A 110,556-nucleotide genomic window follows, 5' to 3' on the forward strand; every position below is an offset into this window, starting at 1 on the left:
CGATAGAGTCCCAGTTGGCCCTTTCATGGGCCGCCCTCCAGTAGCCACACTGCCCCCCTCCCTCTGTAGACACACTGGGGCAGATTTACTTACCCGGTCCTGTCGCGATCCCCAAGGTGCGTTCTCCGACGAGGATGAAGTCCGGCGCGATTCTTCAAGATCATGCGCCCATTTTCCTGCATCTGTTGCTTCCCCGCTGAAGTCCGCCAGAGTTCACCTTCTTTTTCCTGGTGTATGTGAGTGTGTCTCCACCTGTAGACACGCTGCCCACCCCCCGCTCGAGCTACACAGCTCCCCCTCCAGCTACACTGCCCACCCTCTGGGAAAGAAAAAAAACCTCACCTTTCCTCGTTCCCCCAAAGCTGCACAGGAACAGCTATCATCTTACTTTGGCATGCGCCCGCTGTACGTGCCGGCTCTGAAGCCGGAACATGTGATTAGATGACGTCATCATGTACACCAGCTTCAGTGGGGAGCGCCACTTCAGGGGAACAAGGACAGGTGAGTTTCGGTTATGCTTCTATACTCCGCTCCCGACGAGCGCATCATACACCATCATACAACTACACCAGCCTGAAGGGGATCATTTGTACCAGTGTCTTAAAGCGACACTGGTACAATTGATCCAGGGGCCCAAGTGGGCCCCTTCATCACCCCAGGGCTGGCGCCGGGCCTGCCTGGGGGGCTTAAAAGGAACTTATACTCTATCCCTCCGACCGTACAGTCACGGTGTTGGCCGTCACTGCCGGCCACTGTTTGTATACAGTTAGTGGTGCCGGCATGGTACCTGCTACAGCATTAGTTTCAGGCTGCATCAGGTCATCAGCAGTGGTCGGGACGGCAACACTGGCCTCTGTATACAAACAGAGACCAAACAGTGAAGGGGTGCACTGTGGCTGTTCAAGAGCAGGGAAGGAGGTGAGTATAGGAGAAGGAGGTTCTTTTTTATTTTTTGTACCCCAGCCATATATAAAAACTGTAACTCTTGGACAACCCCTTTAAGTAGAACTTTAAGGATCTCCTTCCATGGCTCTCATGAGCTTTAGACAGCATAATGATTAATCCAACTTGTCACTTATTTTTCTTTCATGACATGATTTCAGTAGCATTTATTTTAGTTTTTACTATATCACTATATTTTGGTGCAATTACTGTATACACATTTTATTAATGCTGTAAATTATAGTACAAAACCTTGACAACCCTCAGCTGGTGATAACCTTCAGTAGATGGCAGCATAACATTAAATATGCATATTAATTTATTCAGCTTATTCTTATCATCTACTCAAAGGGCCAACTATACATTATAGTTCAACGTTTCAAACATTAACTGTTAGTGTTAGTTCATCAATGTGTACAAGGAGTAATGGCACAGAAGATAAAACATAATGGTTTTGTTTAAAGTGTCACTTCAGCAAAAAATAGTTTCACATGTGTCCTTTATGGTATTGCATGTGTCAGGATCTCATCAGTCCTCTGTGTGCTATTTCTCTCTATATATTACATTGAGATGGTTGCTTGGTAGCATCATGAATCTGCCTGAAGTGTCATGCTTACAGCATCTACATATACATTGATCTGTATGCTAATCATCAAAGGCATCATATCTTCCAGTATGATAGAAATTTTTTTTCAAGCTTGCAAATTTAATGCCTCCTCTGAAAATAAGACCTAGTGGCAGCCATTGCTACAGCTCCCCCCACGCCATACATTAGTATTAGTAGATATATTATATATTTTAGATATATATGGCAGGAGGTTGTGACATGGGCAGTGGCGTAACAGCAGCCATAGCCGTGGCAGCAGTTCCCAGGGACCCGGGATGATGGCGGAAGCAAAGTTTATTATTGCCGTTCTCCCGGGCCCTTCCCTCCCAACTTGCAGTGGCTCCCAGGCTTGGTAACAGTGCAACACCCCTGCCAACGCATAGGCAAGTTGGTTGTTGCAAATAGTGCCCTCTCTTGTCAGGATCTGTCTGTTGATCCTGAGCCTGTCCAGAAGCTACTGCTAGGTAAACTTTGTAATTGTAGTTGTAGCCACTGCCTGGTGAGGCAAGAGTTAACACTGTAAAATGTTCTTGTCCTATGACATGTCTTGTGATACTGTAAAGCAAGCTGAAAGCTGATTGGAGAGTGCTACCACCCGACCAAGGGAGTGTAAAATCCCCTGGTGGGTGGGAGTACACGGTCTTGGATTCTAATAAGTAGATAGAGAAACAGGTCCAGTGTGCAGCATCTGCCTAGCTGCCATCCAGACCCTCTACCAGGAAGAAGAGGTACATCGGGCCGCTGCCTCATACCTTAGGGCAAGTCAGGAGACTTAAGCCCCAGAGCTCAGATCCACCATTTGGACTCAGCTCCATCTCCATTTGCCCAGCCTGAAGCCACTACCAGGCTGCTAACAAGCTTCCTGCGGACCAGTTGTCTCCCACCAGCTCACCAGCTTACTGAATCTGCTGCTACTGAATCTGCTGCTCACCCCCAGACGAAGGCTAGCGTCGAAACGCGTGTCGGGGATCTTTTCTTTCATTGTGGAGAGGAGGCACACTATGACGACGGGTATGTTGTCACACTGCAAAATGTATATGGTTGAGTAATTTTGCATGTTGTGGGGTGCATGGCTAGTACTAGACTAGCATTGCAGCATTTATTTGCACAATTTGCCTTGCACTCAGCACTTTATAACATGACGCCATACTGTTGAACAGTTAATGATATATATACCTCCGCCCTATGAATTTTATGTTTTAATGTAATATCCTCACTAACCCAATGTGTTCCACTTGTGACAAAAAACTTTTTAGATTTATGTATTGTTTCTGTCTAAATTGAGTATCCAATAAAAGAAAGATAATTTATTTAAATTTGCTTAAGTATTTTGTTTTAGGTGCAGTTATTTTTCTAGCAGACACAGTTTAATAGACATGCGCCACAATTATGTTGGACTTGCAGACATAAATGTGGTGGCCGGTTGGAATGCGCCCTGGTAAGCCCTTTTAGGTAATAGCATTGTGTTGCGCCGCATAAATACATGCAAGCAGTTCATACATATATTTATGTCCAAAGTAGGCAAAAAAACTGCCGCAAACACATTAATAAATGTGGGCCAATGTGTGTATATAAGTATGTAAATGAGTGTATAAATGTGTGTAATAGTGTAAACATTTGTGTAAAAATATGTATATATTTTTTTAAGAGGAAGGGGGGGCCATGCAAAAATCTGCTATGGGGCCCAACCTCTCTTAGCTACGCCCCTAGACATGGGTAAAGAATTCATTAAATAAAATCAATTACTTTTACACTGCAAATGTGATACAAGCAGCTACCCAAGAAGTGCTCATTTAAGGGAAGTGATATTACTATACATGAATGATTAGGGCCAATGATTCTAAAAGAAATTCAGCATGAAATTCAGAGTTATACTGTAAAGTAGATTTTTTTGTTGAAGTTTATTTGTTGTTCAACAATAAATGTGAATTCTTGTTAATGGAAAAATAAAACATCACCTGAAAATAAGACCTAGTACTTCTGTAGAAGTAAATATGGTATATATGTATGTACTGCTCAAAAAAAAAAAAAAAGATGTTGGTGGATGGAGCAAGACTTGATGTCGCAGATGTTCTAAATTGGATTCAGGTCTGGGGAACGAGCAGGCCAGTCCATTGCTTCAATGCCTTCATCTTGCAGGAACATCTAACACCCTCCAGCCACATGAGGTCTAGCATTGTCCTGCATAAGAAGGAACCCAGGGCCTACCGCACCAGCATGTGGTCTGACAAGGGGTCTGAAGATCTCATCTCGGTACCTAATGGTAGTCAGGCTACCTCTGGTGAGCACCTGGAGGGCTGTGTGGCCCTCCAAAGAAATACCAACCCACACAAATACTGACCCACTGTAAATCAGTCAGCTGAATATATTGCAGGCAGCAGATCGCTCTCCATGGCGTTTTCAGACTCGTCTGTCACATGTGCTCAGTGTGAACTTCCTTTCATCTGTGAAGAGCACAATTGGCGAGCTTGTCAATCCTGGTGTTCTCTGACAAATGCCAAGCATCCTGCAGAGTGAGCCCTCATACCATCTTCATGGAGTCGGTTTATAACCGTTTGTGCAGACACACGCATATTTGTGGCCTGCTGGAGGTCATTTTGCAAGGCTCTGGGAGTGTTCCTCCTGTTCCTCATTGCACGAATACACACAGCACAAATCATAATTCTTTAAATATAGGATACTGATGTGAAGAACTGGATGTCTAGCAGCAGCATAGCCTAAAAAGCTGGGTTAGTGAGATGTACCGGATCTTCAATGCAACAGGATATAGAAGGAGAAAACAGGCCGGACAAATTACGCAAATGTAAGCACCTTATTTTTAGGTAAAGTATGTTGTGGACAACATGTTTTGGGAGTGTACTACTCCCTTCATCAGGTCCATTTAGTGTAACTTGAAGCATACAAAGATATATACAAAAAAATAAAAACCTTAAAAATAGTAATAGTTGAGGTGTCAATAGCTACAAAAATTCATAGAAGAGATGGAAAAATACACAAAAAGGATACAATCCACATAAACTATAAAACATAAATATAACTGTGGAACCATGTATAAATATGTATATATTTATGTGTAGCTACCTCTGCATGCTACACACACACACACACACACACACACATATATATATATATATATATATATATATATATATATATATATATATATATATACAGGCATGGTGTTAAGGCATGCTCCAGGCCCATCCATCTATGTCCCTTCTGATTGTGACCCCTCATCAGTGCGGGGAGCTGTAGGCAGCTATGCTCATTTATAACGAATATATAACGTTAATAAATAAATAATGATGTCTATATATTGTATGGCTGTGTTGTATGTTCATTCATGGTGTGTATGTGCATGTATGTGTGTATATATACTGTATGTACTGCATGTATGCGTGTATATATTGTATGTATGTGTGCTGTATATGCTCTACATTATTTATGTGCTCTATGTATGTATGCGTATATGCAGTATGTGTATAAATAGTGTTTGTACTCTATTTATGTGTACATATGTATGCATATATATATACACTATACAGTATGAGTGTATACATGTGTGTATATATGAATGTAGAACTTTATGTGGCACATAAACATATATAAAAGAAGTCTGCCATGGGGCTCAGCCTCTCCTAGTTAAGCCCTTGGATGATAATAATAATTATAGATACAGTTATCATGTTAAACAATATGGAGCGCACAGTTCAGCTTCCCTAACTGTGCACTGATGGTATGAAGAATAAAGACAGGGGGGAATATGACTTTGCCCTCCATTCTAGCAGAGATAGTTCTGTCTCTGGCCAGTAATGTAATGCTCTTCTGAGGAATCATGGGATTGATAGCAACCCAAATAAGGGAAGAAAGCAGGGAAATTCAAGAATCAACATACATTATGTACTGCAAAAAGTGCTGTATGTAGAAAGCATATACCTTCCCTTACATATGTGGATCTATTATCCTAACATAATATGCATGGTTCCATTGAAGGTCATATGTTCTTATGCAGATATATGTTGTGTAGTCGAAATACAGTAATTCAGGGGACTGATCCATGTTGTGACCATCCCTTTCCATCTCTGGGAACACTCATTCTACTGATATTCTTCTAAGGTACATCACCATTCAAAGGTGTCTATGTTGGTTTGTGTCTCAACTTATATAACACTATTTGGTAATTTTTAGTTTTGACCCCGTGAAAAGGGTATGAGTGATATTTACCTACTGTATCTCACATGGACCATATATTTTTTACTTACAGTTAGGATAGGGCCTATTAGTGATGAGACCCCCTCAGATCACGAGAACGAGGTGACAATGGGGTGCCAGGTAGGGTCATGTGCATCCGTCTGATCCATTACTCTTGGGGAGCAATGAGGGTTCCAACGGAGGCCCCATCGGACCCCTCGTTGTAGTGATCAGCATGACCTGCTTGGTGAAATAAACCCTTTAAATAATGAATTGTACCCCATCATACAGATGACATGGGTACTATTGATTAACACACAGACGCACCACTGCTTCTGCGCCTGTATGTTACTCACTGCTCCAGAGGTTGCACAACCAACATTATTGGAGCGTCGGCATGCACAGACACTATGGGACTCATTTACTTACCCGGCCAATGGAGTTCACGAACTAAAGAGAGTCCGCGATTCACTAAGATCGTGTGCTCAATATCCTGCATCTGTCGCTCACCCACTCAGCTCCGCCAGAGTTCACCTGCTTCTTCCTGGGGCAAGTAAGTGCATTGTCTTGAGACACAATTTGAAAGTTAAATCCCGCGCTCAGTCCAAATCAGTCAGATCGTTCGACTGCCCGCCCCCGATTACTGTCACATGAAAGCCAGCAAAGCTGCGCCACAATTCGATGGCGTGCGACACAATCCCAGCACAACCCACTGTTAAATACCTGTCAAAGCCATGCAAATCCCAAAAACCGTGAACAGTCTGACGAAAGTGTGATCCCCAACCCTTAGTAAATAAACCCCAATATGTGTGGTGCATGGAGGCAGATGCGAAGACAGACCAGAGGTGGAAGAGGCAGTGACAGCAGCAGGGTAACTTCTTAAATAATATTAACAATTGCCAGAACTCTGTCTCTGTGAAACATTAATTGTGTGGGGGTCCGGGACACTGATAGGCCGGTGGGGGACTCACTATTTGCGATTAAAGCTACATTAGATTATTATTGGGAGGGCTAGGGCACTAATTACTCAAGTACTAATTGAAGGGTGCACTTTATCGTTATTGTGGGCGACTATTTTATTATTATTAGGTTGGCACTTTCTCTGTTGTTATTAAACCCTTAATAACCAGGTTATTTTCATTTTGCGTTTCCATTTTTCTCTCCCCACCTTCAAACATCCATAACTTTTTTATTTTTCCATGTATAGAGCTGTGTGTGAGCTTGTTTCCTGTGTAAAAAAATTACACTTGTTAGTGACAATATTTAATATCCCATGTACTGGGAAGTGGGAAAAAAATTCCAAATGCAGTGAAATTGGTGAAAAAGTGCTTTTGCACCATTTTCTTGTGGACTCTAATTTTTTCAGCATTCACTGTACGCCCCTAATGACAAATCGTGTTTTATTGTGTTGTAATACATTGAAAAAAATTAAAACAGGTATAAAAAAAATCTCAGTTTCAACATATTCTTGCAGTTATAACTTTTTCATGCATTAGTGTACACAGCTGTGTGATGTGTCATTTTTTTGCGGGATGAGGTGATGCTTTCTTTGCCACCATATTGGGGACTGTATGACCATTTGGACACTTTTTATAAAAAATTATATATGCTGCAAAATGGAGAAAAAGTGGTGTTTCGGACATTTGTGCAATTACAGAGTTCAACGCTGGAATAACCATTTATATTGGTTGTTGGAAAAGGGGGGTGATTTGAATGAAATTTGAATTTTTAATACATTTTTTGAAAACTTGAAAAAAAAAGTAAGTATTTTTCATTAGAGTGGGCCTCAGTAGCGCATGCAATCAATAACCACCACTCTGTGTTTTCTATTGTTTAAATGCAGGACATCAGGTGCTGTTTACCAATTGCATGCATTTCCATGGAAATGCACATGCCTTCGGACCAACTACCCCCCCCCCCAGGTTACACATGGAATTTGCAATACATTTTTAAACATATGGCTGGTTTTAAAGTGTTTTTCTTCATTTCTGGAAGTGTCAGTAAATGTTTACACTTCCAGAAATGAAGAAAAACACTTTCAAAACAGTCAAGCGCATGGTAACATGTGCGCATGTGCGCATGTAAAACACATCACAAACGCCACGTGTCAGTGAATTTATTTTGAGACTGTTTTTTCATAACATGTTGAACTTCACATTAATGCTATAATTTAGTTGAAATATATTGCACTTATTTGCAAAAAAAAGATGGAAATTTGGTGAAAATTTTAAAAATGTTCCTATTTTTCTGATTTCTAAATGGTATACTCATCATACAGTTAGTCTAACCAACCAAATTGGTTGCTAACTAACATTAACCATATGTCTGCATTATAATTTATGCTGACATAATTTATTATATGTGAATTAATTTTATTCGGATGTTAGGAGGCTTACAGTTTGAACAGCGATTTTCCAATTAATAAATAAATTTCAGATTCAATAGTTTTTCGTAAGGGTTTTCAAACCCTTTTTTATTTATTATAAACTCCACACAAATCACCCCATTTTTAAAACTGCACCCCTCAAACTATTAAAAATGGCCTTTGTTAAGCTTGCTAAGCCTTTAAAGGAAACCTACCGTTTGATTTGATCATTATGAAGCAAGCATACCTTGAGAATGCTGTAGCTACACTGATGCAGGATCATATCTTGGTTCATCACTGTGCTGAGTGGTTTTGCTGATAACAGATATAACATTATGATAATGAAGCTCTGTCACTTCTATGGACCTTCAGAGCTTGGTTCAGGGTTTGTCCTATCATGTGAGTTTTTCTCTGCAGGAGAGAATGATGCAGTCACTGTTCTAGCTGCCAGACAGAATAATCAATTGCTGCATTACCCCCCAGCTGCTGTGTATGAGTGATCCAGCTCAGGTTGATTAGTCATGTCTTGACTAACCTCCATTACTAATTCCAAGCACCCATGTGTAATGTGTTTATGTCAGCCAGTGTGACCCAGCTTTCCCAATGTCCTGAATGTTATAATTGTTTTTTCAGCAAAACCACTCAGCTCAGGGATCAACCAAGATATGATCCTGCAGCATTCTCAAAGTGTGTTCATAATGCATCAAATCAAATGGTAGGTTTCCTTTAAGCATCTCACAAGAAATAAACAAAATGGAGGTTCTATTTGGAATTTTTGGCCCTCGGCCAATCTCTATTACATATGCATTAGACACTTATTACAATTCTTGGACAGTACTGAGACGGTCTCAGTACCCACCATGTTTGAACATATTTGCAAAACCGCTACCCACACCTCCGGCCTTATATCAGATATCTACATGATACTATTGCACCCGAACTCAGATGAACCTATCGCACACCCATACATGGCCAAGTGGGAGAGCATAGTGGGGGGACCTATATCACAATAAACATGGCAACTGATTTGGCGAAGGGCGGCTAAAAACCTCCTTATGCACCACACATAAGGAGAATCAGTACAAGATAATGTTGCAGTGGTATCATACTCCATCCTTGCTTCATAGATTATTCCCGGACACGCCGGACATTTGCTGGCGATGTGGCTCAGTTGGGGGGACTCTTCAACACATCTTCTGGATAGGTCCATTCATTCAGCCTTTTTGGCAGGAGGTGAAGACTCTCCTCCAGGCAGTTGTAGCGGTGGATATTCCACTCTCTCCTCTATTCTACCTGTTGAATGTCTCCCCTCAGCCCATGGCCAAGACAGCCACTAAACTGAGTTTACACATACTCACGGCTGTGAGGTGCTTGATAGCGCAATTCTGGAAAAGGCAAGCCCCACCCCTCTCGAATGGACCTACTCTCCAGGGTAAGGGAAACTCGCAGTATGGAATCTCTGACTGCCTCCCTGAATAAGCGTATTCCATTGTTTGATAAAACATGGGAACAATGGGATCGCTTCTGGGTGGAAGAGCGGGCGAGAGAGGGAGAGTGATATGGATACCCCCTTTTGTTTCTACCAAAGTGTTATTTGTTGTTATTGTAAGTATGAATGGCTTCCCTCTGTCTGTTTTTTTCGTCCTTTTCTACGTCCTCCAGGTCCCTCCAATGCGGGAGACAGATATCGCAGTTTAAATCTACCCACAGATTTCTAGACGGAGACCGGTAGAAATTAAATATCTGGCGGGACTTGGGCCTGTTAGGTATCATTTTGATGGCTTCTTCTGTATTGCTTTAGTATTACGGGAACATTATACTGTTAGGCTTAGGTTCGATGCCTCTTGTTATGCCAATGGAAAGTGCAATTGTTAATATTCCATTGGACAAACCTTGTTTTACTGTTGTATAATTATTGAAAAACTTCAATGCATAATATGTATTGTAAATGTATGTATATACATTGTATGTATATGTAAAAAAAAAAAAGTGATATAGTGTAATATGCAATGTATACTGAATCTGTGCCTGGATTATCCTCGATTAGTGGATTATAAAATAGGCAGTTTGGGTGGTAGCCAGCGGCCCATGGCCACCCAAACTACCCACCACATTTTATACCAAGAAGGGCATTCACCCATGAAATCCTTGTACATCTGTTCCTACTCTCAATACACATGTTCACAAGAGCCACCTGTAAAGGTACTCCAAAGACCCTAAAACCACAGATTGAAAGCAGGCAGAAGGGACGCATCCTCCATTCTCCAAGAAGCTTGATTCTAGAACCAGATGCAGGAAGTGATTCCAGACTTGTAAGGGCTGTAATGTTCATACAGCCCAGCGCCCATGGCAATCTTAATTCGCCTCTTACCATATGTTATGTTCCTAAGAATATGAGTAGTTTAAGGCTTTGTTCATGTTTACCCTTTGGCTTACATTGTTATGCTCCATTCTATGCAGAAATTTTTGGTCCACAATTTGTGATGGAGACTCATAAAATTGTTTCCAATGAAAAGAGAACTTAGCCTAACATTACTTCAATCTGCATAGTGTACTTTACTGACAATCCAGAAATTAAAAGTTTTTTGCTTCTTTACTTTGACAAAATACAGGAAAGTCTTATTATAGTGGTTCTAAAATAATGATTGCCATCTCCAGGCATTGCATGTGAGACACAAAAGATAAAGACCAGTAGAGACCTGGTAGCATGTGGACCGGAGTTGTGAGATTTATAATAATATGCATAAAGCTAGGGTATAGGGCAAAAACATATACTCATGTTTACTTTCCCAAAACTTCTGTAGTTCTCCCAGTCTTTGCTAATACTTTCTGCACTGATGATGCGCTCTGCATTACTGCATCATCACTGCGGCCCAAGCACACATTTACTGTTTAATTGATTTTTATAATCCTGCTTTACAGGTGATGTTCTTGCTTTGCCAAAGAGATACAATACAATATACATTTTATTCAAAGATACAATAAAATGGTTTTGTGCATACTTGTGTCGTGCTTATTTACAGTTCTAAAGACACAAACTTTTTTCCAGTATTAAGTATTGTCATTGACTTCTTAAACCCTGTGGGAGATTTGGCCCAGTAGAGACCGCGGTAGCGGTGATTCGTGATGCAGTCCTTTGACAGTGACACCAAAGGTTAGTCCAAAACAGGTCTCGCCTGCATTTATTCCAACAGCAGGTATAAAATAAAACAGCCTTCACATACAGGCATCAAAAAACAAAGTCCTACCCGTCTGGGTGCTAACTTAACAGAGTTCCTCTAACTCACCACTAAAACATAAAAGACGTCGCTGCTCCCAGCACAGAAGTCAGGGCTGTGTGCTCTCCAGCCTCCTTTCAGAGCCAACACTCTTAGCCCTGCTCAGCAGCTTTATGCAGCCTGATTAGGCTGCTCCCACCACCTGTGCCCAAGGTGCTGGACAACACAACCACAGCATTTGGGCCTTTCATAGTAGGAAACATACTGCCCATCCACAGTTAACCCCTTCAGTGTCTCACAACCCCTATTGAAAAAAATCTTTCAAATTAATAAATTGTTAGTTATAAATCACTAATTCTTTAAAGTAGTGCTATAAGGCAGTTGTGAATAGGGGTTGGAGAAATATAACATTAAATATTATTTTATTATGTTATTAAATATATGTATAAATATACCAAGGATAGCGGGTGTAACCATGACAGTGCCTCCCCCATTTAGGGCCCCTCTTCTTTTCTTCTTCAGCCCACTCTTCTTCTTCCTCTGCTTCCTCCAATTCTTCTTGGTGATGAGACACCTGAGGAGGAGACCAGGGACAGTGAAGACAGGACTAACCACATGGTGCTTGGACCTGGCATGGAACAAGCCGAGGACATCTTGAGGACGCGTAGAATGTCTCTGGAGCGGTCTCTGGAAAGGCTTGAGGAGACTCTGGAGCGGCCTTTGGGAAGGCCTGGAGGAGACTCTGGAGTGGCTTCTGGGAAGGCCTGGAAGAGACTTTAGAGCGGCCTCTGGGAAGGCAGGAGGAGACTCTGGAGACGCCGGGGTCAAGCAGGGCAGACATGGAAGCCAGACTTGATGTTGTTCGATACTGGACCGGATTTTTTCCAGAAACGTGGTATAGGTAGCCATGTCCGGATCACCACTATCCCATAAAGGAGTATCAGAGGCCAGGAGAGCAAAGAGAAAACAAATGCCAGCTTAGTTCATTCAGTGGTGAACTGGGAAACAAAGCTTGTGCAAAAATTGGGGTTGCCATCAAATTTGTTAGGCATAAAAAATTTGGGTCCAGACTCTGCTGCCGGAAAACTGGTGACTGGAGCAGCAGGAGGAGTCGTGGGAGCCTGCTGCTGGGAGGCAATCATCCGTCGAAGAGTGGCAGCGAGTTTGTCCAGGAGTTCTTTTTGGACAGCAATCTCTTGAGCTGGAGAGAGTCCTTGGCACAGTCCATGGCTTTAGCAGAATTCATGACCTTGGCGGAGACCATGGCCGGATCTTACTGTCACGCACGACAGTGAAGAGTCTCTTGAGGCCAAAGTCAGTGGACCCCCTGGACCACCAGGGGGAATGATGGTACTAGCCACAACCCGGGACCGGAATCTAAGTGACCCCTGGTCTTCGCCAGAGCCCGCCGCAAAGTGGGATGGTCTTGCTGCGGCGGGGAGTCACTAGGTTGTTCCACGTGTGCTACTAGGCCCGCGGTGGCAGCCAAGGTAGGGTCACAGGGAAGGCAGGACCTCGGGTAGGCAGGACCACAACAGGAACTCAGGACTGCCACAGAAACACGGGAATGCCACAGGAACACGGAGGTGTCTGAAAACGCAAAGGAACACACAGAGGCGTCTGGAAACGCACAGGAAACACGGAGGCGTCTGGAAACGCACAGGAAACACGGAGGGCTTTCTCTTCAGTGGAAGGACTTGAAGATCCAGCCGAGGATGTTTGGAGCCGCCGGGCTATATAGGAGTCTGGAAATGCCAGCGTCAGTTAGGAGGACGCTGGCCGTTTAAATCTTGAAGGAGTCGGCAAGCGCGCGCCCTAGCACACTGATGTGGCATAGTGGACACAAAACTTGCTCAAACATTCTTGCGGGCTCAGTTTTTGCGACTTTCAAATGATATGTTTACTTTATTCTTTGGTTCGGTACAATCTGTTATATATCTGTTCGGTATATCTGTTTTATTGAGTTTTAATATATTTAAAAAAATTAAAACAATGTGAATGAAAATATTATTGTTTCACATCGTGTTGAAAGTATGATCTAACAGGCATCTACAATTGTTATTAATGTTATCAAATTTTTTTTATCAGGTTGTCAATGCTTTTTAAAGATTTTGCTGCAATTTCAGTGAGACAAATATAGCAGGGAATGAACTAGGGGTGTGTGGACTGTTTCGTGGCATTTCAAATTTTGCTTCAGGCAGAAAAATGGCTAAAAACAACCCGGTACAGCATCACTCCTAACTAACATAAGGCCCCAGGAATATGTCCCAAAAAATGACTTGCCTCCCAGGTGCCAGTGACTTGTGGCTCCATTCTCATAAATCAATTGTGTGGGCATTTTAACAATGCACTTACAATTGATTCTGGGACAATCGTTTGCCTCATAGAAAATGTTACACCACTACAGTTCTGGGCCCAAATTGCTAAGACCTTGGTTTTGGAAAATAAACACATTCTAATTAGTTAAATAGGTAACTAGTGTTTTGAAAAGGGTTTAATGAGTTTAGACTACTGATCTCACTCTGAGGTATAAAAATAAGTTGTTGCAGCTTGCCCTGAACAGATTCTGAGTATAAAAGGTGGCAGATGGACACTTCTCAGAGCAGGCAAAAATAGGTTCTGGGGCTACAGAATGGCAGATGGCCACTTATTAATGATTTGAAAAGGTTAAATTATATCACACTGCAAACATACACACAGGGGCAGATTTATCAAGCTGTCTGAAAGTCAGAATATTTCTAGTTGCCCATGGCAACCAATCACAGCTCCCCTTTAAAATATTCATGAGCACTGGTAAAATGAAAGCTGAGCTGTGATTAGTTGCCATGGGCAACTAGAAATATTCTGACTTTCAGACAGCTTGATAAATCTGACACACAGTGTAATACCAGTGGTCCAAAGAAGTTTAACCCCTATTAAGGAAGTTTAATTCCTAAGAATAACACAGTGTTATAGGTGTAGGTTATGAAGTGCAACTACTTTCCACACCATGCATATGGTTATCGTTATGTCATACTGACTACATAGGAACAGTGACTAAACCCAAGCAGTGACCAAATATATGGTTCCTATTGCAATGGCTTCAGTTGGTGTTTACATTAAATGCAGACATTTAACCCCTTAATGACTTGGCCCTTTTTAGTTTTTTTGACTTTCATTTTTCACTCGCCAAACCTCATCAACGTCGTCAAAAGTCGCACAAAATGACACCACCCACATCTCCGTACACCGAAGTATGAAAAAGTTATTAGCGCCAGGAAATGGCAAAATAAAAATAATAAAATTTGTACAAGAGGTTTTAATTTTTTTAAATTTATGAAAACATTATGAAACCTATACACATTTGGTATCCCCGTTATCATACTGACCCAAAGAATAAAGTAGACATGTCAGTGAAATCTGTAAAATCCAAACCCACAAGAAAACGGCACAAATGCTTTTTTTCACCAATTTCACTGCATTTGGATTTTTTTTTCCTGCTTTCCAGTACATGGCATGGAATACTAAATACCGTCACTATGAAGTGCAATTATTTACTCAGAAAACAAGCCGTCACAGAGAAATTTACGTGTAAAAATAAAAAAGTTATTGATTTTTGAAGGTGGGGAGCGAAAAATGGAAATGAAAAAACAAAAAAAAGGGCCAGGTCATTAAGGGGTTAACATTCAGTGATTATTATTAAGACAGTAAGGGCACATGGGCAATTTATGTAAAAGAGTGGCCAAACCCTTTAGCCTATTGTGGTCAGTAATAACTGCATCATCAAAGGAGATGTAAAAATTACTGTGTTGTCCCTCTCTTGGCAGCAATTGAGGGGTACCAGAGCATTGTCACACCAAATTCTTAATATATTAAAATAGCAGTTTACCATATCATTAATCCTATGATCTATTCTAGGCCCCTCCCTGAACAAAAAAAAAAGCAGGGGTTGTGGGCTCTCTTTTAATTACTGATGACTTCATCAATACCAGATCAGTGGAAAATGGATATCTAGGGCACAAAACCCATCAGCTGTCCTAGCACCCTCACAGCACCACCACATACAGTGGGTATGGAAAGTCATCAGACTCCTTTAAATTTTTCACTCTTTGTTTCATTGCAGCCAATTGGTAAATTCATTTATGTACACTGTGGACCCAATCTAGACAGAAAAAAATAGAAATGTAGATATTTTTGCTAATTTATTAAACAAGAAATTAAATATACCCTTTGCTGTGACACTCACTTGCTGTCCTTTTCCTTCTGTGATGGTTCTTCTCCTTCATTGACTTCCAGCTGTATTTATTTAAACTGGTTAGACTTCATTAGAAAGGGCACATACCTGTCTATAGAAGACCTCACATCTCATATCCTGGGTCGCAGACGCAACCGTGTGCCTTACTGTGCCCCCGGAGCCTGCCTGCCCGTTAACTCCCCTCTCCAGGCTCCAGCGGCGGCCTTCTCGCTCCCCACGGTTCGGTGAGCGCGTTCATGTCTTGGTTGGCCAAGATAAATTCCTGCCCCTTCCTGTGTCCCCTGCCGCATCTTTGTGCCTAGTGCCTCAGAGAAAGCATTTTGCTGTGTTTCCGAATTCCCCTTGTGACCCGGTTCCGTGCTGCCTGTCCTAACCTACCACTACGTCCTACTGCCTGTCCTTGACCACGAGTTTGCCTGACGATTTTGTACTACACCTTGGCCGCCAACCCGGACAAAGTCGCGCTTGAGGAATGACCTGGTGGTACCACTCCGCAACAAGTCCAACCTGCTTTGCGGGGGGCTCTGGTGAAAACTGGGTGCCACTTACCACCGATCCTGACAACATGTCAGAGAATCATGAGGTCTAAGGAACTGCTCAGAGACATCATAGCCAGAATTGCAGCAAAGCACAGATCTGTCCAAGGTTACAAAAGAAATTCTGCTGCACTCAAGAGCTAAGAGCTTAAATGGAAGAAGTATGGGAGCTCGACCTCTCGCTGAGAGGAGATTTGCCTGAATACATTGCTGTCAATATTGTGTTTTACAAAGTGCATGCATAAAAGCATGCGTTTTGTAAATGCAATGGTGACAGGAATGTAACCAAGCAATTCTACTCTTCTCAGCTGTTGTGATGCATTTGAAAACACTTGTGGCTGTACGCCACCGCATCATTCCCAAGAACATTTATGGCTGTACTAGCTCAAAAGGTGCTTCTATTCAATACTGAGCAAAGGGTCTGAATACTTATGACCATGTGATTTTCCAGTTTTTCTTGTTTAATAAATTTTACATACTTTCTGTATAAGAAACGAATAAGGGCACCAAAAACCTCATATAATAAAATTAAAAATAAAACCCCAATGCGTCACAAAAGAAAAGATACCTCCCCCCTCCCCCTTACACTGGGATGTGTAGATTGATGGCACCCTGCTTTGTTTTATTTTCCAAGTTTGGACATTGGGATTTGTTTTTGTTTGCCATAGGAAGCTCCAATTAGTATTTCTCATAAAAGTGACAGAAATGAGAACCCAATTGAAATGCAAAAACAAAAAAGGCCAATAATGAACACGTTCTGGGTTAAAAACACCGCTGCTTATCCAAATCATTAAGAAGTGACCATCTGCCTTTATCAATGCCAATTCTTATGCACAAAACCTGTTTAGGCCAGGCTGAAATCTAATAAATTTGATAGAGGATATTACACTCTGTTTATGTCCAAACCTGTTTCATTCAGTGTAAAGCAACATTAAAGGACATCACCAGATTACTGGTGGTAGAGTTTCCTAATTAAGTTGCCCGTTCCATCTAGGGCAGAGGTGGCGAACCTATGGCACGGGTGCCAGAGGTGGCACTCAGAGCCATTTCTGTGGGCACTCAGGTTGTCACCCCAGGACAGAGTTCACCAGAAAGGAACAAATCCACTGAATCTTCCTGCAGTCCCAGGCAACTTAAGAGATGCTGCTCTCAGCGCTATTTTAAAGCAACACTTCATTGGCCATTTGGAACTGCAGGGAAAGTGAAAAGGTTTGGACAGAACTGAAATATCTTTGGAGGTCCTTTTGCTAGACACACCCTGTACAGAGAGACCCTGGAGAGAAGCTACAATGACAGTCTGAATTTCAACTGTATTGGTGGCCTCAGGGGGCCGATACAATTGAAAGATGTGTAAAAACAGGTAGCAATAAGTTACTGCATAAAATGCCCTGTTGGCACATCATGGTAAATAAGTGGATTTTAGTTGTCGCTTGGGCACTCGGTCTGTAAAAGGTTCGCCATCACTGATCTAGGGGATGGGGGGACTGTTTTTAACATATTTTATTGAATCGTTAATTCCCAAATATCAACTTTGTAAAAGTACCGGAGGCGCTCAGAGCCCAAGCACCTCTCGGCTTCCCCGGCTTTTAATTTAAGCAAGCCTCCTCCTGAACTTGGGTGAGGAATCAAGATCTGGTCACGAGAGAGTGGCAACTATGATCTCTTCTAGTTCTACAGCTGGCAGCAGGAGAAGGCTTGCTGTGGGGGTGTGTATACATTAAAAGCCAGGGAAGTGGCGTAACAAGACATCAATGGGCCCGATGGAAACTTTGGATCAGGGCCCCCCCATATACTTAAATTTACGCTGTCACCCGAGTCCTGCCCATTATACTTGAAAATATACATACATGCTACATTGACACATACTCACAGCACCATACTCATATACCACCTTATATGTAGTGTCCAGCAGCAATGTCCACTCAGTAAAATGTCCGGTGGCATCCTCCACTCAGGAAAATGTCCGGCGGCAGGCTCCACTCAGTAAAAAGTCCAGGAGCCGCCTACCCTTATTAATAATAGATTATAAATTAGCAGTTACAGGGCACTGCTGTATAAAAAAAAATAAACTCAGTCTCTGCCCGTGCATAATCAATTGTATGCAATTTGTCTTATGACATAAATGCATACAATTGATAACCATTCCATCATGAACATTTCGTGTACCTGGTTGTGGTTGCATCGTCTTACGTTACGCTGCTGGACACATGCATGCACAAATAAAACAGACATATAAATATACATGTACACAGGGTCGGCTCCAGGTTTCAAAAGGCCCCTGGGCGACAGAGAATTCAGAAACTAAAACATCTCCTGTTCCCTAAAATATTCTCTAGTTTATCATAACATACAGCCCCAGACAGGGAAAACCATATAAAGTGCATGTACACAAATGCCAGAAGCCTCACGAACAAAATGGAGGAATTGGAACTCTTGATGTTGGAGCGGAAATATGATATAGTGGGTATAATAATAAAATATTACTAGGGGTTTGTTATAAGGCTCCAAATATAATGGAGGCAGCAGAGGAAATGCTGATAAGTGAAATGGATGCGGCTTCAAAGCATGGTGAAGTACTTATCATGGGGGACTTCAATTACCCAGATATTGACTGGGGGGTCCTTCAAAGGTTCTTGTCAACAACAAAAGACAATTACCTGTCGCAACTAGTCCTGGAGCCAACAAGAGGGGGGGCACTGCTGGACCATATCCTAACCAACAGACCTGATAGGGTATCAAAACTACAGGTTGGGGGGAACCTGGGGAATAGTGATCATAATATCATTGATTTTGTATTACGCTTTACTAAGAGCATCTGGGAAGGGGCAACCAACACTCTAAACTTCAGGAGGGCAAATTTTCAGCAACTAAGGGAAGACCTTAAAGGCATAGACTGGGATAATGTTCTCAAAGACAAAAGCCCCCCCCCCCCCAAAAAAATGGGACTTTTTCTCATATATTCTGAAAAAGTCCTGTGAGAAACACATACCTTATGGGAAAAAGCATAAGAGGAACAAGAAAAAGCCAATGTGGCTAACAAGTGTTGTAAGGAAAGCAATAAGCGAGAAAAATAAGGCGTTTAAGGTGCTAAAAAGTGAAGGTAGCGATGAGGCATTACAGGATTATAGAGAGAAAAAGAAATCCTGTAAAAAGCAGATAAAGGCCGCAAAAATAGAGACTGAGAGAAATATTGCCAGGGAGAGCAAAAATAATCCCAAATTATTTTTCAAGTATATAAATGATAAGAAACTAAAAACAGGGAGTGTGGGTCCCCTTAGAAATAACATGGGGGTCATGGTGGAAGGAGATGAGGAAATGGCCAAACTACTGAATGTCGCCTTCTCAACTGTCTTTACCCAGGAAAATCCCCTGGTGGAAGACACAATGAGGAATAATGTAAATTCTTTTTGGAATGTCAACAGTTTAACCCAGGAAGAGGTACGGCGCGGCCTTGCAACCACTAAGATAGATAAATCACCGGGGCCAGATGGCACACACCCCCGGGTTCTGCATGAACTATGTACGGTGATAGACAGACCGTTATTTTTAATATTTGAAGATTCACTGAGGACTGGTTGTGTTCTACAGGACTGGCGCATAGCAAATGTGATACCAATATACAAAAAAGGATCAATAAGCGATCCTGGAAACTACAGACCCGTGAGTCTAACTTCTGTGGTGGGGAAAATATTTGAGGGGTTTGTTAGAGATGCTATCCTGGAGTATCTCACTGTGCACAACCTTATAACCCAGCGTCAGCATGGGTTTATGAGAGATTGGCCCTGTCAGACTAATCTGATTGGTTTCTACGAGGAGGTAAGTTCAAGACTGGATCTGGGGGACGCTGGGCATGTTGTATATCTGGACTTTTCAAAGGCATTTGACACCGTGCCACATAAAAGTTTGGTATATAAAATGAGACTGCTGGGAATAGGGGAAAATCTGTGTATTTGGGGAAGTAATTGGCTTAGAGATAGAAAACAGAGGGTCGTCATTAATGGCACATTCTCAGATTGAGTTGAAGTTACCAGTGGAGTGCCACAGGGGTCAGTATTGGGGCCACTTCTTTTTAATATTTTTATTAATGACCTTGTAGTTGGTTTACACAGTCAAGTTTCAATATTTGCAGATGATACTAAGCTGTGTAAAGTAATAAATACTGAGGTCGATAGTTTAGCATTACAGAGGGATTTGTGGAAGCTTGAGGAGTGGGCAGAGAAATGGTTGATGAGGTTTAATGTAGATAAATGTAAAGTTATGCACTTGGGCCATGGAAACAAAAAGTATAATTATGTTCTAAACGGTCAATTACTTGGTAAAACTGGAGCTGAAAAGGACTTGGGGGTATTGGTGGATGGTAAACTTAATTTTAGTGACCAGAGCCAGGCGGCTGCTGCTAAAGCAAATAAAATTATGGGATGTATCAAGAGAGGAATAGATTCTCATGGTAAAGACATAGTTTTGCCCTTATACAAATCCCTGGTCAGACCCCACATGGAATATTGTGTACAGTTTTGGGCACCAGTGTATGAAAAGGATATAGTAGAGCTGGAATTGGTGCAGGGGAGAGCAACCAGTATTATTAGGGGGATGGGGGGATTAGAATACACTGACAGATTACAAAATTTGGGATTATTCAGTTTAGAAAAAAGACGACTGAGGGGAGACCTCATTACAATGTACAAATACCTGAACGGACAGTACAAGGATCTCTCCAAAGATCTTTTTATACCTAGGCCTGTGACCAGGACAAGGGGGCATCCTCTACGCCTGGAGGAGAGGCGATTTTACCATCAACATAGACAAAGGTTCTTTACTGTAAGAGCAGTGAGACTATGGAACTCTCTGCCGCAGGAGGTTGTAATGGCCGACTCTATGTACATGTTCAAGAGAGGCCTGGATGCCTTTCTGGATAGAAAAAATATCACGGGTTATGGGGATAAAACATTTATTTAATTCTTAAAGGGAACCTGTCACCAGGAGACCCATTTTTAGCACTCCCCCAGTCCCCACAGAGCATAGTACATACGCTGCCAAAGTGTTTTTGTATAAAAAATTGGTTTTACAGAAAAAAAGATATGTTATATTGTACCTTTCATTAGCATCTGCTGTGTGACTAGGCAGTTGCCAAAAGGGAGGGTCTGGAAAGGAGCAGTTCCCCCCCCCCCACCCTTGGGGAACAGCTTCTCCATGTGACCTTTTCAAATATATGAAAACACCCATCACTTGGCTTAGCGACGCCCCCTGCTCCTCTACAGCCATTCCCGAGTGTGGGGAGTTATTCATATATTTGAAAAGGTCACATGTTTCCCAAGGATGGGGGGGGAAACTGCTCCTTTCCAGACCCTCCCTTTTGGCAACTGCCTAGTCACACAGCAGATGCCAATGAAATATAACATATATTTTTTTTCTGTAAAACCAATTTTTTAGACAAAAACACTTTGGCAGTGTATGTACTTTGCTCTGTGGGGACTGGGGGAGTGCTAAAAATGGGTCTCCTGGTGACAGGTTCCCTTTAAAGGTTGGACTTGATGGACTTGCGTCTTTTTCCAGCCTTATATACTATGATACTATGAACATGGATATTTTATATGAGCCCCCAGCAGCTCGGGGCCCCAGCACTTGCCGAGGTATGCCCAGTGCCCATATTTATGTACACATTAATATGCACACATACATGCAGCCATATGCACACACATATACACTCACCGGCCACTTTATTAGGTACACCTGTCCAACTGCTCGTTAACACTTATTTTCTAATCAGCCAATCACATGGCGGCAACTCAGTGCATTTAGGCATGTAGACATGGTCAAGACAATCTCCTGCAGTTCAAACCGAGCATCAGTATGGGGAAGAAAGGTGATTTGAGTGCCTTTGAACGTGGCATGGTTGTTGGTGCGAGAAGGGCTGGTCTGAGTATTTCAGAAACTGCTGATCTACTGGGATTTTCACGCACAACCATCTCTAGGGTTTACAGAGAATGGTCCGAAAAAGAAAAAACATCCAGTGAGCGGCAGTTCTGTGGGCGGAAATGCCTTGTTGATGCCAGAGGTCAGAGGAGAATGGGCAGACTGGTTCGAGCTGATAGAAAGGCAACAGTGACTCAAATCACCACCCGTTACAACCAAGGTAGGCAGAAGAGCGTTGAACTTTGAGGCAGATGGGCTACAGCAGCAGAGGACCACACCAGGTGCCACTCCTTTCAGCTGAGAACAGGAAACTGAGGCTACAATTTGCACAAGCTCATCGAAATTGGACAGTAGAAGATTGGAAAAACGTTGCCTGGTCTGATGAGTCTCGATTTCTGCTGCGACATTCGGATGGTAGGGTCAGAATTTGGCGTCAACAACATGAAAGCATGGATCCATCCTGCCTTGTATCAACGGTTCAGGCTGGTGGTGGTGATGGTGTCATGGTGTGGGGAATATTTTCTTGGCACTCTTTAGGCCCCTTGGTACCAATTGAGCATCGTTGCAACGCCACAGCCTACCTGAGTATTGTTGCTGACCATGTCCATCCCTTTATGACCACAATGTACCCAACATCTGATGGCTACTTTCAGCAGAATAATGCGCCATGTCATAAAGCTGGAATCATCTCAGACTGGTTTCTTGAACATGACAATGAGTTCACTGTACTCAAATGGCCTCCACAATCACCAGATCTCAATCCAATAGAGCATCTTTGGGATGTGGTGGAACGGGAGATTCGCATCATGGATGTGCAGCCGACAAATCTGCGGCAACTGTGTGATGCCATCATGTCAATATGGACCAAAATCTCTGAGGAATGCTTCCAGCACCTTGTTGAATCTATGCCAGGAAGAATTGAGGCAGTTCTGAAGGCAAAAGGGGGTCCAACCCGTTACTAGAATGGTGTACCTAATAAAGTGGCCGGTGAGTGTACATGCCTGACTCATATGCAACACCCCTGCCAACGTATGGGGGGCAATGTGGGGGGGCTGGTTGACCTCTGGAAACTTTCATTAAAATCTTAAAAATGATAACGGCAAAAACGAAAATTTCTGCTGCACATAGTTTGACACCAATTTTGTTTGATTTGAACAAGGTGGGGGGGCCAACTTCACTCAGGTCATTTATGCCCATAATGATACCCTCTGCATGATAGCCTTATGAGATCAGTGGGCCGAGGTCATTTAAAGGGAACCTACCACCACGATTCTACCTATAAAGGTAGAATGGGTGGTAGGTGCATGTATGGGACGTGAGGTTAGCCCTTTTTAGAGCTAATCCTCACGTCCCCGCTATCTTTTAGAAATCTTTATTGCCCTAATATGTAAATTTTGTAAAGCGGCTACTGGGGCGTGGAGTAGCAGGACATGAGGCTACACGTCGTGGCTACTCCACGCCCCAGTGGCCTCTTTGCTCCTCCTACCCTGTGATCTTTGGCGCGGATCCTCGTAGCTGCGCACCCTCGTCCAAGAACCAAGAAGCCGGCGTACGGCTCTTGCACAGAGTGCAGGCCTGGGGTCGGAGCTACTGCGCATGCACAGAACGCCGGCTTCTCGGACAAGGGCGCGCAGCTACGAGGATGCGCGCCAAAGATCACAGGGTAGGAGGAGCAAAGAGGCTACTGGGGCATGGAGTAGCCACGACGTGTAGCCTCATGTCCTGCTACTCCACGCCCCAGTAGCCGCTTTACAAAATTTACATATTAGGGCAATAAAGATTTCTAAAAGATAGTGGGGACGTGAGGATTAGCTCTAAAAAGGGCTACCCTCACGTCCCATACATGCACCTACCACCCGATCTACCTTTATAGGTAGAATCGTGGTGGTAGGTTCCCTTTAACCCTTTGGGAACTCCAGCCACTTATTCTAACCAGCTGTAAGATGGACACCATCTGCCTTTTTTCATGGCAGTTTATACGGCCAGAACCAGTTCGGTACCACTTTTGTACTTGGGGCCGCCAGGAGAGGGTTACTGCAGGCGGCAGTCACCTCAGTGCACCGGGAAGGGGAGGGCGGGAGCGCTTGTGTGCTCGGGTCATGTGACTGGGGACAAAGCTGTAGGCTGAGCACAGGGCGCACTTCCCGCACAGGACAGCACGGGGTAACTGCAGGCTGCGAGGAAGGAGAAGAAAGTGACGAGAAGGAGGCGCTCTGAGTGTGGGAGGAAAGGAGAACAGGGTGGATAGAGAGCACACGGAGGAGGAGGGGGCGGCCAGTCATTCATGGTGTATGTATGCTGCATGACGAGCGAGCTCTCTGGAGACCAGAGCCGCAACTGAGCCGCCGACAACACGCTGATCCCTGACACCCCCAGCTCCAGCAGCCATGTCCCTACCGCTGCCCGTGAAAGGCTTCTACCGCCAGGACGTCAACAAGACCGTGTGGGAGGTGAAGGAGCGCTACCGGGACCTGCTGCCTGTGGGTTCGGGTGCCTATGGCACTGTCTGGTAAGTGCTGCACCTGGAGGGACAGCTCCCTCTTACCTGCAGTGGTGTGCCAGGCTGGGGCGCCGCTGCTGTATTCCAGGCTGGGGTACCGCTGCTGCAGTATGCCAAGCTGGGGTCACCGCTGCTGCATGCCAGGCTGGGGTCGCCGCTGCTGCATGCCAGGCTGGGGTCACCGCTGCTGCATGCGTGGCTGGGGTCACCGCTGCTGCATGCGTGGCTGGGGTCACCGCTGCTGCATGCGTGGCTGGGGTCACCGCTGCTGCATGCGTGGCTGGGGTCACCGCAGCTGCATGCCAGGCTGGGGTCACCGCAGCTGCATGCCAGGCTGGGGTCACCGCAGCTGCATGCCAGGCTGGGGTCACCGCAGCTGCATGCCAGGCTGGGGTCACCGCAGCTGCATGCCAGGCTCTCTGCTATGCCCTTATTCTCTTAAAGAGTAGTTCCATATTTGAAAGCCTAAGATCCATATCTTTAAGACATATGTCATTGGTGAAGCATGACCACCAATAGTGCACAGACTCCACTAATACTGCACCTTCTGGCATCTGTCGATCAGAATACTATATACATACATTAGCGATGCTGACATTGATTTTCTCCTAAGTGCATTTTCCGTCTCCAGCAATATCTTATCCAGATTTGCATCTTTTACACTGGGAGAGCCATGATGATTACTGTCTATATGATATATAGCATCTGAGCCTATATAATGGTTAAACCCTGTGATGACTGCATGGCTTTTATTAGGGTGGAGATGCAGTAAGGTGGCTCATCTCCTCCCCGCCCGCTGCTGTCTTACACCCTGGGGGGTTGTTTATTTCCTGGGCACCCGGCTGCTGAATGGGATCATTGGAGTTACCATGGGGAATGTTGTAGGTGTCATCTATCACATTATGCTGTAGCTTCTGCAGGAAGCGATGATGTAATAATAGAAAGCTTGGCAGACTTTATCTTGGGACTTCAGAGACAAAATATTTTGATGTAATGAAACAAGTCAGAATAAATTAGTGATATAATAGACATTGATATGTAATAGGTGTTTACATTACACAAGTCAACCTTTCACAGAAGAACCTATTTTTACTTGCTTGGTTGTGGTAGCCATTGTTCACCTCATTTACTATAGATCAGCAAAATAAAAAGTTAGTATGCCCCGTTCCTTTTGTCCTGTGGTATATGATGCTATAGCCTGGCTAAGACCCATTTCTCTTGCTACTTGTATTTGTGGGATTTACTGAACCGAATCTAGAATTGCTGTACTGGATTCAGAATGTTTCAGTACCAGACACAGATATGTGTGAATCGGAGTGGTTCACTTGCTAGTTCAGCTGATCGGTGGTGGAAATGGTGACAGAATACTTTAACAATCAATCATATAGAATATGGTCAATCCTATTATGAAATCTTTATAAGAAAAATTTGTTAGGGACCGTTCTGTAGAATAGGTTTAAAGTGTTTGCTCCCCAGCCAATCAGCTGAAAACCCCTCCGTCTTTAGTGTAGCTACACCCTCGAGTCACTACAGGGGCTGCTGTCATTCACTTAGGTACAAACATAACACTGTAGATGGAGCATTCTGCTTCCTGCTCTAAACATAATGGGGCTTATTTACTCAGGGTCTGTGGACGTCTGTGGATTTTCCGACGTTTTCTGGATTTGCGTCGCTGTGACAGGTATTTAACTGGGGATTGTAGCGTGACTGTGCTGGCTTTCATGCAACAGAAATAGGGGGGCGTGCCGTGGGACGATCCTACTGATTTGGCCTGAGCACGGGATTTAACTTTCAAATTGTGTCGCAAGAACAAGGTGAGCTCCGGCGGACCTGAGCGGGGAAGCAACACATGCAGGATATCGGGCGCACAATCGTAGTGAATCACTGCAGAGCGCATTCCAGTTGGACAATGCACTTTAAGGGTAAGTAAACGTACCCCATTGGCGTCACCAACACTATTGCACTTAACTGATCCATGCGGGTGCTAGTTGTGGAAACTGCAATGTTCATTATAGGTCAATAGCAAATCTGTTTAATGCAAAACGTCTGGTCTTTTGCATTATTGTTAGAATCAAAAAAATGTTTCATAGTGTTCAGTGTTTCAATATATCTCTACAGTGAAAGAGAATCACAAATGGCCGGGGAGAAGGCTTGCAGCGGGGCATGCATAAATTAACTGCCGGGGAAGCCGAGAGGCGCTTGGGCGCCTCCGCCTCTTTTACAAAGTTAAAGGGAACCTGTCATCAGGAGACCCATTTTTAGCACTCCCCAGTCCCCACAGAGCATAGTACATACACTGCCAAAGTGTTTTTGTATAAAAAATAGGTTTTACAGGAAAAAAAATATGTTATATAGTATCTTTCAAACCATGTGCTGTGTGATTAGGCACTCGTCACCTGGGAGTGGCTGGAAGGAGCAGTCCCTCCCCCCTTGGGTAATTGCTCCTCCATTTGTGCTTTTTAAATATATGAAAACACCCATCACTTGGCTTAGCGACATCCCTGCTCCTCTATAGCCAAGTGATGGTAGCTATTCATATATTTGAAAGGGACACATGGAGGAGCAGTTTCCCAAGGGTTGGGGGGGAACTGCTCCTTTCCAGCCAGATGACGAGAGCGCAGTCACAGAAAAAACACAAAAACACCATGGCAGTGAATGTACTATGCAGTGTATGTACTATGCTCTATGGGAACTGGGGGAGTGCTAAAAATGGTTCTCTGTGACAGGTTCCCTTTAATATTCGTTAATAAAGATGCAAGAAAATGTCTAAAATACAGTCCCCCTCCCCTCATCCCCTAGAGTCTAGACCAAACAAGCAGTCTGATTAGGACACTCTAATTGATGTGATAGATGTCCTTTACGTGCAGACATTCCTTTACTAGGCAGGGCCTTTACTACTGCGCATGAGCAAAAAGTGCAACCAACTTAATACTCACCCTCCGGTGTCCGGATCGTTGGCGCGGGTCCCGATCTTCAGCGCGAGGCTCCCGATCTTCGGCGCGGGTCCCGGGGTCTCCTCTTCTCTCGCTGGCAGAGTCGCGTCCATATAATTTACCCAAATTCTGATGAAAAAATATTTGGCACGTACAGCTTTGAATTTATTGTAACAAATTATTATATCTTTTGTCAAGTGAAAATGTTAGAAACATTTTCCTTTTCACAAAGTTTTCTTCTCACCATTATTAAAATATGGTGAAGTAAAACTGCATCAAATGTGAGTTGCAGAATGTAAATGAATTGTCAAATACCTGTGTTCTCAGCCTGTGATACCCTTCAGGTACTTCCATTGTTTTCATAATGTGCTATAAATAATCAGTGACTGATACTAGCCTACCTTCATGTTGTCTGTTTGAGTTAGGGATACAAGGCTTAAATGTTTTGAGAGAACCTCATATATTGGTGGGGGCAGGCTGTCAACTTTATGATCACACATTGATGGCTTATCCTGCAAATACCGTATATACTCGTGTATAAGCACCAAAAATGTGCTGAAAAATGTCTCCTCGGCTTATACATGAGTCAATACTTGTAAAAAAATGATTAAAAATGGACTAAAAAAAAAAAACTTATTTACTCACCCTCCGGTGGCCCCGATGCGCAGCGCTGCTCCCCCGATGTCATTGCGGCTCGTCTTCAAGCTTCCCGGCTCCTCTTCTTGCTCCCGCGCCGTCTTCTGTCTTCTTTAACATCTTGCTGGGCGCCGCCATTATTCTTCTCCTGTGCGGCGCCTAGTATGACGTCAGCAGCGGCGCGTCATACTAGGCGCCGCACGGGAGAGAACAGTTGCGGCATCCAATGCGATGTTAATAATTTATCATTATGCGAATCAGGAAGCATAGGAATGTTTGAAGCAGATGAAAACAATGGAGATTGGAACATCTTGGCAGGAATGGCTAGTCTTTTATGATGCTATTCCCTTCTCGGAATGGTGGAATTTAATTAAATGTTAGTATATATACACAGGTCACCATACCTTCATCAGTATACCATTTATGACCCCCTTATTTGTATTTATGTACTGTTATTAGGATACTTCAACAATGACCCAAAACATAATGGTGCACATATTACATGTGATTTACAGGTGATATGAACATGACTGGCAGTAATAGGATGGCACAGTGAATTCAGTACACACTGCCAGATGGCTTACGTAGCATGAACCTCTCCTTATCTAGTCAGTGATTGCCTTTTAATGTCGGCCATGCAGGCTTTGCTTGTTTCTCAGAACTGTTTAGAATCTTTAGAATTGTAACTTGCATAGAGTATTTAAAGAAATACAAATGTTATAATGTAATAAGAGATATAATTGGCGGCAGTTGTCATAAAAACTTGATTAAGAAAAGCACCTTATTCAAGAGGTGAGGGTAACTTAAGTTTGTAAACATACCTTGGTGTGTATTGTTTGTAGCAGAAGGGCTGTGAAAAAGGCATTTGTTCTAGGATTGTAGCTTGACTGTGAAATTGACTGTATTTAACCTAAAAGATAGAATTCTAAAAAGGATATTTTATATCCTACCTGCGTATGATTTTGATTTAGTGGAGTCCCTTTTAAGGTCATGTATATTTTATGTAAATTTGGCAAATGGTATGGTTATGCGGCTACTGGGGCGTGGAGTAGCCGGGCACGAGGCTACACAGCGCGGATACTCCACGCCCCAGTAGCCACATTACTCCTCCTACCCTGTTGCGTGCGGCGCGCAGCTCCTCGTAGCTGCGCGCCCTCGTCCGTCATGATGGCGTTCTGCGCATGCACAGAATGAAGGCCGGCGGCTGAGCAGCCCCAGCTCCGAGGCCGGAGCTACTGCGCATGCGCAGTAGCCGGCTTGTCAGACGAGGGCGCACAGCTACGAGGAGCTGCGCGCCCACGCAACAGGGTAGGAGGAGTAATGTGGCTACTGGGTCGTGGAGTAGCCGCGCTGTGTAGCCTCGTGCCTGGCTACTCCACGCCCCAGTAGCCGCATAACGAAATTTACATATTAGTGCAATAAAGTGTACCAAAAGTTAGCAGGGACGTGAGGATTAGCTCTAAAAAGAGCTATCCTCACGTCCCTTACATCCACCTACCACCCGATCTACCTTTATAGGTAGAATCGTGGTGGTAGGTTCCCTTTAAGCCTGATCTGTGATTACAACTCTTATCTTACAGCTCATCCCTGGACAACAGAACTGGAACAAAAGTGGCCATCAAGAAGCTCTACCGTCCTTTTCAATCCGAACTTTTTGCAAAACGAGCATACAGGGAACTAAGGCTTCTGAAGCACATGCAGCATGAGAATGTAAGTATCTAATTATATGCCTTCGCTCTTTATTTATGTGTCATGCAAAATTATACACTGACAACAAGCATGCTAGCAGCTCTACAGCCTATGAAGCTGCCTATACTGGGAACATGCAGAAATTATCTACCTAAATGAACTAATGGCTTTATTTGCTGTTAATGCTTTTATGTATAATGCAACTTCTGCGTTTTTAATTCCTCTCTTCCTTGTCTAGGCTGTCAGTTTAGCTGCATGGCCATGTTTTCATGGATTAACATTTGTTCCATACTCCTTTCATTTGTAGATGGTCAGGGCTTTGTGAGATGTTCAAACCTTGGGTTATTTTTTTTTTAAAACCATTACCCTGTTATATACCTTGCCACAACTTTATTCTGCCTGGTGTGTTCTTTGGTTTTCATGTTGCTGTTTGTTCAGAAATGTTCTCTAACAAACTTCTTAGGCCTTCACATAACAGATGTAGTTATAACAAGAATACATTACCTAAAGATGTACACTATTTACCAATATAGTGACTTTTAAAGGCAACTATTAACATTTACACCACCAGCGCACGGCGTGCGGGATTTCATAAGCGGTTCCATCACAAGTGCTGTGCAGGAAATAAATCTGTACCAGGCCAGACTTTGCCGTTATTTCATGGCAGACTATAGTTAATGGGGTGAGCCGGGGCCTTTGCTGACCCCCACCATTCAAGTTATTATCCTCTGGAGGGGGGTGGTTAATACATATGCCATTAAAGGCCAACGTTTTCCAAATTTGTGTATATTTTTTAACTAAACAACTATTCGATCTTATTCATAGCGTGTGGATAGGGGGTCCATGTTGATCAGCAAAGGTCCCGTTCCTCCAAATGAAAAAAGTTACTGTGCTGTGCCATGTGACAGCTTACAGCGTCATAGAAAATTCATGCATGCCTGACCTATTGTTCAGTTCATTAGGGGGATGAGACCCATGTTCCAATAATTTGTCCAGGTCCCAGCAGTTGAACCCTACCAGTTAGCATGTTATATGAAACTCTGACAAGTCATTTAGCTACTTACCTGTGAAACATATTGTGGAAGAGCGATTTGGTAGAAGAATGGTGGTCCAGCAGGAAAGTATCCTTTTCCATTTTCTTTTTTACCCTCCAGAAATGCACCCTAATTTGTATTGTATTTTTTATGTTTTGTTAAAAGAAACTGATTTGGTTTACCCTGTGTGCAAATTAATAGGGTGGACTTTTTGGAGAAGAGGTGCCAGATAGGGCCTTGGAGTCCCCTCAGGAGGGGTCCTTTTACTGTAATGAGTGGCTCACACAACTACGTATTTTGCCATAGTTCTCGAGTGTCGACTCATTTACCATGGGAGCCAGCCTCGTGGTTGTCCTAAAAGGGCCAAATGTCATTGTATTACTATATACATGTATTTACTCAAGCTGTTTAATAGTTAAAAGTATACATCATTACAGTAAGCCATTTGAGGACAACCACAAAGCTGAACCAGAGGCACCATCTTGGTCAGTATGTGCCCCTCAAATAGTCTCAGTGCCACTCCACACAGTATCTAGTAGTCACAGTACCCCTTCACACAGTAGACAGTATGCACAATGCCCCTTCACACGGTATATGAAAATTTTTGTAGAAAAGCACCACTGTAACACTGGCTTTGAAGCTGGCAGACCTGATGTGATGACACCATATACGCCGGCTGCGGAGCTGGCGCATACCGATGCGGCACACTGGAGATGACTGCTATAGTTTCAGAGGAGCGAAGAAAGATAAGTATCTAATGACCCTTCTCTTATACTTTGCTTCTGACTAGCGCAGCATAGGAGCAGGGACATGGGCCAGATTTGGCCTGTGGGCTTTGTGGTTCTGCCTTAGGGTAAGGGGCTCTTAAAAGCAGATTATTCGATTTTTAAATGATATAATAGGGTTACATTCCTGCTGTACCTTTTAAAGTATGACTCTTTTCGCCTAAACTAGAGAGATTTGATTTAAGACATGCACACATTATTTGCAAGATATCTGCTACATAAGGTTATAACCAAGCATGTCTAACTCCCTCTTCCAGCATGCACAGTTCTTCAATAAGGGCAGTTGCATAGTTTTTTTTTGCCACTGATCTCCTCGGGGTATGTAATGGTTTGAACTGAACTTGCCAGTTTATGTGATTTGGGATTGGCTGGTAAATCTGACAAACATGTGGAGCGAGGTTGTTGGAACAGTTGTATGCAAGCAACTTTGCTCCAAGTTTGGTGTCATGGTAGATGGACTGTCAGCCACTTTGTCTTTGTTTGCCTAGCCCAGCGGTGGCGAACCTATGGCACGCGTGCCAGAGGGGGCACGCAGAGCCCTCACTGCTGGCACGCGCCCCATCCCCCCAACCACTGCCAGGTGCGGACAGGCAATGTGTCAGTGCTGACTGAACACTGGTCGCTAAGGCAGCTGTTCTTTCTGTCCCTAAGGTACCTGCTCTCTACCAAATATACTGCAGGCTCCGGAGCGCTTCTGTCTTCTCACAGATTAACGCACGTTACAAGAATTTATGCAGGCAGCAGCACGGAGCCCGTCACAGGTCAGAGGTTGTGTGGGAGGAATCACTGACGCTGGATACTCACCCAGCGTCTGCTTTATGGTTCCTTTCCACGTGCTGTCAGAACGATCTACAGATGATTTGAACTGCAGGACAGAGTTCTGGCTGTGAGAAGGTGAGCGGGTGAGCTTTCAGATCTGCTCAATCTCCTGTGTCCTGTTTGGCCATCTGTGTCACTCGACCCTACAATCTGCCCTGATCTCAGTCATTGAGTGTATAATGACTGCTGTAAACCAAGCTCAGACAGTCCTGTGTAAAACTTTACCTTATCATACTTGATTACACAGGACTACCTCCTTATGTGTAGGAAAAAGCACCAGTCCTATGTAAAACATAAGACTGCTGCCTCTTCCTACCATAAATGTCAGACAGTCCTGTTTAAGTAACACTGTAAAATTTTACACAGCACTGTGATTCAGGGAACTACAACAGTCCTTAGTAAGTGTGTGGTCACAAATACCACCAGGCTTTGGTCCGATTGCGCATGTGTTTCTATGGAAATGCAAGTGATTGGTAACCAGAACCCAGTGTAATGCATTGTTTTAATGGACGACACCATGTTCTGGTTACTGATTGCATGCGTTTCCATAGAAATGCATCTGGATCAGGCCAAAGCCTGCCCCCATACTGTAGTGCTGCGTTTGTATATGCAGCGCTAGCAGTCTGCATTAATAGGACTGCTGCCTCTTCCTCAATGTCACACGTATGAAACAAATATAGGAGTTTTGAAATGCAAATAAAACGCAATGGGAGGGAACTTACCTCTGATTGGGAATGTATCATTTTATTGATTCTAAACTAAACCGTCAGTTTTCAGGTTAAATTGCCGTACTGGCACTTTGCGATAAGTAATTAGGTTTTGGGTTGCAGTTTGGGCACTCGGTCTCTAAAAGGTTCGCCATCACTGGCCTAGCCCTTATTCTCCCCCTGTAGACTAATATTTGCCCTGAATTCCAAATCTAATTTCACTTCAATTTTTTTTGGTCTTTGGCCATTTTTTTTTTCATTACTTTGACCATGACACTTCTGTAAAATACATTTCTGTAGAAATACTTTATTATTGCCATAATTTGTCTGATCCATCAGCAGTCCCTATAACAGGGATGCCAAATCCTGGTAAAGGGGTCTCTCTCCTAAATTCAATGGAAGGAGTAGAAACTGCCCCATTAGCACTCATTCAGACCTTCTATCTAGATCAATCTTGCATGTAGCACATTTCGTGAGGGTAAACTATTTCATTAAATGTGTATGTGTTTATTTTGCAGGAAAATGATAGCTTATTTTGAAATTTATATTTTTGCACACCTTTTTTTCCCAGCAGTAATTAAAGACCTTGGGTCTTTGTTACACGGTTGAAGAATGCTTCTTTTCTGTTTGAAAAAAAAAAAAAAAGTTTCAATATTTTTACATCCTGTCACCATGGAGACACTGACACCATGTAAGACATCATAAAAGTAGCGCTCTGCAGCATCCTGTAACCTTGAAATAGAATGTAGCACAAAGCACTTGATTTCTGTACAGCCGCACTATTATTTTATATCCTGTTTCGTGACTGTGATTTGCTACTTTTTTTTTTTTTTTCCAATCCTTTGCATGTTTTACTGGGCATGCTATTGTGGCAGTCGTGCTCTTTAGATGGGGGCTGTTACACATGACAGTCATGAGTGGGTGAAAGTCGGTTAGTGTTGGCTCTGATTTACTGATCAGAACCTGGCCCCGCTCAACTGTCCTGAAAGACCATATTCTACTATAGACTACAAAATAGTCTGATGTGGATTTATTCTAATCAGACTATTTTCGAAGAGTAAATCTGCCTGAAAAAGCGTCATAGACGCTTGTACATGCATTATTGCCACCTTTTTTTGTGGCCTTTACATGTTGTCTTCTACCTATTTTTGTCTGTGTTTACGATAAACTCTAATTTCTCTTTTGTCTTGCAGGTTATTGGCCTCCTGGATGTGTTTACACCTGACTTGTCACTGGAAAACTTCACTGACTTGTAGGTTATCTCTTTTTTTTTTTTCCTTAAATGTTTGCTATAATTTTCAAAGGGAAGAGAACTTTGCATGCAGTGGTTGTGTGTGTGTATGTAGCAGTGTGATATGTGGGTTTGTATTGTGCCTCTCTGATGTCTATTGGCTGTGAAATGTCAGCATTTACAATCCTTTCTGGCTACATACTTAACATATTTTCAGTTAGGCCCTACAGCGATCCTCCTTTTCAGAAGCAAGTTGTCACAGGTTATAAGATCTACTGACACACTGGATACTGGTAAATAGCCCTGCATTTTCCAACTTCTATTGCATTCACTTCTTTAAAATTTACTGTCATATGTACATGTTTTGGAACCTATTATCAAATATACCAAGAATAGGAATGTCATTTATCCTCTAAAATAATACTGACCACATGATCAGTCTCTAATGAAATTTCTAATAAACGCGTGTTTGCTTCTTGTACATCATTCTAGAAAGGCGTAAAGATCTAAAATAATAGGACAGACATCACTTACAATGTTCTGGGGTAAAAAAAAAAATTTTTCCTCCTCTATCCACTCCTTTCTCCATAAATGGAGGTTCAAAATTAGTTTTTTTATATAAAATATTGTGTTGTAATAATTGTTTTGAAAAATCTTAGAGAAACAAGCGCTGTTAAATGAAACCTGTCAGTCAAATTAACCCCTTAAAACAAAATATATTTTTTATAAAGTTCTCCATGCCTGTAAACTTAAATCTGTAATCAAAAACCACTTATGATAAACCAGACGCACTTGCTCATAGATACAGGCACTGTGACTGTGGTAATCTTCTATTTGTTATCCTTGGCCTCCTTCCTTCTAACAACACATGCTAATGAACCTGATGGTCTACCCTAGCCCCTCTGTGATGTGGCTTTACAGGCTGTAACACTGTCCCCTTGCTCCCTTAGCACTTGTGTAGTGAGCACTTCCTGATGTAATCTCGCTGCACAAGTGCTGAGAGAGCCAGGGTGGAGATAGAGTAGAAGTCGCCAATGCCTTCAGGCTCATTAACATAAGTTTAATCAGCCACATTTGGAATTTTTTTTTTTACAGCTTCCCAGTACACAGCATGGAGTATTAAATACAGTTACTGCTACTAGGAGAACTCTGTACGTGGAAAAATTTGGGACTTTTGAAAGTGGGGAGGGCAAAGTCATTAAGGTATTAACACAACTGTAAAAAAAAAAAAATTTTAAAGAATATATATACAGGTGGTCCCCTACTTAAGGAAACCCGAATTACATGGTATCTACATAATGTATAGTGCCACCCGGTGCAATTTAAGATAAAAGCTGTTACATTATTTTAACTATATAATAAACGTCAAAAAAATTTAAAATAAATTAATTTGAAAAAGAGCCACATATACTGCTTTTTTTTTATCCAATCTCCCTATAAAATAAAGTATTGAAAAATAAATGCCATTGTTGTTTTATTTTATCCCCCAAAAGAGTTAGTTAATATCAATCAGTATACCGTAAGTTATTTTTCCTAGAACCTGAAGAAGAATAAAGAAATCTTGGTCCCTTAATCTGTCCCAAGAAATACCTTAATCCCCTTTTGACAGGATAGAGCAGTGGTGGTGAACCTAAGGCACAGAGGCGGCACTTGAAGCGCTCTCTGTGGGCACCCAGGCCATCAACAAAGAGGACGCAAGGCATCTTCCTTTGATTCCCATACAGCCAAGGACTTGCCACACTCAGTGCTATCTTAAAAGTTTTGGCAGGAGGTTGAAAAACATGGCTGCTTGCTTCCAAATACAGCGCCACACCTGACCATGGTTTGTGTCGGTGTTGCAACTCTGCTGGAAAGAGATGATTGGAGCAGAGTCCCAATACCGGTACAAACCTTGGTCAGGTGTCAGGCTGTTTTTGGAAGAAATCAATCAAGTTATTCAACCTCTGGACAACTCCTTTAAACCAACAGCGCTGCCTGAGACTACTGGAGGGATTGGAAGGAGTGGGCAGATCTGTATTATCACTGTAGCTCTGTCCTGACAATTCTTCCTGTTCAGGGGAACCTGAATTTGTCCTACTTTTTACTCGTCTTCTCAGGATACTAATATGATTGACAGCTATGACAGAGAAGGGAGCAATAAGTTTACTGCTTAAATTGCCATGTTGGCACTTTGCGATAAATAAGTGGGTTTTGGTTGTAGTTTAGGCACTCGGTCTATAAAAGGTTTGCCATCACTGTGATAGGGGATTAGCATCAAAACAATGGGGATGTGACCACTAAAACCTCCAACAATGAAGGTTGGGTGAAGAGTAGGGGTGTATGAAAGTACAGCTGAGTGCCTGTGAACGAAGCATCGTCTTTCCGTTCTTTTATATTGGGCTGTGTGAGCTCACTTTACCAAAGTGAATGGGGGTTAAGTGTATTTCTTTGGACAACAATTTTTAATACCTAAAGGCTTGAGGGGTTTAGTTGGTTTTATTATTTTTATATCCTAGTTATATACCAGATGCACTTATGATCTTCTATGAATTAAGCACTTTCTATGTATGTATGTATGTTTGTTATGTGTGTGGTTATTTGGTTTTTGTGTCTTTAATGGTAATTATATATGTAAATATGTATGTTTATTTAATATAGGCTATTAAGATATTAAATGGATGAACCACTTTACCCCCAAAAAGTGTTGTAATTGCAATAATCGCCTATAGTTGTGGGCATTAGCGAGCATTCTTTTGTCTACTGAAATGCAATCTTTGTGTGTTTAGAAGATTAAATTGTAAATTATTTTCATAGGTCACATATTTCAATATTTCTTCTATGTTATCATGCTGTTTGTTCAGTAAAATTTATTACAGATAGTTGGGATCTGTTAAAATAAATCTACCATCAAATTCGAGCATGGATAAACCAGGGACACCTACTCTTAGATCCATGCACACTGTGACTGTGGTAATATTCTTATATTCTTATCCATTATCCTTTAGTTATCCTAATGAGCCAGACGTGCAAGAACCTCACCCCCCCCCCACCTCCCCACTGTGTTGCTGATGTGATATTACAACAAGCAGAGGTAGAGGGGAAGTGACAATGGAGATGTGCACCTGCACAGTGTAACAGCCTGCAAAGCCAGAGCACTGAGGGGCATTGGTAACCCCTCCAGGAGCTGATTAGCATAGTTTTAACATTGATTTTAGAAGGAGGCCATGGATAATAATACAAGAAGATTGCCACAGTCATGGTGCTTGGATCTATGAGTAAGTGTCCCTGGTTTATTATGCTTGATTTTGATGGTAGATTTACTTTAAACAATGAAATTTGTCATTGTTTACTTTAAAGAGAACCAGGTTTTACCCCACCAGTGTATGAAATGTATTTTCTAGAATTGCCTCTTTTAAATGAAATCTTAATTGTTTTCCTATAAAAAAAAAAAAGATTCACATCTCATGCAAAAGGAGGGGAGAAGAGTCATATTTTCCTGACTCTGGGGGAAACTTTTTATACGTTAACATGTTAGATTTCACATATCAGAGCAAATTTAGAATTTCAAACCCTAGCTGAGAGTGATGGTAATTTAGTGGGGGTAGAACTGTGTTACAGGTTCTCTTTAAAGGGAACCTACCACCACGAATCTACCTATAAAGGTAGATCGGGTGGTAGGTGGATGTAAGGGACGTGAGGAGAGCTCCTTTTAGAGCTAATCCTCACGTCCCCGCTAACTTTTGAGAAACTTTATTGACCGAATATGTAAGTTTAGCTATGCGGCTACTGGGGCGTGGAGTAGCCGGCACGAGGCTACACAGCGCGGCTACTCCACGCCCCGGTAGCCACATTACTCCTCCTACCCTGTTGCGTGCGGCGCGCAGCTCCTCGTAGCTGCGCGCCCTCGTCTGACAAGCCGGCTACTGCGCATGCGCAGTAGCTCCGGCCTCGGAGCTGGGACTGCTCAGCCGGCGTTCTGCGCATGCCATCATATTGGACGAGGGCGCGCACACAACAGGGTACCTTAAAGGTTGCACTATTAACCATGGTATGGGTTTCCTTCTGGCTAGAACTACATAGAGATATGTAGTTGCACAATTTCTCTTTGTATCATTCAACAGTAGAAATTTAATTGTATTTTTTTATTATTACTTACTGCTGGATTTGATGTACGTATGGTCTTAATGCAGCCCAAAGCGTCATTTTGAGATGATACAATATTGGAGTAATATATATTGTTGTAAGGTTAATACTAATATGATTTAACCATATTCCTAGATCCAGCATGATGATCATCAACAGCTGTTGGTGTAAGGTTAATACTAATATGATTTGAAGGGAACCCGTCATCAGAAGACCTTTTCTGGCTCCCTCATGTCCCCATAGAGAATAGTGTGCACATTGCCTGAGTGTTGTATAAATAAACTGGGTTTTTCCAATAAAAAGAAAAGTTAGATGAAAGATAAACTTTCTATCTGCAGAGCAGTGTCCAGGGTCCCATGGGAGTGGCCAGTGAGAAGCTCCTTCATGCGTCTCTTTCAAATGAATAACGACACCCAATCTCCCTCCTATTTGAAATAGACGTATGACGGAGCATGGCGGGTGGGACCACTTTCAGGTAAACTTTCATCTAACTTTTCTTTTTATCTGAGTAAGCCATCTTTATTATAAAAACAGTTTGGCAATGTGCACACAATTCTCTACAGGAACATGGGGGAGCCACAAAAATTGCTCCTGATAACAGGTTCCCTTTAAAGGATCAGATATCTACCTATTAAGCTAGATCTCATGGTCGATTAGGGTTTAGAATGAAGGTGGCAGTCTTATCTTTAGCTAATACTAAAGTACTATCTACACAAAACTACAGCTTATCTTACTAATATGCTAATTTCTGGAGAGGCTACTGGGACATGGAAGGGGGCCCACATGTTCATCTCCCGGCATGCTGTCTCCCTGATAGCACGTCCTCTGTGTGTGTGCACTCTGCATAGACTGATATGCAGAGTGCATGCGCATAGTAGCGCCGAGGACTCGCCCTCAGGGTGGCAGTTAGGCAGAAACTACTGTGGCGTGGAGTAGCCTTTGCTCCAGCTTCACAGAGGCTACTCCACGCCCCAGTAGCCTTTTCAAAAATTAGCATATTAGTAACACAAGCTGTACTTTAGTTTAGATAGGATTAACTAAAGATAGATTAGGGTTTAGCATGTAAGGGGGGAAACTTTCATTAAATCTACCTTAATAGGTAGATATCTGATAGTAGGTTTCCTTTAACCATATTCATTGAACCAGCATGATGATAAACAGCTATTCCTCTGGGGACATGTGTTGTGAAAATCAGATTTTGATGCCTGTTCTAAATATAAAACATGTTACCCACTCAAGACTGGTTGTCATCCCATTGATTTATTGAAAACTTAATTCTTGCGTTTTACCTTTAATATGAATTGCTAATCCTGAAGGCTCCCATTCATTTGCCATTCGGATATGTGATTATTTTTCTCAATAAATGAATGACCAGTTTGAATATCTTCAATATTTTTTCAATCTGTTCTCTATCCTTAGTACTTTTGTGAACGTCTGATGTTTATTGTCAAATATATGCAGCAATACATAAAATTCTCAAACTGTTGTGCTATATGAATTGTGTATATTATTTTACACGTTTTTATTAAGAGAAAACTAATTGAGCCTAAGAAATGGCTAAAGTTCTTCTGTCTTCTTTCTACCATAATTGGTCTTCAACTGGTTTCAAAATTAGGATGTTTAGCAAGTATAGGTAATTATAGAAGTACTTACTAATAGTAAACAGAGAAAATTTACAAGTATTTATTTTGATCGTGTATTTGATTGTGTATGTTTTTGTTAACAGTTACCTGGTTATGCCTTTCATGGGCACAGACTTGGGAAAGATAATGAAGCATGAGAAACTGTCAGAAGATCGGATTCAGTTTCTAGTATATCAGATCTTGAGAGGCTTAAAGGTTGGTACTTTTACACAGATTACTTAAAGGGGTATTCCCACGAAGACAAGTTTCTTAAATGTACTCAGGATAACAAAATAACACATTCTCTAAATCACTGTAACTTCTGACTAAGGGTTCATTCACACGGCGGTATGTGACCCCTCCTCCCTCCATAGAAAACAGCAGCACATGGCCGCACATCCGCCGAAAGGTAGAGCATGCTCTATCTTTTTGCAGTGTGCGGCCCGGATCGGTGGATGGATCATAATGTGTCTGCTTAGAGAGACATTAGAGAGGCCCTGCCCGAACCCTGGAATATCACTGAGTGATTGGAGCTAAAACGGCAATGAAACTAAGTAAAATTGTGAATTTAAGGGTTAAAAATTAGCTTTATTGTGTTAACATCCCTAGGGGTTGAGATTTGAGAATTTTCTTTTATTGGAAAACCCCTTTATAAAATGTCCTGGTTACTGCTATGTAATGTTAAGACAACTTAATTTTTAGTAATTGGTTAGATCCAAGGAGTCAGCCAATCATTAGATATTGTTGATAATTATGGACATGTCTAAATCATCACATAAGTAAAAGGAGCATTGAGTGAGACACATTTTAAGCTTTTACTATTTCTCAATGGTCTTTCATTTATAGAGAATTCGGGTTTTAAAATTATGCAAATAAACATCTTGTGGTACCAAAGGTGGGGCCATGTCAGCTAGTTCCCCCATCTCTTACTATTTAACTATTACTACCTACTATTTAATTGTGGGGTCATTTGGGAGCTATTACTATCTGTTGAAAGTATTTGGTGCCTGGTGGACCCCAGTAAAGATTTTCCCAGGATCCTTTTTTCCCCCATGTACAAATCTATAATAACTGAGGAAATATAAATATTTAGAAGTGCCAAAGAATTTTTCAGCATACAACTATGTTAATACCATGCTTGTACACTAGCTATAAGCGTGTTTTATCACAACATACCAAGCCATGCTGGGTACTATGAGTTTTCTGTACTCGGCGTTCTTGCTAATGACCCATTGGTTTGCACTGCATTTAACTTCCTTAAGATCTCTAGACTCCTAGGAAACTTGAGGAGCCGCTCACTGGTTTGGCTGGTGAAGCCTCTACTTGATATTCCTGTGGTGTCAGGAAATACCCGGGAACTTGAGTTGAGCACTAAGTAACCATTCATTGTTTTACATCTTCCACCCTTTGAGCATATTTATATATAATATGTTTAAGGATATGTTGGAAAGTGAGGGAAGATCTGTCTTCGGGATGTCTCCTTTTTTCAGCTGATTTGTCGAGACTTCTCTCCCAAATTTTCTTCCCCCACTCCATTCTAGTCAAGTCATTCTTTTTCAAACAGCTAATCTCTCGTTGTGGGGTCCGCTCCTCTAGTTTTGACTGGAGCAGAGATGTATATTTTAGCCTTTGAAATTAATGAGTTGTCCTAAGTCAGAGGTATAGATGCAGAAGAGTAGAGATCCTAAGACAGAGACTTGTGAGAACGCAATGGAGAGGAGAAGGGCTGTATGAGTGAGTGAGGCTGAGACCGCAGGTGAGGTTGGAGAGTTATGAGGAGACACAGGAAAGCTCCAGATCGGTGATATCAAGGGATGATTGTGTAGAGATCATATTAGTATTGAGTAACGGAAGTAGTGAGTTTGGGCAATAGTTCAACAGAGATGACAGTTCCACGGATGGTTTCTTTAAGATTGGTTGGACATTTGCATGGGGTTAAGGTGCCAGTTAAGGTTAAAGGGGTATTCTCTTCTGGGCATTTTCAATGGATCTGCCATATAGATACAATTCTTGAATGGGATGGTATTCAACCCCTTCCTGACGCAGAGGGCTCACGGCCTGAGCCCTCTCTATAGCCGGTAAGTCTTTGCTGCATATGGCAGCAAACACTTACCGGTAACACCACTAATCCCATCCCTTTTTGTCATTTTGACAAATATAAAAAATTCAATAAAAAGTGATCAAAAGGTTGTACAGTCCTAAAAATAGTAGCATTGAAAACATCAAAAGTCACAAATAAGGACAGCACCCACATCTCCTTACACCGAATTATGAAAAAGTTATTAGCGCCAAAACATGGCATAAAAAACACAAATTTTGTACAGGAGGTTTTCATTTCTGTAAATGTATGAAAACATTATAAAACCTATACAAATTTGCTATCACAGTGATCGCATCAACCCAAAGAATAAAGTGAAACCCGTAAAATCCAAGCCCACAAGAAAACAGCGCAAATGTGTTTTTTTCCCATTTTCCTTGCATTTGGAATATTTTTCCCACTTCCCAGTGCATGGCATGAAATATTAACCCCATAGCGCAATAAGACGTACCCTTACGTCTTACTGCGCATGGGGGAGTATGAAGAGGGCTCACGGGCTGAGCCCTCTTCATACTCACCGGGCATTTGCTTCATAATGAAGCAAATGCCCGTCGCTAACACCCGCGATCGGTGCTTGCACCGATCGCGGGTGTTAACCCTTTCATCGCCGCCGGCAAAGCTGCCGGCGACATTAAAGAGCCGGCGGCGCGTGGGCGCCGCCATCTTGGCTCCGATCCTCACTCCCCGTGACGTCACCGGGGAGCGGCGATCCGTTGCCATGACAGCCTGGGATCACACAAAGATCCGAGGCTGTCATGATCGAGGCTATCTATTACAATGTGCGATCTGCACATTGTAATAGATGGTATGCAAAATCCCCATATACTGTAGTATGGCAGTATATGGTAGGATCAATCAGACAACCTAGGGTTAAAGTACCCTAGGGAGTCTGAAAAATAGTAAAAAAATAAATAAAAAAAAGTAAAAAAAAAAATTATATTAAAAAAACATAAATTCAAATCACCCCCCTTTCCCTAGAACTGATATAAATATAAATAAACCGTAAAAATCATAAACACATTAGGTATCGCCGCGTCCGAAAATGCCCGATCTATCAAAATATAATAACGGTTTTTCACTGCGTTTAACCCCGTAGCGGAAAATAGCGCCCGAAGTCGCAAATGGCATTTTTTTGCCATTTTGAAAAATAGAAAAAATTCTATAAAAAGTGATCAAAAGGTCGCACAGTCCTAAAAATAGAAGCATTGAAAACGTCATCAGAAGTCACAAAAAATGACACCACCCACAGCTCCATACACCAAAGTATGAAAAAGTTATTAGCGCAAGAACACGGCAAAATGAAGAATTTTTTCTCTGTACAGGAGGTTTTAATTTTTGTAAATGTATGAAAACATTATAAAACCTATACAAATTTGGTATCCCCGTGATCGTATTGACCTAATGAATGAAATAGACCTGTCATTTGGGGCGCACAGTGTAAGCTGTAAAAACCAAGCCCACAAGAAATGGCGCAAATGTGTTTTTTCATCATTTTCACTGCATTTAGAATTTTTTTCCCGCTTCCCAGTACACGGCATGGAATATTTAATACCATCACTACGAAGTGCAATTTGTTACGCAGAAAATAAGCCATCACATAGCTCTGTACACGGAAAAATAAAAAAGTTATAGATTTTTGAAGGTGGGGAGTGAAAAATAAAAACGCAAAAACGAAAAAGGGCCTGGTCCTTAAGGGGTTAAATACCAACACCATGAAGTGCAATTTGTTACGCAGAGCTCATAGAGCTCTTTTCGTGTAAAAATAAAAAGTTATAGATTTTTTATGGTGGAGAGTTAAAAAAATGGAAATGAAAAAACAAAAAAGGGCCAGGTCGTTGAGGGGTTAAAAAAAATTGTGTGAAGATCATTTCCTATAAATGTAGCCATGTCCCTTAGAAACAAGATTTTTGTCCATGGATACGGCCACCGCTGCTTGAGTGATTGTACGAAGAACCAAATAGTTTTTGATTATGAAATGGCCGTCCTGTGGTAGTGAACACTAAATCCAGGTGGTCAGACAGGCCTCAATAGAGTTCTGAGGTGGTTGTATCCAGGGTCAGCTATCTTGTTTCTAAGGTACAACAAGGTACATATTTTTTTATAACATGCAATTGAAGAAATGGTTATATATGGCAGATGAATTGCAGTAAATGTGAATGCCCAGATGGGAATATCCCTTTTAAGATAAGATGGATAAGATGCAAATGAAATGGGTAAAATGTAAGGTCTGCTGAATACATAGACAGCTACATTACTCATTAAATGACCGCAAAACTTTACAATAAGTACAATTACAATTAAAAAACAATTAAAATGCTGCCCTTGTCAACTATATTAAAGAGGACCTGTCAGCACGGAAAACCCACAGACCAAATAATCCTCGCCCCAGCCCCTTTCTCCCTAGCCGTTTTTTTTAATTAATTTATGTGCAGTAAATTAATTTAACACGATCCGACCTCTTACCAAATAAGAGGTCGGATCGTGTATCTGATGCGCTGGCAGTCGGCGTTATTCATTAGGGGGCGTGCGAACACACCCCCAGCACGCTCCTGCCAGCGGTCACATTGTAGGAGAAGCTGGCAGCATCGCATCGTTGCCGGCTCTCCGCGGTGCGGCTGCACCGCACTAACAGCGGCTTTGGCCGCAACCTGGCTCACTCACATTGCCGGCCTGTCGCGCCGCACTTTCAGCGGCTGTGGACGAGCCAGGGTTCTTTAAAACGGCACGGAGAGCCGGCAGCGCTGCCGGCTTCTCCTACAATGTGACCGCTGGCGCTCTTATTTGGTAAGAGGTCGGATCGTGTTAAATCAATTTACTGCACATAAATTAATTTTAAAAAACGGCTGCGGAGAAAGGGGCTGGGGATTATGGGTGCCACATTTGGTCTGTGGGTTTTCCGAGCTGACAGGTTCTCTTTAATGGAATGCAGAAAGCCTTTTTTAGAATCTTTAAAATAAACCATTTGATCTTCAGTTGAAGGATAAGTGTGACTGAAAACTACGTTCTCAAGGTAGTGCCACTTAATTGCCACGATTTATGATTTAGTACGGACTAAATCATAGTCAAATTTCTGATAGTAATGAACAAGTAGGCACGTGCGGATCACACATATGGGCAGCACGGAGGCTGAGTGGGTAGTGAGGTCAATATCTACAAAGAGTTTCTATGTTCTCTCTGTGTTTCTGTGGGTTTCCTTCGGGTCCTCCGGCTTCCTCCCACACTCCAAAAACAAACTGGTAGGTTGTTTAGATTGTGAGCCCCATGGGGACAGGCACCAATTTGTCATGCTTTGTGCAGTGCTGCGTAATCTGTAGGCGCTATATAAATAAAGAACTATTATTGTTATTCCTGTAAACACATAAATGTCTTACCACTGTCAACTACTTACACACCACTAAACCACAAGCACCCTCTAGTAGGGTTTGAAATGGCTTTTATAGAATTCCCTCTTTTATGTGATTTCTCGCCCATTCTCATCAAGTCAAGTGTAAATTATCAGCAAACCTTCTTTTGCCCAGAGAGTCGTGCCCATGGAAGGTGGGGGAGTGCCACTGTGTATGCCTATATCTTGGGCTCTGCAGCAGCTAGAACCATGATTCCAGTATCTTTTTACATAGAATTTTACCTTTCAAACCACATCAGGCTTGTAATTTTGTGAGCTACAGAACCAGAGATATAGGGACTAAAAGAAAAGGTGGGAATTGGATCTTTATCTGCAGCTTACATTCCAAATGATGAATTTCGCTTCTCCTATGTCTTCTTATGTAGTTCACAGAATCACAAGCCTGATTGAGAAGATTATCTTCTTTCTATCTTCTTTCTAGCTAGAATAATGATAGTCATCTAAAGTGATGCTTCTTCTCTAGCATCTGAGTCTGACTAATTCTGGAAAAATTACAGTTTTCTGCTCATTTTCACTTGACTTTAAAAGAGATTTTTTTAATATAGATAAATGGTTGAGTTTGCATTTAAGAGAGAATACTTACAAGGATATTCCATACACAACTTGAGGGTTATAATGAATTAATGAGGTAAAAAGTGTATGTATTTTTGCCTGGTCATAATGGACAACGGGGGGCTAGGCTTATTGCACCGATCCAAACGGTTATCCTCCTTTTAAAGAGGACCTGTCACCCTTAAAACCGATACTAGGAGCTGCTTACTAAAGTAAGCAGCAGCTAGTGGTACAACAGTCTCAGCAGTGTTACACTGCTAGCGTTATCGGAAACCTCAGACACTCCTGCGCTGTACACTAGAAGAGCGATCCGCCCCCTCAAGTGGCAGTTACCGTACCTAAACCCGCCACCTAATGAAACATCGGACTGATTTGAGAGCGGTCCGGCGTTTCTAGTGTACAGCGCAGCAGTGTCTGCTAGCGTTATTGGAGGTTTTGGATAACGCTAGCAGTGTAACCATGTTAGTTTCCGTTAAACCACAAGAGCGAAAACAGAAGAATATCCTGATCCTGTGTTCGTGTGAATAGAAAGCTTACTAATAAAAAAAAGGCCAAGTCGCTTCATTGTTGTACCTCTAATTCCATTCCCATATTCTTCTCCCACTTAAGCATATCCGGTGGTGTTGAAATTTTAATGTAAAACGCAGTGTTATTATGGTCAGATCACTTTACTATATAACAAAGTCGATAGAGTAGGTTTATCTACTATAGTGTTTAGCCTTCCATGACAGGAGAAAACTTCAAATTTGGAGGTACCTATGTATTCCTGGGGGAAGAGGGAAAGCAAAGGGATTCTTGGAAAAATGTAAGTGTTCTGAGACAATCTCCTACCAAAAAATCTCTCTTCCTATAAAAGCCCTTGTTCAACCACCACTGGAAGTCTCTCATCTGCATGCCTGGGTTGCAATCGGGGTTACAGTATATAGTGGCTAAGGGCCTATGTAGCGATGCTAAACTGTATCTTTTCAACAGAACGTCCCAGGGAGCCAACATTTGTGAGGGCCATAATAGAGGGCCTACAAAAGGGTTTTGGTTATAAAACTGTTTCAATTGGAACTCAATGACCTGCTACTGCCTCAATCTGAACCCACTCGGAATAATATTGTCTTGAGTATATGGATGTCATGTTGGCCAGTCTAGCCGAATTGTAGTAATCTATGCATCTAGGTACCCGTTGGTATTATCCCCCAAACAAATTTCTTCAGCTTTTAATTAGATACAAGGTCATTTGGTTACATTGTCAGTATAGTGCAAAGCACTCCATAAATAAAGCAAACGTGTTCAGCTCACTGTGGTAAATGTATTGGGCTTTCTGACTCTCACGTGATGGCAAATGTTGGTGGAAGCTAGAATCTGACAAGTTTTGTTCTTTAAATCTGTAAAGGAGCTATGAGAGATGACCGCCATCTTGTGTATAATAGATGTTATAGTAGCTACACTATGGGAACGCCTAAGGCCCATGAATGGTATTTAATGGAACAAAACCTTTAGCAAGGCCAGGATAAAAATACCAAGTGGTGTGTGAATGCGCAGTAAAATGATTAACATTGCAGCTTAAGAATCCATGGCATATCAATTATAGCTGTTGATTGTAAGTGCAGAATTCAACAATTACTATGCAAAAGTTAAATTCTGCACACTGCTACCCGGAAAAAGTCTCTGAAATCCACACCGGAAATGGGCATTTTTTTGGGCTAGCTATTTGAGCAGTTGTAATGCCCGCAGACATTCTGCAATGATGGAGTCATGTGTGTCCTTAGCTTCCAGCAGTCCTTATTGCATTTTGTTAGTGGACAATACAGTCCACTATAGTGTTACAGTGTTACAACTACAGTGCTGTATATACTTCCAAAATCTATCGAAATTGAAGAGGATTTGAGTCCGAGGATGTTTTGCTGAATTGATTCTTAGGATGTTAACAGAATGTACAAGAATTTGAATTTTTCATGAATATGCTCCAGTATAGCATTTTGGAATAAGGGAGATGGGATTGTTTTTTTTTTGTTTTTTTTTTTATGAATCTTGGGTTGAGTGCCCCTTATGTAGTTCATCCCTCTCCAATCATACTACCTGCTCTGCCTTTTCATGTATACATAGTTTCAACCCTTTAGTAAGTAGTAGAAATCTGGAAACCAAGGACAAAATGTTTCAAACTACCTGGGAGCTTGTTACCTAGGAAACATATCTGATGCTGTCTTTCTGAACTCAACCTTGCAGAATGTGGTGTGTCATAATACAAGCCATAACAGACAAAACTTATCAGAGATAGGTGAACTTAACCTTCAGAAACCAAACTACAGTGCGCTGCAGATATGTTTGTATGATGAATCCCAAGCTGCTGCAATAGTAAGAGGAGAAAACTGTAGCCTTAGATTTACACCTTCTCCAGATCTGATTGGTTGAAGAACTTTTATTAACCATCATTTTCAAGTCGAGCCACAGATTCTCATGGTATTTTGGTCTCTACATCGATTGGGTCATTGTAACACATGAATATGCTTTGGAATATATTGTAAAATACACATTGAGAAATATTTTTATAGTTTTTCGTTACAAATATTTTTTAAAAATCTATCCAATGGCACCAAACTCTGCCTCCTACCTTCTTCCCCGGGGGGAGGGGTGGCAACAATCTTAAATGGGAAGCCCCATTTTTTTTTTCTGTAGATTCGGATTCTGCTGGAAAAATTGCATGGATTCAATCAATGATTCAAGTATTCATTGACACATTGTGCTGTAAATACCGAAAATCATAATGGTAAAAAAGGTTTAAAAATAGGGATATCTTGAAAACACACATGATTGAAAAACAAAAAAATACTGTTATGTGACAAATATTTCTTAAAAATCTATCCAATGATACAAAATTTGACCCTGTATTTTCAACTACAAGGGGTTAGATGGGGGGGTTCAAATTTTTTATGTAGAAACTACATTCAACGTAACCCAGCACTGGACGTAGTAATTTTTTATTCTCTTCCGATGGCCGTTTAATTTGAACTGCCTTGATTCTCGCATAAGAGAGTTTGATTATGTAAAAGGGTTATTCCCACGAAGACTAGTTTCTTAACCCTTGAGTTCCCGCATCATGCAGTACTATTTTGTCACGCTGAACGGAGCCGGCTGTCAGCCGTTTCCACCAATCAAGGGCTTTAACCCCTTACACGCAAGGGGCTTCTACACTATATCAGAAACCCCACCCCCCGTGGCACATACCTAGGAGGCCTGTAGCTCCAATGGCAGCCCTGGGCCTGCAAGTGTCCTGGGGCTGCGAAATGTATTCCGGGAGCTCGGTACCGGGTAACACACTGAGCATACTGTAAAGTAAGGGGTTGAAAATTATCTTTATTGTGTAACGTCATTAGGGAATTAAAATTTGCGAATTTTCTTTCTTGGGCTGACCCCTTTAAGTCTCCTCCCATCTGAAGATTTTTTTTTTTTTTTTTTGTTCCCTACAAAGTTTTCAAATATCAAATTTTCTACATTAAGTGCTTGAATTTGGTAACATTGTATAGATTTTAGAAAAATGGTGAATATGTCCGTTTTCATATTTTGGATCTGATGCATATTTATCAAATTATCAACTTTTTCAATGTGTTTGCACACCTTTTGATTTTTTTTTTTGATATTACATCACCGTCTGTCACCAAAATTGAAAAGCTGCCAACTAGGTCAAATCAAATTGAGGTAATTTTTTCCTGGGGAACACAAATCTGCAATAAAATTGGGAGGTTCCCATTTAAGAGTTTAATGTTGTATGTATATAATATATTTAAAACACACACACACACGCGCACGCGCACGCGCACGCGCACGCGCACACGCACACGCACACGCACACGCACACGCACACGCACACGCACACGCACACGCACACACACACACACACACACACCCCCACACACACCCCCACACACACCCCCACACACACCCCCACACACACACACACACACCCCCACACACACACACCCCCACACACACACACCCCCACACACACACACCCCCACACACACACACCCACACACACACACACCCCCACACACACCCCCACACACACACACCCCCACACACACACACCCCCACACACACCCCCACACACACCCCCCTGTGGAAAAGTGGCCCAAAATCACATCAGAGCAGTGTGAGAGAATAGTTATGTCCTGTGGCGGCAGATGTGCTGAAGTAATTGAAATCAAAGGCCTGTGCACTTCCTACCGATTGGTGACTGTATAACCTTCAGAAAATAATCTTTCTCTGTACTACTTTCTTTGCTGTTCTCTTATTATGATCATCATGGGAAACACTGTTCTAGTGGCATGGTGCACACTTTACAAAAAAATCATCTCAATGGAGACTGCATTATAATTGAAGTTGAAGATTACATGATCAATGGAGATTATTATTACTGAAAAAAAAATCAAGTGATCATACATTGTAATCTAATTTTGATCTTCAGTGCATATAGTGGAACTGTGCCTGTTGAAGCAACAAATTGGGTCCTTAAAGAGGATCTGTCATCCATAATTTCGGCACTAGGAGCTGCTTACTAAAGTAAGCAGCTCCTAGTGCTTGATCAAACGCCGCAGTGTTAGAGTGATAGCGTTACCGGAAACCTCCGGTAACGCTATCAAACACTGCGGCGGGGTACAATGTAATCATCGGACAGCTCGCTCCATAGGCCGGCAGTGACTGCCGCGCGCTAGGCGGAAGTCACCGCCCCTAGCCACGCCCCAACCCCGCCCCTCATGAATACGTCGGACAGCTTTGCGAGCTGTCCGACAATTACCTTGTACCCCGCCGCAGTGTTTGATAGCGTTACCGGAGGTTTCCGGTAACGCTATCACTCTAACACTGCGGCTTTTGATCAAGCACTAGGAGCTGCTTACTATAGTAAGCAGCTCCTAGTGCCGATAAATTGGGTGACAGGTCTTGCACCCAAGACTATATGGGTAGAAGTGGAAAGGTGCATTCACATATCGCACACACAACTTCTGCAACCAAATATTACATCTGGCTAATGTCGATTATACTCTATCTTGCTGTATGGGCTGCAATTATCCTTGTGTACCTGCTGCAGTGTGCTGTCCTGTAACCTTATCCCTAACCTATATTTGTTATCTATGTGAGTCTTGCAGGGGAATTTCACTACTGTAGTAGAAAATCATTCTTTAATTTAATACTGTATTTTGCATGTTTTCTTTTTTGATGATCAAATTACATTCCGTAATTCTGTTGTGACTTGTTTGAGATTATTTTCCTGAATTTCTTGAAGTCTTGTTCAGACTTGCTGCACTTGTTGAGAGGCAGTTTACTACCATATATTTTATTGCATATATTTTATTAATCCTTGTTATTTGTATATCATCAGTACTATCTTCACTATCCCCCTTTTGACCAGTCCAATGTGTTCTGTCATTGAATTGGACTCGCACTAAACTCTGACCAAACATATTTACACACAACATTTTTTTTAATGCAGCCAAATCTCCTTAAATGTGAGTCTTGGGGAAAATAAACACCCATTGGAGTCTGTGAGTGCTTGAAGAAAAACTGACAGCACTAAGATGCATCCTAGTGTGGTCAGTTTTTTTCAGGTTTCCAGGAAGTAGATGAGAGCAGAGAGAATCTGACACAGGTGAAAGATGATTTTGTGCTACAAAAAAAATTGTTGCATAGCACTCAGACTGAACTCTAAATGAACTATGAAAAACTCTGAACACAGTTTGATGAAACTCGCACGATTATAACTGAGCAAGGTTGTATGATTTTCAACAAGGTTTGTGGCTAAGAGGCATTTGTAACTTCTACATGTTATTTTCTCTCTGGCTCAAAACAAATCAGCAAATTTATTTAAGGGAAAAGAGACCTTCATATTAGAGCTGATTTAGATGGGTAATTTTGACATCAATATGCAATGGTTTTTTTTTTTTTTGCTGATTTTTATACTGACCCATTTGTTTCTATGAATAAGCTCTTAATTTAATTATAAAAGTTCACAATATGACCTCAATATGATCGGTACCTCACCCTTCACAGATAACCATCAATGATGTATAGCTAGTTACTGTCTTGAATTAGGTTCTTTTTTAGGGCTTGTTCACATGGCAAAATTTACTGGGTGTTTTATGAATCTTGTGGTATAAATAACATTGACTATTTGTCTGTACGATTAGTGATGCCAAATATGTATAGTATGTCATGTTTTATGAAGTTTGGACAATGAAATGATTTCACTCAGGACTAAAACGGGTCTTCTGTCAACCAGTCATTCCCAATAGGGTTACATATACATGTCATTCTTCAGTTTTATAAAATGTTTTTTAAATTTTCCCATTATAAATAGCCAATATTCATAATAGAAACCTCATAGCACATATGTGAACTTGGCTAAATTGTAACTCAATGTCTAATTAGACAGTGGATAAATTTGTTTCATATTTTTTATTTGCAGTACATCCATTCAGCCGGTATAATACACAGGGTAAGTATGTAAACTCATTAGGTTTATTTCAAAAAGCTGCCCCATGCATTTGTTCTATTTGTATTCCCGTTCCAGCACTCTGTGCTTTTTTGGATTAAAGGAACTCTAGTATTAGTAGGTACTATAGAACCAAAGACAAGAACATCTGAATTGACATTGCCCCTGCAATCTCTAAAATCAAATCCTCGAAGGCAAAATATGACTCTTCCGACTCTTCTCTGAATTTTTTAATAGGTAAAAGGGTGTTTTCACATAGAATAGGGAATTCTAGACATAATATTACATACCATACTAAGTAGTGTAATGGGGTAAGATCTGGTGACCGCGTCCCTTTAATTCCCTGTTAAAATCCTAGGTTATGGTAGCACTTTAAATTTACAAGTAGATTTTTCAGCATTCTTGAATGCATACAGTTCAGACCAAAAGTTTGGACACACTTTCTCATTCAGTTTTCTATATTTTCATGACTATAAAAATTGTAGGTTCACACTGAAGGAATCAAAACTATGAATTAACTGTGGAATTATATACTTAACAAAAAATTGTCAAACAATGGAAAATATGTCTTATATTCTAGGTTCTACAAAGTACCCACTTTTTGCTTTAATTACTGCTTTGCACACTCTTGGCATTCTCTTCTGAGCTTCAATAGGTAGTCACCAGAGATGCTTAGCAGTTGTTGGCCCTTTTGCCTTCACTCTGCGGTCCACTTTACCACAAGCCATCACGATTGGGTTCAGGCCTGGTGACTTTGGAGGCCATGTCATCTAGCGTAGCACCCCATCACTCTCCTTCTTGGTCAAATAGTCCTTACACAGTCTGGAGGTGTATTTGGGGTCATTGTCCTGTTGAAAAATAAATGATGGTCCAACTAAACGCAAACCAGATGGAATAGCATGCCGCTGCAAGATGTTGTGAAATGTTCAGTATACCTTCAATATTGAATAAATCCCCAACAATGTCACCAGAAAAGCACCCCCACACCATCACACCTCCTCCTCCATGCTTCACGGTGGGAACCATGCATATAGAGTCCATTTGTTCACCTTTTCTGCGTCGCACAAAGACACGGTGGTTGGAACAAAAAATCTTTTGGACTCATCAGACAAAAGCACAGATTTCCACTGGTCTAATGTCCATTCCTCATGTTCTTTAGCCCTAACTGGTCTCTGCTTGTTGTCTTTCCTAAGCAGTGGTTTCCTTGCAGGTATTTTGCCATGAAGACCTGCTGCACACAGTCTCCTCTTAACAGATGTTGTAGAGATGTGTCTTCTGCTAGAACTCTTTGTGGCATTGACCTAGTCTGTAATTTGAACTGCTGTTAACCTTCCCTGGGAGGGTCCTCAGCCCTTGATGGTTTTTGCAACTGCACTTGGGGATGCTTTCAAAGTTTTCCCAATTTTTCGGACTGACTGACCTTAAAGAGTAACTGTAAAGGTTTATTTTTCACAAATCAATAACTTATGGGATGTAAAACAACTTTGCCTATTATCTTTGTTACCTATATTCAGTAGTTTCTTTGCTATAACCCTCACATTACCTCATTGCTATAATGGCTGCCTCCTCTCCATGTAGTGATAAGCATTATGAATCAGTATGTTGTTTACACATTATTTCTCAGTTGGTTTCCTTGTAGGGGAGGAGCTGCTGCTCCCTGCTTACAGGGGAGGATGTCCTGTAACAGTTAATGTAACAGAGCTGGAAGTGTGCAGAACAGTGAATGCAGATGTCTCCTGCACAGAATAGTGCGGTACAAGTCTCCCCTATGCCCTATCAGTCCCTCCATCCCAGGCTGTGATTCTGCAGAGGTTTCTCTGTCTGTCTCTGCTCTTCTGGCTGCTCACTTCCCCCACCTTGTCATCAGCAGTATCAGCTCTGTCCAGATAAGCTATTAACCCTTAGTGCTCACACAGCACAGGCTATAGACTTCATGTAACAGGTACTAATGATTTCTACCACTTATTTCATGTTCTCTGCTCCTCCATGTGATGGAAGCTGCCAGGCTGTCACCATATACATCCTGTATGTACACTGTTCAGTGTTCACTGGATTTACTTGTGGGAAATTAAATGGATTTAATGCTAAATTACTTTGAGTTAGGACACAAGGCATCATGGGATGTGTGGGCAAGCTAACTGGCCTGAGCCTGAGGGCAGAGATTGACACATATTAGTATTTGCCCACTTCACCTCTGGTGAGAAAGATTTTTGTCAACACTTTCAGAACAGAAAATGCCATAACTTTGGGGAAAAAAGGACGTGCAGCACAAAGTAAGCATCGTTCTGTTTGTTTTCAAAGGGGGAATCACATATAATAATTTGGTAAAATCACTATAGTTTTAATTTCTTAAAATAATGATGGCTATTTGTTTTTCCTTACTTGGCTGCTTTTTTTCTAGCCATAATGCAAATTCTTACAAAGTATTCAGTCTATCAGCTGTGTATCCACCTGACCTCTGCACAAAACAACTGATGGTCCTAACCCCATTTATAAGGCAAGTAATCCCACTTCTTAATCCTGACAGGGCACACCTGTGATGTAAAAACCTTTCCGGGTGACTTCCTCTTGAAGCTCATCAAGAGAATGCCAAGAGTGTGCAAAGCAGTAATCAATGCAAAAGGTGAATACATAATCAGAGATTACTGTGAGGGTGCGGTCACACGTTGCAGTTAAAACTGCATCCCAATTAGTTTTGGCTTGGTTTTAGGTGGTATTACTTATTTTAACAAGTGAAAGACATCAAATCAACAGGTGATTGACATTTGTGGAACAGCTTTCTCCTTAAAAATCAAATTCACCCATTCAGCTAATGTCTTTTACCTGTGAAATTGACAAAACTGCACCTAAAACCAACTCATTACTAATTGCGATGCAGTTTTAACTGCAACGTGTGACTGCACCCTCATGGTGCAGGTTTCATGGTGACAGATTATTTTTTTTCTTAACCACTTTTCATTTTCAGAAATTGTAATCACACTGTTAAGTATTACAGCACATTGTCTTCTATTTTACAATGTTGTCATTTGCAGGATTTAAAGCCTGGCAATTTAGCTGTGAATGAGGACTGTGAGTTGAAGGTATGTTAAATGGCCTTTGTATTTTTAAGTATACTTGTATTACTTATATGAAGTAAATCAGTGTATTACCTTTTAATTGCCATTTATACAATGGAATTTGAAATATACAGCAGTTTTTGTTTTTTTCCATGTATAAAGCTGTGTTGCTTTTTTGTTACAGATCTGCTGCATTTTTTGGGCAAAAGACTGGCAATCTGTAACAGAAAAGCAATAAAAGGGTGTAAAGCATCTAATGGGTTTACAATCTGTCCATAGAAGAGGTGTAATAGTGAGTGATCCAATCCCTGAGCATCTGACTACTGAGACCCCTACCAACCACAATGGTCGAGGTCCCTTGCATCACATCTGCATGCAGCTATGGTTGTGCAGATTCCATAGAAAATGGAATGCGGAATGCAGAAAATGGTGCTTGTCATTCGCATAGAAATGGATAGAGGTAGTTCCTGCACGGCCAGTGGATTGTTGTGATGAGGCAATGAGAGTCCTGCTGTCAGTCAGTCACTGTCTGTGAGCAGAGGTAGAGGGCTCAGAGTCTTGGCATGGTTTGTACAGACTTTTACATAAAATCCTTAACATAATAATACAGATCCTGCCCCTAAATAGTTTTGGACACCTGAAAAATTATTTTAAAGGGGACTTGTCACCAGGGACCTCATTTTCACTAAAGACGGGTTGCAGAAGCCAAATCACACCTGCATTGCAAATGTGCCTTTCTGCCTTCTCCAACCATTTGCATTACAATATAATTGTGTGTTTTAACTTACCTAGCTTCCTGACAAAATCCTCTGTTTAATCCCAGGGGTTGGATTTGGTTTGGCTGCATTTCATTAAACAACACGTGACTTCACTGTGCTGCTCACTCCTCCGCTCTTAGCCCCCACTTTTGTGCTCCTGTACAGTTGCTCCCTCCCCCAATGATGTCAGCTCACCATGCTGTGCGCTCTGTTCCTGAGAATGAGCACAAAGATGGGGGCTGAGAGCTGAGGAGTGAGAAGCACAGACAAGTGAGGTGTTGTTTTTCGAAATGTAGCCTTACCAAAGCCAACCCCTGGAACTTAACAGAGAATATTGTCAGGAAGCTAAAACACAGAATTATATTGTAATGCAAATGCTTAGAGAAGGCAAAAAGGCATATTTGACATGCCGGATGAAAGCTCCGGTCCAGAGCTGAAACGCGTCGCGATTTGTAACTTGAATAAATGTGTACTGTTCAGACATACTTTTGGGACTTATTAAGTGAGTCATTGAGCGCCGGTCCGTTATCTTTTCGGGTCTTCACAGGCAAAAAGGCATATTTGCAATACAAGTGTGATGGGCTTCTGCTACCTGTCTCTAGTGAAAATGAGGTCCCTGGCGACAGGTTCCCTTTAAAAGCAATGACGCTTTACAAGATACCCTGCAAACTGAATTAAGATATTTTGTTCAACATATATTTTATGGGTTCTAGAACAGGTTCAAAACTGTACCTTAATCTGGAATGGGAATCCACGCAGTTGTTTTTATAAAAGTGGCACATAGGTAAAATAAAGCCCTCCAAACCGCAAAAAGTCTCCGTCACTGTTTGTCTTCAGTCCAGTAAATTATTACCAAATACAATAGTATTGCAGTATTTTTAATCAGACCCCCTAGCATTGAAGTAACCGAGAGAGTAGAGACCTCTTAAGGGGAAAATAAACGTCTAGATGGCTTAATGCCCACATTCTTCACAATTTCACCGCACACAAATATTTGAATACATTTAAATAGGTCTGTGCAGCAAAAAAAAATATCAATATCATATAAACATTAGCTCTTCGCGTTTTTTGTCAATTTTGTCAATAAATGGAATATTTAATGCTAGAAAGTACAATTTGTCACACAGATAACAATCCCCCAGCCAGCTCTGTACATGGAAAAATATAAAAGTTTTGGCTTTCAGAAGGTAGGGAGTGAAAAACGGAAAAACCCAAAACTGAGGTTTTTAAGGGGTTAAATGTAATAGTTGACAGTCTTCTTTGAACAAGTTCTATTTTCTACACCATGTAAAATCATGCCCATTATCTAGCCTCTCTCTTGAAATTGCACAGTTTGTTTTCCTTGCCACAATGGGGATTTGGATGATATCCCAAAAAATTATCATTCACATATGTTCACAGATCCTGGATTTTGGACTAGCAAGGCATACAGACAGTGAAATGACAGGTTATGTGGTGACCAGATGGTACAGGGCTCCGGAGGTGATTCTCAATTGGATGCACTATACACAGACAGGTATGGAGTTTTATCTGATCTGCACGAAGAACTATTTCTTCTTGTCTATATTAGTAGTTCAAAATATTGAAAATGGAATTATTTACTGCCAAACCAATTATGAAAAACTTGAAGGGGTGTAGGGGAGATTTATCAGAAGTGCCTGAGAGCAGAACTGTTCTAGTTGTTCCAACTGATCAGAGTTCAGCTTTCATTTTATTAACAACTGAGAAAATGAAAGCAGAGCTCTGATTGGTTGCCATGGGCAACTCGATCAGCTCTGCTGTCAGACACTTCTGATAAATCTCTCCCTGTGGTGTGTGTTTGTGTATGGATTCATTCTATGTGCAGACATCAATCATGATCACCTCTCGCGTACACACTGTATAGTACAGATGGTTTCCATTTTTTCCTTCGCTTGGGGTCCCTGAGATATTTCTGACACTTATCTCTTCTGTATACATTCACAGGCACACATCGAAAGTAGTGTAAGATTCACTGTCATTGGGGGAAAAAAAGATGCTTGCGTTTTTATATGTTGATTACAGTTTTTTTTCATGTGTAGTCTGTAATCTGTATCAATACAAAAACAAAGAGGCTCATGTGAAAGAGGCCTAGACGTGCATCATCGCCAACCTTTGTATACAAACAGATACCAGCAGTAACATTTAGTACTGCTGGGAGAGATGTATGTCCCCAGTATGAAGTTGTGCCCCTGGTACGAAGGTATATATGTTGTACCCCCTGTGTTAAAGTATATAGGAGTCAATTTTTCTTCTTCTTATGGTATTTAAGAGTATGTTTTAGAGAGGAGGTATAAAAGGGGAGAACTGAAACTCTCATATTATCCAGTATGATATTATGAAGTATAAGGGCTCAGCACAGAGAAGGGACATAACGGGAGGAAATTGTCTTTGTACAACTTGATGGTTACTTAGATTATTACTTGGTTTATTAGAACTTGTGCACATTCTCTATATTTTAGATTTTGTGTAGCTTGAATTACCGTATATACTCGAGAATAAGCCGACCCGAGTATAAGCCGAGACCCCTAATTTTACCACAAAAAAATGGGAAAACCTATTGACTCGAGTATAAGCCGAGGGTGTAGTATACAGCCAGCCAGCCCCCTATAGTATACAACCAGCCAGCCCCTGTATTATACAGCCTGTCCCAAGTAGTATACAATCAGCCTGCCCCCATGTATTATACAGCCTGCCCCCATGTATTATACAGCCTGCCCTCAGTATGCCTAGCGAATAATAAAAAAATAAACTTAATACTCACCCTCCGACGATACTCACCTTTGATGCTTAGTGGCGGCTCCCGGTCCTCGGCGGCGGCTCCTGGTCCTCGGCGGCAGCTCCCGATCCTCTGCGGCGGCTTCTCTCTTCTATCTTCATGTGTCTGCAATCGCGTCTATGCGACTTGCCGGCGGCCGCACAGTGCGATGCGGCGGTGTCGCCGCTGATGACGTCATCAGCGGCGACACCGCTACATCATATTGTGCGCCCGCCGGCAAATCGCATAGACGCGATTGCCAGCACGTGAAGATAGAAGAGAGAAGCCGCCGCAGAGGACCGGGAGCCAGAGGGTGAGTATTTATTTTTTTATTATTATTATTTACTCGTGTATAAGCCGAGATGAGGTTTTTCAGCAAATTTTTTGTGCTGAAAAACTAGGCTTATACACGAGTATATACGGTAGTAAAAGAGGGGCCAGTATCCTTTTCTGAAAAATAGAGGAAGCATTTGCAATGTACTGACATAGATAGACCCCTTTTTACATCACTAGTTAATTAGTCTATTGTGGTTAATTATCTTTTGTACCATGAAAACCTATTTGTTCTGCTACTTTTGACTTTTTCTTTTGAAACCGTGTATTTCAGTGAACCCTCTGACACAACTGACTGTTTCTGAGTCTATTTCACATTTAATATCAGCGAAGTTGTGTGTTTTGGAGCTCCAGTTTGTACTGGGAAATAATAGTTGCTGTGTAGAATAATTAACATAAATCCTGGCATGTGTAATGAATAGAGACAATACAACAGTATAGTGACAGCTTATAAACAGGAGTTATTGTTACTGGATCTTAATAAGGTGGATATATTATGCAAGTCAACAAAGCTACATAAAATATGGGACTTGAAGATATGTGGTGTTTGGAAAAAGATGAAGTATTACGTGGCCTATTATATAACCTTGACAGTATAAACAACAGGTGTCCTAGCTCTTGAAAGCAACATTCTTGTACGTAATAAGAGTTGCTACATAAATATGCATCAGAGAAGAGTTTCTTGGTCCCTGCAGTGAATTGCACAATATGTCTATTGCTGCAGTAACCTTGTTCTGTGCACTCAGCACAACTCGGGCAGCAGGTACATTATTATCTCTATTATACAGACAAACACAATGGCGCTGTCGCTGAAGAACAAGCATATAAACACTTCTAATTTCACTCCCACAAGAAGAGGTTTTATTACATTGAAATGCAGCAAATAGTGCTTTATATTGTGCACTGAAATAAAACCTACGAAACCAGAACCCCTTGTGGCGCAGGTTATAATCGGCAGGCATACCATACAATTGTAAATACTGCTGGGCTGATTAAATTACTGTTGCAGATGTAAAGTTTATGGCTACAAACCATTAGGCGTGTTCTCCAAGTTTCTCAACAGGACTTTTGAAAGCAGACACCTTTGATATAAGTTGATCCCATTCAGTTCATTTCAACCTCTGGAAAGCGGTGAGCTCTCTGTAATAGTGTCCATGGTAGTATAATATTGTCTCATTAGTTCATTCTTATGGCTCTAAAGCTTATAGGATCGATTAAAGGAAACTCTTTGATCCGATTTTACACTGCTAAACTACCAGCCCTCTATTGTATGAAATATATTTTATAGCTTTCCAGCATTTGTTTCAAGTTTACCTATAAAAAAAATTAATTTTATATAGCCGTGAACGTTTAATATCTGAAAACACCAATCAATCTTAACCTTATTCTGAATAAAGTTGACAAATTTGAAAATGACATCTGTTAAAGAGGCTTTTCCAGGAGAGACATGTATGGCATTTCTACAGAATGGTTGCAAGTTTATGGGGCCTGCACGTTACATTAATTGCACACTAATATATGCATTCATGGGCCTCAAACAATGGACCCACAAACATGTTCAAGAATAGTACCTGCCCAAAGGTCCCATAGAAGGTAGCTGTTTTTCTGGCTTTCATCTCCCTGTTGACCCTCCACCCATCTGATATTGATGGTCTATCCCAGTGGTGGCGAACCTATGGCACGGGTGTCAGAGCCCTTTCTGTGGGCACCCGGGCCATCGCCCCAGCATATCAGACAAGACTCAAAGAATCTTCCTGCAGTTCCAAGCAACTTAAAAGATGCTGCTTTCAGTCATATTTTAATACTTACTTGGCTGCTTGGGACTGTAGGAAGAGGGAGAATGTGTGGTCAGGGCCAAATTATCTTTAGGGGTCCTCCTGCCGGCCCCACAATTCTCAAGGTACTGTGCAACTCTGGATAGAAGCTACATTGATGGAAATTTTCCCTCCTTCTTTCCACTGTGTTGATGTCCTCAGGAGGCCAATATGATTGAAAGTTGTTGGAGCTTTTTGGTGGGCACCTCGCGATAAATAAGGGGGATTTGGGGTGGTTTATAGGGCACACGGCTACTAAAAGGTTCGCCATCACTGGTCTATCCTATCATTTTTATATCTTGTGTAATTGTAATGACAGTTTAATCTGTAAGGTGTTTTTAATTTTTCTGTTTACTGACCAACAATATTTATTCTACTCACATGGATCTGGACTGTGAAGCTAAATATTTGATTTTGTTTCAGTGGACATCTGGTCTGTTGGCTGTATCATGGCAGAGATGTACACTGGGCGACCTCTTTTCAAGGGTAATGATCGTATCCTTTTTCTACAGAGAGTAACTTGATGTTACACCATCAGGTAGTTAATTGATCATTGGGCTCATTTTGGTAAAAAAAAAAAAAAAAAAGTTAGGTATTTGAAGGGTGGTTTAGGAACATTGATAACCTTTCTGATAGATGATTGTCTCCCTCACTCTCTGCAAGAGCAGCTTAAAGGGTATTTGCACATGGGCAAACTCTAAACCTTGTTCACAACCGGGCACAGTTCCTTTTAATCTGTAGTGACTGGGCCTCCACCAACACATAGGAATATACTGTTCGTTTAAATAGGACTAAACTGCAGGACTACAGTTTTTACAAAATGTTCTGTATTTCTCACCATGCCCACAATAAAAAAATAAAAATACAATACAAACAATAAATAAAATATATGTAATATACTATAATAAGCTAGTGTGGTGTAGTGAAGCCCATGTTAACTGTGCATGAGCCATAAGTTTGGTACAGTGAAGCTGGCATGGTACACATATGCAATAAAGCCTTGGTTTACTTTGCCAGCTTCGTTGAAGCATTGCACAGGTGTCAGGAGCATCATAAGTCAGATTCGTTTTTTTTTTTAATTATTATTATTATAGTGGCTACAGAGTGACTAAACCACAGGTCCGTAAGAACCTTGTCACAGGTGAGCCCGCGACCCGAGACGTTGGTCACGGGCTCACCCATGATCCTCTTTGCGCGCCATATTACCTCTCCGTGTTCCTGACCCCCATCCGGCAGCCATACGTGCGCGTTCCCGTCACCTAGGGCACGCGGGCGCCGGCTTCAGAACATTTAAAGAGCCAGCAAACCGCTGATTGGTACTGGCCCTTTTCAGGAAATTGATAAAAGCCGGTGTCTCCCAGGATTCCCTGCCTGGTCTTCGTGCTTATGCCTTTGAGAAAGCTTTCGTCTTGGGAGAAGCATCCCTAGATGTGAATAAAGCTTCTCCATGTCTGAACATTCCTGTGCTCCTCAGCGTTGGCACAGGTAGCCAGTTTCAAGTGTGTGCCTTCTTTGACTCCGGGTCTGCAGGAAATTTGTGGATGCTGTTCTGGTCTCTCAGCATCACATCCTAATGGTCTGCCTCGAAAAAACCCTAGTCATCTCCTCGGTTATTCTCTCTGAACCAGTTTGGTACTGCACACAGCCCTTGTACTTCGCTCCACCTCGCCCCTCCATGCTCCTGTGCTTAATTGGAAGATGGGGGAGATTCTTCGTTGGGGGCCAGATTGCCACTTTCGCTGCATGGTGGTTCCTCATCCAGTACCCGTCATGGTCTCTTCTGTGGTTCCCAAGCCTATGGAGGGTCTCCCAACTTGCTATCAGGCATTTGCTGACGTCTTTTCGAGAAGCAAGCAAAGACTTGGCCTCCTGGCTGCCCCTATGACTGCCCTGGGGTAAGTCTCATCCTCTAGGTCTGGTGTACCCACTCTCTGTACCTGAAACCACTGCAATGTCGGACTACATTAAAGAAAACCTGCAGAGTTGGTTATGCATAAATCCTCTAACCCCGGCTAGTGCAGGCTTCTTCTTCTTGACCAAAAAGAATGGGTCACTCCGTCCATGCATTGACTACCGCGGTCTTAACAGGGTCACCGTTAAGAACCACTATCTGTTATATTTCATCAGGGAGCCTTTGGTCCACCTGCGTGGAACCAAGGTCTTCTCCAAACTGGGCCTTCATTGGGCCTACAATCTTATCTGCATTTGCATACTCTTCGAGTATTTGATTATGCCATTTGGACTTTGCAATGCCCCTGCCGTTTTCCAGGAATTCGTCAACGACATTTTCAGGGATTTACTATATACCTGTGTAGTGGTCTTTCTTGATGACATTCTGGTGTTCTCTCCGGATCTCGAGTCCCACCAGTCCCTCGTACGGCAGGTCCTCAGTCTCCTAAGCATCAATCGCCTTTATGCCAAACTTGAGTTCCAGTTTCACCAGCAGAGTCTTCCTTTCCTCGGCTATATTTTCACCGACAGAGGCCTCCTGATGGATCCCGCCAAGCTATCTGCTGTTCTTCAATGGCCTTGTCCTGTAGTACGCAATATACAGCGGTTTCTGGGCTTTGCAAATTACTACCGGCAGTTCATCCAGCACTTCTCCTCTAGTGTCTCCAATTGTGGTGCTCACCAAGAAGGAAGAGACCTTCACTAACTTAAAGTCTGCGTTTGCTTCAGCCCCAGTTCTTGTACGTCCCAACACAGAGAAACCTTTTCATCTGGAAGTCGATGCCCCTTCAGTAGGGGCTGGAGCGGTGCTCTCACACAGGGGCCCCAACAGCCGACCTCTCATCTGCGGCTTGTTCTCTAAGACTTTCTCCTCCACACAGAGGAATTACTCCATCGGGGACCAAGAACTGCTGGCGATTAAACTAGCCTTAGGAGAATGATGTTATCTCCTGGAGGGAGCTCGTTTTCCGGTCTGTATACACACTGACCACAAAAATCTCCAGACTTCTCAGCGACTCAACCCATATCAAGCTCGCTGGTCACTCTTCTTCTCCCGATTCAATTAACTCATTCACTTCCGCCCGGGTGAGAAGAACACCAAGGTTGATCCCCTTTCTCGTGCATTGGATGTCATTGGGGAGGAACTGGCTCCTCGGCCTGTCATCCCTCCTGAGCAAGTGGTTCTGGCCGCTCCAGTGGACCTTTGACTACTATCTCCTGGCAAGACCTATTTCAGAACCGCTCTACTTTAGAAAATTCTGACTTGGGGACATTGCTCATGTGTGGCTGGGCACCCTGGGGTGCAGCGCTCTGTCGCCCTTGTGTCCCAATTCTACTGGTGGCCAGATCTGGGGAAGAATGTCTCCAGCCTGCTAGTCTCCATCATCTTCAGGACGACTGGTTGACTTTGTTGCCACGGGCGGAGTTTTCCTATAACTCCCAGACTCTGCTTCTGCCGGCTCAGCACCTTTCTCCATCAACTACGGACTGCATCCACACCTTCCTCTTCCTCTACCTGTGTCCTCAGATGTCCCTGCGGTTGAAGAATTGGTACAGGATCTAAAGTCCATTTGGGAGCAAACTCGCTGTTCCTTGCTATAGGCTTCTGCTGGAACCAAGGTCCAGGCTGATAAGAAGTGCAGGTCTTCTCTCCAGGTGACAAAGTCTGGTTGTCTTCCAGGTCCTAGATATGAGGATGGTGAAGCAGTACTTGGTTGACTGGAAGGGGTTCAGGCCGGAGGAGAGCCTTCTGGACCCAAGGATAACCTTCTGGACTGCAGTCTCCTGCAGAGGTTCCTCCAGCCAACGAACAGGGGGAGGCCGAAGGGGAGGGATACTGTCATTGGTGCTCCCGCGACCCACGCCTCGGGTTGCAGGGTCACCTGTGATCCTCTTTGTGCCCCAATACCCTACTACTCTATCTTGCCTCTCCCCTTTCCTGACTCTTGTCCGGTGGGCGCTAGTGCACGGTCCCCCTCTCCTAGGGCGCACGTGCCGGCTTCAGAAGATTTAATGGGCCAGAGCACCGCTGATTAGTGCTGGCCCTTTTCAGGAAATGGATAAAAGCCGGCGTCTCCCAGCATTCTTTGTGCTCATGCCGTTGAGAAAGCTTTTGTCACTGCCTTCTGCTAGTGTTTGGATTTCCCGATGTGACCCCGGTTCTGTATTTGATTCTGATCCTGTTCCGCCTGCCCTGACCTTCTGCTCTGCCTCCAACCTGGAACCTCTGCTGCCTGTCTTGACCTCCTGCCTGTCCCCAACCACTAACTTGCCTTCCGACTTTGTACCTCGCCTTGGCTGCCAACGCGGACAAGTCGCACCTGTGGAACGAACTGGTGGTACCACGCCGCAGCAAGTCCAACCCGCTTTGGGGCGGGCTCTGGTGAAAACCACTTAAACTCCGGTCCCAGGTGTCGTCTCGTGTCATTGTCTGCGTCGGTCCAGTGGGTCCACTACCCCTGGAGCCTGACAAACCTATAGTGAGTTTAGTGTCCCAAATCTCCTTCACAGGTTCTCTTTTGTGTTTTTACCCTGTTATCTTATACAGGAAAGAAGATAATTCTGTAGGATGTGTTTTTTTATGTTGGTTGACCATTTATTGTGTAAGAATAAGTTAAATAAGATGAAGTACTGATATTTCAGTAACAACTCCAAAAACTGGACTTGCAGTCTACTGTATTGTGTCTATTAGAGATCACTGAGGAGTAGATGAAATTCATACTTGTAACACATGAAGCGGCAAGCCTTCGTAATGAACAATAAGTTTACAAATGTATTATATCTTATTGAAACCTGCTTTACTGGTTCTAGGCTTTAGAGCTGAAAAGACAAAGCTTGGCATGAAGAGGTTATTGCTGCACAGCCGTTCTAACTACGTACTTGTTGTAGATACTAGAAACGATGTATTGTAACTTATACTCATGATTGCCCAGGATGTGGTGCTTCAAGTGTGCCATTAGCAGCCTATGATGTGCCCAGCTGGAGACTGACAGTGTGCTCCTGAATTCACTTGGAGTATATCTGGCTTTAAAAAGAGGCAAAGAACTGCACTTTGGAAAGATAATTAAACAAAGAAAAAAGCTTGTAGCTAAAAATAAATGTACTTTCTTTTTTGCTGTAAGTTCTTCAGCATCACTTAGGGAATCAATGTTCTTGTGAGAGAAGCAGTAATTAGTATTTACGCATTAGGTGCCACATGCAGAAAGGAAGCAATTCCCTGCCTGTGGTAGACTAAATTTGGGGCAAACTAACGTGGACTTAATGTTTCCAAGGATAAAATATCTTTATAAAACAGCAGTTGTGTTTAGCCATCACTCTTAAAATGACTCATCTTCTGAAAAATAATGATATTTTCTTGTCTTGCCTTAATGGGTACCAGAAAATGACCTATTTTTTAATTATGGATGCTATTAAGGTAGATCTGATGGTAGTTTGCTAGTAATATGCAAAACCCTAATCTATATTTACCTAATCTTAGATACTTTGTAAACTAAGATACAGTTTTTGGCAGAGGCTACTGTGGAGTGGAGTAACCTCTCCGGGCAGTGGGAGCATAAGCTACTCCGCCCCTGTAGCCTCTACAAGCCAACCTACCTGCGTGCCCTTCGCCAATCAGAGCACCGCTATGCGTCTGAGCTCTGAAGCAGGAGCAACTGCACATGTGCATAGCTCAGAAGAAGCCGTGAGCACTATTAAAGTCTGAGGGTGCGCGCTGAGGATGTGTAGGTAGGTGGGATCGCAGAGGCTACTAGGGCTCCTACTGTCCGGAGAATCTACTCCATGCCCCAGTAGCCTCTGCCAATAATTTTCATATTAAAGTATAGCTTTATAGAAAGTATAAGGATTAGGTAAATATAGATTAGGGTTTAGCACATTACTAGCAGCCTACCATCAGATCTACCTTAATTCTCTAATATACTTTCTGTATCAATTCCTAACTTTCTCTGCTTGTTGTCATTTTATATAAAAAAACTTCTATGTTACTTCCAGCAGCAAAATCTGTCCGTAGTCACACAGGTCTATCAGAGAACAATCAAAACTGTATTTTCTAAGGATCCACTCCAACATATAACCGTGTAGAAATACATGCTGGCAATCCCTATGTCACAGAACATTTTGAATGTTTTTCTAGAGATATTAAATTATTTTATTTTCATATTTGAAGCGTTATGACTTTAAACACTTGCTGTAGATCTGGATCAGTTGACTGAAATCATGAAAATTACAGGAACGCCAACTCAGGATTTTGTGCAGAAACTTCAGAGCCCAGATGTAAGTAATTCCTCATATAGAGGTTGATGGAGCCCACCTGTGATGAGACATTAATGAATTTCCCATGTGATTCATGTCATTGGCCCTGAATTAAAGAACAATTGACAGATATTTAAATCGCTTTGACTTCTACATGGGTATATTTCGCTTAATAAATGTTAATTTCTTTTGTTACAGGCAAAAAATTACATCAAGAGTCTCCCAAAAGTACAGAAGAAAGACTTTGGTTTATTGCTTCGTTACGCCAACCCCCTAGGTAATCTAGAGGTTTATTTGGTATAGCTCTTGAAAAATAAAATAAAGCCATCAACTTTGGGAAAAAAGTAGTAGTTCTGACTAGAGATGAGCGAACATACTCGTCCGAGCTTCATGCTCGTTCGAGCATTAGCGTACTCGAAACTGCTCGTTGCTCGGACGAATACTTCGAGAAAATGGCATCTCCCGCCGTTGTGATTTTTGGCGGCCAGAAACAGAGCCAATCACAAGCCAGGAGACTCTGCACTCCACCCAGCATGACGTGGTACCCTTACACGTTGATAGCAGTGGTTGGCTGGCCAGATCAGGTGACCCTGGAATAGACTAGCCCCTGCCCGCGCTGCTCGGATCATTCTCTGTCTGGATGCCGCTAGGGAGAGAGCTGCTGCTGGTCAGGGAAAGCGTTAGGGTGTTCTATTATAATAGTGTTAGGCAGGAGTGATTCTACAAGAACCCAACAGCCCTTCTTAGGGCTGCAATAACGTTATATATTTACTTTTTTTTGGTTTGCCTGTGGCTGGGCTTGCTGCCATTAGTAGTGCAGCTAGTACCATATTGTGAGGAATTTGCAGGGAGACTTGCTACCGTTGTGTTTAGCTCTTAGTGACACGCATATCCACCTCAAACACCGAAGTGGGACAATTTATTAGGGGTTTGATTTGAATTGGGCAGAGTCTGCTGATTTATTTTTTTTTACCTTTATTTCTTTTTATAGCTCAAAGTAATCTTGCAAAGCAGTGTGCTTTCAGTGTAGACTAGAAAATAGCCATAGGAGAACCCCAACGGCTTACTTAGGCCTACAATAGCGTTATATTTTCCTTTTTTTTTTGTTTGCTTGTGGCTGGGCTTGCTGGCATTAGTAGTGCAGCTAGTACCATATTGTGAGGAATTTGCTGGGAGACTTGCGACCGTTGTGTTTAGCTCTTAGTGACACGCATATCCACCTTAAACACCGAAGTGGGACAATTTATTAGGGGTTTGATTTGAATTAGGCAGAGTCTGCTGATTTATTTTTTTTTACGTTTATTTTATTTTATAGCTCAAAGTCATCAGGCACAGCACAAAATCCAGTTGTGTGCTGTCAGTGTAGGTTAGAAACTAGCCATAGCAATAGGATAGCATCGTTTTGTTTAAATAAATAAATAAAAAAAAGAATAAACACAAAAAAAAAATTTAAAGTTTACACTTTAATTTGGAAAATGTTTAACCCGAGGGCTAGGGGTAGAGGACGAGGGCGTGAACGTGGGCGTCCAACTACTGCAGGGGTCAGAGGCCGTGGTCCTGGGCGGGGTGAGACACCACCTGCTGATGGGGGAGCAGGGGAACGCCGCAGAGCTACACTCCCTAGGTTCATCATGTCTCAAGTTACTGGGACTCGTGGTAGAGCACTGTTGAGGCCAGAACAGTGCGAAGAGGTGATGTCGTGGATTGCGGACAATGCTTCTAGCCATTTGTCCACCAGTCAGTCTTCCACGCAGTCCACCCATGTCACCGAAATCAGCACTCCTCCAGCTCCTGCACCTCAGCCTCCTTCCCCCCAGTCTGCCCCCTCCCAGCAAAATTTGGCATTTGAACCGGCATACTCTGAGGAACTGTTTTCTGGACCCTTCCCACAGTCACAAACCACTTGTCTGGTTGCTGCTGAGCTATTTTCCGATGCCCAGGTTTTCCACCGGTCGCAGTCTGTGGGTGATGTTGACATTAATGACGTAGTGGAAGAAGTGTGTAAAGAGGTGTCGGACGATGAGGAGACACGGTTGTCAGACAGTGGTGAAGTTGTTGTCAGGGCAGGAAGTCCAAGGGGGGAGCAGACTGAGGGATCGGAGGATGATGAGGTGACCGACCCAAGCTGGGTTGATAGGCTGGGTGAACACAGTGCTTCTGAGACGGAGGCGAGTCCTATAGCAGAACAGGTTGGAAGAGGCAGTGGTGGGGCCAGACGGAGAGGCAGGGCCAGAGCTGGTGCATCAGCACCAAATGTTTCCTGTAGTCAAGCTCCCGTGGCGAGGGCTAGATTTTCAGAAGTCTGGAGGTTCTTTAAAGAAACACCGGATGACCGACGGACTGTGGTGTGCAACCTGTGCCAAACCAAGATCAGCAGGGGTTCCACAACTACTAGCTTAACTACCACCAGTATGCACAGGCATCTGAATGCTAAACACCCCACTCAATGGCACCAAGCCCGTTCACCTCCGGCCGGGCACACCACTGCTCCTTCCCCTGTGTCATCTGCTAGTCAGCCCCCTGCCCAGCACCCCGGCCCAAACACCTCCCGTGCGAAAACCCCATCTTCGCCTCCACGATCCTCCACAGCATCCACCAGCGTTCAGCTCTCCATACCCCAGACGCTGGAGCGCAAAAGGAAGTATAACGCATGGGCCATGGCCCATGTGTTAAATCTCATAGTTCAGCGTTTCCTCAAGACATACCCCAATCTGTCTGATTTGCTCACAAAGGTGCGATGCATCTGTGCGCATTTCAGGAAGTCCAGCACAGATGCTGCCACTCTCAGGGCAGCGCAGCGCCGCCTCCAACTGCCCGCTCACCGACTGTTGTGCGACGTGCCCACGAGGTGGAATTCAACATTAACCATGTTATCCAGAGTTTACCATTAGCGCAGAGCGATTGTAGACTGCCAGATGTCAACTTCCACCAGAACTGGTAGTCAGGTCAGTCAGCTTCCTCAAGTCTACAATGAGGAGTGGACGTGGATGTCTGATATCTGTCAGGTGCTGAGTAACTTTGAGGAGTCAACACAGATGGTCAGTGGCGATGCCGCCATCATCAGCCTCACCATCCCGCTGCTTGGCCTGTTGAAAAACTCTCTGGTCAGCATGAAGTCGGAAGCTTTGCGCTCGTCACAAGAGACGGGGGAAGAAGATTCCCTTGTTGATAGCCAAAGCACCCTTAGGTCTGTTTCTCAGCGCATATCGGAGGAGGATGAGGAGGAAGAGGAGGAGAATGTTGGCGAGACAGAAGAGGGGACCATTGTTCAGTCCCTCACTGTTCAGCGTGTATGGGCAGAAGAAGAGGAGTTGGAGGAGGAGGAAATGGGCAGTCAGGCCAATGAGGGGAGTGAATTCTTGCGCGTTGGGACTCTGGCGCATATGGCAGATTTCATGCTAGGCTGCCTATCCCGTGACCCTCGCGTTCAAAGAATTTATTCCAGCACCGATTACTGGGTATTCACTCTCCTGGACCCACAGTACAAGCAAAATCTTTCCACTATCATCCCTGGAGAGGAAAGGAGTGTGAGAATACATGAATACCAGCAGGCCCTGGTGCACAAGCTGAAACAGTATTTCCCTTCTGACAGCGCTAGCGGCAGAGGGCGTCCTTCTGCGGGACAAGTAGCGAGGGAGAGTAGGCGAGCAGGCAGCTTTTCCAGCACTGGCAGGGGTACGCGTTACAAGGCCTTTGCCAGTTTTATGTCACCCCAGCAAGACACTGTCACCTGTCCCCAGTCTCGGCAGAGTAGGGCTGATCTTTACAGAAAGATGGTGAGGGAGTACGTAGCTAACCATACTATCGTCCTAAATGATCACACAGCTCCCTACAACTACTGGGTTTCAAAGCTGGACATGTGGCACGAACTGGCGCTGTACGCCTTGGAGGTTCTTGCCTGCCCTGCCGCTAGCGTGTTGTCCGAGCGGGTTTTCAGTGCAGCTGGTGGCATCATCACCGATAAGCGTACGCGCCTGTCGACTGACAGGCTGACGCTTATCAAGATGAATAAAGCCTGGATTTCTCCGGATTTTCATTCTCCACCAAGTGAAAGAAGCTCAACCTGAATAATGTATGCACTCCTCCTCCTCATTGTCCTCCTTCTCCTCCTCTTTGTACACTAAAGCAGAGGAAACTGGCTATTTTTTGCCAGGGCCAACTGGCTCTTGCTATAGTACTCTATGTATTTAATTTTTCTGGAGGGCCACCTACCCGGTCCTCTGTTTTAAGCAATTTTTGGGAGTGCCACATACAGGCACTCAATCTATTTAATTTTTCTGGAGGACCACCTACCTGCTCCTCTGGTTTGAAAACTTTTTTGGACTGCCACATACAGGCACTATCCAAATTAAATTGTCTCCATAGCAGCTTCCACATGTCGTCTTTTTAGCTGGCTCCACACGTTGTCTCCATTGCTACCTCCACACGTCATCGCCATAGCTGCCTCCAAAAGTCGTCCATATAGCTGCCTCCATACATGTTCTCCTTATCAAACGAGCTGTGTCAGGCAGAATTTTGGGTTGTTTTCATGTCTTCCACATCAAACTTGTTAACTTTGTTGCAACCCTGCTGTGTAATCCACAAAATATACTGGCAAACTTTTATCATTTACCGATATTATTTCAGCGCTTCTTGCGCATCTGTTTACATTCCCCTCACCCGCCATATCCCAAACTTATAAGAACGCTACTACACTTGATCTTATACAAAAGGTTCTTAGAAGTGCTGTTTGGGGAGTAGCCGAGAGACAGGGGCTTGGATAGGCGAAAGCTCGCCTAGCAGCGGAGCGCCAGCTCCATCCCAAGATCCAACTAACATAGTTTTAACTGCAGCACCTTTAATCTACTACTAGTTCACTGCCTCCATACATCGTCCCCTTATCAAACGAGCTGTGTCAGGGAGAAATTTCAGGTATTTCACCAGATACATAGTGGTACTCGGCCCATCTGTCGCCGCCATGCTGGAGACCTGAAGTTGCAATCATAGCAGCGCAATATGGATGCCCCATACTGTCGCTCTTAATCGTGGAACCATTTCCGTAAAAACAATTAAAAATAGAACCACTATGCTATTCCATTATTCCTAGGTGAAATATTCAAACGACCCGGCCTGCTTTGAAAATTATAATTTTTTTCAAAGTAAACGCTTCTGGCCCCCAGGCCCATTTTGGGTGTGGAGGAGCCGAGAGACAGGGGCTTGGACAGGCGAAAGCTCGCCTGGCAGTGGACCGCCAGCTCCATCCCAAGATTAGGCAGCCTCGGAGGCATCCATGCATGCTGCCCCTGCTGTTTCCTGTCCATTTTGCCTTCACGATCCTCCACAGCGTCCACCAATGTCTCATTTCAACTCTCTATACCCCAGATGCTGGAGCACGAGAGGATATGCAGCATATCATCCCCTTATCAAACGAGCTGTGTCAGGCAGAATTTTCAGGTGTTTCACCAAATACATAGTGGAACTCGGTCTATCTGTCGCCGCCATGCTGGAGACCTGAAGTTGCAATCATAGCAGCGCAATATGAATGCCCCATACCGTCGCTCTTAATCATGGAAGTCGTCTCCATGGCTGCCTCCACATGTCGTCCCCTTATCAAAAGAGCTGTGTCAGGCTCATTTTTCGGGTGTTTCACCAGATACGTTATGGAACTTGGTCACTATGTCGCCACCATGCTGTGTTATCGACTAAATATACCGTCAACCTTTTGTTCACATAGGAAATCATTTCAGCGCTTCTTGCTCACCTCCTTTGGTGAAGCCTGAGTCCATTTAGGGTATGTCGCCATGACACTCTCTAGCCTGCCGCCGCTGCCTCTGCATGCCGTCCCCTATAGTGTCAGGGTCAATTATTGCATGTTTTAGATGCTATCTAGCCTCATTCGGTCACTCTGTCATTGCCATGCTGTTGCCCATAATTTTGGCATAATGGTGCGATTAAGCAGCCTCAGAGGCATCCATGCATGCTGCCCCTGCTGTTTCCTGTCCATTTCCATGGTGTTTCCGTCCTTTTCTGAGGTTCCCAGGTGTTTGGCCAAGCTTCCCTGTGCAGAGCCTTGGTCCCCTTGAAAAATGCTGGAGTCTCCCATTGACTTCAATGGGGCTCGTTATTCGAGGCGAGCACTCGAGCATCGGTAAAAGTTCGTCTCGAATAACGAGTACCCGAGCATTTTAGTGCTCGCTCATCTCTAGTTCTGACCATTAATTGAGATTTTTAACATAAAATAGGTTTACAGGCAGTACAAGATAGGTTCTGTAGATTTGTTCTTAATTTAAATTTGTATGTAAGTCTGAACTGTATGTTTTATCATTGTAACCCCAGCCAGAATATTTTTGGTCTCTGTGACAATTGGATTTTAAAAATGTTGGATTGTCATAAGAACCTGCATTAATAATATATCTTAATTGCATACACCATTGATACCATCTTATATAGCTGTTTATTGTAGCTTAAAGATAAAGTACAGTAATTTAACAATATCCAGAGGTCCCTTTGTAACTAGGGGTCGTCTGTAAGTTCCCTTCAAGCTTAGTTCCCTTCTTTTCGTCCTTTCCATATAGTCCAAAGGTAGCAAAGAAACATTTGCTGTGCCCCACTACATCCAGACAAACGCTTATGGTTTTGATTTAACCTCTGGTTATTAACAAGGTGCCATGAAACAATATTACAGCAAATCTATTGAACAATGAAATCTTCTTGGAACAAAATTGGTGTTCTCTCCTCTTATCAGGCTTCTTTCCTCTCGCCCACTTCAACTACACTCTGGTTATTTTAATTGTTGAATCACGTTTTCGATATACTGAAAAATTTCTGTTTGTGGAAACTTGAGCTGACACTTTGACCATAAAATCTATGAAGAGGATATAGAAGGACGAAGTAGAGTGACATATACCGTAGATGGACACACACCAAGAACTTATTGAATGTGCTAAGTTAGCCTATAAATCTTTGTATAACAGAACCTCAGAAACCAAAGCAGCACAAAACACATAGTACAGCTAAGTAGCCGTATGCTAAATTCAGCAGGGTGAGATAAAAAACATTCTAAAGTTAGCATCGTTTGTGAGAATCTTTCAGTTTACTTCCTCTAGTTATGGGTATTTTCCTAAATGCATGCAACTTTGGGCGTGTTGGGTACATTTACTATAGTCTCCCCCAGGTCAGTTCTGGTCTGAGCACGTCCGACCTGGCGCAGATTGCAACCGCATCTTCTAAGAAACCTGAGCCTTATCGTACATCCGGGTTGTGAGGGGGGAATTTTCTAACCAGTCTTAATAAATTGAGCTAAATAGTATATGGGGCCTAATTTTAATAGAAGTATCTAAACCTTGTGGCTGATGTCCAACATCCGAAAATCCATTTCCTTTCTGTGTTTGGGTAGTGGGTAAAGTCGGAATATATATTTTCTTATGATTTGCTGCTTTAAAAATAGAAAAAAAAAGTGTGATATTGATACCAATATATATATATCTCTATCGTATTTTTCGGACTATAAGACGCTTCTTACTATAGGACGCACCCCAGATTTAGGCTTCCAAAAAAAGGAAAGATATATTTTACACCAAATAAAATATCCCGGTTGGTCGCACTAAAGCACAGCACACACAGACACACTCAACACTGCATCATCCATACCTATACACACTCAGCTCACCTATACACACTCAGCTCACCTATACACACTCAGCTCACCTATACACACTCAGCTCTGCATCACCTATACATCACATATACACACATATACATACGCACACATACTTCCCCCATTTCCCTTCTTCTTACCCTGTCCCAGTGCAGCATTGCAGTATGAGACCTGTGGTGATATAAAAAGCATGTGATTAGTCACATGATTCTGACATTACCGCAGGTCCTGGACTTGTAGGACATCGGGGAGAGGTGAGAGTAGTACGGAGGCTCCTCTCTGGGAGATCGGGTGCAGCTTTATATCAGGGTATCACCCGATCTCCATTACAGCAGTCAGAAGGGTCTGGCAGTGCTGGATCCTCCTGATCTCCGGTCTATAAGACGCAGGCACTTTTTAGCACTTTTCTTGCTAAAAAATGCGTCTTATATACGGTGTGATGTATGTATGTATGTGTGTATGTATGTATGTATGTATGTATGTACACTCACCGGCCACTTTATTAGGTACACCATGCTAGTAACGGGTTGGACCCCCTTTTGCCTTCAGAACTGCCTCAATTCTTCGTGGCATAGATTCAACAAGGTGCTGGAAGCATTCCTCAGAGATTTTGGTCCATATTGACATGATGGCATCACACAGTTGCCGCAGATTTGTCAGCTGAACATCCATGATGCGAATCTCCCGTTCCACCACATCCCAAAGATGCTCTATTGGATTGAGATCTGGTGACTGTGGAGGCCATTTGAGTACAGTGAACTTATTGTCATGTTCAAGAAACCAGTCTGAGATGATTCCAGCTTTATGACATGGCGCATTATCCTGCTGAAAGTAGCCATCAGATGTTGGGTACATTGTGATTATAAAGGGATGGACATGGCAGCAACAATACTCAGGTAGGCTGTGGCGTTGCAACGATGCTCAATTGGTACCAAGGGGCCCAAAGAGTGCCAAGAAAATATTCCCCACACAATGACACCACCACCACCAGCCTGAACCGTTGATACAAGGCTTGATGGATCCATGCTTTCATGTTGTTGACGCCAAATTCTGACCCTACCATCCGAATGTCGCAGCAGAAATCGAGACTCATCAGACCAGGCAACGTTTTTCCAATCTTCTACTGTCCAATTTCGATGAGCTTGTGCAAATTGTAGCCTCAGTTTCCTGTTCTTAGCTGAAAGGAGTGGCACCCGGTGTGGTCTTCTGCTGCTGTAGCCCATCTGCCTCAAAGTTCGACGTACTGTGCCTTCAGAGATGCTCTTCTGCCTACCTTGGTTGTAACGGGTGGCGATTTGGGTCACTGTTGCCTTTCTATCAGCTCGAACCAGTCTGCCCATTCTCCTCTGGCATCAACAAGGCATTTCCGCCCACAGACTGCCGCTCACTGGATGTTTTTTCTTTTTCGGACCATTCTCTGTAAACCCTAGAGATGGTTGTGCGTGAAAATCCCAGTAGATCAGCAGTTTCTGAAATACTCAGACCAGCCCTTCTGGCACCAACAACCATGCCACGTTCAAAGGCACTCAAATCACCTTTCTTCCCCATACTGATGCTCGGTTTCAACTGCAGGAGATTGTCTTGACCATGTCTACATGCCTAAATGCACTGAGTTGCCGCCATGTGATTGGCTGATTAGAAATGAAGTGTTAACGAGCAGTTGGACAGGTATACCTAATAAAGTGGCCGGTGAGTGTATATGTGTGTGTTTTTTGACATTTTGACATTTTTTGGGTATATTTGGATACAATAGGAATTATATGTATTTTAATTGTATGTGTAAAAATGGGAGAAGGTAAGGTGATTAATAATTTTTTTGATCAATCATACATTATAATCCAATAATTCTCTATTATATTTTGTAGTACATTTATTGGTGACTACAACTGTTGCTATAAAAGGACAGTGCCCCACTGAGACATCTTGTTAGTGTATCCTTAAAGAAAAGAACTAGCTAATATTAAGCTCATTTAGGTCACAACCAACCACAGTGACTTGTGGGTGTCAGTGTATAACACAGCCTTCAGCTACCCACCAAATATGCTTTACAAATCAGTTAATGCTGTTTTAATATCCACAGAATGCCAAAATATTTCCTGCTGTCTTTTTAGCTGTCAGTCTCCTGGAAAAGATGCTGGTACTCGATGCAGAAAAAAGAATAACCGCAACCGATGCTCTATGTCATCCATACTTTGAGCAGTTCCATGATTCTGATGATGAAATGGAAGCAGATCCTTATGATGACTCATGTGACAATCTAGACCTTCCTGTTGAAGAATGGAAATGTAAGTGATGACCATGTTTTCATGAAAACATGGTACCTATGCCTTTCATCATGTTTAATTTTTAAAATGTGTGATGGCTTCTGCATGAATTGACATATGAAGGAAAATCTTTACTTTGTACTGAACATTATTCGCTTGTTTTTTGTTTTGTTTTTTTGCAGGGTGCCATTTACTTATTCTTTTTTAACCCCTTAAGGACGCAGCCATTTTACAGCTTAAGGCTCAGTCCCATTTTTTAGATTCTGACCTGCGTCTCTTTATATGGTTATAACTTTTGAACACTGTTACTTATCAAAGCGATTCTGAGATTGTTTTTTCCCCACATGTTGTACTTCATTTTAGTGGTAAATTTTGGCTAATTTATTTTGACGTCACGCGGACTACAAATCGAATAGCGATTTTCCGTATTTTCAGAATTGACTATTTTGGGGATAAATACTGTTTGAAATTAAATTTTACATATTTAGCATCAAAACCCCCCTATATAACCAACCCATTTTCAAATCTGCACCCCACAAATTATCATAAACAGCATTTACAAAGATTGTTAACCCCTTGAGATCTTCATAGTAATTGAATCAAATGGGCGGTGAAATTTAGAATGGTCAAATTTTGTCGGTTATACGTTCATTTAGCCCTAAAATTTACACATTTCCAAAAGATAAAAAGAGAAAACTCGCCGTAAAATTTGTTCTACAATTTCTCCTGAGTGCAGCGACCCCCCACATGTGGCCGTTACTTGTGTTATGGGTGCACAGCGAGGCGCAGAAGGGAAGGAGCACCCTGCAGCTGCCAGGATTTTAGTTTTCTCGTTGCCCCCTTTCCGTTATTTGGGCCATGTGACGGCATTTTTTTTGCGGGATGAGATGCTTTTTCCAGTGTTACCATTTTGGGGTTGGTATCACCTATTGTTAAAAATTTAGGAGAAAAGCATCAATTCTGTACTGGATTTTTTACTTTTTTTTTTTTTTTCGTGTTCACCGTATAGCCTAAAAATCATGTTATCTTTATTCTATGGGTCGATAATATTACGGGGATACCAGACATGAATATTTTTTCTTATGTTTTACTAAATTTGCCAAATAAAACCCTAATGTGGGGAAAAAATCTATCATTTTTGCATCGTCGTCTTCCAAGTGGCATAACATTGTTACGTTTTTGGCTACAGAGCTGGTTGATGGCTTGTTTTTTGCGGGACATGTTGTTCTTTGCAAAGGTATCATTCTGGAGTACATAGGTTTTGTTGATCACTTTATATTGCATTTTTAGTGGGATATAATAGGTAAAAATCATAATTTTTGGCGGGTTTTTAACGTTTTTTTTTTTTACGGCGTTCATCATATGGGTTCAATAGTTATTTAGTTTTATTCTATGGATTGTTACGGACGCGGTGATACTATATATGTGGGGTTTGTGTTATGATTTAGACTTTTTTGAGCGTTATATGTCTCTTTATATGTTTTGGGGCTTATGGGCATTTTTAGTGATTAGTAATTTTTTATTGAAAAACATTTTTTTTTACATTTTTTTTTTACATGATCCACCATGGGATATGAACAAGCAATCATCTGATTGCTTGTTCTTGATAATACTCTGCAATACTAATGTATTGCAGGGTATTAGCAGTGCCAGCCTATGCAGATGCATAGGCTGACACTTTGCCTTTAAGATGACGTCACAGACGCCATCTTAAAGGCAATCCCTCCAGACTTCTCTGGAGTCCCGATCGGACCCCAGAGGTGCCAAAACGGCGATTTCCCCCCCCCCCCCCTCCCTCCCCTCCGAAAACTGTGCGGGGGGGCCGATCGTGGGGTAAAGACCCCCAGAAGGCATGTTAAATGCCGCTGTCAACGGGTTAAACACCCGCGATCGGAGCCCACTCCGACCGCGGGTGTTAGCCGGGGATGTCAACGGTAGATTACCGTTGAAATCCCGCGGCTAACAATGCCGGTTCGGCTGCTATACAGCGCTGAACCGGCATCGTCTCTGCGCAGTAGCTGTACTGCGCTGAGCGCTATTCGCGGGACTCAGCGCAGAGCGCTAAGGGGTTAAAATGCCTAAAGGATTTATATACCACAACACTGGAGGTGGCCTCCTCTTGCAGCAGCTAGATTACCTCACCACTGTGACAAAATTTACCTTCTTTTAAAGTGGGTTTATGTGTGATAGAGTGGTGTTTGTATCCGCTATTATCCTCCAAAAGAAGTTGTTTTGAGAGTTCCTTTCCATTAGCTTACTCCCCTTTAACCATTCTAAACATATGCATTCATTCATGGTGGAGCCAAGCATGCAAGTCTAAACCGGAATCTAGAGGAACTGCTTGGTAGCCAGTTTTTATTGCCAGAAAAAAAAAAGTTCCACCGGATATTTTGTAATGACATCAAAACCTTCATGTAAACCCAGTGAAATATTTTGATTTCTATTGGTATATAGCTTTGATTAAATTCCTCTTACTCATTTTTACAATCCTTTTCGAACTTCTTTACCCCTTTGCACACCACGACATACTAGAACGTTAATAAATGTATGGAGTAGGGTCTGAAAGTAATAACCTACGGCCATCTAATTGAAAGATTCAACATGTACAGAGAAACAGTGATGCCCATAATGTATCATAAGTATTTTATTGAAAGTAAGTAACAAAAAACATACATTTAAAAACATTTAAGTGCTAAAAACAAGCCAGTAGACCCCATGCCTAATAATTGATAAATAGTGGCTATATATAGGTGAAAAAATTCAGCCGCAAAGAAAAATATAATGAAACAAGTATCAATTCCACAAGTGTGGTATTAGTCAGACAGCTGTATGGTACATCAAGCCATAAATACCTGTATAGCATAAATGTAGAGGCTAGGCATTGGGGCCTAGAGAAATCCCCACGCGTTTCGCCTGCTTGACCAGGCTTCCTCAGGGGTGCCAGAGTGTATGAATAGTGAGGTTATATAGTCCACCCGCCCCCGGATATCCGACACGGCCCAGCCGCGTCATGCGGTTCAACAGTGCTGCGTGCGTTCCAACAAACCGGAAATGTGTTGGACACGTGCACGTGTAGGACCGGAAGTGGTAACCGCGTTTCATATGGAGCGATAATAGCAAATTGTTGCGCTTGCGCAGGTGGCATGGCGGACACACAGTGTCTCGTCACGTACTTAAAGTATATCTCATTCACTCTATGTTATTGTGCATGCGCAGATGTATATCTGCATAAATCGCAAGTATCAACAAGACATAAAACAATTATTAGAAGATATATACTAAGGGACCACCGCAAGGTTAGTTACCAAAATAAATTTACAAGGGACAATTGAAGGTATGGATAGCTAAATCATATTGTGCAAAAGATGTTGTAATAAAGTGCCAAGTGCATTATAAATTGATATTAGAGACACAACTAGAACGTTGTGTGGAGAGAGATCCCGGGCTGAGCTCTCTCCATACACAGCAGGTGTTGGCTGTATAACACATCTGATACCTGCCTCCAACTGCCATTGTCAGTGCTGGCACCTATCGCGGCAGTTAATCTGTTAAGTGCCATGGTCGAACCCAACCGCACCACCTAACAGCGCTGCCATTTTAAATAGGTGATCACCACCCCAATGACATCATCTGAGGGTGACAAGCAGTTGCTGTAACAGCCTACAGTTTTATGGTTTATGTTGGCATAGTTTTTTATGTATTCTCTCATTTTTCTAGGTTTATAATTTTGGGTGCAATTTTTCCCATTTTTATGAAAATATCCAAGCCCTATATATCAAGGGAACTTCTCAGATTTAGTAAAACTCTGTAAGCTCCCCATAGTTTGATACCCAATTTTTCACAAGTGTAGTGATTGTAAATGTGTTTTAGGGCTTGCGGGACATTCTGTACGTTTTATTGGTATTATGTCGTGGTAAATGTTACTTTTTTATCACTTTATCCTGTTTTTATTAAGTTTTATGTTAAAATATCATAATTTTTTGCATGTCTTTTTGCTTTTGTACTGCGTACACATGCGGATTCAGTAACAAATTTGTTTTGTTATACGGGTTGTTACAGATGTGGCAATATGTAATGTTTTTGTGGTTCATTTTTATTTTATGTTGTATGGGATTTTTTACACAGGATGGGGCATCAGGAGATCTTCATTTTAATTTATTTTTTTTTTATTTGCACTTTTTTTTAAACACTTTTTCTTATTTTTTTTCAGTGTGGGGCATGAGCAAGTGATCATTTGACACAGTGTTAGAACGTGCTGAAAGCACAATCTAACAGGCATGTACTGTAGGCGGTCCTTCATCAGACCCCAGGGCAGCAATAGAAATTATCAATGACCAATAAACGTCACAATCACCATGACCGCGGCGTCTAAAGGATAAAACAGCTGGAATAGAGATAATCCTGATCCCAGCTGTTTCTGCAGGAGCCCGGCTCTTACATGCTACTGGGATCCCACTATTATAGCCCAGGCTCAGCTTCTTAGTCTGCGCTATTGCCGTGATGTAACTGTAAGTGGTATCTACCCACACCTTATGATGTACAGTTACATCAGGGTGCTGGAAGGGGTTAAAACTGGATAAGGCCTTGCTCCTCTTCTTTAAATTTTGTCTTGCTTTGGCTTCCTGTTTCCTATCTGCCAGAGTATTCTATCTACCGGAGTGTTATGATATATGATAACATGGCAATTATAGAAATGGCAATTGGAAAGGGCAATAGAAGGGTAAGCATATAAAAAAAAAAAAGTAAACAAGTCCTTACCATAGCCATATAGAATTTTGTTAGCCTCTTTTTAAAGTCCTTGTACAAATGTTAACTGTCTTTCTCCTTGATTTCCATCCATTCACCTTTGCACTTATTTAACCATCCCATTTCATCTTGTTCTGATGTGAAGCAGAGTATACCCTCTCATAAATCACTCAATCATTTCCTCAATCTATTCTATTCTACTCCTCCTAGGGGCAGGTGGTATCTCTCCTTACCTTACTCCTTATTCTTTCAGCTACAAATTTTCCACCATCCACAGAAACCCTGCAAACCTCATCAATATTTAGTGTATCACTTTATCTCCCTCTCCTCCTCCTCTAGCTTCGTTCAAATGTGCCCTCTGCAATGCCCGATCAGTGTGTAATAAACTTGAGTCCATTCAATTCCTGTTTCTTTTGAAATTATTTGACCTGCTGGCCATCACTGAAACATATAAAGGAAAAAAAATATGGGGTGAGAGTGGGGCACTATACCGAATGAGTACTGATAAGAGTATCAACGTCAAACATGCTTACACTCTTACTCAAAAAAAGGATTTGGGTTTTAATTAAGTGAAGATGGATTAAATAAACAGTTCTTATAACGCTTTTCTGTTCTCACGGGGCCCTTTTTCAAATATAGGACAAGTAAAAAAGAGGAGGGGGACCCTGTACAACAATAAAAAGTAACAATAACCATAGTAAATAAATAAAATGGATAAAATGATATACAAATTCATAAACTTCAGGAACAAATTATCGTAATAAACGGAATAGTAAAAAGATCCTAGTATAAAAACAAATACAGTTCATTGGATAGGATTTTCAATAGATAATTCATTGAATAAATACATAAATCAATAAACAATGTTCGGCCAGCTAATTAAATGGAATTGTGGCACCTATAGAGTATGTTACAATTACATAGGGAATAGTACTAAGGCTCATTTGTGGGCAGTATAGGTAAACTAGGCTGGTGAAGCTGGTGTGCTGGACGCGTTTGTGTACGCGCCAAATTTATTGAGAAGACTGGCGCATGCACAGAGTGAGCCTGATGTCAGAGTACGCTGTTGTGCTGAACCTTATGAGCATGCCGGCATCAAGTACAAAAAAGCCGGTGCATGAGCTGAATGGACAAGACATCCGGGCACGCCATTATGTAAAATGGCAGACGCCAAGAACAGATGCTCTGTGGCTCTTGTGTACTAATCAATAGAGAACCACCACTTACAGTGTATGGTACTGGGTTGGAGCAAGTCTGGATATCAGATCAGGATTCCCATGGCTTAATTATGTATATACTTGGGGTATATATACAGTGGTTAATATTACACATATTGTGGGTAAAATAATGTTATAGAAGTAAATAAAATTAAACATAATTGAAAATATATGAAAATAAATATATTGATATAAAAAGTAACTACTGTTAACAGGAGAGAAAATAAAATAAAATGATTGATGGATATAAAACTCCCCAGTGCCAACTAAATTCCTGGTAGGAACATCAATGATGTGTAATATGCGTTATAGCAATATACATAAACGATGAATGGAAATAAAATAAGGAATGAAGATAGAACCAACGATTGATAGGATATAAAAGTATGTAAAAATACATCTAAAAATAGAAGTGGAATACTTTCAAGGCTTTTATTCACACTTGAAGGGATTAGGCAGTGTAATTTAAAAATAAAAAACATTTCCCTTGGCGGTAGGATTTTATAACATTGTGGAGTGGCTAGACTAATATACTCAATGGGGGTGATGGAAAAATCCCTATAGTTGCAATTGTCGTGTGTGGCCGCTTGCCTAGACACACTGTGAAGAGGGAAGCCTTTTTCAATATTATGTCTATGCTGGTTAAGTCTTTCCCCGAGAGGACAGATGGTATGGCCCACATTTTGTATTTTGCATGTGCATTTGCATGTGTATTTTGCATGTGCATTCAACGTAATTAGAGCTACAATTCATAAAATGTTTTCATAAAGGTCTCTTGGGTCTTTTTGATTGAAAGGAGGTGCTTCTGTGGCTGATTGACTCTCAGCGCTTGCACCAGCTTTGTCCACATCTGAAGCTGCTGATTGTTTTGGGAAAAGGAGGGTCGGGCTGAAGTTTTTGGTACTCAAGCACTTAGGTGCCAATATATTTTTTAGTGTTTTGGACTTTCTAAAAGTAAGCTTGAGTTTGGCTGGAAGAATGCCTTTGAGATGGGTATTATGCAGAAGGCCATCCCAATGTTTGCGTAGTATTTTCCTGATGGCCGTGCTATCTTTAGAGAATGTTGAGATAAAATTGAGATTGTGTTCCATATTCGATGGGAGTTGATTGGTTCTGTGTGTGTCAGAAGATAGTTTGATAGCGGGGTTTAGGCAGGTGACAGTATCTTACTGCTCTCTTAAAGGCACTGGCCACCATGGACTTAGGATATTCTTTGGCTTTGAACCTACTTTTAAGAATCTTGCTTTGTTGAATATAATCCGCGACGTCTGTACATTTCGGTCTAACCCTCTTATATTGACAGAACGGTATATTGAGGAGACATTTTTAAAATGACTGTTTGTGAAATCCAAGTAGCTCTTGCTGCCTACTTTTATCAAATATGTTCTTGTTTTAATGGTGCCTTCATTGGTATGAAAGACTTCCACATCGAGAAACTCAATATTGTTCTTCATAACATTGCTACTGAACTCTAAACCCAATGGATGAATATTCAGATCTCAGACAAATTTGTTTGCTTCTTCTCGTGTAACTTTCCAAATAATAAAGATATAATTTATGTGTCATTTGTAAAAGACACAATTCTTATATAGTTCATGTTTTATAGATTTGATTAGAAAGGCTCTTTGTGATGGCGACATTTTGTCATCCATACAAAGAAATGAAGAAACTGCGTTTATACCTTGGTCATAGGGTATATTAGTTTATAAGGAAGTGATGTCAAGAGTGATGAACATTGTTTTAGACCATGGGACAAGAAGTACATTTCTGATCAAATCTCATGTGTCTAGAATGAAAGAGGGTAGATTTTTAACAAACGTTTGGAGGAAGAGATCAACATAGTGAGAAAGGTAAGTAAGCGAGTTAATCCCAGGAATAATAGGTCTTCCAGGAGGATTGGTGGTACTTTTGTGGACCTTGGGGAGATAATAGAACAGGGCTGTGGCCAGCTCTTTTAATTTTAGGAAAGACTGTTCTTTCTTATTTGAACTCCCTTCATCAATATATAAGCATATAAAAGGCTTCTTTTTAAACGTTGGTGGGACTCTTGTCCAATCTAATATAAAATGCCTTATCAGATACAAGTATTAGAGATTCTTTGATGTAATCCTTTTGTTAAAAATCGCAGCCCCACCCCCTTTATCCACAGGTTTTATAACTATAAGATCATTGAAAGCTAGATTTTTAAGTGCATTCTGTTCTTTGTAGGTGAGACAGTTTTTACGATCTCCTGGGTGCGGTCCTTGTTTGTTGCTAACACGATTGTATGTAGTTTTTCGAAATCTGCGGAAATCTTCATTATGGGTTACTTGTACCTCTGGGGCCCGGTTTTCTTGTATTTTGGGATCTTCCTGGATCCACATTATGAAAAAACAAAAAAGGGACAGGTCCTTAAAGGGTTAATATTGAATGCATGGTGTTGTTGCTGATATCTGTTTAAGGCTAAATTTGTCTTTAGTGTTATCAGGAAGGACGGAATTACTTTGAGGGTCCTAGATTTTCCTAAAGGTACGGCTGGGGATAAAGTTGTGGTTATATGAATTTTTGTCTAGAGCTTATGCATTTTTATTACGCTCATAGTAGCGCGAGAATGGCCAGAAGGGTAGGGATTAGGTCTGCTCTTTTTCTGCAGATTTTTGCTTTTTATTGATATTTTCATTCCTATGTGGGGTTTTAATATTGCTGTTGTTATTGCGGTTTTCATGACTTTTTCTCTCACAGAAACTTTGCGGTCATGACTGTGAACCATATCCTCTATCCTGTCCTAACCTTACTACTGACCAGTTTAACCCCCTCCCCTACATTTTACATAATAGTACTGCATGGTGGGAGGTGCGTTTTAGCATTTTGGCTATAGCAGGTGTTAACCCCTTACACGCCACGGTCACGCTTTACCGCGGTGTGCAAGGGGCATTTCAAGTGATTCTGACCTCCCGTGGCGCTTACCACTATAGTACCACTGAAATCGACAACTCAACACATAAAAAATAAACCCTAAACCAGCTCTGTCAGCCAAAAAATATTAACCCCTTAACGACCTGGCCCTTTTTTTGTGTTTTCATTTCCATTTTTCACTCCCCACTTTCAAAAATCTCTAACTTTTTTATCTTTACATGTAAAGAGCTGTGTGACGGCTTGATTTCTGTGTAACAAATTGCACTTCATAATGATGGTATTGAATATTCCATGCAGTGTACTGGGAAGTGGGGAAAAAATTCCAAATGCAGTGAAAATGGTTAAAATTTGTGCCTTTTTCTTGTGGGCTTGGATTTTACATCTTTCACCGTGCGCCCCAAATGACATGCCTACTTTATTCTTTGGGTCGGTATGATCACCGGGATACCAAATATGTATAGGTTTTAAAATGTTTTCATACATTTACAAAAATGAAAACTTCCTGTACAAAATTCCCATCTTCTGGCGCTAATAACTTTTTCAGTGTACGGAGCTCTGGGTGGTGTCATTTTGTGCGACTTGTAGTGACTTTTCAATACTACCATTTTTATGACTCTACGACCTTTTTGATCACTTTTTATTGAATTTTCAATATTTTTCAAAATGACAAAAAAGTGCCATTTTCGACTTTGGGTGCTATTATCCGTTACCGGGTTAAACACAGTGAAAAACGTTATTATATTTTGATAGATCAGGCGTTTTTTGATGTGGCGATAGCTAATGAGTTTATGATTTTTACTGTTTGTTTACAGTTCTTGGGAAAGGTTTTGTTTTTTTTTTTTTTAATTAGAATTCTTTTTTTAATTTTTACTTTCACTGTTTTTCAGACCCGCTAGGGTAGTTTAACCCCTTCCCAACGGCAGCGCATCAGGTCCTGGTGCATGGAGTGCCACGCACTGAACCCTCTCCATAACCGGTAAGTCTTTGTTGCATATTGCAGCAAAGCCTTACCAGTAACAGCACCAATCGCAGGAACCGGTGGCTTCAAAAAGATGGCAGCACGTTGGCGCCGTCATCTTGCCGAAGATTGGTCTGGAACTTAAAATAAAAAAATTTACAAAAAAATTATAATAAAAAAAGCATAAAAATTCAAATTATCCCCCTTTCCCTAGAAGTCATATAAATAAACAGTAAAAATCATAAACACATTAGGTATCGCCATGTCTGAAAATACCCGATCTATCAACATATTATAATGATTTTTCACTGCATTTTGAAAAATAGTGATCAAAAGGTTGTACAGTCCTAAAACTGATAGCACTGAAAACTTCATCAAATGTCGGAAAAAATGACAACAAGCAGAGCTCCGTAAAACGAAGTATTAAAAAGTTATTAGCACCAGAAAATGGCAAAATAAAAAAAATTATTTTTGTACAGGTGGTTTTCATTTTTGTAAATGTATGAAAACATTATAAAACCTATACAAATTTTGTATCCCCGTAATCGTACCGACCCACAAAATAAAGTAGACATGTTATTTAGGGTGCACAGTGAAAGCCCTAAAATCCAAGCCCACAAGAAAACGGTGCAAATGAGGGATTTTCCACCTCATTCATTAAAATGTTCAAATCGCACATTGTAATGAATGGGTTAAAACGAGACAGCCTCGAGTCTTCAGAAGACCCGAGGCTGCCATGGCGATCGCTGCTCCCCAATGACATCACGAGGAGCATCAATCGTCACCAAGATGACGCCGCCCATGCGCCATCATCTTTTTTTCGGCCCCCATGTGTCCACATCCGACGTGCGCCGTAATAGTATGGGAAGGGTTAAAGTTTGTCTCTGAAAAGATGGTGATACAAAAACAAATGAGATTTTCTCTATATTAGCTTGTTTGCAGTAAAATTGTATAAAAAAAATAAATATAAATATATTAAAAAACTAAATGTGGTATCACGGTGATCGTAGTGATCTATAAAGATTATATAGTATTTTTGGTGTATGACCCCCAAAAAATACAAAAATAAAGGAAACCAAAATTGTCGATTTTTCTTTTACTCCATACATTCAAGAGTTAATAAAATCTCATCAATAAGCTACAGACCCACTAAAATAAAGTGTATCTGATGGCGCAGAAAATAAGCCCTTATATGTCCAAATTGCCAAAAAAGATTGAATAGCCAATAAAAAGTGACAATGCATGATCTTCTCTGAATGGCGCAGCTTCCCTTCGATGCCCTGTCGTGTGCCCATACAGCAGGTTACCACCAAATATGGGGTATTGTTATACTATGGAGAGATTGGGTATCAAACTTTGCGGAGTGTTTTGGTATATGAAAAACACATTCATTTAGCCAAAAATTGTAATTTCAAAATTGCACCTGATTTAGTAAAACAATTAAACGGTTAACAAACTTCACAAAAGTTCTTTTATGTACGTTGGGTGTAGTTCCTATAAAGGGGTAATTTATGGAGTTTATTTATGATTTTCTCATAAATAAATGCAAAACATACCACCCAAATTTTTCAACTAACATGAAGTACAAAGTGTCACGAGAAAACAATTTCAAAATCACTTGGATATATTAAAACGTTCCGTAGTTATAACCACTTATAGTGACGCATGTCAGATTTAAAAAAAAATGTGCCGTGTCAGGAAGGTGAAAAGTGGCTTCAGAGTAAAGGGGTTAATTATGCTCTCAGAAGTGTCCTGGATGAAGTGGCCCCACCCTTTGTCCCAACCTTTCAACACAGATGTCAGCAGCTTTGGCACACTCTTCAAACTCGTTTCCTTTGACAGTTGTCTAGGAGTACCATAGGTCTGTGGAGAACAGAGTCGGCCTCACCATGTTTGCTGTTTTGCCCAGGCTCCATTCCACTGTTCGTCTCTTTTACCTGCATCAGTGACCCTATCCCCTCAAATTACGTACAGTCTCTCTCCCCAGCAGTCACTTCTTACCTCTCTAAAATTTTCAACCTTTTTCTCTCTTCTGGTGTCTTTCCCTCTTCTTTCGAGCATGCAGTGCCATAACTAGGAGAGACGGGGCCCCTAGCAGCCTACTGCATGGGCCCCCCCTTCCCAATTAAAAAATTTACATATTAGTATACTCACACATGAGTTACAATCACATATAAATACACTCATGTGCACACACAGCATATACACATACAGTGCCATATGCAACATACATACATCACAGATGCTGCATATATACATCACAGTATATGTTATATACATATTATGCTGGACATGTGCAGTACAATATAGATATAATGGTGCACATCCTCCATTCTTTATTGTGTCAGGTTGGATGACGGGACCCCCTGACACTGCGGGCCCCATAGCGGCTGCTATGGCTGCTACCCCTGTAGTTACGCCCCTGCGAGCATACTGTTGTTACCCTATTACTAAAGAGATCTTCCGTGGACTCGTCCAGTGCTACTAACTACAAGTCTAAATAGATCAGTCTCTAATTTCTAAACTACTGAAACGCCAGGTCTATGGTTGACTTGCCTGTTATCTCTTTTCTAACTCCCTCCTTGACCCCTTACAATCTGCTTTTTGCACCATGCATTAAACGGAAACTGCTCTTTCTAAAGTTTCCAATGATCTCCTCACTGCTAAATCCAAAGGTGACTATTCTCTTCTTATTCTTCTAGATCTTTTTTGGCGCCACATTGACCTTTAGGACATTATATTCTCTTGGTTCCCTTCCCATCTCTCTGACCATACCTTCAGCGTCTCCTATTCTGGAACTCTTGTGTCTTTGCTTCCTTTAACTGTTCCTCAGGGGCTCAGTCAGGGAATTATATCTGTGAAATGATATACAGGCGGTCCCCTACTTAACCGGTTAAGGACCGGGCCCTTTCCCGTTATTTCATTTCCATTTTTCACACCCCACCTTCAAAAATCTATAACTTTTTTATTTTTACACGTAAAAAGCTATGTGACGGCTCGTTTTTTGCGTAACAAATTGCACTTCATAGTGATCGCACTGAATATTCCATGCCATGTTCTGGGAAGCAGGAAAAAAATGCAGTGAAAATGGTGAAAAAACGCATTTGTGTCGTATTCTTGTGGGCTTGGATATTACGGCTTTCACTTCACGCCACAAATGACGCATCTAATTTATTCTTTGGGTCAGTACGATTACAGGGATACCAAATTTGTATAGGTTTTATAATGTTTTCATACATTTACAAAAATTAAAACCTCATGAGCAAAATTTTTTTTTTTTTATTTTGCCGTCTTCTTGTGCTTATAACTTTTCCATACTTCGTTGTATGGAGTTGAGGGTGGTGTCATCTTTTGCGACTTTTGATGATGTTTTCAATGATATTATTTTTAGGACTGTACAACCTTTTGATCACTTTTTATAGAATTTTTTATTTTTTTTTAAATGGCAAAAAAGTGCCAGTTTTGACTTTGGACACGATTTTCCGCTACGGGGTTAAACGCAGTGAAAAACCGTTATTATATTTTGAAAGATCAGGCATTTTCGGACGTGGGATACCTAATGTGTTTATGATTTTTACTGTTTATTTATATTTATATCAGTTCTAGGGAAAGGGGGGGTGATTTGAATTTTTAGGTTTTTTTATTATAATTTTTTTTTTTTAAACTTTTTTTTTATTTTTACTTTTACTATTTTTCAGACTCCCTAGGGTACTTTAACCCTAGGTTGTCTGATCGATCCTACCATATACTGCCATACTACAGTATGGCAGTATATGGGGATTTTACTCCTCATACATTAATGTGTTTTTCAAAAAATTTACAAATTCTCATTGCAAAAAATAACAAAACGCTCCACAAAATTTGATACCCAATCCCTCCCGCGTATAACAATATGTGGTGGTAACCTGCTGTATGGGCACACGCCAGGGCATCGTTGGGAAGCTGTGCCATTCAGAGCAGATTATGCATTGTCACTTTTTATTGGCTATACAATCTTTATTTTTTTGGCAATTTGGACATATGAGGGCTTATTTTTTGCGACATGAGATGCACTTTACAAATATTTCATTTTAGTGGGTTCATTAGCTTATTGAGGAGATTTTATGAACTCTTGAATGTATGGGTGAAAAGAAAATTTTTCTTGCATCCTTTGGGGGTCATACACCGTACACTAAAAATACTATATTATCTTTATTCTACAGATCACTACAATTACGGTGATACCCCATTTATATAGTTTTTCATTTATTTTTACAATGTTACTGGAAAAAAACTAATAAACATGAAATCTCATTTGTTTTTGCATCGCCATGTTTTCAGAGACGTAACTTTAATAATTTTTGGTTGACAGAGCTAGTTTAGGGCTTATTTTTTACGTGTTGAGTTGTCCTTTCAAGTGGTACCATTTTGGCGCACATAACTTCTTTTGATCACTTTTAAGAACATTTTTGTGAAGAGATTTTATGAAAAATGTACATTTTTGGCGAGTTTTTCGTGTTTTCATTTTACGGCGTTTATTGAGCGGGCCCAATAATGTTTAGATGTATTACACTGTGTAATGTAACATGCTGCACATGCTCAGTGTGTTACAGCGGGGTCCTGCCAGAAGGCAGGGACCCGGCACCCGGAAGTGGATCGCGCAGCCGCGGTTTTAGAGGCGGGTGTCGGCTATAATATATAGCTGACACCTGCAGCTTCTGGCGCTGGCTCCGTTAATGGAGCCGGCTCCAGAAGTTTGACGTAATAGTACTGCAAATTGCGGGAACGCACCTCCTGCGATGCAGTACTATTACGTCAAATGTTGGGAAGGGGTTAAGAATCTTGTTTTTGTGGGAATACCACTTTAATTTGAACCTCTCACTATTCTGTTCCCTTGTAAAGAATGGTCGGATCATTATACAAGCTCTTGTACCTCTTGTACCAACCCCTTCACCTTCGGACTGTAAGCTCTTGCCAGCAGGGATATTACTTTTTATTCTATATTGTCTTATTTTATTTGTACATTATTTGTAAAGTGCTGTGTAATATGAAGGTGCTATATAACTAAAGATTATTATATTAGTATCATGATGCATTTTCTTTTTTTTCCTCATCCTAGGTCTTACCTACAAGGAAGTCACGACATTCCTTCCACCAGTGACTGAATCTAAGGAAACGTCTGTATAGTTGTCTGTAAAGCTTTAAAACAACTATAGGATATAAATTGAGACATGAACTCTAAAACTGGATATATTATGTGTTTTCAATCATTTGTGTCATTGTTTCATTCCAGTTGGGGGATATAGTGCCTTTTTGTATTTCCTTTCAGTGGGGTTTTTTGTCTTGCCTATTTGTCTGCAGAGTGTACTGTATCAAAGAGAAGTATCGTGAATATACTAGTAGCATCAAGTCAACTCTGCCAGCCTCTTATGTTTCTAAGCAAATTGCTTTGTCTGTGTAGCGGTGAGTTATTGCTGGTATACTGTACTTCTGTAGATGTAGATTCAGGCAAGTCCTGTCACATTCCAATACACTCTGCAGTATTATAAATAATAAATGTTTTACTTAAAATGCCTGCATTTTGTGTACCAGAAAGATTTTTTCCTATTAATTGAAATCAAGTGGTATGTATTCCTATTAGCAGGAGGAAGCATGTTTAATGCCCACATGGTTAAAAATACACACACAAATGCTTCCAGAATATTTGCCATGGTGAGATAATCCCTGTTAGGCTGTCATTATAAATGGGTAATCAGAATGTGTTTAATTTCCTTCTTCCCACTTGACACACCCCATGGCGCCTCCGTCTTTCATTGTGTGCCACGCTGCACACATGGCAGCAGGTGCAGGGGAGTAATCCAAGGTCAGTACAGTAATCATTTAATCACCAGAGAACTAGCATTGCATACTTCCAAAAAAACAAATTACTGCTCTGTTCCTCCCTCTCAGAGAACATTTTAACAGTGGATTATTAAGTGAAAGCTACACAATGACTAAGCTTGCTATTTCTGGAAAGAGAAGAGATGGCATTAGTTGGAAATGGTGCAGGAATATATATACTGATGTGCGTGTTATCGAGATGAGCAGCATACTATGTCTTTTAGATTTCTTTAGAATAACTGGAATGACGCAATTGTATTTTTATTTTGGGACCATTCTGCTCTTTGCTGTGTATTTTTATATCAGGGCATAATTTTCTCTATATTCATGGCAGCAACTGATATGAAATGTTTACACTTTCTGTGAATGAAAATGAATGTTAAGTATCTTGAATTGTACTGCTGTTTAGTGATTGCCTACTGAAATACTGTTAATAGCTTAGCTCCTGTTTGCCCTAATGTATATTAGCTTGGACCCTGTGACCTGACTAAAAAATATTTAGAACATACACAGCCAATTGACAAATGTATAAACTCATCTTTTGTTCATTTGTTTTTTGAAATCACGAATAGCATTTAAAAAAAATATATTTTAACATAAAATTGATCAGCATGATAAAACCACACTTAATGGTGTTCATAAAGAAAGGGCGTTTGTAAACAAACATGGTCAGTATATTTAAGAAAATTCATCACCATTTTTTTCTTCTTAAAATAACAAAATATAGAATTTTTTTTACTCCTTTTTTAGTTTCTGATTTTAATTATTTTTATTAATTTTTTTCTATTGTTATGGGGGCTGCTACCTTGTCTCTGTCCTGTTAAGGCTATGTGCGCATGACCATATGTGGGGCCATGATCTGGCCGCACAAATTACGGCTAACTCTCGTCCCCCATAGTGGTCTATGTGTAGTGAGCTCATTGTGTCTCGCCCCACTGTGACTGAGCCACTCCGTTTTACCAGCTGAAATGGGCCCTAAACATTACACTGTTTGCAGCACCTTGTTGCAGACAGTTGTGTGCATTTATCCTAAAAGAATTCAGTAATATATGGTACTTAAAAGTGGCCTAATAAACTCCTTGAGGTCTACAGAGTGTTTTCCAGGCAGATAGGTGTTAATAAGCTGTGACATCATCCATTGTCATGGACTGCATTCAAATAACACCAGTAAATGATGACACCTGCTAAGAAAAATCCTACAGTTAACATGACAATTAGTGTCATGTTAAGTGTCATGGCTTACTGGCCATGGTAAAAAAAAAAATGCAAGATATATTATTTTTTTTTATACAAATTGTGACATGGAACAATGAAACAAAAGGAAAAAAAGAAAATATTTGCCTTTTGTATTGTATCCTTCAGTTGTATTCTTTATTCGCGTTTTTTTTCATGCTGATCAATTTTGTATTGACATTTCTTTTACTCTATAAAGAAAAGTTTACACATTTATAAAATGTTTTGTTTTTATCACAATTTTATTTGGTCATTATTGTAAACCTGGTCATATGCATATCATCCATTTTTGCGGATCCACAAAAAAATTTAGAAGGCTGGCAAATAATGTCACTAGCTTGTCTAAATAGCAACTGATCAGCAAATATGGACTACATGTGGATAACACCGTTCTGTCATCAGTGTGGCATATATTTTTCACATTCCTATAGCCTTCTACGTGAAGGCAGAGACCCCACTCACAGGCGGGGATAGGACCTGTTCTGTATTTTCTGTGTGCCATTCGCAAAAACAAAGATGGATGGCACACAGACACACAAATTTCTGTGCATGTAGCTGAAGATTGTAACATTTTACCAATCGCATGGGGGATTTACAAACTCCATAATCCATTAATGGTACCCACACTAGTATTTTTTGCAGTAAAAGAAAAAAAACATAGCTATCCCCTTATTTGTACCCTGCTTTGAAATTGGGTAGAAATCCATCTGTACTTTGTTTTGAGAATAGTCTTTTAATTTTTTTTTAAGATTTTTTTTTCCATGCCCTTGCAATGTGTGCGTGCATTTAAAAAATAAAGCCATATTCTTCTAGATGATAAACTAATGATCAATGATTTGTGTTCATCTGGTGCCTTCTGGCAAAAAAATTGCAAGTCCGTTGAATCCTGAGAGCATTGCACAATTTCCAAGTTTAGAGACATTGATGGCTTTATTGTATTTTAATTACAGGTTCTGTGATACCAGAAGATGTGCACGACTTTTCAGTTGTTCTATTAAAAAAAGCTTTTGACTTGTTTAACAGACTACTTTCTTTTTTTTTTCTTGTTTTTCTTTTTTTTTTTTTAAGAACAGTTTTCAGTTGAAAATTAAGGATACTGCTTTCACATACGGTAATCCAGAAGCCTTAGTGGAGCCTTGATGGATGTCCCGAGTTATTGTACATGGGCAGCATGTATAACACATGTTCTTAAATAAAAAGTAAAAGATTGTAGAGAAAATAAAATGTTACCAACTGAAAGTCACAAAGACAGATAAATCATATGTTGTAGTATCATAATATTGAATAGAAATAGCATGGGTATTGTAGAGAAAAATACCAATAATGAAGTTTCAGAGTTACCGTATTTAAAAAAAAAAAAAAAAAAAACTTAAACGGAACCTGCTTGTACTACCTTTAAATTAGCAGTCCAATCAAATACAGTATATACAGATACAATGATAAAGTAAGTATATCTTTTCTAGAATTACCCTCTTTTATATGTGAAATCTTCTGCCAGAGAAGCATCAGAGTCAGGCTGAGAGACTGTAGGGGGAGCATCAATTTGAACACCTATGTCTTGGGTTTTGTAGCAGAAATTGTTTTTAATTTCTGATTAAGGTTGAGCCACATAAGGCTTTTGTTTCTGTGAGCTACAGAAACAGGGATATGGGCAGGTAAAGTCATAGTTGGTTCATACAAAAAACTTTGCTTTCTAAGCATATTGCATTTAAAATTATTCTCATAAAGCAACTTACCGTATGTACTTGAGTATAAGCCGACCCAAGTATAAGTCGAGGTACCTAATTTTAACACAAAAACTGTGAAAACCTATTGACTCCGGTATAAGCCTAGGGTGGGAAATGCATTGGTCACAGCCTCCAGTCAATATAAAGCTGACTTGTCCCCCAGTATATAGACAGCCCCTGCCTCCTAGTATATAGCCTGCCAGCCCAAATCCCCCAGTATATAGCCTGCCAGTAACTGCCCCTGCCTTCCCGGTTATACAGCCTGCCCCTGCCTTCTCTGTTATACAGCCTGCCCCTGCCTTCTCTGTTATACAGCCTGCCCTCCCGGTTATACAGCCTGCCTGCCCCTTCCCTCCCTGTTATACAGCCTGCCTGTCCCTGCCCTCCCGGTTACACAGCCTGCCTGCCCCTGCCCTCCCGGGTACACAGCCTGCCTGCCCCTGCCCTCCCGGGTACACAGCCTGCCTGCCCCTGCCCTCCCGGTTACACAGCCTGCCTGCCCCTGCCCTCCCGGTTACACAGCCTGCCTGCCCCTGCCCTCCCGGTTACACAGCCTGCCTGCCCCTGCCCTCCCGGTTACACAGCCTGCCTGCCCCTGCCCTCCCGGTTACACAGCCTGCCTGTCCCTGCCCCGAGTATGCCAAGCTTTTAAGCAGGTCCTTTTCTTGCATCGGGTGCTCTGGCTCCTCTTCGGTGCTTGGGCTCCAATTCGGGTCCTCCGTCTCCTCTTCAGGTACTCCAGCTCAGCCTTCGAGTGTCCCCGCACGGCCGCACACACAATGACTTCAGCCGCTAGCCCTCGTCTTTGTGCACCGCTCAGGGACCTGAAGAGAAGCCGGAGCACTCGAAGTAAGAAGCAGCACCCGGGGAACGTTGGAAAGGTGAGTACAGTGTAGATTTTTATAGGCTCGAGTATAAGTATACTCCAGAATATATGATGCATAATCAGTAGCACAAAATGTTTCAAGCAATACTGTTTCAAATATAAATAGTCAATCCAGCCAGAGTAAGCAGATAAGCCTTAGGATCAAGAGCTAGTGCATTGTTTGTTGTAGCCATAGCCTGCAAGACACAAAATGCAAATGCATCCAACTTTATACATGTATCAGATATTAAAATGAACATTTTATTAATTGACATATTCTCTACCTTCATAGATATATTCTTTAAAATGAACTAAAATGTAGACATGTACACATTGCTAATCATTAACATGATCATGCCATAGGATGAAATAGATATTCCTGATTAGCGGGCGTTGCCTTGTTAGGACAATCTATATCGTCCTGCTGATCACACTGGCACTGTGGGTGTGCCAGCGTGATCCACAGCAAGAGACCGGCTGTTACATACAGCCTGGATACCACTGCGTCTGCCCAGCAGGGAGATCTCTCCTTTACCAAAAAACGTGGTAAAGTGGCCAACCCCTTTAACTGTCGTGATCAAGCAAGAGGGACGGTGTAAAACACTGACACAATACATTGCAGTACATTAGTACTGTATTGTATGAAGGATGAAGATATCCTCGGTGTAAGTCCCCTAGTGAGACAGTAGACAAAAAAAAGTTTAATTGAGATTAAAAAAAAATTGTTGCGTCCGTAGCAAAATAAGCAAAGCAGATATTTTCATTATTATAACCGTGTTGTGAGTAGAAAAAAAATGGAAGCTACCGGCTCACCTTTTCCACATTTCTAGTAGACTGTACTTAATCCAAGTCCAAAGTCCATGGACCAACAGTAGCAAACACATGTGGGAAATCCGGCACACTGAACCAATCCAGGATTAGATGTATATCATAACTTTCTTTATTCAATAAAATTCATGCTGGCAAACATGCAGGTATAACCAGATCAACACGTTTCTACAAACACTGGCTTATTCATGATCTATTTCCTGCATGCCAACAAACCAATTTAGTAAACCTGCCCTGCTACGTCACAAGAGACCTAGCTTATAAGTGTGGGAGGCTAATATCATATCCTATTCGATTTGTATGGCTTTTACGGTTAAGCTTTATAAATTTAATAGCTGTGTATTTAGAAATCCATACTGTAAATCACCTTCTTTACTTATTGGTGGAAAATGATAGAAAATGGGGTGTGCCAAGGGGGTTAGCAGATCAATGTATATTTCTCTGTACCTTGATGCTACTGATTTTTTTTTTTTTATACCAATATGATTGTTAATATGACTAATTCCTTTTGGCAAATAAAAAAAATGTCATATCACATTTATCACATAGAAATATATCATATCAGAAATATATCATATCACATAGAAATATATTGCAATATGTTACCAATTGTTATATATAGTTATATTAGACTGGACATAATCATGATAATCGTAATACACAATGTAACTACAGATATTACATACCATATATACAGGCAGTCCCTGAGTTAAGTACGGGTTCTGTAGTTCCACAAAAAAAAAACAAGTAGGTGATCACGGCACTACCAACCACTGATTTTAACTTGATATAAACATATGGCACATGCGTAGGAACTGGAATCTGTACAGGTACTGTGAGTTCCAATGAAACGGTGGTGCTCAAGATCCAAATAGTGTTGCATCAACATAGGAAAAAGTAAAAGTCATATAGAAAGGATGGCACTCACCAACGTCCTGTTGCAAGGATTTTTCTTCTTTATTGTACAGAAAGTGATACTCACATAAAATTGGACAGGCAAGTGAAGGGGTGGGGAGTGATGCTACTGTAGGTTTGTTGAATTTGTATGCAAGTCGGAACCGTATACTTTATAATTGTAACACCAGCCGAATTTTTTTGGTCTCTATGACAATTGGATTTTAAAAATGTTGGATTGTCATCAGAGCCAGGATTAACAATAAAGCTTAATTGCACGCACCTTTAATAAGTGTTATAGATGTTTATTTTAGCCTAAGGGTAAAGTACAGTAAATTACCAATTGCTAGTGGTCTGTTTGTAACTAGAAGTCATCTGGAAGTTGGGTGTTCTTAACCCCTTAACGCCGAAGCCACTTTTCACCTTCCTGACAAGGCCCATTTTTTTTACATCTGCCCTGTGTCACTATAAGTGGTTATAACTTTGAAACGCTTTAATATATCCAAGTGATTTTAAAATTGTTTTCTTGTGACACATTGTACTTCATGTTAGTTGAAAAATTTTGGTGGTATGTTTTGCATTTATTTAGAAAATCAGATATTTGGTGAAAATTTGGAAAAATTCTCGATTTTCGAACTTCAAAATGTTCTACTTTTTCCACACATAGTCATAGATGCAAAAAAACTTAATAACCAACATTCACCCAATGCCTACTTTATGTGGACATGGCTTTTTATGCATACTCTTATTTTTGTAGGATGTTATGGGCCTTTGAACGTTAGGTGCGATTTTTCACATTTTCATAAAAAACGCAAAATCCTGCTATTGAGCGACCTGCTCAGGTTTCAATTCACTTTGAGAGGCCTAAATAAAAGTAAAACCCCATAAATTACCCCATTATAGAAACTACACCCCTCAACGTACGGATAAAATACCAAAACGCTCCACAAAATTTGAAACCCAATCCCTCCCGCGTATAACAATACCCTATATGTGGTGGTAACCTGCTGTATGGGCACACACCAGGGCATCGAAGGGAAGCTGCGCCATTCAGAGCAGATTATGCAGTGTCACTTTTTATTGGCTATACAATCTTTATTTTTTTGACAATTTGGACATATGAGGGCTTATTTTTTGCGACATGAGATGCACTTTACAAATATTTCATTTTAGTGGGTCATTAGCTTATTGATGAGATTTTACTAACTCTTGCATGTATGGGTGAAAAGAAAATTGGTTTCCTTTCTTTTTGTATTTTTTGGGAGTCGTACACCGTACACTAAAAATACTATATTATCTTTATTCTACAGATCACTACAATTACGGTGATACCCCAATTATATAGTTTTTCATTTAGTTTTACAATTTTACTGGAAAAAAACTAATATAGAGGAAATCTTATTTGTTTTTGCACCGCCATGTTTTCGGAGACGTAACTTTAATATTTTTTGGTTGACAGAGTTAGTTTAGGGCTTATTTTTTACGTGTTGAGTTGTCCTTTCAAGGTGCCTGCCACCTTTATGTGTATAGCCAGTAGCCCCCTGTCCAGCCTCACCTTTACTCACCTTTCCGACGCCCCCTGCAGGTCCTCTTCTGTCTTCAGCTCAGTCTTTGGGACCACAAGGTGCAGTCACATAAGTCAGTTAATTTCCTCCGCGTGGAGAAGACACAGGACAGAAGATGGCCGCTGGTCACATGTCCACATCAAATGTCCTACACATCATTACTATGGTAACAGAGCAAGAAAACCGGTTAGATCATCGCTGGGAGCAGAGCATAAGAGGTAAGAGGAGTTACTGAGAACTAAAGGATCTTGAGACTTGTAGTTTCCAGTGGCGGCCATCTTGGTGATAACTCCTCATATTCTAGAGCGGCCATAAAATTTTGTGAATCATAAAATCAAACTAATTAAGCTCCATTTTGTGACTAGTACATTTATTTATTAATGGCATCATGGGTTTTTGTATCAGACGTTCATATTCCCAGAATACCCCTTTAACTCTCCATATACAAGTTCTTGAAACCTATCTAATATAGGGGGACAAGATCCTACCCTGATAGAAGTCAGGGTTCTTGATACCAAACATCTTGTTGACATAATTATTTATACCTGTACCTTCACCCATCATAGCTGTAAGGTTCAAGGTGTGGATTGGATCTGAAAAATCATTAAAAACATTTGTAGTACTCAGATCAGATACATAATCATTACTGACATCATCATGCATTGTCACTTCATCTAAACAATCTGATTGACAAAAAAAATGCTTTTTTTTATTGTGACGTTCCTGGCTAGTCTATTGACATCTAAAATGGTATTGAAGAGCTCAAAATCACAGGGGTGAAAAGTTTAGACTTAATAAGGAGATATGGTTATCCGTCATAAAATAGCATGATAAATTTAGAAACCACAAGTTCTATTTTTGATGCATCTTCTGTTGTCGGGTCCTAATGCCTTGTGCTCCGGTGTATTCTCCCTAACCACCTAGGTCGTTTTTTGGCTGCCCTGGTTGATAATTAGATACTGGTGTTCCACTCCTTTCATTAGACACAGTGGGGCACATTTACTTACCCAGTCCTGTCACGATCCAGTGGCACGTTCTCCGTCGAGGATTCGGGTCTTCCAGCGATTCCCTCATATCCCCCTGTTGGATAAAAGAAATAAAAAAGTTATGTGTTATACTTTTGAAATTGGAGCAGGGCCAAACAAAACATAAAGTGCTGTGTCCTGAAGGCCATTTTGGGGCGTGTCCTTAAAGTGAACCTGTCATCAGGGACCTCAGTTTCACTAAAGACGGGTTACAGAAACCCATTACGGCTGCATTGGAAATATGCCTTTCTGCTTTTTTTAAGCATTTGCACTACAATATAATTGTGTGTTTAACAAAATCATCTTTGTAGTCCCAAGGGTTGAGCTTTTATTTTGGATCCATTTAAAAAAAATAACATGCGACTTGTCTGTGCTGCGGACTGCTTGGCTCTGTCTCCACCATTGTGTTCCTGTACAGCTCCTCCCTCTCCCACTGATGTCAGCTCACCAGGCTGTGAGCTCTGTGAAGGAGCAGGAGGGAGGAGCTGTACAGGGGCACAAAGATGGGGGCCAAGAGGTGAGCAGTCTGCAGCACAGACGAGCCACATCCAAAAACACACAATTATATTGTAATACAAATGCTTAGACTAGAGAAAGCAGAAAGGGATATTTGTAATGCAGGTTTCATGGGCTTCTGTAACCTGTCTAGAGTGAAAATGAGGTCCCTGGTGACAGGTTCCCTTTAAGGTGTTAATGCAAAAACCTAAAAAAAAAACAAAAACTTGCACCGTTCCTGTTATGTCCACAAGGGCTTACAGAGTCCAATGTGTAAATCCAGATAATTTCACTTTGTACATTACCTTCTACTTCTTCAAGAATACACCATTTTAGGTCATAAACCGTATCCTTAGCCTCATAAAAATAATGCGCCACCACAGTCTGTCAGATGAGACAAATACTGGGCTCTCTGGCATTAACTCGACTTGGAAGTAGCCATGTGCTGTAAAATCCTAAGTGACAACCTCCTGCCCTCTGCCAGTACATTAAAAATGGGTTTTGGCTGGGTCTTCCACCAAGACAATAACCCAAAACATACAGCCAAGGCAACAAAGGACTGGCTCAAAAAGAAGCAAATTAAAGGGTATGCCCACAAAGGCAAGTTCTTTAAATATAACAAAATAACACATTCTCTAATTCACTGTTATTAACCAAAATGCAGCATTTCATAGATATAATTCCAACCTGTCTCTATATATCTGAAGCACGTTACTACTTGATCATTAACATTAACACCTGTGCACAGTAAAAATGGATTGCGCTTACCACTGCCTCGTAAAAGCCACCTGGTCAGGAGTCTCGAGGAGAAGGTGTATATTAGGGGGCTCTGTCTCTATTCCTTCTTATTATCTGTGCCCTTACAACCCCAATGACTCCTGCCCGACTACCTCGGTATTATTTGCTCCATTTGTATCAGGTAAGCAATTGTTTGGCATTTTCCTCAACCTGTCTCTATCAGTCCTGGTGAACACATTTTCAGTTGTTGGTTTTTGACCCTGGATCTTCTGACGCTGTGGAGCTGAGGTCTTCTCTGCTTTCTGCCTCTAGCCCCCACCCTTGCATTTCAGGATGACCACACACTCCCTGATTCCTGCCAGCGAACAACACATCACATTTTGAGGAGAGCTACAAGCTACAGGCAAATCAGTTCTTTATCCTGGGGAGGGAGGCACATCAGATCTAACGATTTGTGTAGCTGAGATGAAGCAGAGCTGGAGAGTGTCATTGTGTGTAATATGCATTTCGTGGCTCTCATCATCTCTTATATCTGATCTGTCTAATCTCTTTTTCTGTGTGTTAGATGCTAGTGAATGTTCGGAAGGTATATGAAAGTGTATATAAGCCCTGTACCATGATAATCTAACCACATTGTAAAATAAGGGTTTAAAAATGACCTTTATCCCCTTAAGGACGCAGCCATTTTACAGCTTAAGGCTCAGCCCGATTTTTTGGATTCTGACTTGCTTCGCTTTATATGGTTATAACTTTTGAACACTGTTACTTATCAAAACGATTCTGAGATTGTTTTTTCCCCACATGTTGTACTTCATTTTATTGGTAAATTTTGGCAGATAAGTTTTGCGTTTATTTACAAAAAAAAGAAAATATGATAAATTTTTTGAAAAATTTGCCATTTTCGAAATTCTAAATCATTGCGTTTTCAGGCAGATAGATTTACCACCTAAATAAGTTGCTGAATAACATTTCCCATTTGTCTACTTTACATTTTCATAATTTCTGAAATATCTGGATAATTTATTTTGATGTCACGCGGCTTACAAATAGAATAGCGATTTTCCGGATTTTCAGAATTTACTCTTTTGCGGATAAATACAGTTTTGAATGAAATTTTACATATTTAGCATCAAAACCCCCCATATAATCTACCCATTTTCAAATCTGCACCCCTCAAGCTATCAGAAACAGCTTTTACGAAGATTGTTAACCCCTTGAGATCTTCATAGTAATTGAATCAAAATGGAGGTGAAATTTAGAATGGTCATACTGTTCCCTTATACGTTCATTTAGCACTAAAATTTACACATTTCCAAAATATAAAAAGAGAAAACCCACCATACAATTTGTTCTGCAATTTCTCCTGAGTACAAAGACCCCCCACATGTGGCTGTGACTTGTTTTATGGGCGCACAGCAAGGCGCAGAAGGGAAGGAGGGCGCTGCAGCTGCCAGGATTTTAGTTTCCTCATTGGCCCCTTTTGAAGGCTATAAAATTTTCGCTTTTTCGTTATTGGGGCCATGTGACGGCATTTTTTTTGCGGGATGAGATGCTTTTTCCATTGTTACCATTTTGGGGTTGGTATCACCTATTGTTGAAAATTTAGGAACTTTTTTTGAGGGCAGGAGTAGAAAAGCATCAATTCTGTACTGGATTTTTGACTTTTTTTTTTTTGGTGTTCACCGTATAGACTAATAATCATGTTAGCTTTATTCTATGGGTTGATACGATTACGGGGATACCAGACATGAATATATTTTCTTACGTTTTACTAAATTTGTCAAACAAAACCCTAATGTGGGGAAAAATCTATAATTTTTGTATTGCCATCTTCCAAGTGGCATAACTTTGTTACGTTTTTGGCTACGGAGCTGGGTGATGGCTTGTTTTTTGCGGGACATGTTGTACTTTGCACCAGTATCATCTCTGAGTACATATGGTTTTTTGGTCGCATTTTATAGCATTTTTTGTGGGATTGAAAAGGTAAAAATCATAATTTTTGGAGGGTTTATAACAGTTTTTTTTTACGGCGTTTATCGTGGGGGTTCAATAATGATTTACTTTTATTCTACGGGTTGTTACGGACGCGGTGATACTATATATGTGGGGTTTGTGTTATGATTTAGACTTTTTTTTTGAGTTATATGTCTCTTTATATGTTTTGGGGGTTTGGGGCATTTTTAGTGATTTATGACTTTATTTTTTTATTGAATAACTTTTTTTTTTACTTTTTCACTTTTATACCATGGGATATGAACAAGCAATCATCTGATTGCTTCTTCATGATAATATTCTGCAATACTCATGTATTGCAGAGTATTATCAGTGTCAGCCTATGCACTTGCATAGGCTGGCACTTTGCCAGTAAGATGACGTCACAGACGCCATCTTACTGGCAATTCCTGCTAGTAACTCTGGGGTCCAGATCGGACCCCAGAGTTACTATAGCAACGATCGGCGCCCCCCGAAAACGGTTCGGGGGGGGGCGATCGTGGGGGAAAGACCCCCCAGATACTTGTTAGATGCCGCGGTCGCGCTGACCGCGGCATCTAAAGGGTTAAGCACCCGCGATCGGAGACAACTCCGATCGCGGGTGTTACACTGGGGTGCCGGCTATTAGTTACAGCCGGCACCCCGTGTTTCCCGATGCCGGTTCGGCTCTGATCCAGAGCCGAGCCGGCATAAGCGCCGTGGCGGATATATCCGCCACTGAGCGCTAAGTCACTGCGCTCCGTGGCGGATATATCCGCCGCGGAGCGTGAAGGGGTTAATGTGTTAACCTTGCTAGATGATTGAAATTTGAGAATTTTCTTTCATGGGCAAACCCCTTTAAGGTCATGGAGTGGACTTCTCAGTCTCCAGACCTTGGTCCCATTAAAAAAAAACTTATGGAGAGAGCTGAAGCTCCGAGTAGCAAAGTGTCAGCCCCAAAATCTTAATGATCTGCCCAGGGTGAGAGGAAAAAAACCTGACATTCGTGCAAACCTCATCATCAACTAAAAAATACGTCTGACTGCTGTGCTTTCCGGCAACTGTTTTGCTGACAATTTTAAGTGTTGTTTTCCAGAGGGATCAAATACTTATTTCTCACTGAAAAATGCTAATAAACTTATATAAATTATACAATGTGATTTTCTGGATTTTATCTCTCGGATCACGGGTGCACCCGTGCGCTGCCCGGCCCTGGTCTGGAGTCATGGCAAGGGTGCCTCTGCGATCCATGTTGCCGGTCGCAGGTGCACCCATGCTCCGCTGTCTGCTGCCGCGGCCCCTGCTCCCCCAGGTCAGTTCTTCGCCCGGCTCTTGATGACTCCATTGCGGTCCCGTCCAGGCCGCAGGTCTGTCTCTTGACTAGGCCGAGCATGCCTACACTCCCAAGAATTTAAAGTGCCAGCGTCCTCCTTATTGGCGCTGGCATTCCTTGCTCTGCTATATAGTCTGGCGACTCCCAGCATCCCCTGCCGAATCTTCAGGTCATTCTACTGAAGAGAAAGAGTGTTTCCAGGCGCCTCTGTGTTCCTGTGGCGGTTTCATGTTCCTGTGGTGTTCCCGTGGTGTTCCTGTGGCAGTCCCACGGCAGTCCCGTATTTCTTCCGAGGTCCTGCCAGCTGTCCTTCTGAGGTCCTGCCATCCCGAGGTCCTGTCTACCCTGTTTCCCTACCTTGGCTTCCACCGTGGGCCTAGTCGCACCCATGGAGCCACCTAGTGGCTCCCCGCCTCAGCAAGACCAGACGGGCTCTGGCAAAGACCAAGAGTCCACTTAGACTCCACTCCCGGGTTGCACCTACCAGCGGTGACATCCATACGAACCATACGACGTCCATACGAACCGTGGCACTCTCAATGTTAAAATTAAACGACCCTTAAAATTATAGACTGTTCATGTACATACGACAAATAATCATTTCCTTCACTGCATACGAGTGTCATAGATGGGAATGTAAGTTGCAGATAAACATTAAATCCCTGCCTTTCTGGAGGTCATGACTAGACCACTCCCCTTTTCCCAAGGTTGTGCCTCCTTTGAAGGAAGGTCAGAAAACTGCATAAAAATAGTCTAAACCTTAAATGAATGTGGCACACAGCAGTTCAGGTGTATATTCCTCCAGAATACACAGATTGATACATCCTGGCCCGGCGCCAGCACCTGGCTAACCTGGGCAAGTGGAGGGGCCTACTCGGGCCCCGGATCAATTGTGTTAGTGTCGCTTTAAGACACTGGTACAAATGATCACCATCCGGCTTGCTTACTTTTCTGAAGAATCCAAAACTCACCTTTCCTCATTCCCCCGAAGTGGCACTCCACACAGTATGCGACGACTCTGAAGCCAGCACACATGATGATGTCATTAGATCACGTGTACCAGCTCCAGAGCTGGCGCGTACTGCAGGCAGATGCCATGAATGCTATCTTAAAGAGGACCTTTCACATATAAAAATCCACTAGGAGCTGCTTACTAATGTAAGCAGCTCCTAGTGCTACAACAGATGTAGTAGTGTTACACTGCTAGCTTTATCAGAATCCTACAATAACGTTAGCAGACACTGCTGCGCTGTACAATAGGAACGCTGGACTGAGCTCAAAGCGGTCCGGTGTATTCATTAGGGAGCAGGATTAGGAGGCGGTGACTGCCACATCAAGCCTGGCAGTCACCGCCGACCTATGGAGTGGATGGTCTGCGGAAGAGGCAACGCCTAGGACCGCCACCTCATGACTAGGCCGGACCACTTTAAGCCCAGTCTGGTGTTCCTGCTACCGTTATCAGAGCTTTCCAATACCGCTAACAGTGTAACACTGCTACATCTGTGGTAGCACTAGGAGCTGCTTACTTAATAAGCAGCTCCTTGTGCCTTTTTATGGGTGATAGGTCTCCTTTAAAGGTCCTGGCAGGGCAATTGTTCATGGACACATAGAGAACACATGATCCTCCATCAGCTGCCATTTTATGGACAGGAATTTCTGGCTGATGAGGTAAAAGACAGGAGGCTTCAATTTACAAATCAAAAAAGCGGTGCAGAACTTTAAATATATGTATATTGGTAAATTACCTAATATCCTGCCCCCCCCCCCACACTTACATATTACCAAAAACAGGTAAAGTGGCCAACCCCTTTTAATAGCCAAGTAAAACACAAACGACGCGCTTCATATGTAGATTATTGACTGTTCATTGTGCCTCACTGGAAAAGCAAACTCCTAATCACATGTAATAATTACTCAAAATTACCATGTCTTGATTTAAATGGGTTTTACCAAAGATGCATTTTTTCTGATCAGGATATGTCTATTCTGTTTCAGGGTAAAATGAAATAATAAAAATAAATTATTTCACAGGAATTCTGTTTCATTGTCAATATGTTATTCACCCCTGAAAACTGAAAAATAAAATCTTATGTAACCATTCTTTGCATGTAATTCTGTGGTCCTTCATAGTCTGATACTGTCAACATTATAGGGAAGCCTTCTGTAGTAGCCTTACCTAGTTGTCAATTCAAAATAAATAGGGAGCAACACAGGGATGGACCTTATCAGTTATGTCATTAGTTTTTTACATCCGTTATTGTGAATTAAAGACTAGGATTATAGAGATAAGGTTTAACAAAAATATTTGCTTTTGTTCTGTGTGTTGAGTCACTTCTGGTTTTGACTCAAAAACTGAAGAAATAGGTGAAGTGTGGACTGGCCCTTTCATTTTTGTAGGATGATTTAAAATCCATCCTAAATTATGAGTATTTCTGGAAAGAGAATTACAATTCAAGGTTACTGAGTATTTTTTCTGTACTAGCTTTTGGCAGGTTTAGGATGCAGTATTAGACACTTTTTTTAGTCACATGTCATGTGAAATATATACGGTATTTTTTGTGTTATATTTACTTCTGCATCTGTCTTTTTCAAAATCTTTAATTTATTTTAATTTTTTTTACAGTGCTTGCCAACACGACTGTCATCATTTCACAGCTGTTTGCTACAAAAACAATAGAATAAAATCACTGGTTGTAAAAATAGAACATAACCCTGAAATTTTAGGCTTGTTTTTACTGTTTATATTTTCTTATATTATTAGTAGAGGTCAGTGAAACACTTGGAAGAGGCAGCTTGAATTTTGCATTCCTAATCATGTCTATCCAATGGTAATAATAAGTTCCTAATTTTTTACCCAGAATTTTTTTTCCTGTACACAATGCTGCAAGAGAACTTGTATTCCATGGGAAAAATTGCAGGTTCCCGTGGCACTATTTAATATTCTGTAAAATATATGTTATATCTTTATAAGATGTTGTGGAATTGGGGGAGCACAGTTGCATCATTCGCTTACAGATTTTCTTTTATTTATAGCTTTAACTGAGAAGTTCAAATGATGCATACACCTTAAATCCTTAGTTCAGCATTATCATGATTATTTCAAATTGATAATTATTTCCGTATTATAAAACCTATAAAATGACACTATGCAAAATTAATAATTGTCTTAAAACCTTGAGGTAAACTAGTATTGTATAGGGCAGTGATTTTCAACCTTTTTTGAACCGTGGCACACTTTTTATACTTAGAAAATCCTGGGGCACACCACCAACCAAAATAGCACAAAATGACACTAAAACAGTCATATTATACATATAGTTAATAATATAGATTCTAAATTTATTTAACTCATTGTGAGACCTGGGCCTGTTTCGATAAACACAAAAGGGATATCCTGGCAGGAATGGTGGAAAGACACACACGAGGCTCTTCCTCAACAGTTCTCAGTTTCTCCCTGTTTTTAGTATATGGTGCTGATTATTATGTGGCTCATATACTGCAAAATACTATGGCCATGAGGCCAGAGTACAAGTGCCAGCTCATATACTCAGCATATGAGCTGGTACTTGTAGTACTCCAGCCTCATGACTATAGTATTTCTCATTTTACATTTCTCATTGTTATATGCAGTATACTGCTGGAGTACTAAAAGTACCAGATCATATGCTGAGTATTCTGCCAGTAGTTCGTATACATTATTGGTGGGCATTACCTTGGCGGTGGGCAAATGCGAGAGTCTCTCCGCTCTCAGGATGATGCGCCGGCCTCGGTGACGTCATTTTGTCGCGCGAGGTTCAAAGCTTGCGCATGTGTTATTGTACACGTCTCCGGCTGCGCATCGCTGCGCATTGCCGGGAAACAAAACACAGGGGGCACCATAGTTTGGGGAACTTTCCCCTCGGCACACCCAACCATGTGTCGCGGCACACTGGTTGAAAATCACTGGTATAGGGCACTTTATTTTTTTTTTTTTTAGATATACAGGCAGTCCCCGGGTTACATACAAGATAGGTTCTGTAGGTTTGTTCTTTAAGTTGAATTTGTATGTAAGTCGGAACTGTATACTTTATCATTGTAACCCTAGACAAATTTTTTTTGGTCTCTGTGACAATTGGATTTTAAAAATGTTGGGCTGTCATAAGAACCAGAATTAACAGTAAAGCTTCATTGCAGACACCTGTGATAACTGTTACAGCTGTTTATTTTAGCCTAGGACTACATTATAGTAAATGATCGACATCCAGAGGTCTGTTTCTAACTAGGGTTCGTCTGTAAGTCATGCCTTCTGGTGCATGTTTTTCTCCTTTTTTTTTGCTGCTTCACACAAAGCAACACCTCCTTGGAGTAAGGAGGTATACAGAAAAAAATAAAAGTTGTAGTATAGCAGACGTAGCCATAACCTAGTGCAAGGTAGTTTGCATAAAGATTAAAAAAGATTTTTTTTAATTTCAGTTTTTATCTGACATTTTTTTAATTTTGGTTCTGTACCACAATGAATTTTAAACAAAATAATTCAGATTCAGTTAAGGTTCAGACTTTAAGCTTTAATTCAGTGGGTTAAACAATATAATTGCATAAAAATGTGAGGAACTGAAGAATTTTAAGTTTTTGAATAAATAATGTGCAAAAACGCCATATACTGCGATACAGTAGTATTGCAGTATATGGTAGAAACGATCAAACTTTCTAAGGTTAAAGTACCCTAGAGCAGAGGTCCCCAACCGCCGGTCCGTGGACCAGGACCGGGCCGTTGG

The 110,556-nt window shown here is 41.6% G+C and overlaps 1 protein-coding gene across 1 annotated transcript; it reads left to right on the top strand.

The window, feature by feature from the left end:
• Window positions 1–24,065: 24,065 nt before the first annotated feature.
• MAPK12 (mitogen-activated protein kinase 12) lies at window positions 24,066–95,381 on the top strand. The gene is made up of 12 exons (XM_072147051.1): window positions 24,066–24,515; window positions 29,656–29,785; window positions 34,303–34,361; window positions 40,189–40,300; window positions 52,589–52,618; window positions 55,648–55,695; window positions 57,831–57,945; window positions 61,776–61,847; window positions 67,495–67,574; window positions 67,752–67,830; window positions 77,301–77,474; window positions 92,368–95,381. Exons 1-12 carry the CDS (start codon window positions 24,394–24,396, stop codon window positions 92,433–92,435), a joined length of 1,089 nt encoding a protein of 362 aa, XP_072003152.1. The 5' UTR covers window positions 24,066–24,393; the 3' UTR covers window positions 92,436–95,381.
• The last annotated feature ends 15,175 nt before the right edge of the window (window positions 95,382–110,556 follow it).

This window comes from Engystomops pustulosus, chromosome 4 (assembly GCF_040894005.1).
Source record: "Engystomops pustulosus chromosome 4, aEngPut4.maternal, whole genome shotgun sequence".
Classification (NCBI taxonomy): domain Eukaryota; kingdom Metazoa; phylum Chordata; class Amphibia; order Anura; family Leptodactylidae; genus Engystomops; species Engystomops pustulosus.

Excerpts from the sequence above, each read along its gene's own strand:
- MAPK12 (XM_072147051.1), top strand. The coding sequence starts at position 24,394 with ATGTCCCTACCGCTGCCCGTGAAAGGCTTCTACCGCCAGGACGTCAAC. Across the intron at positions 34,362-40,188 it reads CTGGAAAACTTCACTGACTT|TTACCTGGTTATGCCTTTCA; the intron begins GTAGGTTATCTC and ends TTTTGTTAACAG. Across the intron at positions 67,831-77,300 it reads TCGTTACGCCAACCCCCTAG|CTGTCAGTCTCCTGGAAAAG; the intron begins GTAATCTAGAGG and ends CTGTCTTTTTAG.